At 37.1% G+C, this 143,272-nt stretch overlaps 1 protein-coding gene across 2 annotated transcripts; it reads right to left on the bottom strand.

Moving 5' to 3' along the window:
• Positions 1-21,889: 21,889 nt before the first annotated feature.
• On the bottom strand, positions 21,890-127,234 carry LRRC4C (leucine rich repeat containing 4C). 2 transcript variants are annotated; one of them, XM_054199788.1, is made up of 3 exons: positions 127,103-127,234; positions 77,057-77,189; positions 21,890-23,848 (listed from the first exon to the last, which is right to left on the bottom strand). In XM_054199788.1, the coding sequence occupies exon 3, from the start codon at positions 23,804-23,806 to the stop codon at positions 21,890-21,892; it is 1,917 nt and encodes a 638-aa protein (XP_054055763.1). In that variant the 5' UTR covers positions 23,807-23,848; positions 77,057-77,189; positions 127,103-127,234. The 2 variants fall into 2 exon arrangements, with proteins under 2 accessions (XP_054055763.1, XP_054055764.1); XM_054199789.1 differs by lacking the exons at positions 77,057-77,189; positions 127,103-127,234 and adding an exon at positions 30,629-30,713.
• Positions 127,235-143,272: the final 16,038 nt, after the last annotated feature.

Raw genomic sequence — 143,272 nt, 5'->3', positions numbered from 1 at the left:
ATTAAAAAGTTTTTCAGAATTATATACGTTATGTATAATATGTTATATTTTTCATTTAAACTAACAAGTGAATATTTTAAAATAAAATTAGGATTTTATTTTCAAATTAAAATAATTGCATTCTTCCTAGCACTCAAATCAATTCTTTCAGACTCTTACTTATCTGAGAATAGGGTCCTCCTGAGCTAGGAATCTCTACAACAATAATAAGGAAGAACCCCTGTCCTGAGGCCTTCAGAAGGGACATCAGAAAAGCACATGTGAAAAAACCCAAACATTGTTATCCTACATTTACAGAATGAATTTATGAACAGGAAAAATTCATATAATTTTTCTTTTTTTTTTTTTTCTCCAAACAGTGAGATAACTGTTTCCATCTCCCCTTTCTAATAGGTATGCTCAAACACTCATAGGAAAATAATTTATTGGACATATTAACATCAGACTTTATTTTAGAAGAAATGACTGAATTACTATTTTAGGGGTTTTTTTTCCCTTTCAGACACAGAAGTCAGAAATGCTTGAATAGATGAAAGTCCTTGGGACATATATTTAATATTTCTAGTGCAGACAAACTGTAAAAGGAATTTACTTCCTCTGTACAAGACACTACTTTTAAAAGGCACGAAAAAACCTGATACTTGCATATATGATAAGAGCCAATTAATCTCCAGGCAAATGCTCTATTCTGTTCTTCTGTTTTGCCACCCTCCCCTTCTGCTGGTACTTTATTCTTCTGAAGATCTGAGAATATATTGGGCATAGAATCTGCCACTCTGGGGAGTTCACGTAAGGAGATGCTAGTGTCAGACCACGAAACACCCACAGTTATTGCATTTCAGTAACTATATTCATTTTACAGAGCTACCTATATAAATACAGCGACCTATATAAAGTCTGCTTTGCTGAACTGACACTGCTGCCGCCGCGTATTGACTCAGAGCTCTCCTCTCCCCCACATCCTTCCTGCTCGTTGCTAGGCAACCAGAAGGATTTTGTAAGCCAGCCTAAAACTGGCTTTTGGGTTTGGGCATGAACTTCTGTAATTTGTTAACTGGCAAATACAGAAATCAAAATTCATTAGCTGATGGTAAAATTACATCTCAAGGGTGTGTGTATGTGTGTATATGTGCGTGTGCATTGCTGTCCATGGAAGCGGAGTCTTTTCGTCAGAACAGAGCCATGGTGCCTTTTCTGTATATTCCACAGGGATGTCAAATGTAGCTGTCTGCTAAAAAATTGCATTATCTCCTGTCTGAACATTATGTACCTTCTTAGAATTTCAAGAGGCCATTATCAACAATGTGCCATTTGATAGCTGATATGTCAAACGTGCTTTAAAACTTCAGATGTAGTAACAGAACACAGATAAATACATATGTTTGTGTATGTATGTTCATCATACTTCATTTAAGAATACCTCGAAGTATTGTGAAAATACAGAAATAATGCATGTATATGTCGTTTGTCGCTTCTAGAAGGATTCAGAAACACCTTTGAGAAAAGAAAAAGAGAAAATATGTACATGTGTTTAAGGACATCAACCTCCCACAACAATTTTGGTCACAGTATATTTTTGTCTTCATGATACAGCCACAGAGAGTTATAATGGCAATGTCAAAGTTTATTAATCTCTCTACCACCCTTTCTATAGTTATAGAAAGGGATATTTTACACCAATTCAATTACTCATTTGGACAAGATATACATGCATCGTGTTCATCATCGTCTCCTTCCTTTCCACAGAAATACTCTCTTCAGAACCAATTTCTGGCTTTCCTACTACAGCACATGCCATTGAACTTTCTAATTCACAGCATTTGAGAGCCTGGAGACCCTTGTCTCTGTCCAAGTCTTCCATGCTCTATTTGAGGCATTTCTTAAAAAGATACATTTTCCAAGAGACTTATAGCCCAAGGTTACCTCCTTGCTCTCTCCCAGAGAAACATTAGCAAATCGTATGATGGTGCAATTTAGATAGCTGCCTACAAATCCCAGAATCCCTCAAGGATCAGTACCAGGACCGGTCTTGTTCAACATCTTCGTCAGCGACATGGACAGTGGCATAGAGTGCACCCTAAGCAAGTTTGCCGACGACACCAAGCTGTGTGGGGCTGCTGACACGCTGGAGGGAAGAGATGCCATCCAGAGGGACCTTGACAGGCTGGAGAGGTGGGCCCATGCCAACCTCATGAAGTTCAACCAGGACAAGTGCAAGGTCCTGCAGCTGGGTCAGGGCAATCCCAAGCACCAATACAGGCTGGGCAGTGACTGGCTTGAGAGCAGCCCTGAAGAAAAGGACTTGGGGGTGCTCGTGGACGAGAGGCTCAACATGAGCCGTCAGTGTGCGCTAGCAGCCCAGAAAGCCAATCGTATCCTGGGCTGCATCAGGAGAAGCGTGGCCAGCAGGTCGAGGGAGGTGATTCTCCCCCTCTACTCCACTCTAGTGAGACCCCACCTGCAGTACTGCATCCAATTCTGGAGTACCACAAGGAAGATATGGACGTCCTGGAACATGTCCAGAGAAGGGCCACGAGGATGATGAGAGGGCTGGAGCACCTCTGCTATGAGGACAGACTGAGGGAGTTGGGGTTGTTCAGTCTGGAGAAAAGAAGGCTCCGAGGAGACCTTATAGTGGCCTACCAGTATCATAAGGGGGCCTACAAGAGAGCTGGTGAGGGACTTTTTAGGATGTCGGGTGATGGTAGGACTAAAGGGAATGGATTAAAACTAGAGATGGGACGATTCAGATTGGACATTAGGAAGAAGTTCTTCACCATGGGGGTGGTGAGACATTGGAACAGGTTGCCCAGAGAAGTGGCAGAAGCCCCATTCTTGGAAGTTTTTAAGGCCAGGCTGGATGGGGCTCTGAGCAACCTGATCTAGTGGGAGGTGTCCCTGCCCATGGCAGGGGGGTTGGAACTAGATGATCTTTAAGGTCCCTTCCAACCCTAACAATTCTATGATTCTACGATTCTATGAATTTCTAAGAGGTGTGCTAATGTAACACTGTTCACTTAGTCACCTGGCTTTCATTACATCCCATCACTTCATTACTAAATCATCACGTCTATAAGAAATTCCCTTTGACTCCATTAGACTTTTTTCTCTGCTCATTGAGAAGACCAGCAGGGACAGAATTCTTCCAATCCACAAATCTGGACTCAACATGTGGCTGTCATGGTTTGGGATGGATTGTACAATGACGAGATGACAGATGCTCTCCCCCACCTCTCACTCTGAGGAGAGGGGGGAGAGAGATAAAGAGATTTATGAGTTTAGAAGGAACTAAACTACTTTAATGAAATATTAATAATAAAATAAAAAGAAAACAATGAAATAGATATAATACATACAAAATTGTATCAGGCTCCCAGGATGACAATCATGTCACTGTCAGACCAGCAGTGACAGAATTCTTCCATCCACAAACCTGGACTCAACATGTGGCACAATCAAGAACCAGGCAAAAGGAAGAATACGATGCTCCTCCTGAGTCCTCTATATTGTTTGTACCATGCAAATATTAATGATGCCAAACAATATGTAAGTGCTAATTAAGGATTACAGTAAGGATTACTTGTTTGCCTCCTAGCTGTTGAAGATACTACAGCTGTTGAAGCAGCTACATTCCTGCACAACTGACAACAGCAAACATTTTCAAATCACAGAAATCTGATCACACATGATTTAGCAGAAGAACCTAATATCCAACATATTGTGCTTTTAAAATGGTATGGCATGTATGATTTCATTGACCCTACCATCTTGCAGTCTTCAATGTCTTTAAATTAAAATCAGGAACAGAATTTTCCATTTACCTAAGAAAGCAAACAAACAAACAAACTAACTGACCAAAAAAGTGCTCCATATTTCCTAGTATCCCTGCTCCATATTTCCCATCCCTGACTGTCATTTGTATTGTTTCTCTGTGCTTCAGATATGACCCCAAGTAGCAAATTCTGGTCTGGGAATGATGTAAACTATGCACTGTCTTGATGATTGCAGTTGCCAAGGGGACCGTTCTCATACCCTGGAGGTGTATAATTGCAGGTACTCAGAATAGACATGAATGCCTATCCAGCTTTTGATGATGCTCCATGATCTGCTTTATTATTTCATAGAAAAGGAGGAAGAGAGCAAAATTTAAAATGAAAATGTACAATGGAGAAAGAGTGGATGGTAATTTATCACATATGAGATATTTGGATTAGATCCTCAAGTAGTGTAGCTCCTGTGAGGTCAGTAGACATACTCAACTGAGACATTCTGCACACAGAAATCTGCACCACCATCAAAATATCAAATAAAGAGCAACAGCATAACATTTCTTGTTCCAGAAAATCTGTGAAGTAATGTGAATGAAGGTGACCCCCAGTCCAGGTTCTTCCAAAACATATGATGAGAAAGACACCAAATATTACAGAGTTTCTCATTTGGATCATCTGAAAAAAAGCCTGCATCTCTTTGAGCACAATCCCTATGTTATTCCCCTTAAAAGATTTCTGGAGTGAAAGTACGAATCATTGTATTTAAACTATACATCATGTGTGATGCATGAACGTTGCTATGTCCATGTACTTAGATGGATGTATCCTGGAAATGGAATTTGCTGTTATATACTGTATCATAGCTAAGGGGTAAATTTCACATAAAATACTGATGAAAGTCACTGCTCTTAAATGATAGCATAATTCTTAGACAACAGAAATTGCCTCCAAGAGTAAGTTTACTAAATCAAAAGACAGCAGCATTTTATTTGCATGGTAAAAAATTGTAAAACCTAAAAAATGGTCAAACCGTACTGTAGTCAACAAAAAATTTCCATCAAGTTCCAGTAAACCACCCACAGTACCTGCCATAGCTAGGAGTCAGGACTGAAAAATACTCCATACTCGATTACATTTCTGAAAATGGATTTGAGCGAGAGAAAATATTTTGCATTTCACATTAAGGGTTAAGTCTGAATAATATGTTCCTTTAATTTGAAATCATTTACCAGTATAATTGTGCAGAAGAAAATAATAGGATTTGATTTAATGACTACTAATAGAAAAACAGTTCAGCTGTTCAGTGGATCGTTCAAAGTTGGATACTTATTTGGAGCTCAGTGGAAGTGACTTTAAATAGTAGCAGAATTTGCCATCAAAAGTAAATACCCTGGGAAGACAATTTCATATGCCTTTTTTCACTCTTTTCTGGTGTTGACTCTACTGAAAAACTGTAAGAAAAATTAAATTCCACTGAAAACAAAGAAATTAAACCAAAACAAATAAAAAATAAGCAAAACAAGCATAACACTACAAATTCCTGATAAGCTTTAAGAGTCAACATGGGGTGAATTTTGCATGGGGTTTAATGTTTTCCTTTGTGATATATGAAAATATTAGCACATCCCTTCTCAGCAAGGCATTAAGATACATAAATATTATATCTATTTCCTTGCTTCTATAATGACATTAGAAGGTACTCGCTATCTCCCAAAAGTATGCTTTTAAAAACATCAAATAAATAAATAAGCCCACACTGTTTTTTTTCATTTACAGTTAAAAGTTTGAGCTCAATAGTGATAAAGGCCTACAGATTTGCCCCAAGAGTTTGAGAAGCTTATTAAAAGGAAACTGTACTCCACTGCACATGCTGCGTGTGAGAGAGACAGATGTTGATAAGACTGTATTCAGTTTGATTGAAGACATTTATGAATGCAGTTTCTCACATGTATCTACATACTCACACTCACCGTCCTCCCAAAGAGGCTCAGTCATCAACCTCAAATCAAATAAACATATATGACAATAAACTTAATCTGTGTGAGTGCTCTTCATGGTAGTGCCCTTTGTTAAAAGTCTCTAATATTAATAATTCTACTCACAAACTGACAACTGAGCACAAACATTGTACATTTTGAGAAAAGTTTGTAAAGTCCAGTATTCTGAGAGGCAAATTTACATTGGCAATGAAAATCACTCCATAATTTATCTTCGTTATGAAGCTAAACTTCCTAATAAGTTATCTAATACATTATTTTGAACGAAAAAGTAATATTTTTAGATCTGTTGTTCTAGTTTTAATGAGCTATATACAAGGTACCTCTCTCTTCTGGAGATCTTCGATTTTTGTGTGCCTTTTATGCCTCTCCCTGTTTCAATTGCTTTCTTCTTGGAAGTGGGACCACTGGCATGATTTCATGCTGTCGGATCTCATCACCTTGTCTATGACTCTGCCCATTCTCTCCCATATCCTAACTTCATACTTCAGAAAATAGAGTTAGCAAATTTGGGGCTTTGAACAACCATGTCTAGTGGGAGGTGTCCCTGCCCATGGCAGGGGGTTGGAACTAGATGATCTTTAGGGTCCCTTCCAACCTAAACTATTCTATGATCCTACGATTCTATAATTGCATACCATTTAGGAATTCATTTTTTGCATGAATACTTTTTCACTCTAGCTCCTATTCAAAGCTAGGTTAGCAATCTGCCATCCAAATGCAGCAGCCCTAGCAGGGCTTTGTTGCATTTGGTTGTTGTTTCTTGTTCCATTTGGTTGTTACTTCCCAATGTTACGTTGTTTTCCTATTTAATATATCATATTCTTATTTGTTCTCATGTACATGTCAGAAACTGTGCTCTGCACTGAACTTTCTAATTTGTGAAACTCTAATCATAAACACTTCAAGCTATATTAGCTTCAGGAAACTAAAGATGCACAGGGACAAAAATAATTATTTGAGAAAAAGATATATATGTGTATATATGAATGTATATATATATCATGTGTGTATATATAAACTGACAAAAAGGGATTTGAGAGTGGGATGCAAGGAAAAAAGAAAAGTTGATAATTGTAAGGAAACCAAAAGCTTTGCTGCAAATCAAAGATGTATGCTGTGTGGAACCCCTCTCTTTCTCTTCTGCAATTTGTTATTAGTAGGGAATATTTTAAAACGAACAAATTGAAGTATTGGAGACCAAGCTGTAACCTGTTGTCTGCAAAGGGTGGGAATTAAAATTTTTAGATTTGAAAAATACACCCCCACACCCCACAGTAGAATTTATTAAGTGCCCTTAAGGTCAATTCTTTAATTCTTTGGAGTTAGCATCCCCCTGCCAAGTTGAACATTTGTAACCCTCCTGTAGACTAAGCAACACCTGCGGAATTGCACAACAGCCTTCATCACAGACCTGGTGTGGCACTACTCCCCTTCAAACGCCAATTGCAAACTCCTTGCAGCACTGGGAGGAAAAGTAAATTGAACACTCTTACAAATACTAGGGAGAACAGTTTCCAATGTACAAGCATGCATAGCTAATACAGATCTTATACCTTGCTATCTGGATTACAAAGTCACCCTGGCTTTATTACTGGAAGTCATTGTACATCCATTACAAAAGAGAAGGTATAACATGCTTAAGTATTCAAATAAATGTACGGATTTAATTTACTGGATTTCAATCAGAGGTGAATGTGTCTCTTCGCAGCACAATTCAGTTACAGCGTAATTCAACTCTTTTTGGCTACAAACATTCTCTGATGGGTGAGCTATGCTCTTTCTTCTTTATTGCAACTAGGTTGATTCATTGACAAATAGGTGCAATTTAATCACTTCTAGACTATATGGCCTACAGCATAAAAGAGGGTTAATAATCTCAGAAGCTTGAATGCATTCTAAGTGCCGACTATTAATTCAGAAGTGAGATTTCACGTCTCTTGGGTACTGCCTCACAATTCCTGTTTGTATCCTCAAATAATTATCATCCAAAATGTAGTTAAAACAAGCTCAATATATTTCTTTATCTACTCTTTGTGACAGCCATTGCATTGAGGAATGCAACATAATTGTGTTATTTCAGGCAATAAAATGGTCATCCCCCACAGAAAAATAATCAAGCAATTTAAAATGTGGTCATGGTTGCCTGAGCAGGCAGATTCTGATTTCAAAAGGCCTAACTACATGCCCCAAAGTATTACTTTTTAAGGGAAAATCATCTTGCAAAAGAATTACTTGGGGATGGGGGTGAGAGGCGAAGCTATACAGCATTCATTGTTTTTGCAAGCATCTTGTCTGCTCTTTAGATATAGCGGCATGAGAAATTCCTAAATGAAATTCTAGGAATTTTAGGGAACTTCGGAGTTTTGCTTCCCATACAGACACACAGCTTCCTGTCTCCTTTTCACATACATGCACAAGCTTTTTATTTTTTATTTTTTAAATCTAAGACCTCAAGCTGTGGACTTTTTTGTTAATTTACTATGATACTGTGAGAAGTATTCGAAGCAGTTAATAAATCCTACAGACAAGAAAGCAGTTGGAGAAGGCTGGAAGACAGATGACAGTTATATCAAGAAGAGCGTGTTCTTCATAGCATAAAACTTATTTATATAGACTTCACAGCCAGGCCTGAGGCACTGAATCCAAATGAAATTGATTGACGTCAACACGTACCAGCCTTCAAGTTCGAATCTGCAACTTCGTCTACTAAGTATTTAAGGTTCTTTGGTTCAGACTTGACTTAGTCTTCTTAAAAGTGTTTAAGTTGGCCAGAGCCAACTGTAGCCGTAACAGGTGATAACATTTGAATCTGGATTCTTTTAAATGAAGTATTACTATCATAACAGGAAGCACAATTCTATTGAGTTTTTTAGAGCATAGGAGCCATAAGAGAAAGGAGGAAGGTGCAGATCTCTTCCTTCTCCTTCACTAATTTCCTTTTGACCATCAAATCTGATTTTCTGCAGGCCTTCACTCTGTGGAATACCATATTTTCCAGCTTCCTAAGATGTGCACCACATTCCACTCCAGGACCTCCTCTTCCTCTCCTTCCTCCCTTTGCCACAGAATCTGCCCTTTCAGTATTCCCCACATGGCACCACTTCTGCCTCAGGACATGCAGAGCTTCATTTGACCTCATGAACAACACCTGCAGCTCCAAGTGGAAAGAAAAGCAAAATCAGAACACCATCTATCCATTTGTTCATCAGTTGGTTTGTCTTCACATCCACTTAGTCATCATTGCCAGAGCTAGGAGCCTTGGTCGGGGACCCCAATTCTGACGAGAGAAATAGGGCAGAAGGCAAAACCAATGTGACCCTGCATCGCAGGACTGGGCAATAACCAACGAAACAGAAAAACCCAGGATCTCAAACAGGCACTGAACAGCTTTGGTGTTCTTAGATATCATGTACCTCAAAACTGTGATTCTATTAAAGTACAAATAGGTGGTCTAGCACCAAACAATAAAGCAGCATGAGCAGCATGATTACATCAGATTGGCGCTTAATGAGATCACCTATCCCGATATGTCCACGGCCTGCAGCACAGTGACAACTCTCTCCTTTGCATCATACCAACCACACAACTTGCTCTCAAAGCCTTTTATAATCTATTCTCTGTAGCTTGCTCCAAGCTAAGGCTTTCTCCTTATATTTTACAGTTGTAATGTAGGCCCCTTTTCTCCCAGTTCAGTAATCACAGACCTCTGACAACTGCTTAGTCTCCTCCATGGAGTGGGATGATTTTTCATTAAAAGGCTTTGTTCATTAAAAAAAAATAAAAATATCAGAATACTCCATGTCAGCAGCGCCCCCAAAATCCCCAGAATTCACAACTATAATGAAAATAAGATTCCCTCAGATATTTCATAAAACCACATGGAATTTTTCATTTCTTCTTAAAAAGAAATGCTGTGAAAGTAATTCCTATTCTTTCCCATAGAACTTCGTCATTGTCATTTCTGTTTTAACTCACATGGACAATGAGAGCAACAAAACCGTACTTGTTTATATGTTATTTTTCCAGACTATTATTGGTGAAAAAAGTATTTTTTTAACTGTACAACCCATTTCTCCCCATTGAATGCTTAACTATGCTGGTTATGTAAGATTTACTCAGGGACTTGACCTCCTAATAATTATTTATTATTAAATTAAACATTTTTAAAGGTTTTAAATACATATACTCTTCATAATCCCACATACTTTTCAGTGTTAATACTGCACTTTTATCCTTAGTCTTTTATTTTGGAAAAAAATCTTGTTAGCTTTGCCTTTCAGTTCTCATAAACTGGAAGAATGCAGCAATCTGGATTGCTAACATTGGTAAATGCATTTTAATGCTAGGTAGGAAATATTTGGTTTTTCTTCTGTGTTCTTTATTAATTGACAGAACAGCACTGAATTTTTAAAATATTGATTCTACAGCGTATTCCTGTTATGTGCTATGTTACAACACACTGTTGAGGAAGCAGGCTGCTTGAATAAATTTATTATAGAACTGTATATTAAAGGAGTTTAACACTAGGCATTCAAAGAATTATGTTCAGACTTGAAGAGTAAAGTAGAATAATAAATAAACAAGAAAACCTCCTTTTTGATCACATGATTTATCAATGATCAGAGCTTAGAGATTTAGTGCCAAGAACAAAGACACAGGCTTGGATATTAAGGCTTCCAACTATTTCTTAGAAAAGAACATTAACGTTAATTAAACAATAATCATACATTGTAGGACACATATCATATATACTAGGGCCCAGAAAGAAATAAGTCCAACATTCACACAGTGAAAAGGGAAGGAAGAAAGATTACTTTGTACCTGTGACACAATGTAATTCAACTGATCTTTGTCCCAGATTGCACAATTATAAAATAGATATCATACTTCAGTAATGGGAACCAAAGGCAGTCTGAATTTTGAGATGAATATAACAAGACCACTCCCCACACTGAGACCAAAGATGATAATGAATTATTTTAAACACAAAAGCCAGAGATTTTAAAATATATGTGTATACACTAAAATAATTAGCTTTATAAATAGATGAAAGCAAACAGAACTGAAACTAGAATCATTTATAAATCAGTATCCCTCCCCTTGTTCAATGTGCCCTTTACTCAACTTACTGCTAGCTGCAAACTTTGCAGCACATCTGAGCTCCTAGCAAATTTCTATTTCTGTCACATAAAGGCAAATCTCAGTGCTACATCCTTGCAGGGTCTCAGCAAGCTTGTTTCTCTTTCCATCCATGGGCTGCAAGAGTCCCCCCACCCCAAAGGTGTCCAGCTTTGTCCTGAAGAAAAGCCCTTCCCCTGGCTGAGGAAGCTCCCCCTGCCCCAGGCACTCACCACACTCACACATTGGGAAGAAACAACTTAGACACCTTTTATCACAACTTCCCTCCTCTTAACAGATGATGATGAGAGGGGTTGTGAAGAAGTGTTTTTAAACTGCTTATAGGACCCTAGTGGAAATATATGGTGAAGCAGTAAATGACAGCAATTCCTCCTTACCCCTATCAGCATGAATATATATCCATTTATTTACACAGAGTTAAGTCCTAGTTCTTTAATGAGTTATTTCCTTTCCATAAGGGCTTTGTGCCCTTTAGTTGAATCAGTGTTCCTGAAGATGGAACACTTTACAGTCCATATTTAAGATAAGGCTGAAATAGATAAGTCTGAATGTGATCCTAAAAAGGAAAAAACCCACAACAATCTGCAAAAACTCCCTTACTTGCTTAAGAGAAGCCTTTTTCTGGGAGAAAGATGGGAAGCCATTTCCTACAGCTCTCCCCATGTGAAGTGTATCCCCCCAACTCTGTGTCTCTTTTGATTGTTTCAGGCATCTGTGGCTTTACCTTTCCTGCATCCCTTCACTTCCTTCCTAGAGGATGGAAAATGCTGTTTGTTTTGCCCGTTCTCCCAAAGCAAATGTTTGAGAAAGCTACAAGAGAAACAAGGGGTGTGTTGCATTATTTGGTCACATCTCACACCATCCAAATACGCTGTCACTGGCCACAGACCTTGGCAGTGCTGTCACAGATGCAGAACAGGCACAAAACATGATATATCCATCAAGTAACACCATAAAATCCTGTATTTGTTTTACTTGGAGATCATGAGTTGTTGACCCTTCCATTTGAAATTCACAAAAAGAAGCTTTGAACGCTTGAGGAACACAAATGAAAAAAAGAATTCCAACCTCAGCAAAAAGAGCAACCACAGTAATGACCTGCATTCACGCTGGTTTTTGTGTTTTTGTTTCCCAACGCATTCTGCAAATGGGGAAACTTATTCAAAAAGTCATATAAAGAGTTTTTTACATGGTGATTCCAGACATGAGTGGAGAAAACAGAATTACTACAGAGACATTAACTTTCTCCCACTTTCCGATACCTAAACTAGAGTACTCTGAATTGCCTGGGGAAGAGCCTTCCATTTTTCCTCTGTTTATACACAAGGAAACAGAGTTTCCTGTTGTATAGCAGATCCTCCAGGCTCACTGCACTGTATGCATGTGGTCGACTCTTACCTCAGGGATATTGGGATCCTGTCCACAACAGAACTTTTTGGTGAAAGCTTTTTGCATCGTACTTTCCTCCTCTGCCATGCATGCCGGTGGGCAGCTGGCCACCCATCGAGAAGTGCACTGCATCTCCACTGCATCTGCACTGGTTTCCAGAGCAGACCTGCTGAAAAGCATCAGAGCCACAAGACAGCGTATGTATATATCTCTATATGTATCTACGTGTGCGTGTGTATACAATAGAGGAAAGAATGGAATTTATATTTGTTTTTAATCTTTTGTGTCTTGACTGATCTATTTCTTCTAATAGTTTTTTTCATGGGCTCTTTACACAAACATTATAGGGATTCAGGTATGTCCTGGAAGCAAAATTACCAACTTCTTTCTTCTTGCCATTACTTGTGCCATTCCTTGGAAACACCCTGAGAAATGAAATGGAATAAAGAGAATTAATCTTATTAAGATTGCAGAGAAACATGACTATTGGAAGTTTCTGTAAGGGATGGACAGAGAGCAGTTGTATCTGAGCAACAGACATATAGTGACAACCCACTTGCTTTTGCATAACTTACCCTCCAAAGATAGGCTCTCACCTATCAAACACTTTGCAGCTGCACTAAGATAGAACACTTGATGGAAACTTGAATGAAGATACAGAAAGCTAACCGCAAGGCCAAACTCAGGAGGAAGAGATATTATATTTATTAACCCATGATGAATATATTGTGGTCTACTTGCAATCTGTCTAATAGAGTTTGTATCTTAAAGTTCTTATAGAGAACTGCATTTGCCACAGAAGACTGGGCACAAGAAAGCAGATACAGAAACTGAACACTTCTCATACACTTCTGGTGCACTCTTAAAGTCAAAGCTACGACACTGTCACAGTGAAGCAATGTCAAGGACTTGGTTCTTAGCCCAACAATTCTCTTAGAAATTAAATAACATTTTAAAAAAAATATCATTTCCCCTACTGAACCATTATAGCAGCACATGCCAGATCACAACTTTAAAATTAAACTAGAGTAACAGACCACTACCAGTGGATTAGATGCCATGAATTTGCACAACTGTAAAATTTTGGCATCATTCCTAGTAATGTGCTTCCATAACTGTGCTATCAGTACTTAACAGTCTTTTAAAAAAAGACCCATAATTAACTGTGGTCAGCGGAAGGAAAATCCATTTAGAAACAGGCTGGTACAATCCTTCAGTGATGTTGACTGACTGCCGGTCTTGCAGCAGGTCCATCAACCATGCATGAAATACGGTGCAGAAATCTAAACCACCAATAGGTTTCAGAAATTTTAAATCAGAAAACAGCTTACTAAAAAAATCAGCTTCCTTTTTACTAAGGTTGTCAAACAAACTTTAGAGGAGGCAGAGTATTCTTCTCCTATTCAGGGATAACATCTTCCTGTGTTAAGATATAATTTATTTGACTAGTGGAGGAAAAAAGCATATCCAAATGCTAAAGAATCACAAAAAAAATTATAAGGCCAACATATTTGGGTTTCCTATTCTTTTGTGACAGCAAATTAGAATGAAATAAAAAAAATAAGAAGGACATATAAATCTTGCCCTTCACAAAATTCATCATAAAGTCAAGTTTTCTACCTTACCATTTAATTTCCTTAACATATATTTGTTTGTAAGGGAAAGAAAAAGCAACTTAAAACAAAAAGCAAAATTCTAATACCAGTTGTGTTAGCCAGCCAAAAATGTTATCCCCACTTGAAGGGAGAAAGGGCGACAACGTACAAATAATCCTCTTCTTAGTTCCTAATTAAAAATACTGTATTACTGAAAATAATCCTGAAGGACAGAAATGAAAATTTCTACTAAATTAAACATTTCACTACTACCATCCTCGTCCATTCTATGCATTTTAGTGCTTCTTCCAGATTAATTTTAAGGGATCAATTTTAAAATCAGCAGAGGTTAATGTTAAAATGATATTTACATGCAGAAATTGCCAATCGGGTGCTCCCAGAATGCAAATTTCTACTTTTTCTCTTAGGAAACTGTTTTCCACTTGTAAAGTATGAATAGCTTTTTTCAGAAACCCAACTTAAATCTCTTGCTACAGTAACACATTAGTGTCTTAGTACAATATCATAACGTCCTAAACAGTCCTCCTAGACTGGTTTGACCCATACAAGTCTAAAGACTGCTGCTTTTATAACTCTTAAAACAGTTCCTCAGACAGTTTCCAATGTGCTTTATTTAGAATGCATTCATCAGTGTGTTCAGCTATTATCCAGCTATACCACGAAACAAAAAGCATGAAATGAGAGGGAAAGGAGGGGAAGAAAGGAGAGAATAGCTTCTAACTCATTTTCAACTTCCTTCTTCTTTGTAACTTTTTTTTTCTCTCCCTGTAATGCTTAGTTGTCTTCTCAGGACTCTTCTCTCCCCATTACCACTGCATTTTATTTTATTCTTCCTGTCCTGGTTCAGCTCTTTATTATTACATTGTTCTGCTAGTTGGGACAAAGCTTCCCTTTCAGTACAGAATTGATTGCTTCCCCACAGGAGTGTAAGAAATCAGCAGGGAGTTGAAAAGATAAATACCCTGAGCCAATGTTTCTCCAGGTAGAAACAAGAGGTGACAATATTTCCAACAATAATTGCTATATCCGTCCTGATGGAAACACTGTTGACATAAGCAATAGAATTTATTTTTTTTTTAAATTATCAGAACAAAATAATCTCCGTCGTGGAAGTCTTAGAAAAAAACACGGAACTTGTCAGTGCCTATGCTTTATTCAGTTTGCCGACTCAAATAGAGAAACTGTTCTTAAGCAAAAAAAAAAAAAAGTTGGGGGGACAAACACTGTTTGTTTAAGCATTTGCTTTCTAGGAATCTGACAGCATTGTTATTTATTGTCTTTTTTTTAAGTATAGCTTTATACAATTTGAAATCCTTTTATAGTCTCAATATCCAAAGACATTGATATTTTTTCTCCAACTCTTTAGAATTTGATCAAATACTTCATCACAAAGAAAGGTATGTTCAACAGAAAAAAAAGAACAAGACTATTTCAACCTGCAAGACAGTTAATTAACACATGGCAGGTGATCAATAACCCTAATCTTATATACAATATTAAAAAGCATATAAGTGATTTATGAAACTGCCTTGTGGGCTTAAGCACCTACTACCCAGATCTGCAGAGGCTCTACTTAGTAACACAACACTGACCTGCCTTTTGTCCCATTGACCACTGGAAGCCAGACCCAAGACAAGCTGGAGAGGTGGGTGCCTCAGTAAGGCAGTTTCAGCAAATGATGGTTGAACAGCCAGACAGAAACGGCAAGCCAAGGGGGACAGGGAAAAGGAAGGCCTCCTTGATACTATGTGTGTGCTGTCAAAAACAGAACTCAGATTTCCACCTCCTTGCTCAGACAACTAACTGTCCTTTTGAGGAATTAAATCAGCAAATTAAATGAAATTGAATTACATGTTACAGAATTAAATTAGTCATAGGGTTTGGATTAATTCTGTGGTCCACTAACTTCAGTTCTGTTTTACTAGATTCTCTCTCAGCTAATTTATTCCATTTCCTCTTTTTTATACATTTATTCTCTTACTCCTTTAATCTTACCTGTAGAATCACATTCCAAGATGTAGTTTCTCTTTTTTTTTTTTTTTTTGGTAATTTAGTTGCATTTAACTGAGCTACTATGAAAGGAACAGAACTATATTTCAAATCAACAGAATTAAAAAATTTTTACTAAAATAAAATACAATTGCAATTTATATCTTAAATTTGATGAAAATATAATCCATGAAAAACCATCTTCTCCAAACTAGGATATGAATCATATATTGCTATTGTAGTAGAGGATCAAAGAAATTAAGGAATCTTTCATTGCACAAGCCATTTCAAGCAGATTGAAAAAAGCCCCAGAGAATATTAAACATGAACCTTCAATGCATGGAGGTTGGATGACTTAGCAGGGAATTCCCTTGTATGCTCTGTCTGGGAAACTGTTTCAGAGCAGAAAGCCCAGATTACATCATACATGTACTGTAAAATTTAAGAAGGAAACAGAAAACTATGGGTAGAGCAGCCAGAATCCTTGCAAAAGCCAAATGATACATAGAAAAGTAACTCAAATTTTTGAGTTTGCAAATTGTGTTGTTAGAAAAGAGGTAAAGATTATCTGGGATATATGCCTCTCCCTTGTGCTTTAGTCATTACATCTTCCTGTTACTTTCAAATCCAATAATGTTCTAATTTCTTCTATAATTTCACTAAGGTTTCCTATTTTTACAGAAGATTTGGTTTTTCTCAAAAATGACGGACTTTATTTTCCTCTTTCTTATTTTACAAAAGATAGCCATAAAATCATCTGTTGATACCATAATTTCAGTGTCTTCTCCTCATTGTAAAATTCCATACCTCACTGGAGTTACAGTATACGAAAGATTTCTCTCTTATCAAAGTCAGTCAGGGTTCACTGACTCAGCCCTTTAGAGAGCATTCTGATTAACAGACAGTCTAGGTGTAAGTTATAAATGTATGAACACAAGGACTAAACCGAAGACAAATTAAACACATTACTTTGTTTAACAGATCTCACATTACTTTGTTTAACAGGGAACTACTGGAGCGGGTCCAGCGTAGGGCAACTAAGATGACTGAGGGACTGGAGCATCTCCCTTATGAGGAAAGGCTGAGAGAGCTGGGACTCTTTAGCCTGGAGAAGAGAAGGCTGAGGGGAGACCTTATTATGGCATATAAGTATCTAAAAGGTGGGTTGAAGGAGGATGGTGCCAGACTCTTCATTGGTTCCCAGTGACAGGACAAGGGGCAACGAGCACAAGCTAGAACATAGGAAGTTCCATTCAAATACACGGAAAAACTTCTTTACAGTGAGGGCGACAGAGCACTGGAACAGGCTGCCCAGGGAGGTTGTGGAGTCCCCTTCTCTGGAGACTTTCAAGACTCGCCTGGATGCAGCCCTGAGGGATGTGCTCTAGGCAATCCTGCTTTAGCAGGGGAGTTGGACTAGATGATCTCTAGAGGTCCCTTCCAACTCTGAAGTTTCTGTGATTCTGTGATCTCGCCTAAGAAAATAATGACTTATTCTTATTGAAGCAAATAGCATGTAGCTATTGAAGTACGGATCTCATTTGTCTTACTAGAGTTTTTAACACTGAAAAACTTTCCCAGATTCCTTCAAACCAGCATTAGCATTTTGTCAAAATATAACTTTTCCATTTGTGTAAAACTTACACTGTAGATCTGTGACTTTTTTGATTCTTCAAGTTTTCAATTGTTAAAGTGTGCAGTAAGCCTTAAAATGTACTTGTGATTAAATGTGATAATCCACAAAAAATAAATTCCCTCATTTCTAGTCATGCACTGCATGGCTGAAGTTGAGTTGTTACTCCCTGACTATGTCTGCATCTATGCTCTTAAGCGGGGAGAAGCCAATGAAGTTGTTCCCAACGCACAGCCATGCTGTGCTCTTCCAGCCATAAACTATACACCGCCATTGTTTCCATGAGGCACCACTACAGAGCGCGGCTGCAGGGCCAACAGAAATTGCAGATTTACTGGGTAGGTTTCCCAGAATCCCCCCAAGCCTATCTCCTGCTCATGAACCCTTGCTATTTCGGTAATGATGGCTCTGGGTCTTAGTCTACTACAATACCGCTATGTAATACCACCTCCAGAGTAAAATGTCTGCCACTACCTTCAGACTAACTGTAGACTGGATTTTAGATGCCAGTTTGAAATGAGATTTTTTTTGGCAACACCTGCACAAATGAGAAAAAGATACATTAAATAGTTCTACCAAGAAAAACAGAAACCCAGAAACTTCCTATTATATCTTGAAGATAAGGATAAATTATTTCTTAATTTACTTCTTTTGGTATGAAATTGCAAGGTAGCTCCTAAATTTCCTAGACCTTCACTGCCTGGACTTAGAAAAAAAGCAAAAATTTCAAAAATGCTCTACTTAGCTCATGCGAAAAATGGAATATGAACTTTAGAGAAGGGCGAATAGGTTGAAAAGATTTTCCATTCTCCTTGTTGAAGAGACTACAGTAATGGTCATATCTGACATATAAAATCTTATAACAGCTGTTATGAAATATTTTCACAAGTCTATGAAGCTAATACAACTAAGTACAATATTAATTTAATTATCTTTTCTCTAATGCTGTGATAAGCCTATAATGCCACCAGTGGGGACAGGGAATCTTGAAACCATTACATAGAATATTTTAGAAAAAAATACAATTACTGTAATAATTGTCATACATTTAGCCCTTTTCAAAGTAAAATGAGATGTTCATCTGGTATGGTGAATTGAACGGAACTCACTTGCTTTGCTTTTCACATGTCATTTCTGCATATGGCAAGATTTGTAAGACCTGATGACATTCCAGAAAGAAAATGGTTTACACTTTGTATTTGTACAGGACAGCAGGCAAACACCTTCAAACTCCATCAAACGAACCGAAGAATAATTCATCCTTTCTCATGACCCCACTAGAAAGCAATAGCTCATAATCAAGATCACAGGGTTTTTTGCACTTTTTTTTTACATCACACACCATCTACAATGTGGTCTCCTGCAAGAGAAATTTCATTAGAGCTTTCTATCAGTTGTGCTCTGCCATACAGGAGACCCAGGCTTCATTCTTAACATTGTAGTCTCTGGAGCTGTAACAGGCTGCATTGGCATGTAATTGGAGCACCAAAACAAGAGAGCACAGCACGCCTCTCACTTTGTTGCAGAACTCAGTTCATAATTTAAACTGTGATGTTCTCTACATCTGGTATTTAATTAATCTCCAAAAGTACTGGGTGTTTTATAGAAGCAGGAAGGAGTCAGAAATAATCTCTGTGGTTCCAAGAAGTATAGGGAAGATACTGGGAAAATACTAACTAATATGGTTTCCACATAACGCGTATATACTGACACAACCAAACACACCAAAATGCTTTTTCTTTATCCTTATGAGCAAGCAGGAATATCTGAATTTTTTTAATTAACCAATAAAACTGGATTAACACTCAGTAAGTATGTATATATTGTTTAAAACAGTCACTCATACTATTTTGGTTTACTCCAAAGAGGAATAAAGACTGCCACTGATCCAGTGTCCCACTTGGCAATAGCCTTTTTTTCTTAAAGACCTCCCATGCATAACCTTTCGGAATTAGTAAAAACTGTTTATAAACAGTGACCACGGTGACCATAAGTACTTTCACAAATACTCGTTAGAGAGTAGCCATAATTTTTTAACATAAACTTGTTCATTACAGATTTAGGTTTCCTGGAAATAATTTTTTGAATTTTCAGATAAACGTTGGTCATGGACACAATGTTACTAGCCAGATGGGCAAAGTACAAATAGCAAAGTGTAACTGTAGTGTTTCTGTACAGTCTATCAAAATGCTTAAAAGAAATCACCAATGAAATGCTGTAATCCACTTTGAAGAAATAGGCAAAGCTAGGAATCACAACTACAACATTTTACATTCAGGTCCATCTTTGCCCTCTATTAAAATTCCCTTAGAGTAGATATTATTTTTCATGTAGTACATCAAAGGATAATGTCTTGCCAAATGTTTCTTTGAGATTATTATAGAACTTTGGGTTTCATTCTGTATTATACTTATCGGACTCCCTGCAGCATGTGATTCATCATCACCTATCTCCACTGTGTCCTCCTTAAATCAGGCCTTCTTACTACAATATTCACTGGCAACCTTGAGAATTGTGAATCTAACAGGTATTTACCACCTCAACCTAGCAGATATTCCTTCTTAAATTTACAGAATAGAAGTATACTGTTCAGTAGGGTCTTCATCCTGCATGCTACTGCATACTAGAAAGCTCCAAAGAGATTTTGATAAGAACCAAGAACATTGTTTACCTAGCACAGGACCCTGTAAACTCACAGTAAGGGTGCTTAAGGAAGAAAATAGGTGAAAAGACATTCAGAGATGATATATATGATTCTTTCTCCTAATCTAAATCATCTTAAAATGCTTCTATTCAGTTGCCAATGCATATAATTTGGCAGAACTTCTACTTGGAAGAACACAGCGTCCAGAAGCTGGTTTTCTGATGCAAAGACTTCCTTTTAGCTTTCAGCATGCAGGGTATACACCATTCCTATACCAGTAAGCCAGAGAACATACATAAATAGAAAGGAAAAGGGTGTACATTTCCTATTGGTAAATGAGTCTGAGTTTAAATTAGTGTAAACTGGTTACTCTACAGAGAGTCTAATTGTCATGCAAATTACAGTAACCTATACTCTCCTCATATTTGACTGACTTTGTTCTTTCTTTTATAAACCAAAATCCTCAGGCCTCTTCCTGTGAGTTACTCCATTAACAGCATTTTGATTTCATTTTGCACATAGGGATACAGCTCTGATTATAGGTATTATAGGTAGCTAACATATTTCATATTTATGTCTAGGAGTACCAGAACAACTGAATTGAAAACCTCTAGCTTTGATATAAAGGTGAATTTTCTTATTGACAGTTATAAATAACAAAAAGCAGAACAAACTTTTCAGCTTTGTCTAATAAATTCAGTGACAACTGAAACTCCTCACAAAACTTTTCCTGGCATTGTGAAATACGTCTTATGATACAATAATTGAAAATACCATTAGAAAGAACGATCTTAATCTTGCATGAAAAGTCAAACACCCTTGTTTACCAGTACGCTGCTTACATAAACTAAAAAGAAAACTATACTATTCTTCAGTAATGATCCAAAATGGTTTAGTTATTCTCTTTAAAGTGAGTGTGTTTTGGACCACCACAGCAGAACATTGTACGAATTTTAACAAACTTTTGATGTTTAAAGACACACTAAAAATGAGCTATATCCAAGTACAGAAAAAACCAATATTTTATTTATAATCTTAGTTTAGTGTTTGAACTACAAATTCTGGTTCTAGAATTGTTTAAAAGATCATGGGTTTTATAGCTTTTCACAAGTAAATTGATTTCTTGGGTTTTTTTGGTCATTTTCTTTTACTTTTTCTTCCATTTTTTCACAGAACGGTGCTTTCAGTAAATACAGAGCAAATCATTACATGAAAAAAAAAACGTTTTGCTTGTTTGCTTTTCTCACTTGTAAAGTTGCTGTTATTATTCCATTCTCTATTGAATAATTTCAAAAAGGGCATGAGAAAATAAAAGAAAAAAAGAAAAAAAGTGACAAAATAGACCGAATCTCACCACTAGAATTCACCATAAAAATTCCCAAAGTGTAACAGAATTCTTACAAAATTTCTTAGACCAGTTCTTTTAGGGAATCAAGATCTCCTATGAAAAATATGGCAAATGGGAATCAGGGTAGGTTGGGGAGGAAAAAGGGAACGAGGAGGGTAAATAAGTGCAGCAAAAACAGGTTCTGAGGAATACACATAATTTTGTCTGCTTTAGATCACAATAGAATTTTTAATAAATAAATTTCTTTTTCTTTGTAAAGACACTTTTTTGAAACAGTAGATTTAGCCCAGTCATTTGTGTCATTTTTTTTATAAACCATCTTTCGTTGTCCCCACCCCCACCCCATAATGTCATAAATGTTTTAGATTTGAGTCTCTTGTACATTGTCTTTTGAGTTCATTCGGATCAATAACGGTTCATGCACTGAACTGTGTATTGAATTTATTGTGTTAACTGTTGTTGTGTGGTTGAAAGGAGACTTATAAGAGTTATAGTGATTTAGGTGCTCATGCTCTATTGCTGGCATGGGCAAGTGACTCTCGATGGGTGTGTCACCTGTAAGCTCATCATCCACATTAATGATCTCTACAGTCCGTGTTGGAGCATGATGGTTCTGCCGGTGATGCTGTTTCCTCATTTTGTAGAAAATTACCAGCATCACAGCAGCCATCAGAGTGATAGCCACAAAACAACCAATTATGATTTTGGTAGTCTTCATAACCTCATCTATTCCCGGGATCCCATTGTTTGCGTCCGTCACAGGAATGGTGAATGTTTTTTCTGTTGATCTTGTGCTCTGTGGAGTAAGTGAGGTTGTCATGTTAGTGGTCTCCCAGTTGGTAACTGGTGTGGGCCCAACCTGCTCTGTGGTCTGTGCCTCATCCTGAGAAGGTTCCACAGTCTCTACTGTGACAGTTGAAAAGTATGTATAACCAGGGTTATCCAGGGCAGTCACATTCAGAGTGGCAGAGGCTGTGGTATTCCCAACAGAGTTACTCACCATGCATGTATACAAACCCGTGTCTTGCACAGTTACCTTTGTAAAATTTAATGTGCCATCACTGAGCACAGCAATCCGAACTCTGTATGCCCCATGCGTCATAACAGATCCATTTGGAGTAATCCAAGATACAGAGGTCAGGGAGGTTGATGCCCGGCATTTCATCTCTGCAGCCATGCCTTCTGTGACGTTGAGGTCTGCTGGTGGCTCCACTATGACTGGAGCATAACACGTGAAGTAATTCAGGTCCAGCTCACCAATGTACCTTCCTTTTAAACTGGGAGGTGTGTGGCAACGGGCGCAGCATGCAGTATTGGAGGGTGCCTTGTCTTTAATCCACCAGCTGAGCCAAAGGATATCACAGTTGCAGTTCCAAGGATTGTGATGCAAGTGGATCCTTTCTAGGCGGAGTGGTGTGAACAGATCATGAGGCAGCAGTGTTAGATTGTTGTGTGCCAGATTGATCTCTACAAGTGACTGAAGGTTATCAAAAGCATTCCTTTCTATCACTTGAATCTGGGACTGTATCATCCACAATTTCTGAAGATGCATTAACCCTTGGAAGGAACCTGGCCGGATGGCAGTCAGATGATTCCCAGAAAGATCTAACTCATCCAGTTTTACAAGTGGGGTGAGGTTAGGAATCTCTCGAAGATTGCACATGGCAAGGTTCAAATACCTCAAGTTGGACAGACCTTCAAAGGCACCTTCTGAGATGTATGAAAGCCTTTTCAATTCCCCCAAATCCAGCCTCCGGAGAGAAGGGATTCTGTTAAAAGCATAAGAAGGGATGCTCTCAATGGGGTTGTTTCTCAACCACAGTTCCTTCAGTTTTGACAGGTATACAAAAGCCCCATTTGGGATAGTGGTCAGACGATTGTCAAAGAGCTCCAAAGTGTTGAGATTGGCCAGACCATTGAAAGCCCCTATTTCAATTGTTCTGATGTGATTCCTGCTGAGCTGCAGGATTTCTAGGTGCCTCAAATGCTTGAAGCTATTAACTTTAATGATTTGGATCTGGTTCTCATGGAGATTGAGTAACCGGGTGTTGGTGGAGATGCCGTCTGGCACGTCTCTCAGATTTTTTCGTACACAAATCACTTTACTGAACTGGTTGCTGCAGGAGCAGACAGAAGGGCAAGTTTGAGCCCTCACTAGACCAGCCACCACAAGAAGCTGAAGAGCCAACAGCACCACAAGCAGGGGGTCAAATAGGGCCCTGTTAAACCTAGGACCTATCATTATCTGCTGTGGATGTAAGGTCATCTTGTTCAACATTCATAATTTATTTGGTGTTGGTCCTTCTGGAGTTTGAATAGCCTGAAAGAAAGAAAGAGGGGAGAAGAAAAACATTAAATTAATCTCAAATATTTAAGTGTTCTCCCTAAACAAAGACTTCTCAAGTCCTTTCAGTCAACTCTACCAATTTCATGAAACTGTGGTGAGAATAGCTATTGAAATTCTAATGTTTTGTTCCCTGTACAGTCATGTATGTCAGCTGTAATTGGCAATGAGATAACAAAAAGGCAGACACTAGCTTTTCCTGCTCATTCTAATGTATAATGCATGTAGCTGGATGGCAGATAACAAGTTCAACCACAGTAGATACCTAAAGGAAATGTTCTAACTCAAGGGGAAGAGTTGAAAGAACTGACAAGGGCCCCAAAAGGGAAAAAATTAGTAAGATAAGAATCGTCAGAATATTCAAGGTGTTCACCTTCTTGACACATTATAAGACAAGACAACAAATAATATGAAGAGCAAGTGGAGACTCCTGCTTTGTATGGGTGAAAAGCTTTGTCTATACAAACATGATTCCTGCATTAGAGCTTAACTAGAAGTAAAGCCTTTAATATTGAATGTAGCAGGTCATGCAAATGTCAGGGCAAGATCTTGCCTACTTCAATGAAGAAAATAAAATACAAAAGAAACATGCTGAGCATCAATTCTTCCCTACCGTTAAACAGCATCATCCAATTTCATGATATTTCCTCCTCAATTCTTTTGTTTGGCACCAGCAGCAGAGAAAGACTCATTAGTAAATGTGTGCTGAACACAGAAATAAGAATAGCCATTTAAATGCTGAAAAATATCTCTGTAGCTTCAGGGTTAGCAGTTTCTTTGGTACCTCTAGAAAAATGCTACAGATCTTACTGTAAGGGGAAAAAAGACCTTTATACTACAAATGATCATTACCATTTTAAGAATTTCAGTACTGATTCGTTTGTGGTAGTTCTTAAAGCCCCCAGCCCTCAGTTCATTTTCAATCTGCTGCTCAGTGCAAGGTCCCTCTGCTGTAGAGATTAATGAAATTTCCTATAAATCAACCAAAATTGAAGTCTTATAAATTACAGCAAGCTTAAAGCATATTTATAACCTGCAGCACCCAGATACATAATATATGTATTCAGTAAAACAAAAGACTGAAAGGCAGTGGTTTTCCACTCCAGGCTCTGAATTGTTTCATTTAGTGTAAGAAAAAAACCTATTTTTCTTTAAAGAAAAATACAGGAAAAAATATATTAACTTGCATCTCACAGCAATTCATTTAACAAAAGACTTTTTTTCCAATTATATATTCAGACAATGTGTTTTTGAGAATGCATTTCTGCATTTTTTAAAAACTTGTTATAACGGTTCAGAGCCAGCAAGTGTTCTCATCTCACTTTTAATAATTTACTGCAGAGAAAGCCAATATAATGGTTAAAAACCTGTGAATGGGAATTGGAAAGTCTGAGCTGTATCTGTTTGTTTGATCTGCTCTGTAAGTGCTATTTATAAAACATCATTCTTGTTATGAAAGATTCATGAAACTAATGTGTTTTGCAACCTTGAGCAAGTCACTCAGCTTCTCTCTCTGTGGCTTACACTTCTGTCATATGACTCTGGAGAACCCTGTGGCTGTAGCGTTAGATATTGCTGCTCCCACCTCTCCATTATAACTGTGCTTCTGAACATCACCTTCATGGCTTCACGGGGTTAGGATAATGTACTGGACTAGATGAGGGGTGGCTGCTGTACACACCTTCCTTTTTACTGCAGGCTTACTAAGTCAGTTATCTCTTCAGAGGTGCTGAACACCATATATGGAGAAACACTCTCAAACTAATCACTAAAATTCAAGTTCCCTTACATCAAAAATCCAACTGTAGTAAAACTATGTGCAAAAAGGGGGTGAAAGGGACCTGGTTCCCACCTTTCTTGCACTGCCATGAAGAAGAATCTGCCCATAGTGGTCAAAAGAATTATATCAATGAGTCTAATATAAATTTTGGGCTCTTTAGATAAAATCTGTGATCCATGAATTTCGCTGTTGAATAGTAATTAACCATCTTCTGTGATAGTTAAGTGACTGTATTAGCATTTTTGTTTGTCACTATTTTTTTTTTATTCAGTAAAATATTCAGTCCTTTCTTTCCTTTCTCATTTTTGTTAAATTCTTCTAAAACTTATCCCCTAGGGACTTCGACTGAATAATGAATTCCATTAACAAGTAATAAAACAGATACAGAAACACACCAAACCAATTATTTCGCCATTGCACTGGTGCAATGTTATTATCTTCAATGGAACTGAGATGAGAACTCAGCCCGCTGTGTCCAGCTTCAGAGCTGCTAGTTATCCTTGTAAGGCTGGTGTGGCACATGTGACTTGTAGAGATACAGGAATCTTCTGTGTTCTATCTCAGACCCATTCACTATTAAAGGCCAGCTTTGCAAGATGTCATATGGTTTATCTACTTTTATTTTTGCTACCTTCTGCTCTCATTCCTGTATCCTGTTTACCCTGAAGGAGGAATACTATGGGATTTGTAGAACAAGAAAATATAGGAAAAATGAGAAAGGTCACAAGAGAGCAAGTGCCCTCATCATCTCCCTTCAGTTGCTTCTTGGCCAGCCTCCATAGAGCTGATGATGCCAAACGGTGCTGCAAGCAATCCAAGGCACTTCCCTCCTGTTCCAACTTCTTGCGCCTGGTGCTAACTCTCACCATGCCCTTCACCTACTCCTTTATCCAGCAGATATTCCCTTTCCATCACTACATATGTGCTCCATGGGTAAGAAAAAAACAAACAAACAAAAAAAAAGAGATTGAACCATTTTGCTTGAATATAGAATATAGTACTTCATTACAGCAAATAAATTATCCCATTATGAAACTGATTAGCAAAAATTGTTCAACCCAAAACAAAGCGTTTTCATGTCTCAGTTGCAAAAAGATTTTTAAAAGAAATTCTTTTGTTTTGTCTTCTTAAAATAAAATCCTTATATTCCTCCCATTTTTGGTTATTGACTCAAACAGTCACACAGAACAGCTCTTCCCTTGTGCTGAAGGCCAAAATTACCCGTGGCTTTTATGTTTACCTTTTCCCTAGTCCTGTGCTAGGGATGTCTCAATCAAACATATGTCTCAGAACTGCAATCTATCGAAGACCCTCAGGGAATTCTGCAATCCTCATGTTTCTGCAAAATTCAAATCTGTGTATGCTTCAAATACAAGCTTGGTGACTGGCTACTTGTTAGATGCTCTGAGTGTACAATTTTGAAGACAGGATCACCATTTTGTGAGATGTGGATGTAAAATTTTAGACATGTTTTCATATGTGTTGGTGTGTTTGATTTTTCTGTGTCTAAGCTGTATCTTGTTTAATATATAAGTACAGAAGATCTATAGTGACATTCCTCTGGAATGTTTCCTGGGAGGCAGGGAGAGCAAATCTTAGCTTTTGTAGCTACCAGTTGGATTTATTTACATTACTAAAATTTTTCCCCTCTTCGGTAATACAGGAAGCAAAATGTGCTATTTAGCATAAGACCACACTAACTGAGCTTGATGCTGCTAACGTACAGGGGAACTGATGGTTCAAAAAAGCCACCATGACCAGACAAAAATATGCTAGGCAATGCCTTGCAATACCTCACTTCAACCGGTGAGCTTTGTGTGAGGCTAACATACTGCAGTGAGATTCATAGTGGCAGTAGGAATGTACTAGAAAGGTCATTTCTTTTATATTGGTGGTTTTCCACAGCTCAGAGCTTAAGTATTCAGGAAGTCTTGGTGCAGTCATTTCACATCAGGGTAATTTTAAATCAAAAATACCCTGGAAAAAAATTAGCCAGCACAAAAACACAGTGAAAAATTCATTTAAAGTCTTGAAGAACATTATGGAAATATTTTAATGGGTTTTACATAAAGACCCATCTGGAACTCTGTGCTAGAGTAATTTGCTGTTCAATATCTGACTATTATGCTAGAGACACATGAAGATTTAGCTTTATAAATCCATGCATGGAAAACAGACCGTCAACCAGCTTCTTTAGTCTTTGTTGACAACTCTTTGTCTTCCAAGTGATTTTTTTCCCCTCTTCATTTTTTAGTACCAAAATATCTACTCTATGGTCAATTCAATAACACTAGTGCCCTCTGCTGTGTAGATTTAAAATGTAGTTTAAAATGCTAAGAATTTCCTTACTGCATAGTAAGTTCCCCAGACACGGTGCAATTATTAAATGCGTTTACAAACATGACCTTAAGTCTGTCTGTGTCACTGCTCTAATTACCAAAGCATATATCATCTGTTATTTTAGTACAGTAATGTGTATTCTTTTTATGGCCATGGAGACATATATATACATATATGGAGAGTTATCTGTTTTATTTGCTAATTCCACAAAACTCAAAAAATCTTTTTTTCAAATTGACATTTGATATGCGTGTTCTCCTCTCTATAGCTTATCTGATACTTACTTAGTATCGATGTACTACACATTTTCCTTTGAGTGAAAAGCATTGCCCTCTTACGATCCAATGCAGAAGATGAAGCAAGGAATGACAAAGCTAATCTACCTGTGCAGATAGGCACAATCCAGCTTTCCTTAGAGTCAGCTTGAAGGATGCAGTAGTTATGCTATTGAAAGGTAGCTTTGCCAAACATATATGCAGAGGTGTCTTCCTTATGGGCATTGTAATGGAACCTGCAATTCGTTTTTCTATTTTTTTGTAATTAGTTCTTAAGCCTGGTGTGCTTTGATCTGTGTTTCTTTACCAGGAGAAAGTGACTATACTCGCTCTGATGAATTTTCCTGTAATGGTGGGCTTTGATTACAAAAGAGAACTTCTACACCATTCTCAAAGATCTGCCTAATGAGCTATGGCAGGTGGCAAAGATATTTTCCCAAGCTCCAGTGACCCTTAGCTGGATCACTGGCAGTTTAGTTGCTCTTGGCAACTCATACTTAGCTTTCTGTCTAGTCTGTGGGTCTATGAATAACTGTCTCAGCAGCGGAGTGGTGCAGTGCAAAGGCCATGGCTTTATCCCAATATATAGTTTATGATACAAGATGATCTAACACAGTTTGGTTGATGCTGTACATCTGCCATTAAAAAATGAAATGTGATTGCTATATGTCACTGCATTGAAAATACAGACAGAATCTATCAGATGTCAGGTGATTAAACTCTAACAGTAAAATTAAATCATCACACGTACATCACAGTTAAATCTCAACTAAATCATCACAGTTCTCCCTCAGCCATGTGCCAGAAAATTTCAGGATGAGGAGCATTCAGATCACTTTTTACAACTTTTTTCAAGTTGACAAATATGTGGATGCATTCAGAAAATGCACCTTTGCTTCACTTTATATAGCACAGTTATGTATGCTGTACATCACACCCTTTTAAAGAGGTTTTTGAGAGAAAAACCCTTTGCAAAGATGTCTGCATTTTTTAGTAAACAAGCCACTCTACAGTTGCAAATTGAATGGCAGATTTCCAAACATATGAAAAGGAGCTAGGTGCGTCAAACAGCTAATTACGCTGGGAAGTCTCTTCCGGTAGTATCAGCACCAGAGAATTGAAAATAGTTTCTGTATGGAACGGAGCATGGAGTACAGCAATAAAAATAGGTCTAAAGCCCAGGATGACTTTATGCAGAAGTGACTCTTTTGACTCTCTTTTCAGGAACTCTGAATGCTCTCAGAGCCTGAGACTGATCCCCTTTTGGCAGCAACGCCAGCAGAGGAAGCCAAGGGAATTTCAGTGTAGATACCATGAGACAAGCACACAATCTGTTTTAGCTCCACAAAATACTGAAACACACGAGGGTAAACCCTTGTCCCAGAACAGAGACTGAACTGTGGGCAGGGAGCTCCACTGGGGTCAGAAATCCTCTACCAACATCTGCTCTGCAAATGTTCCTGCAGCCTCAGATGCGTGTCCCCATATGGCTATGAAGACTTGGGCGGATGGAACCACATTGCTAGGGACTCACTCAGCATACCCTCCTGCATACCTCCCTGCCTTTTCTGTCCTGAAACTCCTTTACACCTGGCTGAACCTCTGAGGACTAGAGCTTTCAGTTCAAGAGAACTACAAACACTTTGCATGCTGTTCCCTGCCCATAAACAGTGCAATGACACCATTCTTTTTTTCCATTGAATGTCTTTGCCACCAACAAAGGAACACATGCTATGTTCTTAATAGAGCATTACACCAATCATGATGCAAAATAGTAAACTGAGTTACGGTAGATCTCATCTCTTTCTCTTCCTAATCTTTTTTTTTTTTTTCCCCTCATGTATTTACTCCTGTCTGAGGTGTTTGGGTTTTTTTTTTTAAACAGACTGTTTTACAGTGAAACCCCACCACTGCCACTATATAGCTGTGTGTCTTTTCCTCCATTCTTAAAAATCAGTTTTCTCTTTTCACTGCTCTAGGACTTTAGAAGTCTCAACAACAGTTTAGGGAGCCATTGCAATAATGCCTAAAAACCTGAGAGGTTTCAAAACCCAGCAGCTTTTATCCATTTGATTTTCATTTTATTTTTAGTTAAATACAGTGGAGGCCAGAGGGCTAGACAGGCAGCCCTGCAATGCAAACTGATTACTCATGAGACCAGATAAATCAAAACACTCACAATGCAAATTATTCTCCTCTTTGCACGTTTCACTGTTTCTCTCTGGGCCATAGTTGGGATTTTCTATGGCCCCTTGAAGCACGTAAGTGTAGGAGGCAGAGAGGATATTGCTGTAGCACAGATATTTCCCGGTTCTATTCCGCAAGCCTTTTAAGACTCAGATGAATCACTAAGACACTGACCTGAAAGACCTAAATGTGATTGGACACATTCAATCCTCCTGAATCGCCATTGATTTCAGGGGAGTTCAATCAAGGATGAGTTTGATCCAGTCTGCCTTTTTCTTCTTTTCTTTCATTTTGTTATGCAGAAAACAGCTTTATTTCACACCCCTCATTTTCCAGCATGATTTCATGTTTCCTCTCTCATGTCTTCTTAAGGTTCAAAATTTTCTCCTTAACTTCAGGTAACAGAAATGAACATGAAACAGACTTTTTAAAAATGAGAATTTCAGAATTTTCATCCAGGCAAAGATATTTGTATTTTACCTGGAAAATAAGAGATTTCACAGTGTTTTAAACTAAATCAGTCTGGTATGTCCCTTCATTTATAAATGTTCTTTTACTCCCAAACATCATTTGCACATTGTATCCTCAGTAGAACTCATAACATTTGCTAATTTTACAGGAAAATCATAGGAAACAGCAGTCAATATGTAATGGATATTTCTTTAGGACATACTTATTTTTATTAAAAGGAATTAGTTGATTTCTTTATTGACCTTTCCCTGGATGTCACCCAAAGGTTGAAGAGGACAAAACAGTCCTAATCTCTCTGTTCAGACTGCTCGCAGTGGTATGAATAGGAGCAATCTATGAACTATTCATGATGAACTAACTTAAATTCTTTCATAAAAGCCACCGCAATACAGCTTGGTACTAGCCTACTCGGAAACATTCTAGAAATTTAATTGGAATTAACTTTTAAAGTGGGTTAATTATATTGCATTAAATCTTTGTGTGGACACTCGTATTTAGAATTTAATTTAAGCTAAATTGAATCAAGGCCACTGTAATTTCAATTAAGAGTGTCCATAAAAGAATGTAATGTAGTGTAGCTAGTCCCTTTTCAAAGTTAATTTGGATTCATTTTCTTGAGACCCTATGTAGACATTAGGAATTTTTGTTCTGTATTGACTTGGGCTTGGTTCAAACCAATTACATAAAGGTAAAAAGGTTTTCTACCTCATCACTATTCCCTTGGGTTATTCAAGTCTCATTTTGCTCTTCTCACTTCAGCAATTCAGTTGATAAAACACAGTTTCTGGGAACTTTTTTTGTTTGTTTCATCTTCTATATTTTTCTGGACAGATATTTATGTAGGGGGAAACAGGCAACTGTACAGAAAAAAATTTAAAATAGCCCCGATAACAAAATTATCTGAATTACAGCAGCATGTCACTACATCTCACGTGCCAACCATGATATATGGGGAAGTCATACAAGCATCTTCAGGATTTCACTGTCTTATGCCAGAAATACCCCAGTGAGCAACAATTAAACAGCAGTATATCTATAAATATTGAAAGAATGCTTTCTTAATCCCCTTTTGGTTTATTATCAAAGCAAAATCACAGATCCTTATTCGGAAGACATCTGTGAACTGCAATAAAATTAGTATAAAAACAACCCTTAATAAAAAATTATACGATGTTCTAAAGCACTGTACCAAAACAAGGCAATTTTCACTCCTGTCACACCGTGGTCATCATTTTGAAACATCATTTTGTTTTTAGCTGACTAGTAGTGACTTAAGACAACATCTATTTAAAGGTACTACAGTGACACGTCATTTCAAACAAACTAGTTTTGATCTGGTAGAATATTAGCATTTTTTTTTAACATGGAGGCACTCGTTTGTATAAAATTAACATTCTTTTCAACAATATACTACAGAATTTCAAACTAGCAGGCAAAAATTTGCAGGTTAAAATGTTGTGTCTTTTAAAAGATACAAAGGCAAAAAACTGCAAGGCTGACAGAATCCAAGATGTTACCCTCCATTCCTTCCAAAACTTTCTCCCTACTCACAAACTATAAAAACAGATGTAGGAAACGTCCGATCAGAACACCACATAGTCTAAGAATGCATATACAAATGTAGCCAGTACATTGAAGAGGAAAAAAAAAAATTAAAACTGTCAATTAGTGTATATAATTGCCCTTAAAAGAGTTTCATCCTAATCTTAGAAAATTGGAGTCCAGTTTTTAAAGCCCCAAACATCTTTGCCTAAGTTACAATATGTGCATTTATCTACTGTATGTGTTAATGCTGAATATTCTTGTTACCCATACAAGTCATCCTTTGAGCCTTGCTAAGCTTTTGACCTCAGTAGATAACATAAACGAGGAGACAGAAATATTTTAGTTTGATGAACATATAATGCAGTTGTGGATCAGTAGTAGTTTCTATACTTTGACAACAGAGATGATCTGATAAAATTTGATATCATTTAGAAAGATATTAAGATTATTTTGAGATTGGCGAATCAGAGGATTGTCTATTTCCATGGCATAAAAAAATCAAGTTTGTGCCTTAACAAGTGCAGTTTTTCCAAATGCATTTTGTAATATATAAAACAGAGTAGACTGAGGAATGAAAGGGAATTATGTTAAAACAGCCATGCAAGATCTGCACCAACTAAAATAGGTATCTGCCTAAATACTTCTATGCCGTAATTCTGTGTCAAGAAAGGTGTTTTCCTTTTTTAAGGTCTGAATTATTTGATGTTGAGTTGGAGAAGTGCTTGGTAGGTATTTCATAACCTTGGAAACTATAGGCTGTATTGCTAGTATGCATTATTCTAAAATACCTTCTGGGAGAAACGTACCCAGCTAATAACAGACTAAAGCACCGGAGTCCATTTTGCATCATTGCATTTGTAGCGGCTAACTGAGTCCAAATTACTCCCTCATTCTGTTAATAAACAAAGAGACAAAGAGAAAGAGACATGAGATAAAAAGTTAAGGCTGCAAATAGCCTCAAGTCTGGCAACTGATGGTTAAACTTCTTGTCCTTGGTAACTATGGAAACCCCTTAAGGTAAGAGTGGAACACGGGCATTTTGTGGTCTGCAATTTACAAGCTGTTTATTTAATTATGAAGGAATATGAAACTGTTAGGGGCAATGCAATTATCACACTGTGATACTGTTTGGAGAGAAAAAATAGGTACAGAGAAATATAGGAAGTTAAATTTTTTGAAAATTGCTTGGATTAGGACTTCTACGAAATGGCAGTGCATTGTTTTTTACTGAGATTTGTGATATTTTTTTTCCAAAAGAGTGTGAGAAGCCAAAATTAGTAATACATTTTGCCATAATATCCCTCAGTAGATTCATATTAATTATGTCCATTCTATGCCTCATGAACAAAACCAAGGTCAGGGTGTATTTCAATTAAACCCTAGGTGTTACCAAAGTGCAGCACAGCCAGAATAGCAAGCACGTTATTACCAGATCTATCACTGCTGGGCAATGAATAGGTCACAGGTTCTCTTGCATACAGTTTTTGTACAGCTTTAAATATTACAAGTGGGAAAATGTTTCTATTCAATTTAGGAGGCAGCTAGTGAAATAAAATTAAGAGTGAAACTATGTGATGACTCAGGGGGACTGTAACAACTACTGACAAGTATTTTCCTCAATCTGAACAACAGACTTTGACCTGATACTTCTGTTGTTGGGAGTCGCATGAACATAGAGGTCCCAGGACCCTTTGCATACAATGGGAGTTTTGGCAACAATCCATCCTTGATTGGATCGCCTTAATAAGACATCAAACATAGAATCATAGAATCTTCATGGTTGGAAAGGACCTTTGAGATCATCAAGTCCAACCATAAAACACAAACACATCCTCGCAAGGCCTCTGAAAAGGAGATAGGTAATATCATTCTAGTTTACGGCTGAAGAAACTGAGGCAATAATGGATTTAATCATTTGGCAACATTTAGCATGTGTCTACATGATACTTTGCAAACAGGAGCTTCACACTCCATGCTGACTAGATGCAATGCTTGTTGCTCCAAATGGTAGCCATGTAGCAACTGTTAGTGTGTTGTCAACTCCAAGCTAATGTGCCTCACAGTGCTGCTCCAGCCTGGCCCTAATAACACAAAGACAGAGTCTGCATCCAAGCAGAGCATGATGAAGCTTGCTCGCAGGAGTCCACAAGAGTCCAAGTGGATATGCTATAATGAAAGGTGTCATCAGCAGAGGCAGGGCAGGGACCCAGAACTCGTGAATCAGTCCACCAGAATGTGGACTTTATGTACATACTAAAGGGTGTGATCATCAAGTTTTAGAAGACCAACATACCACGACATTTAAAACTAAATTTGATAATTTTGATTTAATATTAGAAAATGTTCTGTCCTATTCTCCAGATTCCTGTATTACTCTTCTTATCACAGTATTTGTACACCTTCCAGAAATGCATTAAATACCATAAACTTGTCACTTCATCTGTGTATTCTTTCTCTCATTCCTTCTCCTACAGGACTGTATTTAGATGCTGTTCTGGTTTGGTAGGTATTATCAAGTACCTGCCGCAAGCTGTTGATACTATAGATGGCAAGTTTGAAGAAATACATTGTGAATTTGAAATTACAATGTATGATGTATGCTATGCTATTCCTTCTTGAAACTCATTGGACATGTTATGAGACATGGTCCTCTCTTCTACCCAGAGAACAGGCCACAGACAACGCTATGGATCGTCTGGGACCCAGTCCAATCCTTTCTACAATGGGAGTAGGCAGGCACTCTTGGGGACCTACCGCCTCCTTGTTCCTGTGACCTGTTCTCAAAGCTTCCTCTTGGCAAAGCTCTCCAATATATGTGCTATGATCTTCTGATCCTTGGCCCCAGGAAAGCTGTCATATAAGCCTCATGTCAGACAGGGTCTTGTCAAGCCCTGAAGTGATTTTTAAATGTAAATGTTAAAAAAAAAAACTAAAAGAAAATTCCTGCCGTAGAACTGTACAAGTGGCAAAATGTGACATTTCAAATTCATGCAACTAGGAAGATGGAAATAACTTGAAAAAGAACAGTATTTCACATTCAGGGAATTATTCTCACTAGCTGAAGAAGGAAAGGGAAGAAAGTAATAGTTAAGAGGTTCATAACTGTTTCACATGCAACTAGACAAAGATTCTTCTGGCACCACTGCACCAGTCCAGGGTAACACGAACTCCACCTTTCCCATTTACAATGACCATATCCTGTCAAGTGTCAGTCCTCTGCCACAAACATCTGTTTCTGACCTAGTAAAGGACTGATGATGTTTCATGGACCACAGTACTTTTGAAAGATAGTCTGCTCCAAAACCAGTTTCACTCTAAAGTGAATAATTACTAATGTTTTAATTACTAAATTCCAATAATAAGCGCATTAACCCCCAAATATATTTGTATAAAGCATAGTCATAGGGTCACAGATGTATATATAAGATAATATTTAAATTACAGAAATGCTTCACACTGTGACTTCCACACTGACCTTAACAGGCAAAAGACATCCTTTCCCTTGACAGCTTAGTCAAGCACTGGAAGCAAACCCAAAGAAACCTACCTAAGTGAAATTTTATAACTGTGTTGTCAAACATTGCAAACAAAAAATATTATGTATTTTCAATTTAACCTCTTCTAATTTTATTCATATTTTAAATAATTCTGAAGTAACTTGTTAATACTGGAGCATTTTGTTTCTATATGTACTGAAACGAGGCACTAGCACAATCCCATATCATCCATCCCGATGTGTTTTCCGGAGGTATCCAAAACATAGTGCATATCTTCACAGAACATATGGACTGATTTAAGAATTGATAATGTAGATCTGCCTGGAAAAGTTATAATTAACAAAGAAAGCTTGAATGCAGCTTGGTGAAAACCAAAGGCTCCAAAGGGGTTTGCGAGAGACAGTGGTAAATTATATGAGTCATTCTCTTTCTGTCCAGACCATCTATAAATCCAAGAATCATAAATGATAAAGATAGAGAAGACATTATCTCTCTGAAACTTCACACTGTGATAAGTCTTATAGAGAAAAATAATAGATTACTTCATATTTTCATGTAGACATGGTTTTTAAATTGCTGAGTATACATTTATGTGATGGAATATCTTCTCTATATAGGCTGCTTATAGCCTGGTTATTGAAATCACTGGTTAAATTCAAAGTATTATTACCTCAATAATAAATTCATATCAGATCCAGGAAAGCTGGCATGTACTTCTTTAGCAAATGATCATTTTCACTGAAGTGCTGTTTATCTGCTTCGAGTTAACCAATAGGATGCAATGTCCACTATCAGCAGCGCTGCTTGCTTGTTCAGCTGCCCAGACTCTGAAGTGCTGATACAGTATTCTGTGTTCATGAGCCCACCACAGACTTCCATTTTTAACTAGATCCATGAAAGAAAATGATGGGTAAAAATTGACTCCTACAGAAACCAATGGGAGTTTTGTCTTTGATTTCAGTGGAGTCAGGACTCCATCTCATATGTCAATAAGAATTTGCTATACAGAGCCAACTGCAGATTATTGCTGATGTAAGCACTAGGGTTTTGATGCCACTCTTTTAGGATAGTTCTCAAGGAGATGGAAATTTCATTTTCATTTAATTATAACTGTCATGTAACAGAAAAGGAAAAGTTGTAAGTGAGACAACTACAAAGACAGAGTTTGTATATGTGAAAGCATGCTATGAAACAAAAGTAATGGAATATTTTAAAATATCAAGATATTAACATATTGGATTCTCAAAAAATTCCAAGAAATTTCTCTCCTAGTTTAAAAATGTATAGCCAGAGAGTGAACCCAGGGTTCAAAACAAATTTGAAAATTACCTGTCCAAAGTAGAATAATTCGATAGCTGATGTTATTCAAGGATATAAATATGCCTGTTTGCAGTACAGCTTTCCATTACTATGCTGACTTCTATAGCAATACAAATACATTTATCACAGACAGCAGTAATTCCACCTATTATTAAGGATGTCCAACATCTGCCATTGTGAAAGGCTATTGTCAGCTTCTTAGAACTTTGTAAAATTTTAACCATTTACAGATTAAATGTTCCATGCTAGGGATATACCTATAGTATAGTCACTGAAAATTGTACAGACACAGTCAGCACAGCTTTAGAGCAACTGTCATACATTTTGGTCACAAATAGTTACCAAAAAAAGGAGAATATTACTGATAAAAGCCCAAGTACTGAATTCGGGTTGGTTTTTTCATTCTGTACATTCAAAGAGACAGAGTTACTATCGGAAAAATATGATCTGGTCATATAGTTAAAGACAGTATTAAAACACAAAGCAGCCAATGAAGCTTACATTCAAATAAATGTATTTATGCATGTAATAGTATACCTAATACACTTTGTAAAATATAGTTCAACATTATTTCTATAACAACTATTTGTTTCCTATCAGGAAAATATTTTCTGAATTTTTAAATTCTAACTATTGCTTCAGCCTGAACACATATAAAATATAGTTGAATGACAAAAGTGATAATATGTCCAGACCTCTCTGGCTGAGAACTATTTCCTAGATTCTTATCTATGCTGTCTACTCCAGAATGATGCATAAGGATAAGTACATTACATATTTTCAGGCAGTCATTAGCACAGGATCATGTAAGCACTTCAAGTGGACAAATACATTGATAACACAGCCCTCCCATGAAGTATGCCATGGAAGACCTTTGGCGTCACCAGGCACTCTGATACCAGAGTTCACTCTCATACACCAGTTCCACGTGGTTGTGGGCTGTTAAGAACAATGATAAATTTAAGTACTTATGTTGCATTTAAATACCAACGCTCTATAGCACATATATCCCCAGCGCTGCTCTGCCTTACAGACCTACATCACACAGTGGAGCATTTAGTCTGTAAGATTACATAATTAATTGTATCATTAATTTTAGTATTTGCCTGATATTTCTAGCTATATCCACTTGTGCAAGAATGATTTTAAAACCTGGGTTAACGCATCTTGGGAAAATCACCTTGATTTCTTTACTCATATTGCTGCCCATATGCTCAATACTTAAGAAAGCTCAGGAAGCGACAAGATGTAATAACAGCAGCTAGAACTAGAGAAGACTACAAGGAGTTATGTCTCACATTCTTCACACGAAGCACAGAGATCTCCTTTACTAGACCTGATTTCTGGACTGGGATCTAAATCTCAGAAGAATTTCATGGAAGACAGGAGAACTGCTGGGTATCAGAGACAAGGAGCATGCACAGATTTAAGAACTTCCTCTAACACTGCAGCCATAGATCTAAACCTAAGCTATCACTATCAGGGAGGGGATGATGGAAAAAAAACCAATTTTTTTTATATGTGAGTTCCTCTATGGCTCTGAGGAGGAAAAACAAACAAACACAAAAAGCGATGTACATAGCACATTCCCGTGGCTTCTTTTGTTTATAATTCTTTCCATTCCAGAAGTGTGAAGGCAATCTTTTTCTATGTAATTCTACAGAAATTCGCCAAATTTAGTCTAGTTCTCAGATGGGATAAACTGGCATTGCTCCATTCAAGTCAATGAAACTAGAATGATTTTTATTCCAGCTGAAGTTTGTGACCCTTGTTACCCTCTAAACTAGACTGATCCATTCTTGAGGAATATCAGGAGGTTCAGATATCCAATTGCTCTGAAAATGCAGCTTTTATAAAATAAGACTTCAAATGGTAAAGAGAAGACATGAAAGAATGGTAATCATACATTAAGATTGGATTTAGTATTCGTTCTTAAAAAATAAACTTTCCTTTTTCTACTAATAATTTATCTTCTTTCTTTTTCTCTTTTTTATTCCTTAGTACCATGAAACACAGTGTTTCAATGGTAGCTATGAAATAAAAACAGCAGACATACCCCTCAATAAATGAAAAGAGTTCCTTATCTCAAATCTTTATAATGTGTTATGTCTGGTTAGAGGTTTTACATTGACTAATAGATGGTTATAGCTTACGGTTAGATGCTGACTTTTATCTAGAAGTTACCCTGGGAGCTTTAAATCCTACAAACAACAATTGACAAACAACACGTATATATATATCAGAATTACTCTGTTCTCCACTGCAGTCTAGCTATTTCTGGAGAGAAATATAGCATTTGTTTATAGTTTACCATTTTATATCAAGAAACACTGAAGACTGCTATCTTCAACTGAAATCGAAGGCAAACTTTAGAAATGTGGCGTACATTTGGGGCTCAAATTTGACGTACAACAACAATTAGGGTAAACTTCCCTACTGTTTTGGAAAGTGCAATTTTGAAAGAAGGCTTGACTTCAAAAGGAGTGAATTTCTCATTCACTTGTATGACGTTAGAGAATAGTATTTGTGTCAGAACAGCACCAGAGCACTGCTGTAGATTTAGCTTGGAAGAACAATCTGCTTTTATGGAATTGCTAAAATAGCTTCTTTCAACTCTCTGTCTTGTTCAGCAGACACAGCGGATCTTTTTCAGGACAGACAGAAAGCTAGGTATCCAATGTGAGGAGACTACTACTCCACATTCTTTAATCAACGGTAACTTATGCATACTGATAATGTATCTATCAGTATTTGCAGAAGCATGTGCTAGACAGTCTCTCATCCCTGACATTTGTCTTGAGTGAGCCAGGGCATGAGACATTACTTGGGAAAGAGTTAGCCATGAATTATCTTACCTCGTCTTAAAAGTGAAGACAAATACTGCAAGAAAATAGCCATCGTTTGGTGGGATCTATAAACATTCGGTATCTGCTGTTTAGACTGCCTTCATCAACTGCTGCTTCTTTTCTTACTTGAAACAGGTAAGAGTAGCAAATACTGGCATTTAAAGACCTCTCTATAGGTAACCACAAGAACAAGAGAGCAAAGCTGTATTAAAATCTTACCATAATCATTTAGAGCTGTTTAAAAGGGCAAAGTTTGCTGCTGCTCCACAAAGCAGCCCAGCAATGCAACCTGCAAGACTGCAGTATACTGCAGTCAGCAAAACAGCCTTAATAGTTTCTCCTTAGTGTATAAAAGTAGCATAGCAAGACACCTTTCAATTTAATTACAGGTCTGCCAGGAACTTACAAACTTCGTTTTTCCTTCTTACAGAGTACTAAACCCTCCTTTTAAAATTTCATTTATCTGCAGTCTGGTGTCCAAGTTGTTAGCAATTTTTTTTTCCTTAAGTATAGTACAAATTTCTAAGTCATTTCAAAATTATACAGCAGCAAAAATAACAATTTTTTTCTTTTAATGGTTTGGGGTGCTTTTCTTCTCACCAGGATCCCTCACATTTATACTAAATACAGCTTCATTTTTCAGAATGAAATTTAATAAGCAGTACTTAAGAGTGAGAAAGGCACTTACTAGACCATATTCAATTGCTCTTCACTGCTATTCTTTAACTCCCAATTTTTACTGAAAGGGAAAGTAAGAACATACTAGGGAGTGAGAGGAATAATTTCATTAGTGATTGCTGAACAATGCAGACACAGCAGACAGTACACCTGAAAGCTGGTGTAGGGCTACTACTGTCCTCTTCTTGAAATTCTGATTCTCAGACTATCGATTCAAGGATTTTGAACACAGTTTTGCTGCACCTTCCTTGCAGACTGTAAGGAATAATGGCAAAAATTTGCAACAAAAGCACTTTCACATAATTTTTCTCCGTATATTGTAGATCCAAGTTCTATAGCTGGACACAAACTCCAAAGGGATTGCTACTGATTAGTTCATGCATTCGGTCTCATACATTAGTATGAACTAACAAATCTATCCCAGGGAGCAGCCTTGTGAAGACCTCATGCCTTATGAAGGTTGTTGGCCACGCCACTCTGTACATTACATGGTGGTGTAAACATCAGTAACATGAACAAAATTCAAAGATCCAGATTTTGTACTTCAATTAAAGTGACCTGACACTTCGTTCCCCTGAGAAAAAAGTTCTCTTTTCTGAACACACACTGAATTTTGCTGTCTTGGAACGTTCTTTTAATGGGAAGTTTCCATTTCCATTCAGTGCATGAAGATCAGGTCATTCAACACTAAATGACAGTTATGGATGTTGAGCCAGTGCTCTATAGCATGAAGAATGCTTGTAGAAAGTCCTGACTGTGCTGTAAAAGTGTTTACTGTCAAAAATAAAATTCACAGGCCAGATCCACAGCTTGTATAAATCAGTGTAGCTTCACTGGCACAGGATCTGGCTCACTGCATCCATTTAGTTTCTCAAATTCCTGATCCTACATTTTTATCCAAGTGCTGGTGACAACTGAGGGTGAATGGACTTACACTTAAGGAAAACAACAACAAAAAAAAGGATAGCACCTCTCTTTGTTCATTGTTCATGAACAAGAATTAAGATTAGTTTTTAAATATCTGTCTGGTAACTATAGTTCATTATATTCTTATGAAAATTACATTTAATGTAGTATTTCTCAAAAATGTTTGAACTTAATCAACAGCACGGTCAAAAAAATGCCCTACAACTTTTTGTGTCTCTGTCCTTTACAATGACTATTGGATTTCTGTCACAAGAAATAAACAAAGGAAGGTTTCTAGGAGGTGTAGATGATGGTTATAAGGAATTCACTGTTCGATACCCATGAATGTCTTCTCTCTGGAATGAAGACATTAATGGATGCAGAGTACAAGTATTTAAACTCCATTTTTTCCTCCTCTCCTGATGAATTATGACTTGCCAAAGCCATAACATAAAACCAAACAAATTCGGGATCAGCACTCAAAGGTCCCAAGTTCAAGCTTGCTTTGTATTTTTTTGGGCTTTTTTTGTCTAACCAATGTTGTCTTCTCGATCGTATTAATTGCACCTTAGCTTACTTTCATGATCAGGTACTGAACGATCAGTTGTTTTGAACTATAGAAAACAAATTAATCACTTTATCTCCCCTGTTTGCCCAGTCAGCGCACTCAAGGATAAGTCATGTGCCATTGACCAATGAAGTGATTAAGAGGATTTCAAAAGGGAAACTGGGATGTTTGCTTCTACATGTTTCTGTCACATTGCTGTTTGCCACTTGTCCCTTCGGGCAAATGCCATGCCCCTTACCAGCATCACATTCTCTTATGCAATATGCAGAAATCTCGCCTTTCTGTTTAAAATTACAGATCTATCTTAAACAATGCATACCGGAGAAGATCACAGCCTTCCATTATCTTGAATGTTTGATCTTAATGAGGCCTGACAGCACTTCAACTGAGTTAGAACAAAGTCTATAAAACTATCAGGACCGTATTAGAAAACAGTACCCAAAATCTTTGATGTTTGATTCCTTTCTTACCCATACAAAGACAAGTATGAGTGAATAGAACTTTTCTTGTTACTCAAAGCAGCTGGTTGCAAAATCTGGAAACTGCAAAAAGGCTTTGCCAATAGATTGCACTTCAAAAATTATTCTACAGATGATTGAAGACCTGAAGTTTACTGTACAAAATGCACTTAAAAGTGTAATTTTGATATAGTTTACAGTACAACTCAAAGTGTCAGAGTAGGAAGAAAATTATTCATACTCACTTAATGGCGTAGAAATCTAGGTTTTCTGGACACAAAAATGGCATTTGTCCAAACAAGCCACTCTTGCAGGGATTTTTTTTTTTACCCTATACTTGCCTACATGTAGTATCAGATACCTGTTGTACCAGAGCAATGCTAACGATCAGTCTTCATAAGCTGAACTTAAACACGTTATAGAAAAACAGAATTAAAACTTGGCTTTTGTAAGCAGTTTAGGGATTATTTACCCTATCACTTTTTCACTCACAGGAAAGCTGAGTGGCATGTGCAACATTTGCCATTAGTTGCAACTCTTAGGTAAAGAAAATAGTCTTGTGCCACAGCTAATGGAGTTATTCCTGCAATACATGTAGCAGAACTTTTGTGCTGCAGTGTTGAAGATTATAAATTCACACCCTGCTGCTGAAAGATGCTGGGGGGGGTCATTACTCAGTCTGAGCTGAAGCTGATTTGATCTTGAAACTCAGCAGAGTAGCTTCCTGACTCAAGATCATAGAGTCTTTCTCAATAAAGGGTCAAATAAAAAAGGGAAAAAAAAAAAAAGGAAAAAAAATAAGAAAGACGCTCATCTCAGTTAATTACTACAGCCATATCTGGCTCATTAGTGCCATTGACTCATGTGGTGTGAAAAAACAACTGAAAAGGTTGCACCCCAGCAAACTAAACATGAAAAATGCTCTTTTGTAATTATGAATGAAATAGAATCATTGATTTACCGTTAATTATTCCTTTGACCATCTGATACATGTATAACTTAAGCGCAATGCAAAAAACCATAGGACTTGCCAGAAAAAAAATAATTTTAATTTAATTAGAAGGCATATTTTCTTTTTAAGTTGTCCTCTTTTTATTCTTTTTTTTTATTTATTTTTTTCTTCATCTCCTCCCCCCTTCCAAAAGCACTGCCAATAGAATTTACTGAACAATAGCCTGTTATGCAATACACTGAAATGTACACAGTGGTTTTGATGATAATAAACTCTTCAGAAGCCTGGAAATACTTTTCGCAGAGCCTGGGGATAAAAATCTAAAGAATTTAATTTCTACAGACCTTACAAGAGAGTTTTATCCATCCTACAAGATAACCCCAAACCACTATCTAAAAGAAATCATTTTTAATTAAGTTCTGAGGAGGAAATGCTGGCCCCAGTAAAATCATTAGAAAAACACTTTCTTTCCACAAGAGGTTCATTATACTCCATATGTTTTTAGAAGAAAAGAAATGCAGTCCTGTTCAATTTTTACAAGATCTCTATTCTTTTCATCCCTGTTAAAAGCTACATCCCGATGTTCTTTTGCTCATGTGTATTTTCTTGTGGGTCAGTTACAGATAAGCATAGGTACTTGGAGATTTAAAAAGACTGAAGCCAGCATACTTCACAATGATCAAACCCTTGATTTCTGAAGTAGGAGTAAGGTACCTACCTAGTTTTGAGGATCTGAGCCAGAGCTACTCTTTGTGCCTTGTTATTGCATTGTTTATTGTAATTTTCCTGGAGTTTTAAAAGTCTTTTTATATTGGGTTCAGTTGACTAATATTACCTATTTCTAAGTTAGAGAACCACGTGGTGATGTCCTTTATCCCTACTTTAGTCTCATCCCTTTTTAAGTTCTTACTAGTGCCGCACTCCAAATAGAAATAAGAAAAATGATGGAGCTGAGAAAGTGCAGAATTATACGTGTGCAATGGGTGTTTACGGAGAGGGTCTGAAACCATTACCAGTCCTTTGAGACAGTCCTGAGAGACTAGGATTCAACAGCTCGAATATTGTGCCATGCAAATGAAACAGAATTGCTTCTGGGGAGATGTAATGAAATGGGAAGATGAGTGTCTTTGTTACCATTTTCTATTTCATAGAATAATCATGCCTTAAAGCTCCTAAGACCAGTTCCTCAGATACTTGTTTGCAGCGTGGAGTTCCAGACAAATAATGCTGCATTTACGAAGAACATTTACAAATGCTATTTCTGCCAACGACATTAGCCTAACTATCTATTCTGTTGTTAGCTGAGAGATGAATACATATATGTATAAACATACAAAGCATAAATATTTCACAGACACACATGCTTAAAAAAGAGGTAGGGACTGGAATTGAAAGAGGAAACTAACTAACTTGCCTACTGACTCACCCTAGCATAGCCTTGTTTGAGGGTAGTCACGTGATCCATTAATTTGAAATCTAATTATGCTCTACTACTAAGCTCAAATGCAGGGAACTGAATGTACCCAAGGAGACATTTCAAAGAGATTTCCTCTGTGGAACGCCTGCAATACCTATTTTTAAATCAGGACCCAAAATTTTGCCTTCACTGAAATGAAGCTAATCTCTGCACAGTGAACCAAAAGAGCATTCTCCTAATTATTGGTGTCTGTATTGGGCCAGGCACAAACATGAAAGAATTCCATTCCAGTCCCCAGAATCGATCAAAATCTCCTTCATGTATGTCTTATGGAATTGGCAAATAGGTCTTCCTATGTGACTGAAAAATTTGCATTTTAAAAAAAGAAGTTGTTAGCTCAATACTTTAATTACAGCAGCTGAAGAAATTTTTGAGTTCTAGTTCATCCTTTGGACTGAACAGTATTGGGAAACAACCATACCAAGAAAGGAACAAAGATCAGTACAGTCTATCTAAAATTCACCCTAAGTTTTCTAAGATTAAATCACTTGCAAAATCTTTGTTGAAGACCTGTTTCTTTTTAAAAACCATTTCTTATGACACAATTGATATCTTTACCACCACAAAATACTATAGGTTCTGTATTTACTGTTTCATTTGAAAATATATCCAGCAGCATAATAAAGATGTACAGCTTACTGGGGCTCGGATTCAGCATGCACCAAGACGACCTCCCGAAACCCCGCATCACCAAAGATTTAATCTAAAAACATCACCCATGGTTTTGGTTCTCCTGAAACCTTGAAATTACATTAAGCACAGAACATTTTAGTCTTTTTATCACCAACAGCACATAAAATTAAATCAAAACGATCACAGCCAATAAAAACCAGAAAAGATCACTGTTTTTAAAATTACATGATCACTAGAACATGGAAATCACTATCGGTTTCTAAGAACACCCGTAGGTGGACAGTGCTTTTAGAACCCATTAAAGGTATCTGAATTTTCACATCCTTATCAAGGTTCTGCTCTTTCAACAAATTAGTGCTTCAGAGGAGTTTTAGCTGAACACCAAGTGTTCCATACCAGTGGCCCTCAAATCAGCAATAAAATATAATGAAACAATGTTAACAGCACAGTGTACCAGCTTAAGCAGCACGTAATTCTAAGAGTTTTGTTAGTTTGGCCAGGACAATTCCAACCTGTCTGTACATTCAGATAGACAGAAAAGACATTTTCCACCAAGTCTAAGTTGCACGTGTCCTTTCTGGCTCTCACCGTGGGCTTTCCCAGCCCAATTAAAGGCAGTCTGTCATTATTACTGAAGTGTTGCTAAGTCCAACTCCAGACACAGAAGGGACTCATGTCTGTATGGTTTATAATAGAAGTAGCTGTGCTTTCATTTCATAGGCATGCAGAGCTAGTAAAATAAAGTCTTTTCTTCTGCCACACACAATTCTTCAGTTACATTGTTAGGTGCTTTGAGCTTCATTTGAAACATCAGGTATTGCTCATTGCTTGAAGCAATATACTGGACTTCATGGTCGTGTGACCCTGATCCAATGTAGTAAAACCTCTCCTTACAGCCAGCAGACTGCTAGATCTGCTGCCTTACTGATCACACTGCGCACAGTGGCACGTCTGCCGGGGGGAATTTATGGGTATGCACTGCAGGCAAAGGAGGCTGGGCAGCTGGGGGCAGAGCAGCCAGGGTGCGGAAATGTTGTGGATGGCTGGCAGTCCCCGCAGGGCTGTACTGCAGAAAAAAAAACGAGAGCGAGGGAGCTGCTGACAGCCCACACACTGGATGATCGGTTTCTTTCTGAAATGAGGGAAGTAAAACAACACTCAGCAGTGATGAAAAGAAGTAAAAGAGCAGCCCTGAACTATCACTTCTCTCAGTGTTGCAGCGACTGGCTCTGTGCCCAAGGCAAAATTACATCTAAACTCTCACACGCAGCTGAGCAGCTGAGAGAGAAATGCCGGAGTGTGCAGGGACTATCTGAGTTACGTTCCTATTTCTACTTGATCCTAAACGCAGTTGAAGATCTCAACCTCAGGATTCAGCCTAAATGTTATAAATGTGTATTTTTTTGCAGCCTTGTGCAGCCAAATGTAGCGGTGTTAAGTGATGCAGGAGTGCCCCTATAGGAGAATTAAAACTCCTTACTCAGGAAAGCTGCAGCTCACAAACAATTCCCCAGTGCTGTGCTCTCGCATCTGTGCTCCACTAAAACTAAGGAACCTCTACAAGCACTGATCCCTTCCCCAAAAAAGCAGCTGGTCTGTGCTATTCACCACTAAGAGGTACCACCAGGGCTAGAGGCTTACCTAGATTTAAATGTGGGGGTCAGGGGGTGTTTGTTGGTATTCTAAACATCTGAAGTGGCTTAAAACCACAACTTTACTGAACTGAATTAATACGCTACAAAATCCTGCACTTCCAAGCAGGCATTGATATAATTACATGAATTTAAAAGAAAACTCCCTTACGCACAGGCTATTTTATAACTGCCATCTGTGCAGGAATCCTATACTTTCCGCTGAAGTACTCTGTACTGCCCACTCTCAGCGACAGAGAAATGGATGAGAATAATCCCTACCTTGAGCTAGGGAGGCAGTTCCTCAACTGTCTCACTGCGTATGAGGGGACATATGAGTGAAGCTACAGATTAGCTAGCTCAAAAACAGATGGATATTTTATTTTTTTAAGACGATGAGCAATAGATAACATTGCCAGACGTGTAAAGCCATGTTGTTAGCTGTTCTTTATGCTGAGTTAGGGTCACTGTCTGTGATATCAGCTTGTCTGAGAATAATCAACATACTGTACTCAAGTCATGCTAGGGAAAAGAGAGCTGGTTTTGTTTCCTTTCATTTCAAGTTTAATTTTCTCTTCTTAATCTGAGTTTTAAAGGGTCTCACAGAAGTGTCAACTCTGTATCGCTTGATGATGGAATTTCATTAGTCTAAGGTGACATTTTAGGTTTTGTTTTAATCATTTCTAGTGTTATTGCTTCCTGCAGGGAAGGATTCTTTTAAATCGTCGACACATTGCTGTGCACAGTAGAGACCTCCCTTGTCAGGATATGAGAGAAAAATCACGTACTGATAGCAATTCATACCCCAAAAGAGGGCAGAGAGTAACAAGGAATAAAACAGTCAGAGAAACTCTGAGGATGGCCATCTTTTGCAAAAAGAGTAATTAGAGGACAAGGCATGTTCTGAAGTTGTTGAGGAAAATCAATTGGCGTGCAGAAGCAATTCCAGCTCCTGTGACTGTAGTCCAAAACCAAATCTATGGCATTTCCTCTGCACCACACTTAAAAATAAGTATGTCTATCCAGATAGATAAAGCATGTGTGAATACATTGCAACTTTATTTGCATCAGCAATATATTTTAAATAGAACCAGAAATATTCAACAAAATATGATAAACAGGAATTGTAGAAAACAATTCTCTAGACCACAGCTGTCAAAGTCTGCCTCTATATTTTCTAAGTTACCTAGCATTTCTACAAATTTACACTTTTAGCCATCTGATTTCATTAAAATCAATGCCCAGCTCCCAAATACTATTCTATTAATTGTTCTAAAGAAAGTTAACCCTTAGAATGCAAGCTTAAGTGCTTGAACACAGCATGCTCAAAATTTATTTCGAAGTTGTGTTTTATCGATGGTGCATACAAATAGGATTTAAGCATTCAACAATTTAGTAAGATATAGAAATGACTGACGAAATTATTTTTGTATCTGCTAATTCTCTTTCCTTTGAGCTCAGACAAAAGGAAACAATTTTTTTAATCACTTGCTTTCATAAATCTGTCTAGAGCTTAAGATCTCAGTTTAAAATATGGCTTTTTCCTACATAAAAACAAAATTTTTTTTATTAGAAAGGCCATGAAGAGTGATGTCAATCTTAATAATGAGATTATCAAAGACGTTGGACACATATTTTAATTTTGCATTGTTTAGATATTTATATTTTCCATTAAAGAACGGAATATTATAAGAACGTACTGTCAATAGAAGATTTAATTTAAATCCAAGAGATTATTTGCCTGGTTTTTGCCTTTTTTTCTTTATATTCTAACATTTTCCTGCAGTGCTGCGATCACAAATAACAGCACTGAGTTGGCACATGAACTGGAGAAACAAAACCTGATTGGTGTTATTCATTGTCCAAGCTGAAGAAAGTGCAGAGTGCAAAGAGCACATGCATTAGCTATAAAAATTCTGTCAGCTTTAATAATTTATGTTATTATTAGTAACACTGTGTGAGCAGGCATGTTTCCCAGGATTCTTTATAGACAAGGCAGAGTCCAAAATTCATGCCTTTCCTGTGGTTAGGCTTTATTATTGCATGAAAAATATCAAAATAGCTTAACATTTAAAAATATGAATGTTTCTATATAGACCTCCTCAAACTTAGCTGCTGGTAGTTTTCCTCCCTCAGGATGCCTCAGTGTTTCCTCTTCAGTGGAGCCATTCCTACTTCCTTTATATTTAGGTCACGATAACGAGTTACCTGCCTCGGTGAGTCATTGTGCTGCTATTGACAATTCTTATGATTTTATAATGAGATATTATTTTTAAGTGTCAAATTATATTACTGTCCTACAGTCATTCATGATGCTTTCTGTACTTTGAAATGACTACTGGCCACATTTCTATACTGGCATTTGCTGCAGAAGCAGCTACAGTCCATCTGTAAATATCCAATGCTTTTTGCTGTTTTTAATAAAATAAAGCCAGGCTTCCCTGAGAGTTAATGGCCACCTCCTAGATTTGATTTTATGCTTAGTGGGCTGAATAATAAGACTGGTCAGGAATTTTACAAGACATTATTTTTTTCACAAAATCCTTGGCAATAAGACAAATTTGTCAGGGCTTCCAGTAGAGTGGGAAGTCCAGAAAGCGTGTCAGCCCTATTTAGAGACAATATCTAAGATCATCCTTCTGCCTGCTGCAGAGTGAGGGACCTGGTAGCCCTGGAGCACATTCCTTTAAAATTCCTTAAGTCTGGCTTAAGCCGATTCTCCAAGAGTTCCTTGTTGCCCGTCTTTGCACCAAGGCTTATATAATAAGGAATGCTTGTTTCCACAGCAGCTCAGGAATTTATATCTAATGTTTATCTCACTTCAGTTTGCATGAAACAATATCTCAGACTTCCTAAGTCACATGGAAGTCGTTAAGTTCATTCTGCAATTATTTTTTTTTTCTCTTATTTTTTATTTTGTCAGTAATGAGTTTCAGCATCCATCCAGTTTTACTGCATAAAGGGATGGGCACATGTAAGAAGAATGGGATAGTCTGCTGGAGGCTGAGGATAATGCAGATAAATGCATTCCATAATGCAGGAGAAAAGATTAATGCAAAGAGAAGGATTGTGAAGTTATAACACATAAGTCTACGAAAACAATTTTATAGCAGTCAAAAAAGCACATTAGCATCAGGGATTATTAGGGAAAGAATACAAAACAAAAACATTGCCATGCCCTTTTTAAATGGTTGACATTCCTATTTCTTGAATGCTGTGACACATTTTAGAAAGTCTATAGTGGGACTGAAGAAAGTTTACAGAACTGACATGATGAAAGACAGAACAAATTCTATATGGGATATGGCAAAATGGACTAGAATTGTGTAAAAGAAACAAAGGAGGGCAAACTAATGGAAGTCTCTAAAAAAACAGATGATACAGAAATAATAGGAATTGACTGTTTTTTGCTGCTTCTCTCTACACAAGCATTAGAAAGTATAAAGTGAATGTATCAGAACACAAAAGGAAATACTTTTTCAGAAAGCACATAGTTAAATAAATGGATGCTGAACAAGTACTTGGAAGACCAATCCAGTAAGGGTTATTAAATATAAATCTACTTCAGGCTCAGAAATTAATCTGAGCTGAAAAGAGTCAGAGACTGAAGACTACCTAGCTAGGGAAGAAATATAAACAGTTGACCAGCTTTAGCTTCTTGGTGGGTTCATATAGTTCCTTCTGGAAACAGAATACCAGCACAGACAATCCTGTGGTGATACTGAACCATTGTCACCATCCTTATGTTAAGAAGCATTCATCATGATAAAAGCAGTTACCTGGATGACCTTGCATCAAAAACTGAGGAGGAAAGCTAGCAGAATGAAAAACTATCAAGTGTACCACAAAAATAACATCCCAAAGAAGTCTCAAGCTGAAAATACTGGAGAGTAAATCAATAAATTATTATGTTTTTGTTCTTTTCCTATATTCCTTCCTACATATCTATTCTGTGCTTCTACAGGAAAAAGACAGTGAACTACATGTATCTCTGGTCTGACTTGGAAAGACCATTCTTATGTTCCTATTGTTAAGAAAAGATGTCAGAGACCAGAAATATTAGCAATATCATACATTATAGGGAACATGTTGATCAGATCTTCCAAAGAATGAATCTTCCTAAGTGAGAGACCTCCTAGTGAAATGGAAAAGGAGATAGCACAGTGCTGAGATGAAAATGGAAAGAGTAAATACAAAACTAACTTTGTTAGATATGAGGAGGCTTACTTTTTTGATTTTGCATTTCTGCATGAATTTGGGACTTAAATCTGAAAACAAGTGCATGACTAAAGCACAAAAAGAAAATAGAGAACACATCCCACAAAGTGTGAATGACATTCAAGACAAAATTCTTAAATACTTAATGTTGATGGTGGAGTCAAGAGAACATAATTAACCCTATCCTAACGGGACTGGTATCTACACACCGAGTGGGATGTTTTAATGTTGCTGGTACCAGCTAGTTACAGGAATAATTTCTTTTTAACAAAACCAGAATCTTTTTTTCTTTTTTAAATAAACCCACACGTCAAGAGATCTCTCTTAATTCAAGCAGTGCAAAAATATTTGTTGAGTCAGTGAAGATGTTTTCCGATAACAGAGCAAAATAATAAACAATTCTACAGGCGGTCTAGGAGCCCACCTGAAAGAAAACCCCGAAAGAATACTTGATAAAGTATCTCCAGTGGAACTCTACCAGACAATACACCATTCACTACTGTAGTACAAACAAAATATCTAAGTAATAATGGGATTCCACACTATTCACCACTAATGCAGACCGAAGTAATTTATTTTCCTGTTGTTCAACAGCTTACACCCTATCAATGCTACACAGAAAAAACAAATAGAAAACAGTGAATTTCATTGTCCACAAAACATGTTTCAAAGTTAACATGCTTTCAAAAAACATGTTTTCAAGAAAACACAGTGAACAGAAATATTTGACATGAGAGTGCTATAGACACACATATTTGAGCATATGCACACATATGCACCTGTGCGTGGTGTGCATACATACAAATCCTCATTTCTTATTCCCATGCCTTCTGGAATATGTTTCCACCTCTTAAATCACTTTAAACAGCTGAAAAAATGTTTTCTTTGATTCTTGTTTATGTATTTGGCCAAAGTTTAGATGCCAGCAGGGGAATTATCTCAGTGTTTGAATCCTTGGTTTAGTGACTGTAGCTATTAAAAAATAGACATGTTAATTGCCACTGCAACTTGTTTTGCATTAAATACTAATTCTTTATTTATACACCAAGATTCAATGTAGAGGAACATTCTCTGGATTGCCTAACAGATGAAATTGCAAAGCACATATACAGAAGCAGAGCAAAACCTAAAGACAGGGAGATAAGCAAGTCCCTCAAAATAGCTTACCTTTTATTTTTTTCTAGTATTTATTTTCATTGCATGGCATAATACATCGCATTGCATTCTCATAATCTCACAAGCCAAGATGAACCGTGACCCATTCTGGTTCCCAATTCCACTAATTCAACAAGGTTGGGGCAATTTCTGATTGTCTACAGGAGAACTTCCACTTATTTCCATCCCAACATTTTAGAATTTTTCTAGTAAGTGTTTTCTAATAAGTCGTGATGGTTTTTTCTCTTCTTGTTGTTTTTTAGCTACTGCTATTCTTTAGAGACTTAGGAGCATTATACGACAGTACTGCACAGGCACTAAACAACATTAAATTTCCACTCAGCATTACCCAAACTCTGGTGCTAGAGAAATCAATGAAGTGGGAGCAAAGACGATTCAACATCAAGTGCTTTCAAATATCTCTCTCTTATTCACCATAGACCTAGATATAAACAAATGATAACTCAATTGAAAACCTCAGATTTTACATTCACTGAACTCTGTGTCTTCTATGTTTTAGAGTTCAAAGTATTTTTAGTTTTATGCTGCAGAGTCACATAGGCATTTTTGTGCACTCACATCTTAATTACACTGGTTTCTCCCCTTTTCTTTCTAGGGAGCTGTCACTAAGATTAAAATTGTTGTTCAAAGAACATCCAAGCAGGAAGGTGACTTTAGGGTTCATTATCTAATTGATCAAACAACCTGCTAATTAAATGTATCTAGGACTAATCAAAGTAGAGACATAATGCAGAAACACAGTGAAACTGTCAGTGAGGTGCATGAGACTCAAACCATCAAGGAGACTGGAGCTCACTATGTTGCTTAATTACATTAAAGCCAAGATTTTCAAAGGAGCCTAGCAGAGTATTGGCTGTGTATCTTACGTTGCCCGGGATATGTAAGACCATGGTTTGGGAGTGCCAGCGTCTTAGCAATAAGCTCTGTTTCACATGACTGATCTTGCCAAGCTTGCTCAGCTCCTACAATCTCGACTCAGCACATACGAAGCTAGGGTAAAATCTGTGCTGAATTATCTAAGTGAATGGTCTTCATGGTCCCATAGTCAAAGTCAGACATATAGATCTGGTATATCTCTAGTGTTCAGTGAAAACCCTCTTGTTTCTATTGTTTAAAAGCAATGAGCTGCAACAAGGTATATGCGAAACTGCGTTATGCTCTCTCTCAACTCTACAGCCAGTTAGTGTTTTATTTTTTCATTAAGGCCTATCCCCATTCTGAAAATACAAACAAGCAGCTGACTGACTGATCTCTGTGCATCTGCTAATGTCTATGACGCATCTAAAAAGAAAAGAAGATAGGGGTGAAGCTACTGTATTCCTCACATGAATAGAACTTTTTCCAAACTCAAATGATAAGACAAAGACAGCAACTCTATCATTTGAGAACAGATTTAACAGTCTATGGTTGATAACATGGGTTGGAGCCAGAGGTAATATAAGCTTAGGTCTATCTGAACAATAGCAGGTTGGTCTTACCAATTCAAGACCAATCTATTCAATCAAGGTTAATATATACTTTGCACTCAAATGTTTCTTATGCAAAGGTGAACTACATTATTATTCATTACAGTTATTACATATATTGCAGTAACATCTGGAAGTCCAAATCATGATGGTAATGCTGAAAGAATCCTATCCCTAAATTGACCTAAAAAGTAAGGACAGATGCAAGATTATTTGTTTAATGCCATATAATAAATCAGGAGCACAACTATGACCCAAAGTCACTGGCATCAGTCTTCTGCTCTAACTTGTGGGCAAAACTCCAGTTGTTTAATGATGTGGATAAAAACTCTAAGGCATGGCTCTGCCTAGTGTCATTCCTGGTTAGTGACCAAGTGTACATTGCCACAGTGTAGATTGCCCTGGAGCCCAGCATGGTTTCCCCCTTATTTTATAGAGTGGCATCTCAAAAATGGAAGAAATTAGCCACTAATGGTGTTTCACACACATTTTGCCACATGTCCACTAATTGGTTGAGTGTTTTCAAACTGTTGATTACTATGAAAGATATGTAGCAATAACCTCCAACAGAGGGAAATATCCAACTGGAGTACTGTGTCCAGTTTTGGGCTCCCCAGTTCAAGAGGGACAGGGAACTACTGGAGCGAGTCCAGCGTAGGGCAACCAAGATGATTATGGGACTGGAGCACATCCCTTATGAGGAAAGGCTGAAAGAGCTGGGACTCTTTAGCCTGGAGAAGAGAAGGTTGAGGGGGGACCTGATTAATGTTTACAAGTATCTTAAGGGTGGGTTTAAGGAGGACGGAGCCAGGCTCTTTTCAATGGTTCCCAGCGACAGGACAAGGGGCAATGGGCACAAGCTAGAACATAGGAAGTTCCGTTCAAATACACGGAAAAACTTCTTTACAGTGAGGGTGACAGAGCACTGGAACAGGCTGCCCAGGGAGGTTGTGGAGTCCCCTTCTCTGGAGACTTTCAAGACTCGCCTGGATGCAGTCCTGAGGGATGTGCTCTAGGCAATCCTGCTTTAGCAGGGGAGTTGGACTAGATGATCTCTAGAGGTCCCTTCCAGCTCTGAAGATTCCGTGATTCCGTGATTCTGTCAGCAAGGTGATTTGCAGCCATTTTTCTGTGTACAGTAGAGGTCTCCAGTAATAATTCATATGGAAGCATTTCCGTAAGTCAAAGTAGGACAGATCACACACTGCGCCTCTTAAACAGAAAACTGAAATAGATAATATGGTTTTATAAACTTGAACTAAATAAAAGTAGAGTTCCAAAGTAAAGATCTAATGAAATTCACTTCAATGCAAATAGAATAGGAGGTAAGAATAGGAAGGAAGAAGAAGTAAAAGCTTATGTTTATAGACAGACTTTGCAGTCAAGCCAGACCTCAGAGACTCTACCTTCAATTATATTCTCAAAAATGGTTGTTCCTTATGGGAAACAACAGCTGGTTTTCAACCAACTTCCTTCTGAGATTAGCTCAATATATTTACTACTAGTTCCCCAAACATGAGCAACATACTCTGATTTGAATTGTGGGAATAGCTAGCCAATGGGTCTAAGTTTCCTGTCAAATTCAGTGCCATTTCATATGCTCCAAAGGCTGTTACAGCAAAAGAAATTACAACATAACTCCTTTAACTGAAAACTTTTCAGTATTCAACAAAAATTTCAATAGAAAGTTCATGTGTACATCAGGAAGAAAGCATGCATATTAGCATTATATGTGTGTATATGTATGTGAACTAAAATATGAAATTCCAGTTATGTTATCAAAGAAATTTCATATCTGACTTGCAGTTTTCAGACACAGAAGGCCATTAATCACCAGTGCTACTCAATTTGTAGCAGTCCTTTCATTTTTTTCTTTAGTTTTACTTTTGAGGTATTTTTACAAGGAAATGAACTGAATGACTTTGTCTAAAGTTAAAAAAAAATAAAAATAAAACATATCTTAACAAGTATGTGTAAAAAAACTTCAAAAAACAATCTTGAAGCCTTTCTCTAGGTAATATAAGCCTAGCAAAAAGCAGCATTAGTTCTGAGACAGAAGTTGCCTGTTGTTCCAAAAGTTTAGCAAAGCTAGCAATGTCAGAGTCTCCTGGATGGAGTCAAGGACACAGATTTGGGGAAGGAGCTTCATCTGGTAAATCTACAAAGCTCTACAGTATTATGACTGGAAGAAGCTGAGGGGCCTTACCCAGATTCAGCCAAGAGACCCTGTGAGAATTTTCTTTACTGTACAACTATGGCAGTCAAGGAAAATTCAAGGAATTGGAAGGGTAGGTAAAATAGGCAACTGCAGCAACTTTGAGTCACGCAGTAGTCTTCATCCCATAGAGCCTGAACTACTTCTTTAGCAAGAACAATGGCTTCACATTCTAATGTTTTGCTATATATAAATGAGACAGAGGAAGCATCACTGTTTCTGTCTTTACCAGTGTGCTCCTTGGCAACTGCCAACTCTGCTCATTCCAGGATTCCCTTTGCAATGTTGAAAGTCTCAAGAGATCATTAGAAAGAAGCCTAAGACAAAAATATTTTTTCCTCATTTCAAGAGAAGGGATTACCATTTTGGGTTTCCATCTCCCCAGAGGTTTTCAGAGTTGCATTTTATATCTTTTGCACCAGAGGTTTTGTAAGAGAAAGACATTTAAATCCTTGACTACTCTGTAAATATTCTATTTACATATTATTTTATGTAAAACAAGAAAGTTTTCTAAGAAAAGAGATAGTATAGACACAAAGGTGGCAACTAGCAAAGATGAAGCCTGAGCAGTTTTACTGAAGCCAATGGTTTCCAAAAAAAAAATAATTTCTCATGAAAAATAAAAAGGATTTTTGATTTTGACTTTCTCTTAGAGTTTCAAAAACATGCAGGAAATCAAGGAGGCAGGAACCGAAGACACTATGCCTTTGCCAGAATGTCACCTTCCTTCCTGTCACAAAAAGAGACATCCAGCTCCAAAATTCCTGCTTTATTAAATTTTGCAGCAATCAAGTGATTGCAGGTGTTAATTGCATCAACATGGCAAATGCCTAGCAGCCTGTCCCTCTTTGTAAATACACAGAAAGAGTATAAATACAGAAGCAAAGCAATCTCCCTTATGCTCTTCTAGTGAAATGTTGGCATTGCAGCAAAACATTAACAGTCATACTTTAAAACATATCAGGGATGTTACAAAAGAAAAAAACAATAGGAACTCCTGTAGGGTAGAAATATAGGGTGGAAATAACACATTGTGTCTTGAAAATTAAGTGCTTGGATGTTCTTCTGAAAGGGGTCATTGCCTCTCCAGTTTCTAGCCAAAGGGGAACCAAAGCAGGAAAAGGTGGGATGCCTTAGCACAGGCACATCAGTGGCAGAGAGAGAAAAGAATTCAGATCTCTGACTTCCATCTCACTTTATATCCTCCACAGCAGACGCATTATCTACTACAGAGGGATTGGTTTCATCCAGATCAGTGAGTAATTGGTCTTGTCTTAATCCAGCAATCTGAATTTTATATTTCTTCACCGTTCTAGCAAACACAGTGCAAGAAGCCCAGCCAAATGAGAACACTGTTTTCTCTCCTTTCGAAGAGCAAATGATCCTTGCATGATTTGCAGTTACTGTATTAATTATGAAAACATCTATTTACTTACGATTTTTCTAAACCACTCTAAAAGTAAAACCATTTAAACGTTGATTCAGTTTCAGTGCCCAAGTGAACTGCCCCCAAGGAATCCCAGTCACTGAATCGCTTGAAAATGCCCTTGTAAATTAGCAAGCATTGCACAAACACTGCTGGCAAATTCAATCATTTCTGTGTCATACTGCATTGTTATCTCCTGCTCACTTGAAGAGCTGAAGTTCATTCTTCCTTAATTCCATGTAGGCTAGTGAGATGTTATGAATGCCTTTGCTTAAGTGGCACCAACTCTATTAATATTTAACTACAGAGAATAATAAAAACAGAACAAAAAAGTTTAGGAATTAAACTACCACTTGCATGGCATTTCCTCATGCTCTCTATTTTTACAATATCTATTATCTCTTCAACAGTACTTCTTCATTTTAAAAAATCCTTTGTACAGTAATTGTGTTTAATGTAGAGCTATTAGAAGAAAGAAATGTAAAAGATCAAGGTTTAGGCTACAGCAATTCTATTGCGTCTCAATCCCTATGATCTTTCACAGAATTAGCCTGGGCCAAGATTTTCAAAACAGATCACAGAATCATAGAATCACAGAATGGTTTGGGTTGAAAGCGACCTTGAAGATCACCTTCTTCCAACGACCCTGCCATGGCCAGGGACACCTCCCACTAGACCAGGTCACTCAAAGTCCCATCCAACCTGGCCTTCAACACTTCCATGGATGGGGCAGCCACAACTTCTCTGGGCAGCCTGTTCCAGTGTCTCCCACTTTGCCTTCTGTGACTTGGTCAGTACGGCTAGGGCACTTGCTGATGAAGACTGAGGCAAAAAAGTCATTGAGTACCTCAGCCTTCTCCATATCCTGGGTAACCGGGTCTCCTGTTTCCCTACAGAGAGGGCCCACATTTTCTCTAGTCTTCCTTTTCTCACTGACATACCTATAGAAGTTTTTTTGTTGCCCTTGGTGTCCCTGGCCAGATTTGACTCTGTCTGGGCTTTAGTTTTCCTAACCTGATCCCTGGCTGCTTGGTCAATTTCTCTGTATTCCTCCCAGGCTACCTGTCCTTACTTCCACCCTCTGTAGGCTTCCTTTTGGGTTTCTCCAGGAGCTCCTTGTTCATCCATGCAGGTATCCTGTAGTTTTTGCCCAGCTTCCTCTTTGTTGGGATGCATCAGTTCTGAGCTTGGAGGAGGTGATCCTTGAATATTAATCAGCTTTCTTGGACCCCTCTTTCCTCCAGGGCTTTATCCCACAGTACTCTACCAAGCAGATCCCTGAAGAGGCCAAAGTCTGCTCTTCTGAAGTCCAGGGTAGTGAGCTTGCTGTGCATCCTCCTTGCTGCCCTAAGGATCTTGAACTCCACTATCTCATGGCCACTGCAGCCAAGGCTGCCCTTGAGCTTCACATTCCCCACCATCCCCTCCTTGTTGGGGAGAACAAGGTCCAGCATGGCACCTCTCCTCGTTGGCTTTTCTATCACTTCAAGAAGGAAGTTATCATCAACACATTCCAGGAACCTCCTTGATTGTTTATGCCCTGCTTCATTGTCCCTCCAACAGATACCAGAGTGGCTGAAGTGCCACATGAAGACCAGGGCTTGTGAACATGAGGCTGCTCCTATCTGTCTATAGAGGGCCTCGTCCACTCTATCTTCCTGGTCAGGTGGCCTGTAGCAGCCCCCCACTGTAATGTCATCTGTCCCTGCCCTTGCTTTAATCTTAACCCATAAACTCTCAGTTGGCTCCTCATCCATCCCCATGCAGAGCTCCATACACTCCAGCTGTTCATTGACATAGAGGGAGACACCCACTCCTCATCTCCCCTGCCGTCCTTCCTGAAGACCCTGTATCCTTCCATTCCAACACTCCAGTCATAGGAGCCATCCCATCGCATCTCTGTGATACCAATAAGATCATAGTCCTGCAGGTGTGCAAACATCTCTAACTCCTCTTGTTTATTCCCCATGCTATGTGCATTTGTACAGAGGCATTTAAGTTGGGCTCCTGATGAAGCTGACTTACTGGATGGAGTGTCAGTTATTCCTTTGTGCTGCACTGCAGGTCCTCTCCTGCTGACCTGCAACACTTCTGCAGGCTCTGGGCATCTATTGTTGGCACTGGCATCATACTTGTAGGAGTGGGATGGATTGAGGTTCCCCTCCCCTGCCAACTTTAGAATAAAGCCCTCTTCATGAGCTTGGCAAGCCTCTGGCCGAAGAAGCTATTCCCCTTCTCTGGCAAGTTGACGCCATCACCCCCGAGTAGACATGGTTTCTCAGAGTCCCATGGTCTAAGTAGCCAAACCCCTGTCTGTGGCACCAGTCCTGTGTCCATTTGTTGATTCACCAGAATCAAATGGCGCTTTCAAACCACTTCCCTTTGACTGTCAGGATTGATGAGAAAACCACCTGTGTTCTAAAGTCCATTACTGCTGCTCCTGGGGCTCTGTAATCCTTCACTGTTGTCAGATTGCTCTTGTCAGTATCACTGGTACCCACATGAAACAACAGCAGTGGATAATAGTCAGTATGAGGCTTGGGACTCTCTCGGTGACATACCTGATACAAGCCCCTGGGAAGTAGCACACATCTCTAGAGGGTGCGTCAGGTCAACAAATGTGTGCCTCCGTACCTTTCAGAAGAGAGTTGCCTACTACTATTACCTGTTGCTTTTTCTTAGTTGTGCTGGTTCCGCTGCCTATGCCTAGGCTCAGTCATTGGCACCCATTACCAATGTTGCTACATCAGCCCTTTCAGAAGTCAGAGCCTTGATAGATCTTTAATAAAATAAAACAAAACAAAATAAAATAAAACAAAACAAAATCAGTATCTCATTTATTCTTTCATTGTTTGCTTCCCAAATTACAGGAAACAGACAAATATTAAACACGGTAATAATACGTATATTCTTTCAACAACAGACGTAACAACGGTATGTGAAACTATGGCGTGGACCTCATGTCAAAGTAGAGAATTATATTCCTATTATAAACCTGCTTTACCCCTGTAAGAAGCCATTTGTAAGTGCAAACTATATAGCTAAAGGATAAAAAGTTCAATTTGAAAATTTATTCTCATCTTTTATAAAATGTTTCTCAAATTTTAGACTTTGTGACTTCATAATAATTTTGATCATGATATAAACTTATCACAGTGATTAATATGATTACACAAGTAAGTATTTAAATGCCTGAGGTATTACTATATGTTAAATATAAATATTGAAAAAATGCTTTGTTTATTTTTTTTGCATTTTCAAGATTAGGAGAGAGTTTGTCATTCTATAAAAGATACTACTACACAGCTTTTCATTACAGCAGGGTTAAAAACAGTGGAACAGTGAGGATTTAATTCACGTTTGCAAACACTGTGTTTCCAATATTTGTAAAGGAATGTGAAAGATACGCAGAGTAATTCTTACTATAGCATTACAGGTGTTATTCTCTGACAGTCTATTAATAATTTTTCCTATTTTATTCCCTAAACTCAAATAATTCTAATATTGTTCTCAGACATATTACAAACTTGATGCCTCTTGTGTTCTTTTAGTTTCATAAAGTCAGCAATGGGTGATGTGTATATTTGTATAGATAAGTAAGTGTTCTTTAATTCTGGAGCAATTCTTTCTTGACTGATAAATAGAAATGATTAAACAACAGTTGGGTAGAGAACTATAGCCCCAGTTGGCTGCCCCTCCTACAGCTAATATTTCAGCCTAATGAAGTCATCTTACATTAGATATAATGGTGCCAAGTAAATTGTGAATGATGCCAATAACTTGTGCAATTTTCTGAAAAGCCACTTCGGCTGTTAAATTGTCCTACTTCCTCGTTCTCATGATCTTGCTAATGGAATAATTTTAAATTAAAGCAAGCTAGAAGTATAAATAAGATAAATAAAATGGAGTATTTTACTATAACACAGGAGGAGGATACCGTTCCTGGGTCCTGATCTTACAAGGATTTAATACAGCATGGGTTTACTTATATATGAGATTTACTTATATTGTGAGGCTAGATTCTTGTTACATACAAAACTGGAGTAGATTTTAGTATAGGAAGGAAATTGAAATGGGTAATTCTTCACTTAAGATATTTAAGTAACCCATAACACTCAGCAGAACAGGAATGATGCCTTCAAATCCAGGAACCTGTTGAAAATCAGATTACATCAGTCTAAAACTACACTTAACAGTTGGATTTCAATGTTCTTCAATAGTTACTGTCACAATTTTGTATTCTGCACTGTTATATGGTTTCTCTAGATTTAGATTCCAGAAACAATGGCACACATACAGCACTTGTATGGTATGGGGTTTTTTGTCCCACCAAAAAGCATGAAGCTAAGGTCAAAAAGTAAACTGGGATTTTGGTACCTTTGTGACAGAAGTCACAAATCCATATGGTATTGGGCTGAAATCCAGGAAATCAAACAAATTTATTGCTATGACTATTACATATTTATAAAGCACCTTACAAATGTGAATTTCAAAGGATTTTTTAGGATTTGTTAGTTAGATCACAACAATCCAGTGAATGAAGTATTATGTTATTCATTTTAAAGACCATTGAATTTAGGCATGGACAGCTTAAGTGACATACCCAAGAGTGTATAATATAAAACAGTTGTAAAAGAAAAAATTGGGTATCTTAGTTCTCTTGAAAACTAAGAGCTGAGACTTCAACTTTTTTTTTATGAAGAATGCAGTAAGGAAAAATGTACATTCTATGCATGGAGGAGGGATTTTGACCATCACAGATTTAAATGAAAGTGCAGTAAAGAATCAGAACTGAGTGAGGAGCAATGAGCAGACAGAGCCTGGAAAACATGGAGAGCAAACAACAAGTTTTATCTGTAAACTGCAATTTAGTTATTAACAGAGACAAGAGCCTAATCTGAACTGGAGGTGGCATAGAATCATTACAGGGAATTACATGCAATATTGGGATTATTTTGATAGTAGACATTTGCTGGATACCCACCTGATCAGAAGAGGCAAAATGAGGCAGGGACGATAATTGAAATGCAAAACAGGCAGATGAAAAGATGACATAGGTTGAAATCAATGGGAGGTTTCAGCAGCTGCCCAGGCAAGTGCTGGCATCCATTAAATTGGATTAGAAAATGTCACCAGTGCAGCAGCCAGTCAGACTCAGTTTGTAGTAGTTTGGCACAGTGGAGAGGTCATGTTTCATTAGGATTAGTCCTGTTGCCTTTTAACATAGTTCCCAGAATATCATGCAAGAAGCGATATAGTTGCAATTTTCACAACTTGTCAGGTTTCTTGTATGCGTCACTGTCATTTTAAATACTTGTCTACAGCATACATTCTTGCTGTAGCTGTGCTTGCAGCAATGTAATTGCATCTCCCACACTGCATGTATCACTTAAGCAAGCAAGCAGTTAAAATTTTAAAATTCCAAATGTCTAAACCTAGATTATCACGAAGCTCTTCAAGAAACAGCATATGTGTGTATCTTATTTTCTTACTCTTACAGTCTTTCCCATTCTATTAAATTCTGGATATTCACCATTGATCATTTGCTGCTTACTGTCCATATAACTCTGGTCACCATCCTCATAGTTCCTCTTCAGAACCCTACACTTTCTGAAGACGTACATTAAAGGAGGCTACTGTTAAGCCACCAATCAAACCAAATGTAGCAGTCTCCATATTAGTTTTTCTTCTTTCATTCTGAAGAAAAAAGGTAAAACACAGTATCTTTAATATTACCTCTTATTTTCTCATAATTTATTTCCGAGGCTCTAGCTCCCTCATGGCAAGCTCTTCGCATGTGAGAGTCATGAATAAAGTAACACTACTGATTAGCTTTTCAATTAAGCACACGCCCAGGTGCTTTATGAGCTCGGAGTGTAATAGGCACTATGACAAGAGAAAATGAAATGCATACGGTAAGACTATTTCAAAACAACTTTCTACAGTCTTGGTTTCAAAACGCAGCCAATGTTTCCTCTTATGTGCCTTCAGACACAAAAAGTTATGGAACGCAGCACAAAGCTAGAGGCCTGAGTTTTGGAACGCACTGATTGCCCAAAAGCCTCATAACTTGAAACTGAACATAAGAATATTCACAGTATCAAATGTTCTTATTACTTGAAGTGGTACAAAAAATTTCTGTGAATGCTCCAGGGCTCATAAAAATAATCTGTTTAATGGAATGGCACACGAACTGTTGTTCCAAAAATGAAGGATATGTTGGAGTGGTACAACGCCCTGCAGGAGTTGACTTTGGTCTCAGGTTTAACTTTTCTGTCTGATTTTCTTGGGGTTTTCTCCTCTTCCCTCAAATTTATATCTGAACACCTCCCACATCATATGGATTGTAATAGCAGAACTGAATTGTCAAATTCAGTTGTTAGTTGAACATATTATGTGACTGAACACACTGACAGAAAAGAAATCAGTAAGTAAAACATAAGAGAAGAAAAATCCCTCCTGTTCTGTAGAAAGGTGAAGGCAAATACTGCATGACTGAACCAGCCATTTAATGGCACATATCAAATCATAGTCATACCAGCTAAGCATCAAATTTTACATTGCTGCAAACTTGAAAAGAGATCAGTGAATATACCTCATTTTATTCCAATGTACCAAGCCCACGCTCTCATATTGAGAGATGTCTTGCAGCACAGGAAACGGCTTAGAATTTCTGATGGGAATCATTTACTATGATAAGCAATAACAGCAAGAACATTTGAGATGGAGCCAGTTTGGGATCAGCTCCAGAGAGATGCTGAGAAAAACTTTAAGCATATATGTTAGGTCTATATCCCTCAGTGGGTTTGACCCACTGTTCCCCAAATATGTGATGTCTCAGGAAACAAGACAATTTTAATGAGATAGAACAGCTGTTCCCCTGGACAATAGCAGTCTACAGAATAACCTGTGTGTGAAGTAAATTTTCAGTGGTTGTTTACCAATTAATAACTTATAGCACCATATTTAATTACACCAATATGGAAATTTATGTATAGTACAAGGCCATGCAGATCTCAAATGCTCAGCGTAATAGCCAAATGTAATAATTAATGCTTAATTTAAAAGTCTGAGATTAGCAAAATTAATCACACAGTGCAGAAAGACTTCACAAGTAGATAAGAAAAACTATATAGGGAAAGGGGATGAGGCTGCACTGCCATTAGCTGCTCTCTGTGATAGCTCATTAGGTTAGCTTTTACCAAAGGAGTCAAACGTAAGTATGTATGTGTAGTAGCTGAAACATAAAAAGCAAGAAGGAAGCTCCTGCTGGGAACACAGGGAGAAGAGCTCTCAGATTTCTCTGGATGAGGTTAGAAAAATGTTTGGGGATATGTTCCCCTGTGGAGTTCAATAGCAACGTAACCATTACACAGCCAAAAGCATGGCATCAGCAAGGGATAAAGACAAAAGGCAAAAAGCCTCTACAGCAGCAGATGTACTGTGCTAGCAACAAAAACTACAGCACTAGATCTAATGGTCATGGCTGGTTTGTTGCCATCGCACTGAGGTAGATTAGCAAAGTATTAAAAGTGAACACAGGCCCAAAGTGAGGACCAGGGACATTCTGTTGATGACATACAGAGTTATTAAAATAAAAATAGAAAATTTGTCTGTCTATACATGACTGCAAGGCAAAAGAAGGGAAAGACACTTACTTTCCTGTTGCCGGCCGGTGTAAGTAATAAAACTAAAAAGAAAAAAATGTATAAGAGAAGAAACTGCAGTCTTGTTTGTCCACTGATGGGGAAGAATACCCATGCCTTGTAAGTAACAGGATCACAAACTCTACATTGGAAAGCCAGCCCAACAACTTACTTTCTGCACTTTACATCATCCCCATCAAAAATAAAATCGCTGACAAGTCATAATGCTTACAGTGGAACAGAAGCAGCTCCTCCTATAGCAAGACTGGTTTTGCATAATTTTATAAAACACATGTCTCTGACAGTAAAACAGACTGCAAAGATCAACCAAGAGCAAATACTAGTTAAGAAGGTGCCATCTTTATGTCATCCCTTGTCATCCCTTTGCCCTCAGGTTCTTTCTGTCCAATCAGATCGTGGGCTTCCATCTACTGTTTTCTTGGACTGCTTAACAAGCTTTATGCATGGCTTCACATTCCTGCCATAAATCTCCCAGTAATATCAATACTGCATGTTGCATTTCTCCTAAGAATGATGGTGTTCCAAAGGCGAAGAGAAGAGTCATAACAGAAGATCATATGACGCATTTTATTCACAGAAAGGTGGCATCTGAGACCTGGAAGAACACTAGATTAGTACTGGTTTTCTCTAACTGTGAGCCATGAATCTCTTGGAGGCCATATAAAGGTTAAAAAAGAGAGTTGTCAGTCCACAACAGCTTAATCCCTGCAGGGCTAGGAAACAAGAGGGACTGTTATTACTTACTCCAATTTTTACACTTCCCAGAGAACTTCAAATTACCTTTAATTGCTGGAAACAGTTTAGCTCCTTCAAAATGAGGAAGTCAATAAGCACAGTTGTTTTCCACTTTCCTGTCCTGGAGGGACTGGTTAATATAGACTCGCGGAGATCACTCACAAACAGATGAGCTGAAAGGGCCTTTAACTTTCAGAAAGTTGGCTAAATGTAACCATTAAAGTAAAAGATCTGGAGAGAGATGACAAGGAATATACACCATTGTTCTACAGCCATTTCTCCTGGTAACTGTGTCTTTCTCGGGAAACTCCTGCCTCCTATGTCCCCAGCCACATGTTTCCATCCCCTGAACATGAGCATTCAGTTGTGCTGGTGTAATTCCACTCACTGCAAAGACCTCTGGGGAACCAGATTGTAACTCCCAGGTTAATAACAAGCCTCCCCGTAAAGGCAAAATATTTAAAAAATAGATCAGTAATCTGTTTCATCATGCAACTCCATAAACAGTCGTAGGGACAAACAACAGGGACAGAATACACTTAAGCAGAATGAGCTACTGAATCACTGCCTCAGGACAGAGTGGGAATAGAGCTAGAGGACACAAGGACAAGGACTAATTACTAACTAGAACACCAATCTGGAAGACAGAATGACAGAGGGTGTCAGGAAACCGCTGTACATATCTGGGGTAGAGAAGGACAGGGTGAGTCAGCAACAAACGAAACAAAAAATCATGATTTGATGCAAATGAAAGCAATGAGACGTTGGCAGAATTGTTTCCAAGAAGAATGTTTTTCAGTGTTTTCCGTGAGGTCTTTAGCAGAACCAAATACGATGAGGCTATTGAAGCTTGCAAGGACAGAACTACAAGATCAAGTGAATACAGTAGCATTGATTAAATGCAGAGGGAGGAGAGTAAGAGTACATCAAAGGAGACCAAAAACGTCTCTTCAGAGTTGAGGGAGGAAAAAATTGGAAAGTTAATCAATTCTTCTTTTAACTTTTATAAACAATACCAATTTAAACCAAACCAAACCAAACCAAAAATCATATTATAAATGCATAACTGTTTCTTTTGGAGAGAAACTGAAGGAATGTAAAATATGCAAACAGCAATAAAAGTCAGGGCATCTGGACTATTTACTCATTAACATCCCTCCTCTTTATACTACCTACTGCAGGAGGAGAAAAAAAAGGTCTAGGGAAGCACCCTCATTTCTCAGATGCACTGCTGAGCTGAACTCGACATCCTGCTTCCCCTCCCTATACAGATCTCCAGCTGTTTTTACTGGGAGTTCTGAGTACTCACTGACAGAGTTTAAACTTCCTAATAACAGCAGGAAAAAATTGTATATGTATTACATCTAAAGGACATTACTGCCAAAAAAAAAAAAAATTAAGTTCTTTCAGTTGCAAAGACAAGCATTCAAAAAATATCCCAGACTTTCTTTGTCTGCAGTTCCTTTTTTAAGTCATCCTGTGCTATGAAGGCAAGGTCTCAATGGATGGTGAATATAAGGATATGACTAAAACATGATTGTGCACTTGAAGATAGCATCATAATATTTATGTAGATGTATACAGTATAACCATTCCATCCCTAGCATATTTTACTGGAAATAAAATATTTTTGACCATAGCAATCCTTACATATGAACTACATTCATTTTGAAGCAGGGAAAAGAAGGAGGTGAAGAAGTATGGCAAATTTCTATTTCAGTGAGGCTTGTCTAAGTAAATTAAGAAAGTTAAAAGTAGTGATGTTAATGGATGGTGTGTGCATACTTTTATTACAATTGTCATAGGAGTAACACAGTAAAATTCATTAAAATATTATTAAAATATGAATAAAATCATAAAGCTAAGAAGCTAAGAATTAATTTACCATTGATAAGTGTTACAGCCCTCACAAATTCAGTTTCATTTTAATACTCATTATAATCAATACAGGTATGTATAGAGAAGCATAAGGGTCGACACAGTTGTCTACATATCCTGTTCAATATAATTTCTTACATGCACTAAATTCATAGGCATGACTAGGGAATGCGCAGCCTTTTCAAGTGGAGAACATGATACATAATAATGAGAGTGAATTTGTCCTTTTTGTCTGCAGGACACTAGAGATAACTGTGGCATTCTTGGTATGACAGTGTGGCAGGCATGATTCTGAGCACCATACATCGAACTCCCTCTGAATTGAAGTAATTAAACTCTCTTTTTCCAAATAGACCCTAACTATTATAGCCAACAAATAGCTCTTCTGCATTCTTCCTCTCTTTCATTTCAATTGTTTCCAACACTTCTGAAGTTTATGTTTTATCTGTAATAATGTGTAAATCATCAAAATACTTACATACAATTTAATCAACACTAAAGAAGTTTCTGTCAACGCTAAACAAGTTTCTGTCCAAGCTAATATGAAAACAAGAGAAACAAAAATTCAAGTATATATATCTTTATGTATCTGAATGGACAGGCAACCTATTACTAAGGCAAAGCTCCAACACCTGTCTTGAGAGTCAGAGAGCACCTTTCCATCAGAATTAAGAGGTTTCAGATCAGACTATATTTACAAAAGTGCTTTGTTTTCAGAAAATGTTAATTTTTTTCCCTATTTCTCTTGTTTCTTCTACAATGACTCCAGAGATCAGGAGGAACAAATGACTGAAAAACACACTGAAATCTGCTTCTGAGACTAAAAATGGAGGCTATGTCCTTCATTATGAAGATGTTAATAAAATTTTCTCATCCGGATGATCCCTACTTCAGTTTTTACATGTTCCTTGATTATAGCTAATTGTGTCAACAGTTTTTTGTTGCCTAACTCGAAAATAGAGAAATGAATAATGTGATATCCAATGGTAACCTAGAATACTGTATCTTTTTTCAGGAAGTCATTTATAAGCATGATGGAATAAAGGGTCCCTGTTATTTCATTCTGCAGATGTCATAGCTTACAGTTTTAATTCTGAAATTCTCACTGAATTCCACAGTAGAGTCTCCTACAGGAAATTTTTTGTTCACACTTGCCTCAGGAAAATCTGAAACTTTGGTAAGTAAGATAAGTAACATCTAATATTCCTCCTTCACCATATCCATAAATGAAGGAAGCTGAAGAACACATTCAGTAAACTGGAATTGAAAATGCATGCCAGTAAATTCAAGCAAAGCACTCCTAACAGAAGATTAGGTTTACATTTCCCATACATCATATTAAATCCCACAAAAATCAGATTTCACTTTTCACCTTCTAAAACGTTATTCATATTGTGTTTTTAATCAAACAGAAATGGGAAATAAAAGGAAAAAATACAACTATTGTAAATGTCTGTACGTCTGGTTAATTCAGATTTTGTTAGCAATCTTCATCTGTTATTTGAATCTCATGAGCCTATTAACTGGGACAGTGGAAAGGTCATTAGAAAAACATTTCTGGTGGCATTCTGTCTGAAACAGAATCAGTAGAAGAAAAAAAGCCTGGGATCATTACAGAACAAAACAGCGAGGAAGACAAATTTCCCAAACACGGAATTAAGGAAAGGTGCAAGCTGTCATTTGATCTTGGATTAATATGCAAGAGGTTCTTTAGCTAGCACTGTCTGATCACCTGACTCTGACATAGAATGTTTGGCAGGTACAGCAATGATGTCATTACTTTGACAGAAATTCTTAAACCCAGCATACAGTTTCTACTTTTTTGCTGCTAATCATGTTAATTAGAATTTTGATTTAAGCAAGTGAATAATCATTGATTTCACTCTGCAACCATGCAGGATGCATAAAGTTTATATGCAGCTTGAATTTGTTATTGCTAACAAAGATCAATCCAATTTGGTGTGCAAGCCTCATTTTTCACTTTTTTCTTTTCGGACCATGCCACCTTTTTCTTTTTGAAATTATTTTTAAATGACTACCAACTCAGTATCAAATTACAATTTCTACTAAAAGAATACTTCTTTTTCTTGCTGATAATTTTAAATTCAACTTTTAGCTGCAGTAAAGGAATGGATGAGGGTGGTTCTCAGATCTGTCACTAGGGGATATTTGCCAACATTACCCATTATTGTGTAACTCAGCAACTAGTTGCAATTCTTAATATATACTTAGAAGCGCCCCGGACAGGAGAAATAGGAAGATCTCTTGCTTACAGCTCAAAACATACAGACTGTGCAGTGCTGGAACTTTAGTATGCCTAGCAAAACTAAATAAGGATAGTTGGGCAACTGGTCAATATTGGCTAGTTTAGCTATTAACCCCTTGCCATAAAAAGCGCTACTTTGTCTTTAAAAAAGCGTACAGGACTGAAGAGAGGACCATCACTACTTCTCTATGTTTAACCCCCATGACTAAAGCAGCTTTTCTCTCTTTAGACATGTTATGATGATTTTCAATTGTAGTATCTTGTATCCTCAAAGAGCTATAAAGATATGCGATAATGAATTTAAATAGACTAAGTGGTGCTTTCTGTGGGGAAAACTGCTCAGATTTACAGATCAAAGACAGTAGGAAAGAGGTTCTAACTCCTAACTATATTAATGCTTCATCTTTCTACCTCAGCTTTTTTGTAAAATTGGAGTAATAATCAAACAACAGGAGTTCCAAAGATAAATGACCTACTCACTTTCAGAATCTACCGTCTAAACATTAAGTCTCACTAAAGAAACCCTTTTCGGAGTGCAGTATTTTGTGCTGTTTGGTTATTTAATACGTTAGCCAGTGTGCTGCTATTTTTGTTATGAGGTACTGTATTTTGAAGTATTGATTAGAGGCTCACTGTGTTCAGAAAGGCATCGCGTTACTTTATGCATCTAAAGGAGTTAATGACTGTGAAGTGGTCAAATACTCTTGTGATCATCCCAATTTAAAAAAAAATAGAAAAAAAAAAGTCATAGCTATAAATCAAGAGGATTAAATTAAAATATTGCTTCCCTCATTGCGGCATCCAAATGATGCAGAGCTCTCTTTTATTCTGTGCTCATATAGCTCTTTTCATAAACTATCATAGGCACTTCCATGATATAACAATGTTAGAAAACTATTGGAAATAATATTATGACAATATATAACAGCCTACATGGCCAATATAAAACAATGCTTTAATATATTAGAAATATATTCACAGTTTAGCCTTAGTTCAGCTATGTTGGCTACTATGTTTCACGTTGTACAAAATCACCATTGTTTGTACTGCTCACTTGCTTTATAGAAAAATGCAGAGATTACCCCCACAATAATTGTTATTTTACTGTAAAGCAGTTCAAATATCTGGATGACTGAAATGAACAACGATTTACTGGATTAAAGTAATCTTCAGCCTAAAGAAGCACAGCATATCCAGGTCTGCCTGCTGATGGGGACGGCCTCTTTGCCATCTGCTTTTAAGCAGGAAGAACAGAGGACTCTTCTGCCAGAGGGAATTCCTTCCCAAAGGCAGCCGCAGTCCCCATACTGATGCTTAACGGAGCGGTAGGAAACACTCTCAGCACCTGTGTCTCAAGGTGCAGCTCCTTTTCCACTACCTGCGTTAACATATTCTCCTGACTTTTTACCTCTAGCATCATAGACAGCCCTACTGTTTCACTGTGATGCATCTTGCTACCCAACACAAGACAGGCTTAAAAATAAAAAAGAAAGCTATACCTAGCAAAACTTGAGATTAAGGTTTTACATAGTGCAAGCAAACAGCACTGCAAGCAAAAAAATAAAAGCAAACAGTCTCCATAAAATATTGTTCTAATCTGCGCTTACAACTAGGTTTCATTCACATCCCTCATGCAAATTTCTTTCAGTGTGCTCTTGCTCAAAGGCCACACAGTCACGAATTCTGCTGCACTCATGATGCTCCACAACAATAATTTCCATCTCCAGCTACTTTGATGCCAGTTTAAATGCCCTGGGGAGTTCTACCTGCAGTCAGACACCTTGTGTATGTAATTTGTTTTCACTTTCATGTGTATGTAATTTATTTTCACTTTTTTAAGTACTCATATACTCAATACCAGGCTGTTCATTTGGTAATCTTCAGTTCTTGCTACAGACGATCTTCATGATATCTTCATGATAAATATTATAACAGACTTTGGATATAAAAAAAAGCTGCTGCACATCTGATCTCTGATATATTAACCACTTCTCACAGAGACCTCGCCTTCTACAACAGGTACAAATATTACATCAATCTGCTCGGTGCATCTGAGAGTAAATTCTTTCCCTCCCCTTTACCCTCCTTCAACATGGTTTATTTTATCAGAAGAGGTTTAAAGTAGTTTGGAGATGAATTTTTGTTATCTATCAATTATATGTTGCCAAATCAATAGCTAATTCTTTGCAATTCCCCAAGATGTCAAGGGAACTAAGAAAAGAATATTACTATTTGGTATTCAGATCAACTTTTCTACCATCAGTTTTATTCTACTATAGTCAAAGCAAAATTTCCACTAAAGTATTAAAAATTGCAGGACAGGATCCTGGACCAGTATAGGAATCAGAACATTCAGAGGAAGGTGCCAGAACATTCAATCTTACTAAGACTAAATACCCCAAACTGTCCTCCTTCAGTGTCAGATGACCAGTTTTCTGCCACTTATCATAATAGAATTTAAGGAATTAAATGGGTAATCAGGAAGAGGAGCATAAATGGCCAGAAATTAAATAATGATGGAGAAATAAAAATAGAAAAAAAGTGGCAGATGAACAAAAAAAACAAAGCGTAGAGAGAGGAAGAAAAGAAAGAAGTAAATTGAGACACCGAATCATTGACATTCTGACACACTTTTCTACCAGTTTTTAATGAAGGAGGAATTTCACACAGTAAGTTTAAACAAAAAGCACTTTCCCCCACAAAACACATTAAATTTATTATATACAGTATTATCAGCTGTGGAGAGAGCAATGTATATGGCGTTGAGTAATGCAGGTGAAGGCTATCTTGTAACTCATCTCTTTCATATTTTATTTCTCAGATCATTTCAGAGATCCAATGATCTATTCTTGTCATGTCACAGTCTTTAGCTTTTTGTGAAAGACTATCCTTCTCTAGGGAGGAATTAATGCCATGCACCAGTACAGGTCACGGGTTGAGCTGCTGGAAAGCAGCTCGGCAGAGAGGAACCTAGGAGTCCTGGTGGACAATAACTTGACCATGAGCCAGCAATGTGTCCTTGTGGCTAAGAAGGCCAATGGTATCCTGGGGTGCATTAAAAAGAGTGTGGCCAGCAGGTCAAGGGAGGCTATCTTCCTCCTCTACTCTGCCCTGGTGAGGGCACACCTGGAGTACTGTGTCCAGTTCTGGGCTCCCCAGTTCAAGAAGGACAGGGAACTACTGGAGAGAGTCCAGTGGAAGGCTATGAAGATGATCAGAGATTGAAGCATCTCTCTTACGAGGAAAGGCTGGCAGACCTGGGTCTGTTAAGCCTGGAGAAGAGAAGACTGATATGGGATTTCATCAATGTTTATAAATATGTAAAGGGCCGGTGTCAAGAGGATGGGGCCAGACTCTTTTCAGCGGTGCCCGGTAACAGGACTGTCCTACCCCTACCATTTTGTGATTCTGTGAAATATTGAAGGAAATGCTGCTAAGTTCTCCTGTCTTCATTTGTCTCTTGAGTGTTATTTACTATGGTTCTAAGGGTTCTTTCTTCTAAATAAAACCCTAGAGATCTCCTGGTGGAAAGGAAAAAAAAAAAAAGGAAGAAAAAGACGGAACTGAAGCTTCCCCGTTTTCATTTACAGATAGAAAGAGCATTTCCTTTGCCTGTTAGCAATGGGCACTGCCTACACAGTTTTTCATGCACATGCTTTGTGACTGTAGTCTTATCAATCGCCAGCTGTGTAGAGCTAGTTGTGCACATACAGATCAGTATCTATAGCCATTCAAAATACAGGCTTTGTTCTAAACATGGATATGTGAATTGTTACTATGTGAAAAGAACTTCTGGTTTGATTTGAATATCTCATTTCTTCTGTTCCGTTCCAAACTCTGCGACATGCCTCACTCTCAAATGGAGATTTTCATTATGTTTAAGAGCATAATTCATTCTGAAGCTGTATGCCCTTCACTTAATTTGAAAGGTTTGAACTTTTCCATAAATCATGGAACACAACTGGTTTCTTAGCTGCTAGAAAAAGACAAAAAAACCCCAAACCCAGTATTGACTACTATGACTTTACTATAAATACCCTTGAAGGGGCACAGAAATTGCTACAAATATCAAATTTAGAGCCCTTCATCTTAAAATAGACCAAAAAAAGTATTTAGCACACAGAACAGAAAAATGCAGCCACTTGTAAACTAACCAGCCAAAGAAATGCACAGAATGAATGTACATTTGCTGACCAATGTGAAACATTTGTGGTTCCCACCAGAAACAGAATCTGGTCAGAATTCAGTAATATATATACCTAGTACTGATATCAGATCAATATCATTAGACTCCAATGAAGATGAAAGCCTCTTACTGAAAATATAAATTACCTTTTACCATCAAGATTTCAAGTTATATTAAAACTGCATTCTTATCTTCCCTTTCCTTCAGTCAAAGTGGTATTTCCAACAATAGTTCACATGAAACACAATTTAAGCAGTGAATCAAAGACTGAAACATCAATCCATTATGCTTCCTGTTTCTCATTAAGTGCAGGGGTGGAGAAGTTCAAACTTTATTTAGTATGTTGCAGATGAAGATATCATAATGTCATCTCATCTAATTTCAGTTTCTTTCCATATTTGCCCTGAAGAGTTGTAACCTCTTTTCCCAGTGTAAAGCCTGGAATCCAAACCATTCTCTATGGCATTAAGGTTAGATTCATAGAATCATAGAATATCTCAAGTTGGAAGGGATCCACAAGGATCATCGAGCCCAACTCCCTGCTTCTCACAGGACTACTTAAAACTAAATCACACAATGAAGAACATTGTCCAGATGCTCCTTGAACTCTGACAGGCTTAGTGCCATGACCACTTCCCTGGGGAGCCTGTTCCAGCGTCTGACCACCCTCTTAGTGAAGAACCTTTTCCTAATGTCCAATCTGAACTTCCCCCGATGCAGCTTCATTCCATTTCCTTGTGTTTTGTCGCTGGTCACCAGAGACAGATCAGCACCTTCCCCTCTGCTGCCCCCTTGAGGAAGTTGTAGACTGCCATGAGGTCACATCTCAGCCTTCTCTTCTCCAAGCTGAAGAAACTCAGTGACCTCAGCCGCTCCTCATAAATCTCACCCTCGAGACCTTTCATCACCTTGGTCACCCTCCTCTGGACACATTCTAATAGTTCTAATAGTCCTTCTTATATTGAGGCATCTCAAACTGCACACAGTACTTGAGGTGGGGCCGCACCAGCGCAGTGTAGGGTGGGACAATCACTTCCCATACTCTCACTTTCCGGTATCAAACCTTTCTTCTGTCAGAAATTCATTTATAACTTCTCCCAGGTAATAAAGTAGTTTCAATTCTTTCCAGAGGCTTTATACTCTCTACCACAGCTACAGGTTATACAAAGACGTTAAGTCTCAGTAATGTTATATGAGTGCAGATTGGCCTGTTTTCTGGCAGCTGCCAAGCCTGGTGAAGCATGGAAACAATTTGTGAATTGCAGCAGTGGAATCTCTGAATGTTCTAATGAACGAATACCAGGGAGCTGGAGGGAGCTCACCAGCAACAAAAAGGAAGGTATTTCCCAGAGACATTTGAAAATCTAACCTAGTACTCAACCAGCCATCTATACTCCTGAGCAAAGATAAAACCTTTCCTAATTAAAAGATGTTTTGTGCTTTTTTGGTGTTTCATGAGATGTGGGAATAGATCCTTATGAAAACTTTTGCATCAAAAATCCCATTTTATTTTCCACCAGTGTGATTTTTCATTGTTAATATTCTTACACTCCGCATATGTTAAGGCACATTAATAAATGAAAGCAGCAAGTCAGCCTGTCAGATATTTCATAAAGTACCATGGGAAATGATTGGCTTAGGATGAGTGGACAAAATCTGATTGTTCAGAAAACTTAATTTTATCTGAGGACCGATAAATCTATGTGTAGCATGGACATACTGAAAGTTAACTGGGCTCAGAAATACACCATATCTGAGCTTTTGGGACAGCCAAGGACCTTAATGTTCATGGCTCAACTCTACCTCTTAACATGAAGGAAGAAGCATTACAATTACGCTGAGGGACAACAGATCTTTAGTTTACATATTCTCTTGGATTTCTCAAATGCTAGCAACAAAAACATCCGTCATTAAGGCTTCAGGGTGAAAGAGAGAAACACAATAGTTAAGCCTGGAAGGTGAGACTGAAATAAGCCAACCAGACAAGATTTTGTACAGTTAAAAATAAAGCCATTAACTCTCTTGGTGAAACAACAGTTCATTATGCTAAATTGTTATATGGCTGGTAAACTGGCATTTTCATGAGTTTTTAAGTCCTATAAGGAGTTACTTGGAAAATTACTGTAAACTTGTGATTTGTATTCTCTAACAGCTCCACAGCAAGAGAAAATATAGCCTCCAAATTCCCTCTTACACAGGGAAGGTAGTTGAAACTCGGTGTGGTTTAAGAAGCTCTTGAAAGAATTTCAGGAGACTCTGTATGAACACTCAGACAGCATCAAAGATATGTGCTCCCATTCTCTACCAGTTTTCTGCCATGCATTAGAGCCATGAGATCCCCAGAGCCTGAAAAGCTGACTGCATATCAATATCCTAGCATGAATTACCTTTTCGGTAGGTTTACCGTCTTGGGACGTGATGTTTCTCCTTGTTTCCCAAAATACCCCTGGATCTTCTCATCCTACTAGCCCATTTGAGACTGTTCCGCAGACCTGCCTGGACCCCCTCACAGCATCCACCCTGTGGAAGAAACAAATATTGAAGAACGGTGATGCAGAAATTAAACCTTGTAGAGACATAATTTGAAGGCATTGGGGGAGAATAACTAAACTAAAACACGATATAGACCTGTCATTACACTACCTGAGAAGGGAGGGGAGTTGTAGGATTATAAAATCCCCTCAATGTAAGTATAATACAGCTGCTGAAGGCACAGTTAATTTCAAGAAGACTTTAAGACACAAATAAAAGCAGAGATTTCAAAGACAGCAATTAGTCAATAATGTGATCACCTAATTTTGCATATAAAAACCTTGCCTATTGGAAATGCATTATTTTATGTTTTAAAAATTATTAAAAATTAAAAAATTATTTTGCATGCTTAGCAGTAATAGGGGTGTGTGTGTGTGTTACTGATATATTTCTGTAATGAGTAGCTTCATCATACATCATACAGGGTATGGTGGTAGAAATTAGGTCTTTCCTTGTCATTAGCAACAGTGAAACACAGACACTTCTTGAGGGCAAGGTATACCTTCCAGCATTGGAAACTTCTCTCATTTAGAGTCTTACATGCATGTTGTGGTAAAAATGAAAATTGGACAAAGTTTAAAAATTAATTACTCTGCTAATAACTTGTTTTCAAGTTATAGCCTGAACGAAATTCCTGTTTCATTCAATGACTAAATAAACATTAGAAATAATAATCATACATATAATTTCATAGCTTGAAAACACTGATAGGAATGAGATCTGAAAAAGCAGTTTTACTTAAAATCTTTTAAAAACATAGCTCATTTACTAAAGAAAAATAAATTCTACTGTCTTCTGTTTATGACAAAAGATAATTGAGTAAATGGTGACTCCAGATAACCCATAAGTCACTGATTCTGTTTTTCAAAGACATGCCTGCTTTCTATTCCTTTGGCCTCGGCTGCCTAGCAACCTCCACAGAGCTTTCTTAGTCTATACTAATTCTGGAGAGTTTTCATTTATATATTTATTTATGAGAATGTCTATAAGGAGGATGCAGAAACAAAGAGCTCTTTTTTCCTTCCTTCTAACACTGGGCTCCAAACATGTCACCTCAGTGTCTCAGTGAAGGACGCAGTCCTTGATTTTGGAAAAAGAGCTACCTACCTCCTTGAAATCGCTTGGGAACTAGGCAAATCCCATTTATCATAAGACAAAAGCTGAGTCTCTGTAGGAAGCTCCTGACGTAATACGCACTGATATTTCTTGCCCTCCCTGCTGATTTGATCCTTTGATAATATTTTTCACCCTGAAATACTAGGTGTTTATGTAAGGCTCCTGTTTTCATGCAGCCTGGAGCTTTTACTTAACAGGAAGACAGAGTTTGTGCTGCTGCACCGTGTCACCAGCAGTTTCTGCATCACCCAAGCACTGGAGGGAAATGGAGATTAAAACTGATCTCCCGCTGTGTCAGTGACCCAAAGCGGGACAGTTTGGAAGTTATGGATGGGACTACTTATTACAAGTAGTTCAAAACTGGATATGGACTGTGTCTCCCTGAACCAGTCACCAGCTTTCTGTTGGAAGAGCCTATTTCCTCGGGGTTTTTTTACCTCTATTATTAGTGCAAAATTGAGGATGCTACAGAAAGTATCCCTATGTTACATAAAAAAAAAATACTTATTTTCTTGCCAATTCTATTCAAACAGCACTTTGCAAATACTTTATGCTCTGATCAACACAGCCCTCTCCTTCAATCAGAGGGGAAAAAAAAAAAGAGAGAGAGAGAAAGAGATGGTGAAAGACATGTCCTGTAGAGACTAACAGGCTCTTCCAAATGAATAATGTGGTAAAGGCATGCCAAGTGTTCATAGCTTGCGGCCTCATGGTAGTGATGTGGGTTTGTGTCTCGCTACTTCTGATTCCTGAATTCCTATGGATATTTATTTCAGGATCAAACTGAAGCCTGAAATATAAAAAACTGATGTGTCTTGAGACATAGCAGTATGCCTTAATCTCTCCATTACATTTTTTCTGATTAAGTTGATCTGTAGCTGTGTTATGTCGTTACGGAACATACAGGGAATCTGTGACAGAACACGAACCTGAAACCAGATCTCCTAACTTCCACTTTCTGTTTCTTACCAACTAAGCTATGTAGATAAAGATAAGGTTGTTTTAAACACGACAACAGTTGTAGGATTACAGAAGCATTTGAAAATCTTGGTGTTTATATATACTTAGGCATCAATATTGAATAAGTATATTAAAAAAAACCCTCCCTAATAACGTAACAGGAAACAAAAAGTATATTGGATGGTATATCAGTGTCCAATGAAATAAGATAATGACAAGATAAGGAACAACATGAAAATCATTCAAAAATAACCTGCTGGTTAAAAGAGCTTAATTTTTCAGAGGAACAGTGAAATAAACCACGGAAACTGAAATGTGCAAAATGATTCATTAAACAGGAGGAAGAAAGTTACTGGCAATAAATAGAGATACAGGATTTCTTTTTCTGTTCATAGACTCACTATAAGCAATTTTCTAAGTTGCTTTACCTCTGTCATTCTACACAATGACATACATTTGTAGTTTTCCCAGCAAATATCTCAGTTTGTACTCCTGACAGTTATTGTAATACAAATAAATTCCAAGTATAATCCAAAATTAAGTAGTTGCTTATTGAAGCAGTTTCCCCATACGTATGTTCATTTTTCACAAAGAATCATTATTAAAGCAAAAATTGAGTGTGTGGTGTTTCCCTCCCTTTAAAAGTGTGATTATGATTTCATATGCTCTTCAATGTTAAGCCAAACTTTTTGAAAATAAACCTAATGAAGAGTACCAGAAGCATACTTACATATCTGTTTTCTCACTTACTTTTGTGAGAAGTCTTTTTTAGTAAGTTCAAGAACATCTAAATAGACAAAAGATGAGAAAGAATTTTTTTCATGCCTTTTTATAAAAAAATGTTATAATAGGCTTCCCTACAGAATGAATAAAATCGGAATTGTGCTAAAGCAGCTACCAAAGGAAGTCCTTTGGAAACAAGCAAAAGCTTGAGAAAATTAAGTCTCTTGAGATACATGGAAAAATAAGTTGCAAGCAGTCTCATCCTAAATTTCAAAGACGATAATTAGGTACTAAATCTACTACATTTACACTGGAAAATCTCACCTGCCATGAACTTATGCTTACAAAAGAGGAGGTATACTAAAAAGACTGATTTTGGCCATCCTCTGTTAAAGAAGGTTTTCACAAAGGGCATTATGAGGAAAAATAAGTTTTATTATGAAAAAGATGAAAGGAACATTATTGTTAATACACAAGTATAAACTTTGCTTGAAAACTCACCAAGGAGAATTGCAAGAAATCTTTTGAAAGCAATCAACAGTATTAATCCAATGCTCAGCTCTTCATTTCAAGTGCACTGATTTTACTTCAGACTTACGCCAGTAACTGATTAAAATTTTGACTAAAATCTAAAATCCTAAAATATTTTCTAAAAATTTATTATGGCAATAAGTTAACACAAACTCATTGAAGTTATAATCAGGCTTTAGTAATTGTTCTCAAAGCAGTTATTTTTTATAGATTGCAAAGAGATGAAAAAAAGCTTCACGAAAAGGAAGACTTATTAAAGAAAAAATAAACAGTAGTATCTGCTACCATGAAGACAACGCAAAATGAAATAAATAAGCAGAAGAGGAAAAATATCTATACAGTTCCTGTTATTTTTAATAAATATCACTAACAGGGTAGTATTCAACTGCCAAAAGAAATGAGGTTATTTAGATACTCTATGTTACTACGTCTGGCCCTGAGTTGCCATTCCAGAAGAGCACCGGTTTCGTGTAGATCCTATGTCTTATCTTGCCTGCTCCTGTGGAAGTCTCGGATACTCTAGGCCATGTGAAATAGCATGAGATACTTTTATATATGAATCCAGACCATTTGCAAGCTGTTAGTAAAAATGTGTGTGAGCTCTGAGTGTTTACACTCAGAGGTAACAGTAAAGGTAAAGTTAAAACAACAGGAAAATCGCAGTGTGCTGTGTCCGCCTAAGACTTTCAACAGTCCCAGAGGGTACAGAGAGAAAATGCTACTTCAGACAGTTTCTTAAACAAAGAAAGATATCTTTATAAAAATTCTGTACTACCAGTAAATATGAAGAAGTTAAATTTCACCTCTGAATAACTGCTGACTCACTATGCAGTGAAACTAGCTACCGGTGTTTTCTACGTGATTTGAAAAGGCGTTCTTGCCGGTTCTCATTCCCTTCAGTTGTTGACATATTCCGCTATTTCAGAGCTCTATTTCATTTTATATGCTTATCAGAATAGAACTATTTTATGCTAAGGAACTGGACAAACCTCCATAAACCTTCAGTATTTATTGCAAGGTCATAACTACATTTTTTCATGATCTTCTAGCTTAGTGAAATCCTGAGTAAGGATTATTCTCCTGCATGAGACCTATAATTTCTGTGTATACTGCACTTCTCATTTTTCCTCTTTCAGAATACCAGATGGAAACAAAACAAAGAATAGTTGCATGTCTGGTATGCTAATATTTTTATACTTCTGCATTTGAGTTAAGCAGATGGAGATTAGGTAATTCTGCGTGGCGCTCTCTCCAAAACAATTTGAGGTAAGGTATAAATACCGGTTTCTAAAATCATATTCTTAGCTTTTTTATGTGATCTGCTACTGCAAAGAAATTCATATACTTATATTATTGATTGGAAATGGTTTTGTACATCTAATCAATAAAAGAGTTAATCTGTGTTGAACCAATCTGCTAGACTATTTCTCTCATTACACCTAACTAATACAAAGCTGTGAGTGATTCATTTCAGAGCAACAGTTCAGTGTACAAAACAGGTCTAGTGTCTTTTTAATGTGAGTGTTTGTGTGTGTTTATATACACAAAATATCATTAAAAGTATTTCCCCCGACAATATTCCCTCCATTTTATGATCAGTTCTATTGACTACCAGTAATAGTCTCCAGATACATGTCTGACAAACGTCTGTTTAATTTATTTTTTACAATGAAAGATTTGAACTGGTTTGTTCATCTATAAATACACACTTTTGTGCCGTAGACACAAATATGCATTTGTGTTAGCTTTCATCCCTGCTGTGTTTGTACAACACAGTGTGACATTCACAAACAGAAAGAAAAGACATTGAAATGAAGAACATTTGATAGCGTCGCCTAGCATTTTAAATACAGTGAAATAAATAAATTAGTGCCAACTTAATCAACTGCTAAATTCAGAGTGGCTGAAATGAAACAGATTAGGCCAGAGAGGAAAAAGTGAATCTTAGATGAAAAAACAACTCGTGTTGTCTACAAAGCAATAGGACTGAATTCTACTGAACTCTTAGTTTCAGACTTAGATTTCCCCTCCCTACTAGGGTATCTGATATAGTTTCAGTTAGCAATAATTATAAGGAATTTTGCCATCACATAACGTAGGATCATCAAAGGAGTAGGCAAGGATCATTATCTCATGGGAGGTGTCCCTGCCCATGGCAGGGGGTTGGAACTAGATGATCTTTAAGGTCCCTTCCAACCCTAACAATTCTATGATTCTATGATCTCTACAAAAAAGGAAGAAGACAGTCTTAAAAGAGCAAGAGCCAGAGAAAAATTCAGAAAGTAATTTTTATTACCAGAGCCCTGTTTTAATCACAGAAAGACACAAGTTCGCTTTTTGGAAAAGCATCTAAAAATATTGAGTTTTCTTTTCAAAATGAAAGCTAAAATTCTAGTAATTATATTATTAATAAAAAATATTAATTATTATAATAAAGTGAGTTATTCCTGCTTTCTATGAAATACTATTATTCTGCTTGTTTATTTGTTACTTATCATTTTAGGAATCTTTTACCTACTTAATACCCAGTTCTTAGAGTTTTCAACCGCTAATTTGAAGTGAATTCATGAAAATCAGCTTCAAAAATGAAGCAAGGAAGCCAACAGCTTGAAAGGAGCTACAGATGCCCTTACTTACTAGTTCATGTTGACATTTCCTAGTCTCAATGCATTTCCCAAGTCAGAGAGTTTCCAGACACAGACACTTTCAAATATATTAATAAAGCAAAAGACCTACCCATTATTTAATCTATTTTCTGCCCTTTGTACCCTCAAGATATTGCAAAAGAAGGTAACATCACTTGCTGATGTTACACATGGTAAAAAAATTCTTCCCTGAAGTATCACCTTTTTAGCTGATGGATTTCCTTCAGAAGGATATGAAGAATATGATTTGTCTCATACTAATGAAGAAAATTAATTATCTTATAGTATATGTGCTATCATTGTTATACCTGGGAGAATAATTCCAAGAAAGGGAAGTCTTCTCAGAAATTCACAAAATCGCATAGTATTAAAGGAAGGGGATGGTGATGGACTGCATTCAATAGGTACTGCAGAGAAATAACTAAATATTGATGCTTTTGCCAACTCAAAATAAACAGTGGAACCCTCTTCATCAAGAGTAATACAAATTCAGTTGATAGCTTACTGTTTAACTTAATGAATCATTTGGCCCTCCGGGTATTATATGATAATCATTTTTCTGGACAAAAGACTTATTATGAAATTAGCAGGAAAGGCAAACTAGAAGTCACAGTTACACTCTGGAAAGAAAGAATGGCTTCACTTATCTCGTGGAACTACAGTGTGGAACATCTCTTGAGTAATTCCAGTTGCACCCAACAGAGGGAGCAATGCTCATACCACAACTATACATCTCATTATAAAACACACACCTACGCAGATATTATGCTGATTGAATTCTTGCTAAATTGATTGAATGATTACCATAGAGCAACACACAAAATAGTTAACTTTTAAGACATTACACATATTGTCAAGCCATCATGTATGAAGCGTATTGTTTTATGAATTTGTAAAGTTGTGGTGAAATACACATTTTAAGAAGAATATTAATGAAGTGTTAAGCTGTACTTAGTAATATCAATCTCAGATAACAAAATCCTCAGATATTTGGTCTAATAGAACGAAAATCTCATTTCAACCTATAGCAATTTACCATAGTATCAACACATCATCATATGTGATACAAAAAATGCTTTCTCCTTACGTAACATGCAAAATATTGAATTCATAGATCATATAAAGGTATATAAGACTTGGATTTCAAAGGGATTTTGTATACTATTTGTTAAACTAGAGTTTGTTGCCTTTTTCTAATAAACAAGCAAGTAAGAAAATACAAGTATGCTAAGCAAAAGCACTGATAAGAAAGTCAACAGTGTGTCACTAGCTATTTGCATATATTATATCAAAACTAATTTCTAAGTTTAGATGAAAAGAGGTGAATAAAACGTGGAGACTGATGAGCAAGGACTGATGCATAACTGATATTCCCTGCAATATATTAAGTAGAAATTGCTGCAGCTTCCATTACTGGGAGGTGCAACGCACTGTTGCCTGCAAAAGAACAGGGAACAATCCTGAAATTGTTATTGGAAACTAAAAAAAAACCCCACAAAACAATCAATGAAGAGCCATTAGAGAACAAAAGTCAAAAGATTTTCGAGTGAAATTGCAACAGTGTAGTCTACTAGTATACACTAAAAGCAGTTAAAAATATCAGTTGCTCTCCTGTCTGTAAATTTTTCATAAAATATTGACCTACTTCCCTGATAATAATGATTTCAATAATTTTCCAAAAATAAATATAACTAAAAATAATTAAAACCTATGCATTGACAGATTGATTATGTGTGATTGCTCATATACGTCATATAGTACAGTGTTGGTGATTCAGAAAGGATGATCCAGCTTTAGCAGATGGAAACAGGCCAGAAAAGTCTCTGAACCTCTTTGGCAAAAGAAATTGGGGTTCGAGACCTGGAAAGGACATCACAGGCTTTTTTTTTCCTCTAAAAAGGACATGATTTGGAAATGACCTCCAACTTAAAATTAGTTCTATTCTCTCGGCAGAGTAAAAAGGGAATAGTTACTACATCTCTTCCTGTTATACTGATTACCATGTTGTGAAAAATGCTTTCGGTTCCATCTCAATACTCCAGTTTTCCAAAATTGCCAGATTCATGCAAAAGAAGCATGCACACAGCATAATGAAACAAACTCACAGAAATTGGCACAAACATAACCAAAGGCAGAGCTGACATTTTCAAAAATACTGTCTTCACTATCTGCCCAGCTTTAAGAGTCCTCATTAAGATATATGGACTCAACTTGTAAATTTTGCTCTCCAGAAAATGCGGTACCCTAAAATATAGGCATTATCAGACTGTAAATTTGGAATCAAGTAGCGTTAGCATCTAGTAGGCCTTATAAAGACTCATAGCAGACTTAGACTTTGTAAGCGGGTTATCTGGTTCAGCCTTTTAGAAACTTTTGCAAGCAGAATTTTACCATCTGGAGTATTAATTTATATTGTCTGTGAATGACAGTTGTACCTGAACTATCTATACATTAATGCCCCCTATTTGATTGCAAATGAAGAACTGCGATACTTGCAGGAATGGCATCATTTTTTTCTTGTTACTTTTATTCTACACTTACATTTAGTTTACTTTTTTAGATCCAGTGCAATGCATGTGTAATAATCCATGAAAATTCTGCTTAGGAAAATTAAAAGTCTGGGGTACCCACACATCCTAGGGAGCAAAGATGGTTATTTAAAGAACCAGGAGTGCAAGCATTCTTCTTTTGCATATAATCTAGCAGTTAGAGTATTTGTAAGGAAATAGGGAAACTGCGTTCAATTCCTGCTTCAGCTTGATGGGCTGAACTTCATCTCTTCCAGAAAATGTCTATTTGCTAGACTTCATGGGCCTGAAGCAGCGCAACATCTGCTAGCTATGTAAAACTTCTGGGGCTAGAAGGAAAAGGAGCATGCAAGTTGGCGATCTGGCTTTGAAAAGGTAGTACTGGGTTCTGATTACCTTATTTGGGATTAATACTTTTGTAACCAGACCATATAAAAGGTACAAGCCCTTCAAGATCAGTAACCCAAAGCTGGTCTGGAAATCAATTCCAGTCTTTACAGTCTATGTTAGACATTGTTCATGAAAGTATTTTAAAGGCCTGAAAACATCTATGGATACTAGATACAATATATTCATTAGTGTCCTGGAATACACCCCATAAACAACACTTACATTCTACTTAACTTGAGCATACTCAAAGCATGAATACCCTTTGAACAGAGTTCACAAAGAGATTCAAGGTCAATTAAACTTACAGTAGACAAGACCCCTGCTATTTATTCTTGGTTGTCTAGTCATATTTTCAGAAGGACGAAGGGAAGACCTCACTAACTCTACCATATCATCAGAGTTTTTAACCTCCTGAAAAGACCACTATTAATATTACCTAAATGATTATAGGCTATAAGCATCATCATTTTTTCAGCTTCTGTCTGAACTTTCATAACATTTCCTATGAAAGGCTATTTTTATCTAAGATCAGGGGAAGTAAAAAAGAAAGAAAAAATAATCACATCTTGTGTACAGGACTGTACTGTACAGGAACTCGTGGGGCAATCTCTCCATGGAACAGGTAATTGTGCTGTAGATTTGCTTAACTTGTCTGGCAGCAATGAACACAGGACCAGGGGACAGAGTTAAAAACACACAGTGAAGAATAAAATCTGCACCATATTTCACTCTTGCTTTCAGTAACATAAGGAAATCCACAATAGCTGTACTGAAGTCCTGAGTGCAAAGAATAAGAATAAAAGAACACCTCTAGGAACAAAAAGTTATGGAACTTTCCAAACCATTCAAACCACTCATTTAAATGACAATCTACATGCACCAAAATTTTAGCATGGTATCAAAGTAGTAAAGAAAGAACCTGACTTTTGATATAAAAATATCTCTATTAACGTGAAACTTAAAAACAAAAAACTCCATGATTTTCCCCCTTTTCCCAAATGCTCTCCAGCAATAAAATGTATTCCTTGTCTGAGATCCTGTATAATGAGGCCAAGTTTCAATTTGGGACGCAGATTTTTGTACTCAAGCAATTAAAAGCCCCTAAAAAAACACAAAGCCAAGAAATTATGCTTGCTATCAGACTTCAGAAATGGAAGTTCAGAGAAAATCATGTTTGTGACACATCTTTGCCTAAGATTGTTTAAGAGAACTGTTACATTTTATCAAGAGGAATTTTAGACCACCTCCTTTCAAAACATTCTCCACATTTTCCCCGACACATTTACCCCAGCCTATGGCCCAGAGCTCACAACTGGTGAGTAACAGCAGCTGAGCTCCTGACACAGTCATGTGGAGAGAGTGATTCCAACATACCCAGCTCTCCATCTCTTCTCTTGGCAGATGTGACATATTATCCAAAGTCTGCATTTTCCTAAATTGAGATCGTGCAATCCAGTCACGAGCTGAAAACTCATATTCTGCTGACTTGCTAGTTGAAAGAGTAGCTGGAATACGTGAAACACATATCCCTAAACTACACAATCCCAATTTTAAATGACATTCAGGATTTTTTTTTTGTTGCTGTCGAGAACTTTAATGAAATTTGTGAAAGCTTGGAAATGGCATTCAGCAAAAGTAAGTAAATGGACATGTAGTTCTGGAAACCAGTTCTAGAATGAGATAGAAACTTGCAATCCCCTTAATTTCTATGCTAAAAGAATAACCACTACAGAGAAAGAATACCTCATTTACAGACATTCATTCAATTTTTCTCTTATCAGCTAAGGTAGTCAAGAGAAATGCCATTATACGAAACTGATGTTTGCTCCAGTAGCAAAGGGAATGAGAACAGAACATTTTATAAACACCTCCAAGGAATTGATAAGGGATGACTGTAGTTATCTGCATCAGAGGCATAGATAAGAAGCTTCTTGCCCATTGCTAATACTATAAGCTACCCCATCACTCCATCTATAATGACACCCATAGGAAAATATTTTGGGGCTAAACTTTTTTCTTTTTTTTTTTTTTTTTACATATGCCATATTCCACATACTTCAAAAACAGACCGCATTGAGAGTTTCTTCCTCCTAAATATACCCTGTAAAATAGTTTCTAAGGAACTACCAAATGAATTTATATTCAATTAATTCCTGACTGTTTACTTCTTTCAAAGGCTCAGAGTTGCTAGCATCTAGAAAATTTATTTTACAACATTGTATCTTAAGTTCCAGATGATCACAGACGGCGGTACAGCAACAAATGTAATTTTCCTGAGCAGTCACAAATATGCTAAAAAATACAGCATACCTGGGCTGCTACCTTACTGATTTTTTCTATGTGTGAATGATATTTTCAGAAAAGAAATAATTATTGTGCTAGTCCACAGGCTTATGGATTTTTTGTATCACACATGCAGGTAATGGTTCCTATCCCCATCCTAAGAAATATGCATAGCACAGGCAGATTTTGCTGTATTGCAGCCATGGCAGGGTTATTTAAGCAAACGAAAATGTCTCCTTAAGAGCTGGTTTCTTTTTGTGCTCATTCGCATCAGAGAGAAATAGAGCTAATGCTACGGTCTTATGAGTGCTTTATGCATTCTGACAAACCAAACGAGGTTTGTCAGGAGAGGCTCTAGGCAGCATGGAACTGCTGCAATTTTACATCTCATTGATTATCACAATGGGAATTGAAAACAGTTCTCTGCTTTCCACATGATATCAAAAATATGTTGCAGTCCTCATAAAAATATGTAGGTCCTCCAGTAGAGAGAAAACGAGGAAAACCAACTTGGTACAGCATTGTTTCCTCATGAATTTGAGTCATGCCCATCTGACCTTTATGAAGGCTAATAATAAAGCAATAAGGTGACACACAGTAAAGCATGTCATTCTGTGAGTAGTTCTGCAATAGGTTACATGGAACAAAAGGGCAGGCAGTTCAATGCCCTGAGGCTTTGGGGATATGCTTATTTTGTGGTAAGTGCATCCTGTATACTGTTGGCATTACACAGAGTATGTGGGAATGCACGTCACAACAATATTAAAAGAACAAGGACCTAAAAAAGCTGGAGAGAAAATTAAGGCTTATTATTGTTGTCACATCACCTCAGTCATTGCCTGGTTTGATGTTCTGGGGAGGTTTTCTATGAAATGTTCAAGGGACTAATTATTTTTATTGCTTTTATACAAAAATCTCAAGTCTTTCCTCTTCCCACATCTTCAGTGACTTGTTTTAACTGGATCCAGCAGTCCACATCCACAGAATGTTACAATTTTATAAGGTACAGACTCACATTCTAAGCACAGTAAAACGACCCCAAAACCACACAGAATAATACAGAGTGACAGCAGTAGAAGTCTGTTCTACTCAGAGATTGCAAGCGACATATGTAGTACCATGTGCTAAGCAAGCTGTGATAGTCACTAACCCTTTGAGGTGCCTAGCAACCTTCAGTAGCATTCAGTGGGAAGAGAAGATTTTCAGCACTCTACAGAATTAAATTCCTAATAAAAGTGTTTACTCAGGATCAGTCCTGGCAGCCCTCAATGCTCCCTAAAATCAGGTAGATGAAAGCATACTTAGCACAAAAGAAGAGCAAGTCCTTAGCTGTTTAACGGTAGTTTTATAGAAGTTCCAGTTGACTGTTCAGCAAACTGGGAATCAGAAGATCAAAGTTCCAGAGTTCACCATGCCTTTCCGGTATTCTATTTTATATATATTATAACCATATATGAATACCTATACCAATTCTATACATGTACGTCCAATTCAGACACATTTTCAACACATATACCATATAAGCAATGATTAGTATAACAGGTAAACATAATCAATGGAGTTTGAAACAATACAGAAATTGAAAACCAAGTTTAAGCAAGTTAATGACATCTGTGTTACTCCCATCAGGAATATCCAGGCACAGGAAGTTGGATGCAAAAATTAATCACAAGCACTCCCAGTGAGTCACTTTAAAACATATTGGGATCTGTGTATCAGGTAAAACTAGGTCTGTATGACAAAGAAACACGCCAATTGAAAAAAGAAGCAAAACTCAAATGACACTCAAATACTACCAAGCAGACAGTAAGAACAAAGCTATTGGATCTGTGGGGGTAACTGGTAGTTTGACAGGTAGCAGAATAGAGAAATCTAGGAAAAGAAGATACCTCTCCCACCCTAAAGGCAACTTTTGAGAATTTACAAGTGCCGTTCCCTGCCTGAGAAGGATATGATAAAAGCAACACTTCGAAATACAGTAAGTAATCTCACCCACCATCTTAAGGACACAAAAATGCAAGAATAAATTTGGGTAAAAAATATCATCTCGGATTTCTTGATCCTGTGTTATAAAGCAAGATAAAGACAAAGCAAGTAAGGCCCACAGAAATACAGCAATGGGCCAAGTCTCATGATTCCAGCTGAAAAAACAATTTGTTCAAGTTAAGAACAAAAATAATTCGCTAGCTAAAACCAGCAACCATTTACTTTTCCTATAACAATAAGAATTTTGTTCACAGTAAACAGTATGGTGTGCACAATGGCATCTGTGACAACCATTCTCACCTACTGGTTATTGGTCTGCTGGAGAGGCATTAATTCCAACTCTAACACTAATGAAATAATTATCATCCTTGGGTTTTTTATATATATATATATATATATATATATATACACACACACACATATATATATAAAATGTTACTAACCTGTCACCTACTACTTCATGTGGTAATGCTGCTTTATAGATCATAGCCCATTATAAACTTATTGCAACACTGAACACACAAAACATGCTTTCCTATGATTTTTTTTATATTTTTGTACATGGCATGTATGTATATAAATTAAACCTTATAATTCCAACAGCAAGTTAAAGTTGTGAGACACAGAAGATTTAAAAGGGAAAAAAGAAAAAAGAAGTAAAACAGTAGTTTTTAAATTTCAAACAATTATGACAGTTTCTAACACCAACAATGAGTTTAGATTGGCTATTCTTCACTGTAACTGGCCAAATATACTTATGGTTTCAACTGTTCCAGATGGTCATCAGCTGCCATGAAATGCCTGACCTGATGATAATAGTCACTGTGAGTTCCATAAAAAAAAAAGTCACATTTGGGCCATAGTGATTTCATGAATATAGTGCTTACACAAAGCAATGTACTGGAATATCACAGAATTACAGAATGTCCAAGGTTGGAAGGGACCTTTGGAAGTCATCTGATTCAAATCCCCTGCTCAAGCCCCCATCATGAGCAGCCTCTGGCTTTGCACTGGTGCATGGGGTTTTTCGTCCCCAGGTGCAGGACTTTGCACTTCTCCATGTTGAACTTCAGGAGGTTCCTGTCAGCCTTTCAAGGTCTCTCTGGATGGCAGCACAACACTCTGAATATTCATACATAATATATTGTTGGGTCAGTTGTTTAATACCTTGTTAATTTTGTTTCTTATTTTTTTTTCTGTGAAAAATATTAACAATTTGTCCTTCTTCTTTTGCAATTTAATGAATAGATAATATATATATTATGTGATTTTTTTTTAACAGAGACTGAATTTGTCTTTCTGGAAAGTATCTATCATATAACAGATATTGCTACAAGAAAAAAACACTGCAGCTTGGGCCAATTAGTCTTGCAAAGAATACTCTTCATCTGAACATATAAAAACATGACGATATATAAAAAATGTGATATAATAAATGAAATATCTGCAATCTTAACTTGGTACTATACTGCAAGTCTAGGGGTCTAAAAGGCTGAATTATAACCAAAGGGGGTTTTTGTTTGTTTGTTTTGTTGGTTGGTTGAGATTCTTTAAAAAACAAATTAACTGAGGTGTTTTTTTTTAACTTCTGATTTTGAGTACCAAGTAATGGAAACCTTGTGGCCTGAACTCCAGGGTTACTGATCTCCGAATGAGTTCAAAGTTACATATCATGAGTGTTTTGTAAATTCAGACATTGCAGGGATTTAAACGTGGTTACTCATATACCAGCACATCCAACACAGACCATTAAAAAAGTGTAGGGCAATCCACTTCTTTAAAAAAAGGATTATATATTTTTAACCAGCTTCTAAGAAGTTACATTGTAATAATTAGTGAACATATATAAAATATTTCATAAATGGAATTCTACAGAACTGCTAACTTTTATTATGATGTTACCCACATTATTTTTTATTTAAATTAGTAAGTAAATTGTAAGTAAATATGCATTCCTAATACAGTCACTCTGAATTTCATTTATGCCGCATTAATGGCAGTCTCACTGAGAAGAAACTGTGCAGAAGAATGTTTTAAAGCTAATTGACAAAAATACAAATTTCTCTCAAATTTAGCAACGTTTTGCCTTCAGGCAGAGAGAGACTAAATAACTGTCCCTTGCCCCTGTTCTTTTTCTCTGACAAGAAATTATTGTCTCTGAGGAGGAGACACTGTTAGTCACCACAGCCTTGATCTCGTATGTTTCTTGCACCTGAAGGAATATTGGATTCAAAGCAATATTGGATGACCAAGAAATTCTACCAGTATCCTTCACACTAACCTAGTCCATCATCTTCACCATGTATCCTACATGAGTCTGGTGCAATCATGGATGCAAAATCACCCTAAGTCTAGCAATCTTGTAACCAAAATGATAATAAAAAACAGGATATTCAGAGATGGAAGAGTGATTAAAAAAAACTTATTTTAGGAGGACAGTTTAGTCCAACATGGCTAAATAAAAAGATAGGATTTTATGAATATCTGAAGATTACAGATCATGAGGAGGAAAATCTTTATTTAGAATGGTACAGGGAGAATGAAACTGAAAAATGAAGGTAATAAGCTTAATGTTAGCAAAACATTGAATGAGACTGAAATCTACCCAACAGAGACATAATTCTGGAAGGCAAGGACATTTGGAAATAGAGTAGACAAAGCAGGAGATAGCAAGAAACAATTGTATACTGAACATGGAAGGCTAAATCATCTATATTTGCCTTTTTTGTCTTTGAGATTACTTCCAGTCAATCCTTCTGGAGCACCACTACATTTTAACACTTTCCTCCTTTTTTCCTTCCTCTTCCTTTTAAAAGCGCTATCAAAATAGATGTGACCTCCTTTCCCTTCTGCTGTAAAGGATTTGTATAATCACTATATTTACCCTAATGTTTTCATATTTGATTCTATATATCTGAAAACCTATTTTAAGCAACATATGGAGAGAGCGTTCAACATTCCTCTTTTATAATGTAGCTTTCTGTAGCCACATGATTTTTACAGGATCACCTATCACAATAGTATCTCAGTGACCTTATAAAAAAGCAACAGATGAATGCATGAAGAAAGATTTGGGCTGTAGAAAATGCTAAGTATCATGACTGTTGTAAGAGATGGACTGTAAATTCCCTGATGAGGGGCACAAGGCCCTCCAAGCCTTCAATGGAATGCCTCAAACACTTGCACGGAAATAAATAATGCAGGCCTGGCCTTCAAAGAACTGATAAGGCTAACACTTCTGGCACCTGCAAGTGTGGGAGAACTGTCTTGTGAAGAGAAGATAGTTCTGCCACTCTTGTGGTGAGCTTGCTAGTTCGCAGTTCTCAAGGCCATTGTGTACAATAAGTGACGTTTGCTTCATTATCTGGAAAATGCATATGAAATGCACACCCTGCATATGCTAAAGATGATTACAGAGATCATGCTAAACATGTATGACTATGGCACTCCTCTCTCCACCCAAATCATGCAACACGTCACCTGGGAGAAGGGAGAAACCCGAGACAAGGCTGTCCTTGGCTAATTCAGCAAACATAAAAGGGGAGAATACGTGCCCCTGGAGAGGGAACAAAGAAGAAACAAAAGAAGATTGTGCCTGGGAAGAATCTTTCCAAGAAAGAAGACCGTACCTGGGAAGATTTTTCCAAGGAAGAAGAAGATTATGCCTGGGAAGATTCCCTGAAAAAGACGCTGGAACCAGGCCCTGTGATCTCTTTATCTCTGCCTTTTTCTCTGTCTTTTCCTTTTTCTATCCCTCAGTTTCTCTTTTCGCTTAGAATTGTTAAGTAATGGTTATAATTGTTAAGTAACGACCTTAAGTACGACCTTAAGTACCGCTTGCCATAAATTGTCCTATACCTGTTGTTAAGTAACACAATGCATACCTCACCACTTGCCATAATTTGTCCTATACCTGTTGTTAAGTAACACAATGCATACCTCACCACTTGCCATAATTTGTCATACACCTAACCAATTATCATGGACTTGTTAAGACCTATACTAACCGTTTTGGGAAGCTAATAAATGTTTCTATATGGACCTTGAGATTTATCTCATCTTAGTCCACGCCATTGGGAATTTATGAATCTGAAGTCACTTACTCCCCCTCATTCCTGAGAGTGGGATGTGACAACTGTTTATCACATCCCTACATCCACATACAGAGTTCATTCACAAAGAGCAGACTAAGACTCTTCCAAAGTGAGTGAAAAGCTTACAAGCCTGCAAGCATTTTATAGAAAAGATTTAATGCTAAAACAAGTCTAGGAACTAGGATTCAAACGCTTTTGATGCCTGAAGAAAATAAATACTTATCTCTCTTTATTTCAAAAGAATCAAAAGAGTTTTGGAACAGTACTGGGAAACTGTATTTTTAATACCAGAAATATCTGTTATCTTTAAATCTTTGTTGAAATGCTCTATTTCTGCTAAAGGGGAAGTTTGGTGAATTTCCAGAATTTTTTTAGTCATATTCATATTTTTTTCAATACATTCTTTTTCAAACACTTTCAACTGTCAAAGGCAAAGGGAGGAAAAATACAAAAAGAGTCACTGCTATCCTAATACTGTATATTCTGTCAATAGCTGATAATATTTAACTTCTCCACGAATGGCATCCCTCTTGAAACTCTTATGAAATGTTTATATTATAATTTTTTTAAATTATCTTCACCTTTCACTCAGTTTGCCTAACTTGCATTTTACTTGTGGTCTGTAATAAAATAGTTAATTGGGAATTTATCTAAGAGCCTCTACTGCCTTGTGGTGGGGTACGTGCAACAGAAATATTTCTATATGTGTAGTCAGCATTTAACTGACTTGATTGCGTTTGGTGTGTAAGAGCTGGATCTTTTAAAGGGGATAAATCTGTTCACATTTGTTGCTGCACACACAATAAAATGTGAGGCATAAACTTTTTTTTTTTTTGATTCTCAGAAGCTCTTATCATCCCTCCCATTTCAGCTCCATGAAAATAATATTTTTTTATTGATAGTCTGCAAGTATGATTTAAACTGATCTATTTCACAGTCTCTCAAACTCTTTACTAAATTGATTTTAATTGCTGCATAATCTGGTGAAAATCAACAATTGGCAGACTGCACTCAAGACACGCTTGAGAATGGAATAGCAGGGGGGTTGCATATGTGGGACTGAGCTGTATAGTGTACACACGGGAAAGAAGATGTGAGAAAAAGGCTTTACAGTAATAAGAAAGTATAAAACAAATAATCTGTTGTGCTCCAAACTCGTGGCCGACTGACACATTGTGTCATAGGAACCTGCATGGAGCAGGAACTCTGGAGGAAGAATTTATAAAAAGTACTTGGAATCAAATGTCTCTGTATACCCCTGGAAAGCTATATGTACTGAACTAAATTTGGAAAAAAAACATTACACAGATTACTATCAAACTATTGCTAGTACGCACTAAACACTAATCTTGTTCGAATTCTAAGGAGATTTTAGAGTTTGGGTATGTTTATTTGTAATACAAGGAAAGGAAACTTTTAAATTAGAAGTCATTTCAAGTGGAAAAAAAACAACCACAATATTTGTATTCCGATAAATGTGAAGAAATGTTTCTTAAAAATGTAAACTAGTCACAGAATTTGACATTAAATTAGTCAACATTTTATTCAGCTCTGATCTATATATTTTTTCTGTTTGGGGAGAGAGGGGAAGAAACAGTCAAATAATATTGTCTAGCTGTAGCACACACCTGCTAATGACATTGCAACCAAAGCAGAAGCATTCACTTTCTACTTCAAAAATATGTTCTGACATACTAGGCTATATGAGCTATTCTGTCATGTGATAAACTTTGCTGCTGTTTCTTCCAGTGCAGCCCTGAAAAACTGCAAGCCAAAAGCTTGAAGAAAATACAGTAATCTTTAGAGATGCTGGTTATCTTTCCTGATACTTTCTATATCCTAATACAACAAGAACAAAACAGAACAAGACAGAATTTTGTGGAAAGTGCACCAAGATAGAACTAATGTGAGAGTTCATATTCAGAGACAGAAATCATACTTTACCTGAAGATGCAAAGAATAGACAAGATAAAGCAGTCTACTGTATTCAAGTAGAATTTAGTGGTTTTCTTGTCCTAGTAATTCACATAACCCTTACCACCTCTTGGGATAGGTATTGTGAGATAAGTGAATGATTGCCTCAGGAAAACAAAAGGTTCAGCCTAACTTGTCTCAAAGGCTTGGTCATTTGTTAGGGACAGTTAAATAAGAAATTATTCCCTCCACCCAGGCTCAAGTTAGGGTAATTAGAGGGAGCAAAATAGCATCTTATGCCTATTATGTATGGATCAAGGAGGATTTTTTTCTGAAAATGCCATATTTTATTTTAGGAAAAAGGCTGTTTGCTCTCTTTACAGAACACAACGGCCACTTCAAAAAGCTGATTTACAATAAGCCCCAACTTGGTAGGTTTTTTGGGGGGTTTTTTGGGTTTTTGTTTTGTTTTGTTTTGTTTTTTAATCAGGTGATTCTTAGCATGTTCAGGCAGCCAAGAGCCAGTCCTCAGAGCAAGATATGCGAGTGGCAAAACTGGAGTCACAATTCAAACCTAGCCTTGCTCTAATAAGGAGCTAAACAAGCACCACAGTGGCAGAGCACCCTGCACTTGGATCCCTCTGCTGCCATGTTCTGCACCTAGGCACTCAACTACTGCCAAGAGTTGAAGGGTGTCAACAATAATTACCATTGATGTCATGCTTACTGTTAGAATAGTCGGTTACATCAAAATACTGAACATATTTATCTTTATCATACATCTGCAAAACAGATAAATTATGTGATTCTACTAAGGAACATAGAGAAAATAATATATTAAAACATTCACAGATTTTTTTCTTTAGTGAAAAAGGGAAGCGAACTCTACTTTATTGAATCTAAAAAGAAGCAATCTAAACCCAGAACCATACCTTCAAATGCCACTACTTATTTCATCTCCTGGAAGAGGAGGATTCTGAGGAATTTAGGGGCTGAGTAAACAGAAAGATCTTGAAATTCAACAAGTGTAAATGTCTGCAACCACCACGGCTCAATACAGGCTGAGATCTGACAAGCTGAAAGCAGCCCTGAGCGAAAGAACCTGGAGGTCACGCTGGCTGCCAGGTTGAACACAAACACTTTCACTGAGCGCTGCCCACTGTTACTGCTAGTTTGCCAAATCACATCCTGGATTGTTAGGAGCATAATGGACAGCACGTCAAGGGAAGTTATTAATATTCTTTCTCTACCTGGCACTAGTGAGACGGCACCTAAAATACTGGATCAAGTTTTGCACCCCAGATTTCAAGAAGGATGTGAAGAAATGGAAGAGGGCTCAGAGGAAGGAACCAAGAGTGTCAGGGTCTAGAGCGCATTTCTAGGAGGAGAGGTTGAGGGAGTAGGGCTGGTTTTGTCTGGCAGAGAGGAGGTTAAGGGGTGCTGCTCTGTTGGCAACCTACAGTCCGTTAAGGGGATTTACAAAGATGACCGCAGCAAACTCTTTTCAAGAATGACAGATCAAAAAAGCGTCAACAGCCAAAAAATTGCAGGATAGTATTTAAGCCTGGAAATTAGGAAAAAACTTCTCCATTAAAAGGCTGACGCAGCACAGGAGCATGTGGGTCTGTGGAACATCTGTTCTTGAAAGATTTTACAACTAAACCAGAAAAAGCAAGGCCTAATTTGACGCAGTGCTGGTGATAGGCCCACTTCGGGTAGACAAATGGTCTTGATGATTTTCCAATGGTCCCTTCCAACCAATATTTTCCTGTTACAACAGTAGGAACACTTGCACAGACATATTGACGTATATTTTCTCTTAAATACACAATAAAATAAATTAATAACTTATAATATGCAAAAAAAAGTAGAAATGTAACAATTTTATGTAGTTTGAAGGGGTTTTTAGGCAATCTGGTTTCAAAAACAGGTCCAGAAATCTTAGAGATAAAGGAGAAAAAATAAGATCTGTGTCATCTAAACTTCCAACTTACAGAAACAGACAAACACACAGGGGAAAAAAAAAATCATCGTTTAATGCTTTTACATAGGCACAGTTCTACTTTTATACTTGTCATAAACTAAATTTTATATGTGATATAATCTAATATTATGCACAATAATTAGAAGTTAAAAAATAATAACTATTTGGAAGGAACAGAATGCTTAGTTCCAAAACCATTTTCGTTTGTTTAATAATAGTCTTTCCCAAGGGCCTAAAAGGTGCTGAACAACTACAGCCTCTAATGACTCTGTAATCCAATTTTGCACTTGGCTTATTATAGCAACTTACATTTCTCTTCTATGGCTCAGTCCTGCATTGTAGAGATATCTAGTCCTGATCCAGTAAAGCATCCTGACTACTGCAGGTCATATCCAGATCATGGAGTCTCTAGATATTTCCTTTTCAGTAAGGATGATAAAAGAAGTGAGTAGAAGAAAGTCTTAACATTGCTTCTTAACACAAAAATAAGCTGAAAAAGGGTTATGTAAAGAAGGTAGTAAGATGAACAGATTGAAATAAATTGTTTTCCTTGTGTATCAAGGCATTGTCTGAGTTGGAACTGTAACTAAATCACAATTCCCTTCCTGGGATTCTTCTTGGATATTCCTTCCCCTACTGAAGGAGCTGAACAACTGTTCAGTCTAGCTTTTAATTTATTCCCATCTGTATTGCCAAGTCATGCATGATAAAATAATTTGAATTTTCAAGCTGGGTTATTCATATGGGTATGACTTTTATGGTCATAAACTAATTATATTTTTAATACACTTTTTTCTTTTATAAATATATTTAAGTTAACATTATTTTAAGTGTATTTTTTTTGTTATCCCATTTATTATTAATTAAAAATAGGTTTCTAGACAAATAATGATATATAATATTGACAATACATGTAACAGTGGTACTAAATTTTGCTGCACTTATACTGCCCTACACAGAAGCAAGTATGAAATGTTTGCCTTTTAGGAAAAGGGCACCATTTAAAATCAGTATCTCTGGGTTACTACATTTTGATGTCTCCAGAACTCCTTCAGTCCGTTTTATCTGCATAACCGTTCAGTTATACAGTAGTATAACTGTAGTTATAGAAACAACAGTAGTAGAAGCTATGTAAAAAAAAATACAGAAAATAACACCTTTTTCTAAGAAATAACACTGTATTAAATGCCTTTGGAGGAGGGGGAGCAAAGGGGCAAATTGTTCTTTTAGTGTATCAGGGCTCTCCGTTTGGACTTAGGTAGGATTTAATGCATCCATATGAACAATGAGAACAATTACGCAATGACTTCTGATTTAACTTTCTTGGCCATCTCTAGGACACTGCAAAAGAAACCCAGCTGCTTCTTGATCACACATTTGATATTAAATGGCATTATATTTTTCTCAGTGCAAATCAGTGAATTACTAACACAGCAAGTCAGTTACTATATATTTTCTCTCTAATACTCTCATCTTACCAAAATTAAAGTAGACTTTATAAAAGAATCAGGTAAGGAATAATGATAAAGCACTCCATGGAAATGCGGTGCATGTCACTCTAATATATTCTTATACAGCAGGACTGAACTTAGGGTACTTCTATTGTTTATATATAGATTGGATCTAGCAATAAATGCAATTGCACAGTTAAGCTAAAAACTACATTTATAATTTCTATTTAATAAGGATTTGCATAGCCTGTACCATAGGACTGTAAAGTGATCATTCGTCTTCTAGTCTATTCAAGTACGCTGACATATAATCTAGCAACAATCTTTGAAAAGGCAAACGTAAAACCAAATTACATTAATTGTTTTTTATTTGAACTCTGTGTTAGGAATCAACATTTTTCAATGGTGTTGCAAGAGCTTAAGTCTGTGAGAACTGCAGCTGTTGAGATTCTACGACAACAGCAAACTATGTATGTAAATGTATTCAGATATAGGTTTAGTTGGCTTACTCAAAGAACTGAAGTTTGAGGGCTTCAGCTTATACTCTTTGCTATCACAGATAATGGTGGTAGCTAATTCCCATGCCTTCTGGAACACTGGCGATAAAGAAACTAGAAACACAAAGTCTGTAAAATTGAAATTCAGGATTCCTTGTCCCAAGGCATTGATACTGTGTATCCCTGTTCTTTGAAGAGAAATGAACCCAGACCGACACTTTGCTTTTAGTCATGGTGCATAACAACTGTGTCTCATTTACTCACATCTCATTCACATTTATTCAAGAATGAAACTAACTAGGAATAGCAACTTACACTGTGCGTAAGTTTATTGGTAGCATGAGGCACAACACAATGATCTTTAAAAGGAAATTTACGTTTAAAAAAATAGTAATTTTTTAATTTCAGCTCTTTCAAAACATTGCAGATTAGGATTTTTAAAATATGTATACATTTCTACTTTTGCACCAACTTTTTGAGGGATAAGAAATGTTCAATTTTATTTATTTTCCATCTGGTAACAGGAGCTTATTTCCCTCTAAAGACGACTGATGTGCTGATCATGTTTCAATGCAAGAATATATCACTAATTAGGGACAGCATTTTCCATTCACTTCTATTGTATTTAGGCAATACTTGTTCTGAAGAATGTTCTAGTTTTTCACCCATATTTAGAAAATGTATTGTGTACCATGGTGAGATAACCTGATTCCTGCCAGATATGAACAAAAAGGCAACACAACGTTAGATAATTTTAGTCATAATGATACCATTCAGTGGAATCACTGTTATGCAATGCTGTGTTTTCACAGCATTCTGGAGTTGTGGTAGGATACTAATTTCTTGGCATTGCTGCACAATTATTTTCATTTATGGACTCAGAGGGTGGAGGGAAACCTGCCATGCTAAAATTTGAAGCAGTCCTTCAGCTTTTTACTTCCAATCTACTGTTGCACATACACTATTACCATAATAGTGGAATAGCTCTGTTATTACAGCAGAAGCAAATCAGACGGACTTGAAAAATCAATGAACACTGTCAGGGATTTTTGGATGAAGAGTAAAGGAAGGGAGTTTAGGGTGTAGGAGAGTCATGTCTGAAGCAGAACTGTTTGTGCAATGCAAACCAAAGCAAAATGCAAAAAAGAGTACCATCTTGTTCCCTTCATCAACTGGAGTTTATGCAGACACCTCCTAACCTAACACCCACCACGAAAATAAAGAAAAATACAGTATGTTTGGGAGATAGAGTGTCAATTAGTTTCTTTAAATTCCTAGACAGTCATGGCTCTGACTCATCTGATTTACTCAGTTTAATAAAATATGACCCCGTGGGAGTAGCCTGTTGCAAAATTCACCATAACTATCTTCTGCCTCCAATGTGAGAAATGAATTCTGAATATGTGGGCAATTTCTCCTTTATTTGGTTCACTAACTGTTGAGGTACCTCTACATAATTTCTATGCTTATCACTCCAGCAACATGGAATTTAAGCCAGGCACAAAACTTTGATAAAGAACTCTGAATTAATGTAAACTTTTCCCAGGACTTTTAGAAGAGGATGAAGTAATGCTAAGGGGAAAAAAAAAAAAGGAATAACAAGTTGAATAATTATGAGATCAATAAACAATTAAGCAATTCACCAAAGCTTTTCAAAGCACCTTTCAAAACAAAAAGACAAAGGCTCTATGTTAAACACAATTCTTAAAAGATACTTAATGTGCCAAGCAAAGGCAAGCATGCTGGTGATATCGATTTAGGTGTCTTAATTGTGTTGTTACTGCCACAGACAGCTCTAAGGGGAAAAAAAAAGAAAAGAAAAAAAGAAAAAAAAAATAAAGGAAGAAACCTAGCACTACGTTTTTCCCCTACCAGATGTCCGATTGAATTTCATTTTACTGAATTTGCGATTTATAAGCAGTGATTCATGTATAGGAACAGTAACACTAGAAACTGTGATAAATTCAACCAAAGATCTGCTCTGAAAAGCCTTTCTGAAATAAACAGTTTTTACTCATCAGAGTATTTCTAATTCAGTAGGAGATATGCCTTTATATGCAAACTCATGGCAATAGACGATGTGAGAAATCAAGACATCACCACGCCCTTTGGTTGTTCCTAGGGGCAGGCTGGTCTCATCAAATCGTCCTTAGCTGTGAGTTTCACTTTCTTCCTGAGACTCTGAATCTCTTGACCTCTGAGTCCCTATACTCTCCCAGGCTCTCTATCTGCTTATTTATAGAGGAGAGAGGGGATGACTTGAAAGGAGATGATTTGATATCAGAGAATTCATGACAGCTTCAAAACCAATACATAATGCCAGTTGCTGACTTTATACCTTTCCACACATGTCTGCAATGACTAGATAAGCAAATTCAACATACAAGAAACAAAGCAAATGTTGTCATGACTAAATACCTCGCACAAAAGTTAAGGTTAGCTGTATCAGGTCCTATCTTGTAACACAGACAAAATTCTTACAGCCACTTGCAGATATATATTATACTTGCCAATTAGCTGTCTAGATTTCTTATACTGAATTGGTCCTAACCTTCCTCTAAGACCTAGTAAAGAAATAATTTCCCTGGGTTCAAGGAAAAAAAGAAATCTATATATTCGTGAAGCACTGCAGAAATCTTTCATCCAGCAGTGGGAAGTGGTTCATCTACTAAATGCAAAAGAAATTGACACATCAAGAAGTCAAATGGAAGCAACCAAAGTTGTGAAAGTTATGACAAAAAGAACTTTATAGTTTTAAAGCTTGTGAACTACTGCAACATTTACAGAGTAGGTAAAATTTCACAGTGGCCAGCAAAAAGAGAGTTTGGGCACTGTGCTTTTCAACCATTCCAGTGTATAAATTGAAAATAAATGAATAATAATTTCAGTGTAAAATATGTAAAAGTCTGAATAGGTTTTGCTTGAATACTCCTTATTCATTTGGTTAGAGCTAGAATATCAAAGCAATATTTGAATAAGCTCATGTTTGCAAGTATTTACTGTTATGAGTACGAACTGGCAGGCTTGTGATCTTGCTTAACTTTTAAGGAAGGAATTTCTTGTTTGTTTGTTTGTTCAATTCAATTTATGCTTAAGGTAAAATAAGTCAGGAGCAAAAAAATCACGAGTCTGAATTTAAAATAGTTAGCCATATCATGAAATTGCTTTCAGATCAGGAAAAACCTTTCTTAAGAATGGAAGGATAAGAAAGAAGGTTTTGACCTGTCTCCAGAATTTTTTCACTAATGGAATATTTAAAGATAAAAGATGTACATGTTCTTTTGTTTTCCTCTCTTACTCTGCACTTAAACACTGTGTTTTATGTATAGTGATACTGATTGCAATAAAAATAGTGCTTATAAAATGCCTTTTATTCGAGGACCTTTCATGCAACTGAAAGTTTAAGTTCACAAAACCTCTTCTTAAATCCCACTCCCACTTCTTAAATTATATTAAACTCTTTTTGATGTCTGAAATCTTACAAATAGAGCGTTATGGTTGCATAAATTATGGAAGGATCTGTCCTGCAATATGCAAATAAGTTACAGAGAGGTAAAATGGAGCATATACTCTGTGTGATTTGTTTCAGACAATGAGTCAGAGGCCACACAAAGATCAGAGTCAAGGAATCTCTAGCAGTGATCACTACCGTACACAAGAGTGCTCATTCTACTATATTTAAATGTCTCCCCTAATTGCATTTTCCCTTTAAAAGGTATCATTTGACATGGAGGAGGGGAAAAGATGTGATACAAGATCTGATATTTTTTTCTTGCTTTTGGGAGGTGCAGGACATTTTCATTACTGTTTTGAAAAACATATTCATTCTTAAACCTTTCTCAAAGCAGTAGCTGCCAAATAGTCAATGTTATAATTCTTCTGAGATCTATATGACTAATGTGTGGAGATTTCATAACCCTACTACTCAGAAAGATATATGGAAGTAAATGTTTTGCTAAATATATCAAAAAATACTATTTTTCTATAATGAAACCACCTGTGCAAAGAATCATCATTTTAATATGACATAAGACCAAATGCACTCCAAAACTTTCAAGGGCAATCTACCATCTTAAACACACATACATACACTTATATGAATACATAACTTTAGTAACGAAAGCACTTCATCTCATACCAGAGAAACTAATCTGACAGCTCTTCTGGTACATTTTTCCCTCAATATAGAATTTGCTTAACTTTCAGTGAGTCTTCATTCTGATCCATAGCTCCATCTGCATGGAAAAGCTAGCAAGAACAGCACCGTATCTTGCAAGTTTTTAAATTTTCATTAAAAAGAGCTAGAGAAATGCTCAGAAACAGGCAACAGTTAGCTTTCCTCCAGTCCTCAAACACCTCTGCCAATTGTCATGATCATTCAATGACAGTCCTACTTTTCAATTGACCTCTGGCACCAAAGGTCTCTCTGGAAGCTCTGCACAAGAAAAAGAGCTTCTGAACTCTACTGCCACTAGGAAGGGATGAGCTGTTGACAAACATCCATAAGGAACTCTAGTCAAGGAGTGAGAAGCAGCCCAGCCAAAGTTAGTTTTCCTAGTAAGCAAACTGAATCTATGTTGACCTCTGTAGCCATTTGGCTGGTCCCACAGTAGGTCAATGGTTTGAGAAGTGGTTACGTGGACCTCTGGCAAGGAAATTTGGAGGATGGACTGGGAGAGATAAAAGAGAAAGGTACCATCCCAGACAATGTCTGCTAGACTTAGGCCTTGTTTTTCTGACTCCCAAATGGTCACCAATTGTAATAATGGAACAATGGTGCAAAATTTTAGCTACACTTAATTAATTTAAAATGTAAGGAATGAAACACTGCATAAAGCAGGTGCAAGAAAATGAGGCATATGTAAGAGAAACGTGCCTTCTGAAATTACAAAACGCTGGAGGAGCTGAGAGTACAAATAAAATCATTATAAGAAAATTATCCTAGATGATCAATTTGGCAAGATTTCAATAGTAGGGGAAGTTCCTAACTTCTGTGGGAGCCGTAAGGGAGCAGTAAGGGACATGTAGCCTCCTTCCTTGAAAGTCCATGACCACACTGTATGGAACATACACGTGGAGTAACAAGTAAGAATTAAGGTAGGATATGAATTTTCAAAATTCTGATTACTACACTGACTACCCAGACAGACATTCTTAGTTAGTATTAAAAGCGCTTTTCTATAATGTAACCTAACATGCAGAGAAATGCCAGCGCTCTTCGCACAAATTCAGTGCAGGTTAGCGTGTTATATTTATGCCATTCACGTTGTTTTATCCCATAAGCAGGCACGTGAGATAACTTCATTCATTTTTATAATCCCTGTAAAAGTAAGATTAGCTATCCAAAGCTGGGGTGCAGTACAGGGTGCAAAAAGCAGCATAATATAGAATATAATAGCAAGGTCAGAAGTATAACCTTGTCTCTAACCTCATCCTGAACTTCCTAAAACCAGGAACATTTGAAAGGTCACCAGGCTTTCTGTGGTCCCTACAGTATTGAAAAGGGGTGACTACCTCTGCAAAGAGTTCAAGTTCCCGCTATCTCGTATACAGCCATTTCCACATATGTTAGAACAGCATAAAATACTACGCTTTCAATTTTGCTCTGTCTGAATTCCAGCATCATTCAATGATAAATGACACCAGTACTGCTGAAGCATCACAGACAGAGAATGCACTCTGGAAGCACTAAGTAGGTCAAGATCTCCTTAGATTTGCAATTTTGTTGAGTTTTTCAGAAAAGGTGAAAGAAATAAGGACTGGATATCTCAGGACATAGGATCTATTAACAATTTATAGCCAATAGCAATTGAGTATGGTTACGCCCCAAGGAATGCCCTTTGGTACCTCAAAGAATACTTTCGCACAGTCCATGATCTCTCAGGCTAACTACACTCAGCTGTAACAATGAAATTACCCACTACTTCACGAAGGCTCTTGAATGCAGGAAACATAGTTAACACAAAAAAATGTATGTGGACTATGAAACACACTATGAATCTCCAAACTAAACAGAAAAAGTGACCGTTAACCTCATGTATAAGTATGAAATATGTATCTTTGTTTTAGATTTCCATCAGGTTTTTTTTTTTTTCAGAAAAGTTTAGAACAAACCATGTCCAAGAAATCAGATGAAGAGTAACTAGAAATACAAGAAGACAGCCCACTGAGACTGCATATATAATTGCAACCTACACTACCAAAAGCTATTATGCAGAGACGAAGGGTCAAGCTTACTTCATTCTTTCCTCTCCTCTGTCTTCCCAAACCAAGTACATGCAGTAAGAAAAGAGGTAAACAGTGAAATCAAGTCCACAAATCGAGTTATTTTATGAAGACAGAAAAATACATTTCTAGTCTAAAATGCCTAACAACTGTTCACAGCAAGAAAAAATGTGGACAGAACAATTTTTAGTGCCCTGTAATCAGAGAGAAACAGAAAGAAGGATATACTAACTTTGACACCTCTATGTTTAGCTCATCTCAGACTTGGAAAGGAGCCTGGCATGGAGACCAACTATTGCAGAAGTTCGTATCTGGATTCATATCCAGAAGCCAAAGCTAGAAAAGAGCTCTGAGACAATACATTTTGGTTGGTTTTGTTGTAGGTGTTAAACTCCTGTGTCGGCTTAAACAAATGGACTTTTTCAGGCTGGAGGCCCAGGTTGTTGATAAACCAGTGTTTCAGAGGTACAAGACCAAAGCTTGCAAATCTCTCCACAATGAAGAGAAATGTGAAGGAGGTAGAAGCCTGATCACACAAATAAGTTAGTGGATGGGTTACTGAGTCGACGAGTACATATGCATGGTGAGTATTTGTTCATCCTCAGCACAGCCTTCAAAATTAATCTCTATAAACCATTACAGATTTGACAAATTAACAGATTTCAAAAGACCTTTTTCCAGCTAACCAGATAGAAGTCTGAGTTACTGAGACTGAGTCAGAGTACTGCCACAAAGAAAAAGATCACCGAAAAACCTCTTGAGCCTTCTGCTAGCAATCTCAGCAGAGAGGAAATGATGGACTGGGTAGTGAAATCTTTTGGGGTGTTCTGTGCATTTGTTGATGACGGGGTTGGAAGCTTGGTTATGAATGCTAGGCTACATTCCTTCTACCTGCAGAATCACAGGCTGAAGGTACAGGAACCTCAGAACCATCTACTCTGCCCTTCTGAATATCATAATATGCAAACACAATAATGAGTACTTCGCTATAACAGTCTTCCACAAAGACATCCAATCTGTGAACACGGACTCCAAGAGACAGAGAAAATACAACTTCTCCAAGCAATTTTAAAAATGGTGAATTATTTTCACCACCAAAAATCTATCCTTAATTTCTCATTGGAATTTATGAGATCTCAGCTTCCAGCTATTTATTCTTCTTAGAATTTTATTTTCTGTATTAGAAAACATTTAAACATCTATTTTTTCCCTTATGCACTAATCACAGAATCGTAGGGTTGAAAGGGACCTCTGGAGATCATCTAGTCCAATTCCCCTGACAGAGCAAGGTCACCTAGAGCAGGTTGCACAGGAACGCGTCCAGGCGGATTTTGAATGTCTCCAGAGATGGAGACTCCACCACCTCTCTGGGCAGCCTGTTCCAGTGCTCTGCCACCCTCAAAGTAAAGAAGTTCCTCCTCATGTTGAGATGGAACTTCCTATATTCAAGTTTATGCCCATTACCTCTAGTCCTGTCCCCGGGCACCACTGAAAAAAGGCTGTCCCCATCCTCCTGACATCTACCTTTTAAGTATTTATAAGCATCGATAAGATCCCCCCTCAGTATCTTTTTTCCAGACTGAAGGGACCCAAGTCCCTCAGCCTTTCTTCATAAGAGAGGTATTCCAGTCCCCTAATCATCTTCATAGCCCTTTGCTGTACCCTCCCCAGCAGTTCCCTGTCCTCCTACTGGTGCATGGGGTTATTCCTCCCCAGGTGCAGCACCCTACACTTGCCCTTGTTGAATTTCATGTTTCTCTCTATCTAACTCTCCAGCCTGTCCAGGTCTTGCTGTATGGCGGCACAGCCTTCCGGTGTGTCAGCCACCCCCCCCAGCTTTGTGTCATCAGCAAACTTGATGAGGGTGCTCTCTAATCACATCAGTTTTCAAGTTTCTTAATAGACTAAAGTTTGAGCACTGAATTTTTCCTTTTTTTTTTTTTTTTTTTTTTTTTCCCCCCAGCACTGAGTGTTTTGGTGTCTCTTTTCATTCTTTTCAACATAATTTGCAAAACATGGACAAATTGAAATGTAGCAGCATTCCAGTTTTCTCATTGATGTTGTTAAAATGACTATTCTATTTCTCTCCTTATTTATCCAATGGTATGAAATAGTCTTTTTTAACACTATCGTTGTGAGAGCTCATGTGTAATTTCTTGCCTGTTATGATCTCAAATCCTTTTCGGACTTGCTTTTACAGATGAATGTCCCTCATTCTAAAGGTATATCCTGTATCTTTCCTTCTTATACATAACATTTTGAATCAAACTTAACACTCTACACACTTGTCTTATTTATCATGCTGATGATACTGACTGTTGCAAGGAAAAACTTCTGAATTCATCTGATGTAAATCACATCACTATAATCAACAACATTTAATTAACCAGCACTCACTGCCAACTCAGGATCAGCAATGAAACAGAATAAAACACAATACTAGATACTTACAAAATGACATCTAAATACTTCTGAACACCCCTATATAATCAATCCCCTAAAGTATTATCACTCAGATAACCTCATAGGCCATGTGAGTTACAAGCACATCTCCACTTCTGGGAGTGCAGGCTCCCCTACTTTCTCACTCCTCCTCTCAAGACATGGATGGTCCAGCTCTGTGTCATCCCATGCTATCTGCTAATGCACAGGCTGGGAAGAAAACACTCAGAGTTCACGCATGTGCTCACAAAGTGTGGGTCCCTGCTTGTTGCACCCTTGTACAGTCACTCCACTAGTTGGATGTTGTCTCCTCACAGTATCCAGTGCAGAGGCAGCTCAGTCAGACCAAGCCAAAGACTGCAATGACATGGGGCAATGTCTGGCAGCGTCAAACAAGTTTTTTTGTTCTATTTCTTTCACCTGCCCATCCACTCACGCTTAAAAAGTTTTATGCTTCTGTTACACTTTTTTCCAAGCTTTGTTTCAGAAGGGTTTTTTTTTTTAGTTTTGGGGGGATTTTTTTGTTTAAATTCTCCTCTTTAACATTATAAGTATGGGGAAATGCCCTCTCAGATATCTCAGTTACCTTATTGATGCAGTTTATTCTCACATTCTCGTTCTAACAGCTGTTCTTATCTAGGTCATTTTGCCAACTGTGGACCCTACACTTATGTTAAGTGTAGTTTTATGTCAATGATCTGTCTGCATCATTGATACAAATATTGTAAAAAGAGTTACAATATCTATATAATCCATTCAAGCATACTTCCCCACAAACCTTAGTTTTGAATATCTGACCAGTACTTCTAAGCTTTTGAAGTATCCTATATAGTTCAAAGTTTGTGTGCTGGATTTTCATGGTAACTTTTATCTACCAACTTTGCAGTATCATCAAAGAGTCAAATTGTTTGCTCGACAGAAAATATTTCCCATAATACCATATTATTGCCATTAAATATTCTCCCTGCCTTAATTCTCTATCGGCTGAATCCTGTGTTGGATTTTCTGTTATTTTGCCTAAAATTTATGTCAGACTAAATGGTCATTGATTACCAAGTTCATTGCGCTTCTATCATTGGAATATTTTCTGGATATATACTCTGGAGTACTCTTCAGAATCATACAACAGGACTGCTGATTTAAAAATATTTATTATTTATTAAAAAATTATTATGTTTTCCAATATCCCTTCACTTCCTTTTTCTTTTCATAATAGGAATTTTTAATCATGATTTTTTCCAGGTACAGAATAGAAATATTAATTAATTCTGTCAGTTCTGCATCACTACTGACAATAACTCTTCATGGGATGTCTCCAATAAAAGCAGCAATAAGAACAGAAATAGTTCCTCATTTCTGTGTATTCTAAGCACACCACCCAACCTTAATATTTCTCTCCTATCAGAGCAGTTGTATTCATTTTATACCTTATTTTTTGTAGGGGTTGTTACCTAGTTTCTTTTTTTTAACCTACTATACACTAGTTTGTTTTGATTTGGGGTTAATTCTTAAATTTTGGCTTCATTTTCCCTTGTATCAAAGACAGACTCATAGCCAGATGTGAACTCTTTTATGATTTGGGTTTTTCTCTGGCAAAACAATGTATTGCTAGAAAACTGTCCAGTTTATATTCACAGCCTTCTGTTTATATGTTCTCTCCAATTAATTTTCTCACAATTTTCCTCAGATTTAGAAGAAAGCTCTTTCTGATGCAGCATCATTAGCTGTGTTTTATCTTTCATTTGCTATAGGCAATCATCAACATTGTCTTTCTTTGCCACAAAAAAATCTTATCTAGATGATAATTTAAATCAGATGCAATACCTTTTGAGATAGTAAATTATTATCTATGTTTCTCTGCAACTCTTAATGATATTCTATTACTGCTGCATGAGATTTTCATACATATCCCCCAAACTGAAATTTCCCATTAAAAAATACAATTATTTTTTCCACATGTTGTGGAAAGTTACTTAAGGACTAAATCAACCTCTGCTATGGTTTGATTCAGCAGTCTTTAACAGATACCTTCAGGCCTTTACTTAATGTATGTAACTCAGTCTTCAGGGCCAGACTAATCAGTGAAATGTACATTATAGAAAGAGGGATATCAGCATGAACATTCACTGAAGGTGAGGTTTTTCGATCTCTTTCCAGTTCAAAAGAGAAATCCATTATGGTTTTAATTCCCTGCACTATATCCAGTCAAAAGTCACACGGGCGTTAAATGCAATAAAACTCTTATTGAAGTAGTAGACTATGCACTGCATATGAGCAACCTGAAAGGCTAATGGGGTCACCATCCTTCCCCTTTAGTAGCTGTGTCATCAACAGCACTAACAAAAATGAAGCTCAGTTCTTTAAATGTTGTAACAAATATAAGAGCTTGCCTCTGGAAAAATAATATATAATCACTTGTAGAAGAACCTGCCTATCCAAGAAGGGTTCACAAATGGAGTGCTGGCAGAGAAAATTCCTGTAAAACCAAACCGCTAACTAAAAAACCCCTAACACGACATGTATGCCCTATGGCAAAGAAGCTCATGGAATTTAATACATTTTTTCGCACTTCATTTGAAACTTGCTTGCATTGAGGGAGGAATTAACCCTTTTCTGTCCTTGCAGATCCTCTTCTGTGCCCTTTAAAAGGTAAACTATAACATTTTTTGTTAAGCTCATTATAAGATGTCGCAATATTCACATATTGATGTGAGTAGTCAATGCACAGAAATTACACCATCATCAAGTTCTTTTAGCCATGACTGAAAATTCAGCCCTAAAATATGACATTTTACAAAATATCTGGTTTTGTTAATACAGAATGAGGTTTTGCTGTGACAATAACAAGGGCCAGATCACTTAATTGAACCATCACTTATTACATTATGCACTGATGAAAAACAAGTATTAATACCTGGAATATCATCAGGGACTGAAAAGGGAATATGGAACATTTGGAAATTTAGAAGTTTATAGCATATTAATTCAAAACGGTATTTGGATCACCTTTTTATGCGTGTAAATATAAATACTTACCCTATTGTTTATTTCTGGAACTAAAATAGGTTTTGTACTTCATTTAGGAGAAGGAAAAAAATAAAACAAACAAAAAAACCAGAGTGCAGGATCAATCCTGCTGATGTAATTAGTAAAGCTCCAATTGAGCTTAGTTGGAGCAGAACTGGGTTTATCTTTGCACAATGACAGAATAGAAGAGAAAGAAATGCAAAAGGAATGAAACTTTGCGTGGAAGAGTTACTACAGAACTGACTAGCACATACATGTTGCAGTGCTTCACTAGAACAGAAAAATGGTCATTAGTGAATAAAAATCAAAACAATCCTCTTAATTAATTCTCTGCAAGACAGAATTCTCACTTATACCAGTTTACAAGGGACTGTTATCCCAGGCTCTTCCACCTGTCCACCAATAGTTGGTTTTGGAGATTAAAAAGAAAATAAAATGTTGTTCTGTGGCTGATAAAGACCCAATAATGCTGAAATTTCATCCCTATCTCCCTACTTCAAATTCCAATCAAAACAATGGAATCCAATGAGCTTCAGTAATTTGATGAGTGGGCAGTATCACAGTGCATAAGAAGTGAGGTGAGTACCTCCCATCATTATCACAGCTGGCCACATTTTTTGCCATCTCAAAGATGCTGGGCAAAGTTCAAGGTACATGAACAGAATTAGTGCCTGCTTAAGGTCTTAAGGCAGTCTTTTGTTTAAGATCATGACTGAGGTACAAAGATAAGCAGTGTGAGGAAACCTGCACTGTTATTGCTCACGCTGCACTCCCCTCATCGACAAACAGGCTCTATATGTGCTTGGCTTTATTTCACGCAAAACGAGTGAAGAGATTATTGACATGAAAGTGAAGACAGGTTTGTGAGCAAAATTAAAATGTGCTGGAGATATGAACTACACTAATACTTTTTGAAAATTACTACTACTGGCTTTCAGGATTAGGTCTGACCCTTAGAGCAATCATTCTTATATGTATACTGAAGGAAAAGTACCAACTCCTGGGCCTTCTAGAAGTCAGTTTATACTATACTGTCCATACAAACATGAAAGGAAACCACATCCATACTTCTGAGGATTATTTTAATGCACAGGACTGTATGGATCCCATAGCTGCCAAATAACTGAAAAGAGATCCCTCAAACACAAAGAGCATTACTAAATGCTCTGAATTGCTGCTGGTTTGCAGACAAAACATCATTCATTCAACTTATCTTGCTGTGATACTTCTTAGTAAGCTTTATCTAGTTGCATGCAAAATCACTGTTGATGGAGTTTTTTTGCTTTGTTTTGGAGTTGGTTGGTTTCCTTTTTAATTCTCCTGGTTTCCTGGTTGTATTGCTCCCCCACAGTCCTGACATAACAAGTACAAGCTCTGCAGCAAATACTATGGGAGATTTTATTCAGTGGTCTGATGCTGCCTCTCTCCCTTTACAAGCAGCAAGGGTAAGTCTTGTCTCAGTACTGTGAAAACAGAATTTCAAGAGTTCTTATAGCAGTGTTAGTATTTAAATTTACAGAAGCTCTGGTATATACCTGAAACGCATTTTAATCTGCCCAAGGAATGGATTCAGTCCTGGGAAGTTCATTGTTGTTTCTAATTGTCAGCGACTGCTACACTTTACTTGCCTGCAGCTATCCAATTAACATATCGCCACTACACAAAATATTGTAATAAGCTCGATGTCCTAACAACAAGAGCCTCACACTCCACTTCTATCCAACAATTTTCTACTAATTGGGTTTCCAACATATTAGCAAATGACAGGGAAGAACAGACAGACAGACATACGCAAACAGACAATGCTGCCTTTAAACACCTTTTCTTATTGCTGTGCAAAGTTCTGTGGAGATACCCTTGGTTGTTGTGTATATCGAGAGAGAGAAAAATAGAGAGAGAGAGAAGAAAAGCTCAACTCCAGAAGTGGAAAACATGTAACTTGTGCCCTGAGATATTGCTATGGCAACATTTAAACAATGAACAGAAAGCCCCGCAGGATTCTGCTCTCGCTTCCTTGGATACCAAATGTAAATCCTGATTCTCTTTTATTGTGTGCATGCACAAGCGGCTGATTTTTGGCTTTTCCTCTAATAGACAGCAAAGTATCCAGGCCCCCTACCAGGCACTATGCGTTAATTCAGTTCCATGTATTTCTGCTTGTGAATATGCAATTAACACACACCACTAACACACTCATCTCCCCTCTTGTGTCCCTATTTCTATCCCCCAGGAGAAAAAATGACTGTGATAGTACAGCTAAATAACAGGTACCCTTATTTTCTGAATAATATCATTAAATACACCACTCCAAAATGTCACAAGACAAGCCCCGGTGTCTTCTGCCATTACAGGAAGCAGAGGCAGGATCTTTTCTAAGGGTAGCTCCTTGCCCACTCTGCTAGAATCGAGCATGCTGCCAGGCTGCCTTCCAGACCACCATGGCTCTTGCTATTACTAAATCCTTCTCTCATCTGGGTTGTCCTGCGGGGGCAGCACTTTAAGGCTGAAGGAGGCTTATTTTTCATTATGATTTTCATATAGCAGCTGGCAAGGGGATGGATGGCAATGCAGAAGGAGGGCTCTTGCTAATAGTAGCCCAAAATCCAGTCAGCTTGACTACTCTAGAAATTACTTGGTGAGTGATAATTGCATTTCTTCAGAATAATTTTCCTCCCAGACTGCAAGAGGCACTAATTCCAGCACCCTTCTCTCTCTCCTCGTTCCCTCACTAGCAATCAGAAACAAAGGGATATTTCCAAGCCAAAGTGAAGGCACATTGGCAAGACCAAGATGGAGTCTCTTGCACACTGCTGCTGTGCACAGTGCGCTCCTTCAGTGAATGTATTGCAACTGCACTCGTGGGCAGCTTGGCTTATGAGTTTTCACGAGCACCAAGCTCTCTCAAAATGTGCTAAAATCCTGTCCTGACCCCCATTCAAAATCTTCCCGTCTCATATTTCTACACAAGAATCTTCATGTCAAATGGAGACAGCTTTTTAGGTCACAGGCAAATAATTTTAAAGCCTATACATACAAAGCCATGGCAGGACCTCAAGAATCCCTTTCTTTTCCTCCGGTCCCAAATGATTGCTCATATTGGCTCACATATAGACCATTCTTTCTTGGGTCTCACCCAATCTGAAAGTCCATTTTTCACGCATCGATGCTATCAGGCTGGGAGACATTGTGACACAAAATTTGCTGCTCCAGCAAAATGAACGTACTCCTACTCTAGATCAGTGCAAATCATTCCTGAAAGGTAAAAAGACATGGACTAGCTACCCCCTTGCATTACTAACCTACAGTTTGCCAAGAAAACCTGAAATTTGAGATGCATGATCTCTGACCTTCTGGGGAACAATTAGAATGGAGCAGGACCCTGCAGTATAGCTTTCTCTCTCCTTCTGTACAAGCGTTTGGTGCCTAAATATACACATAAAGGTTCCCTATACAGTGCCAAAGTCCCAGCTGCCTGGGGTCATTACCAGAACAATTGTCCATGGTTTGAAGAGGAGACAGCCCACAGAAGCAGCATATGCTGCTGAATGATACACCTGTGTTCAGGCACATGTGAGAGAAGTAGCAAAGACAGCCAGCTCTTGCCTCTGCTTGAGGAGATTTGCTGCTGCTTGTTTAGCTGGATGCTTGGAATGATGGTTTTGGCCATTTGTTTTATGATCAGGCCTTTGGGCTCTGGATAAGCCCCAGCACAAAGGCTGAGAAATGATATATTCGTTCCCACTTTGAGATTGAATGAGTTAAACTCTGGGTTGTTCCATGTGTCTTTTGGCTACTGTATTAAGTGAATGATTCACTGAAGTGTGAAACTGTTGGCTTTTAGAAGCAGACACACATCCCTAGCTTTTTATTGTTGACAAGGTTTGCCTATTTCAGCCCAAACTGGTGGGTAAATTTTCCCAGTGCTTCCTTATCACATCAAGAAAATCCTCCTGCTAGTTATTGAACAAATTGAATGAGGCACCTATGGCAGCTTTCTATTGTCAAAAACTGGAGTTGCTCTATCAATTTTTCTGTTTATGTGTTCACTTGACAGCAATCCAGGGAAAAGCTTGGAGATGCCTTTTCCTTAGCCAGCTTCGTTCTCCTTCAGTAATTACTGAGCAGCAGCTTAACATAAATTTAGCTGCTCTATTACTGCAACTACTGATGTAAGTGTAGCCCACAATAGGGCACTGACTTACAATGGTACGTGAAGGAATGGAGAACAGAGTTTTGGGCTTATTTTCAGATGCTGACAAACTTATTATCCATTCAGTGTCCCACCAGGAAACATGTGCCCAGAGAAATATATGAGGCTAAAGCACTTCATACTAAACTGATTTAGCTATGCTGAGAAAGATGAGAGTAATTGGAGCTGGAAGGAACAATTTTTGCTGTGCCTGCTTCCTTCTTTTTCTAAACACCACAGCACAAAGGGTCTGATTTGTTTGCGTGACCAAACAAAAACTCCCAGAGATTTCCGTAGGAGCAGAATTGCACCCTAAATCTTAATCCTTTACAAGTCGCCAATGTTTAAGAGGCATGGCCTCCAAACAGAAGACCATGGGACACATTTGAGAGGCAAAAGGTCTCATTTCCATTACGCCAAAAGATTCAGGACGTTTACATGAAGTAGCAGAGGTGATGTGAGTGAGCAGAGAAAGGGGGGAAAAAGGAAGATGCTAATATTTATTTATGTATTTATTCATGGAAGTTAGAGATCTGGTTTGTGTTGTTTCACGCAGGAAGCTTGTGAAGAGGGAAATGCTGCCAGAAAAAAAACCATTAAAATCTGTCTCTACCAACACCTCTCCCATCCCTGCCTTCTCTCCTCTCCTCCAGAATATTGCAGCTAGAAAAAAGTAAAATGAGTGACAAAGCTAGTTCTGCACCTTGCCTGCCAAAAATTACCCATATCTGTTCAATGGCTCGTTTAATTAGCTGTTTCTTTCTCTCCTTCTCCACCAGTTTTGGCCTAATACTTTCAGCTGAAGCCTCTATATGTGAAGACCAAGGTTGAGGAGGGCAGAGGTGAGGGAGGAGAGAAGGGGAAGAAAACGAAAGAAAACTCCTTATCCACAAGCTAAGCAGTCATGCCAGGAGAGGGGACAGAAGTGGTACTCTTCTTTACAGAAAAACAAGGACCTCAATTTAAAGACCATGTTATCCTCCCTTTATTCTACACTCCCACATCACATTTCTCCAGGAAGGGGGAGACATTTACTGGTCTGTTACACATCATTGCTAATCTGTGAACCCCACTATCTACAAGACACTTTTTAATTATTTTCATTATCAGCATAATAACAAAAACCTTCTAACAGCACAATATCCTCTCACTGCTTGTCAATCAAAGTAAATATCCTTCAGCTGCAATGAAAGTCCTAGGGGAGCCTGAAGGATTCACCACAAAATCACAAAGAATTTCCTAGGAGATATGGAGGGCACGGGTGGCTAGTACAGCAGTTTCCTAAACTCCCCTTCAATAGAAGAATGTCCTCTCTCTGCCTGTTACTGCTTTTTGTTAGCAATGGGGTGTAAAATGTGCCATTTCTCTCAGAGCTGCCTCCTCAAAAGCCATTAAAACCCCTTGTCCTACACCCCCCACTCCTGCCAAAAGCCATCCTTTACCTCCCTGCTTGATTATAAAATTTTCCTGTTAATACACCATATTGATCTGCAATGTCAGACTGGATGCCAGCATTCAAATCAGAGCCTTTCTCTATTTTAAACACATACTAAATAAATAAATAAACATTCTCCATGCATCCAATTCTATGCAACTTGCATCTGTTTGTATAGACTGTGCAATCAGGCAGCACCCCCCACTCACTGCAGGGGCTTTCTCAAAAGATTTTTTTGCTAGTGAACATTTACAAATGCTATAGAGCCACGCAGGCAGGCATCTGCAACATCCTACCAAGGCTGGAGTTTTACTAACAGGAACATTTGAGCTACTGTGAGAATTCAGTTCCGTCCTTATTCCTTCCCTTCTCCCTTCCCAGCAGCCCCCCTCCAGCCATTATTAAAATCAAGTCAGATTTTTTATTCAGGTGGGGGAAAAGATCAAGAAAAGAGGGATAGGAAGAAAGAAGAGAGGCAACGGGGCATATTTCCTTTTCCAAAAAATCGTAGAATAGAAAGTGTACTTACTGTACCCTCAAAGACTATCCAGCTGGAAATCCAAGTGGTTACGAAAAACCAGGGTGGGGGAGGGGTTTGAGAACTATTTCATTTCAGCAAGCAAACCAAAATTAAAAACAAGAAAGGAAATAAAAATAGATGATATCCAATTGCAATTTCCCAGCAATTTCAGTCCATACAGGTGCCAATCCAACCCAACACTGCTGAACTCTCCCCCTCCGGCAATTTTGCTTTCTTCTCCGTCCTTTATTTTCTCTGTGGCTTTCAACTTTTCTGCTTAAAATTGCTGTAGTGGTAACGTTGATGTTTGCCTTCACTGGAGAAGAGTCGTTTAAAACAACAGGAAAAAACCAAAAATCCTTGCAGAGGATGAACGGTCTTTCTCTTTTCTGAAACTTTTCATTCCACTGTGGATCCTTTGCCTAGTTTCCTTTTTCTGAGGTTTTCTTTCTCTCTGGCTCCACTGCTCTCCATGGCTCACTATTTGTTTTTTCTCTGGAGAGAAGAAAGGACTTTATTTCTTTTTAAGCAACTCTCCATCTGTATTCTTTTAGTGTAATTGTGTTGTGACTGTTAAGATCCAGGTCTTGCCAGGCAATTTTCTTCTTCTCCCTTCTTTGCTGCACTATCAATTATCCAATCCGTGTGTCTCCACATTAGAACGGGGATTCCCATTCTTCTTTTTCTCTATCTCCCACACTCCTTCAGAAAAGAATCTCCTTTTGCATTTAAATTTTTATTTGTCTCTGTCAAAACAATAAACTTTTAGTTTCTCACCCCCCGCTCCAAAGATCTGATTAGATTTCCAATCACAACCCAGTGCGCAATTGGATTTTTGATTTCAGCAAGAAGCCAGCAATCCACAGAATCAGCACCCTCTCTTCGCTTCAAACTCCACGTTATATCCTTTTGCCTTCGCTCCAACTCCTCTGCATTTTCATAATCGCACATTAAATGGAATGAAGGAGGGAGGGAGTAGAGAAAAATTCAAGGTTCCCACCAGCTGTCAAGAATAAATCCATCCCCTTGTTATTTTTTAAACACTTGGGACGGGTGTTTTTAACACCCACTCTCCCCTTTGCCCCCCACACTTCTCAAAATCTTTCTGATGTTAAAACTCCCCCGAAGGGGCACAAAAGAAGCCCAGGGAGGTGTGATTTGTCCTCTTAGCTGTAAATTTCACAAGCACCCTTTCCTTTTCATTCCAGATTCCTCTCCATCTTTTGTCCAGCGGCTATACAGATCCAGCAGCACCGAGATGGATAAACTTCTATTTCTTCTTTGAGGAGAGGGAGGGAAAGACAGAGAGGAAGAAGGATAAAAGCTCTCCAGTCTCTGCCTCCCTTTTCCTCCCCTTCTCTATTTCAATGCAGGACTGATCTCATTTCCAAGCTCAGCCTGGTGTATTTCAGATCTACAAGTTGGATTTCCCTTCTGCACAGCAGTGAATTAGTCTCCCATCTTCTTCCACATGCCAGTTATCTTCCCCCTTTTCTTCCTTCCTTGCTGCCTCCCTCCCTTCGAAGATGCCACATTCCCAGGAGCGCAGCCGCTTCTTTCAGTGTGCAGTTTCATCCCTGAAATGCACAGCCTTTGCACAGCCGAAACCCTTCCTCCCTCCCATTAGCTTCAGCTTGAATTCTCCCTGTGTGTGCATGTACATACGCATGTATGTATATATCCAGTTCCTGACAGCTGCTGCTGCTGCTGTTGTTGCTGGGAGTAGCTCCGCTTTTCTGTCGTTCTGGCTTTCTCTTACTCCCCACCTTTCAGTGGCACCCTAGGATTTGCAAATGTCCCAGGGCCAGTCTTTCTGGCTACACTCTTCCTTCTCCCCTTCCGTTCTCTCCCCTCTTTCTCCTCCCTCGCGCCCCCCCCCCCCCCTTTTTTTTTTCTCTGCTTGTGATCAGTAAAATACAATTACCCAATTACCTCCCATCATCTTAGCACTGATTGGTCAATTGCATTAACACTTGATGTCAGGGAAAGGGTATGGGAGCTGCTCCGACGTGGCACTGCTGCCACCTGGTTGACAGTCTGGGAACAAACTCAGGGTTACCTTAAGAAATCTCCAAGTCAGAAAGCAGTAATTGAAAAACAAGGGATCATCTTAAGGAAAGGAATGTCAAAACTCATTTTCTTAAAAGCCTGCCTGATTCTGACAGTTCAACCAGTATTCACAGGTACCATCCTAGCCGCTGAAGCAGAGAGAATGACATAAAATGAAATGAGGTATAAAGTTGTCTTTGCAAAAGAGGTACAGAACAACCCGTATTCAAAGGTACCAACTCTAGCCATGGATGCAGAGAAATTACAAGAAAATGAAACGAGCTATAAAGTTACCTTTGCAAAAAATATAACAGTGGAAATAATCTGCATGGGAAGACAATCTGTTTTATAATTACAGAAATAAATGTTGGTTTAAAACTTGTATACACGTAAAAGTTACCTAAAACTCCATTTTGGCAGATGTTCTAGGCTGAAAGCCCTATGAAGCACTTCAAGGTTTCAGTGGGTTTAAGTGATAGCTGCAGTGAGCTGTTAAGTGACAGCAACACAATAGTATAATGTCTAGACTCACCTATCAAATCTGCTGCAGTTTTATTAGAATGACTTCTGACCAGGACTTTTGAGGTTTCTAAACTGACTCCCTGTTTTGGGCTAGTAAAGTACTGACATGTTTGTTATGTAGTTACCTACTTACCAAAGTATGTTAGATGTACTTATGTGTGTTACCTAAAATGCTTCTGTCTTGTTTTTTTCAGGGACCTAAATTCAATAGAAATTTTACAGAAAACTTTCCATGTATAAAGTTAGATATGCTACCCTCTCCAGCATCAAGGGAAACAGAATATGGATGATGTATGTGCCGGCATTTGTCTCTTTCAAAATCAGAAAGAAATTATTTATAGATCTCACTCCTCCACACAACCCCAAAAAAGGAATTAGTCAGGCGCTTTCATGGTAATTATAGCAAACTTCATATATTAAGCAGTAACTCTGAGTTATTCCATGCATGTAATAATATAGCCAGCTCTTTGCTCAGTCCTCTCTCAAATAGCCAAATTATATTTGGTACCCTTACTTAGCCTTCAACTTTGGTGTGGAACTGGCATACTTGAAAATAAAAGAAAATATTTTTTTAAGTTATATGTCATATTATAAGTTTTTCTAGAATTATAAAATCCATAAGCTAGCTGAGTTCAGTCATATAACACTTACTGAATCACTACCATTGACTTTCAGATTTATTCTACTGACTCAGCGGGCTTTCTGGTGAGAAAGTTCTACCAGATGTAAGTTAAGCAACAGGAACCAGGTCCTTAATCACTGTTAGATTATCCATCGCCTGATCTTACTATCGCTGAAATAAATGACAAACACAAATTACCTACAATGGGTGAAAGACAGAGTGTGTAGTAATAATGAATAACCCAAACATAATGGTCTTTCAAGAATGCTAAAAAAGACTTTGGGGATTTTTGGAGAAAACTGCAAGCGTGATAGGAGATGAAGCTACTGACAAGTAACAATCTTTTTCTCAATTTTTGAGATTATTTTGTTCCTGTCTGATTCATTGATGCTGCTGGTGTATTTTGGGCCTACAAACATCTTATGAGGGTCTTTTTCTTTTTACTACTTAAAATCTGAAAAAGGCACAAAGTTGTTCCTTTTCCCAGAATAAAAACATCACAGCCCAACACGTTTGCCACACTGTTTCTTTAAAAAGTGTCTGAACAATTTCCTGCTAATATTAAAGAGCCTGTGAGCAAAAGTGAAGGTTTCTGTCACTCAATGAAAAAAATATATGGGTGTCAAAAACAGAAGACGCACAGCTTTTGGGATCTAATAAGAACCTTAGGCACAAGCACCTGCAATAGCTACAGTACCTCTGTGGATAAAAACTGATATTTCACTTTTGATAGAAATTTGCACATTTTATATGTTTTATGTCATTCAAATTATGTCAAAATACACGTTTCTAACATATGTCAGTACTTAAGTATACACATATATATGTGTGTGTGTATATATACACACAAAGATAGTATATTTGCTGGCATAGATGTGACTAAACACAAAATCAGTATCAAGAATGTAATGTGCTGTAGGCTATGATATAATCTTCTCTCTTAATATTTGTTATTTTTAATATACCAATTATGCTTTATCACCTAATAAACATAGAAGATAGAGAAGCTTCTTAGAACATAACTGTTAAGGAATCTACTATGTGATATTTATCAGATGATACTCTGTGCTATATGAAAAGGTAGATGTCCTTTTAATGAACAAAATAAACGTGTAATTGTATTATCTGTTTTACAAGCGTGTGTGCCACTTATGTGTGAAACCTATTTAAAACAAATATTATCACAATATCACAATAATTAATTCACTAATCAAACATTAAAAGGGTATCATCACAACTGGACAGAACCGTTTGTGTGACTTTTTTCCTGAAGTACACTGTATGTTGTTGCCTCCAAGCAATATTGTTTGTAAGCTATCCAACATGATCAGCTGATATTCAAAATGAAAGCACCACGGAAAACTTTGGATGATATACATGATGCAATGTTTTACAAGCACTGACAAGGTGAGACAGAGGAAATACGCTGAGGCCTTCTGTTCAGTTCCTAAACTATAGAATTGCTATCCTTCATGGCCATTCCCCATCACTGGGCACATTCAGATGGCCAGCAAGCATTAAGAGCAGCTGTTACTGGGTCTTCTCCCTGCATGGGACCTGCCTCAGCAGTGCTACCAATCCCAAACACACAGTGGACGTCACTGGGTCCTGGTTCCTCTTATGCACCAAGATCACCATGAATCAAAAGGGTGAACTGTGAAGAAAACTAAACACAGACTGTCAAGGGAACTTTGTTTTTCATATAATGGGACAAGCTTGCCTGATCCCGAGTATGGGATCCTGTCAAATCTTGACATAACAAACATGGACAGCAACAGATTGTTAAAAGACACCTTTTCCTTCTTGATAGATGATGTGAGTTAAAGAACTGAAGTTCTGTGTGTGATTAACATTCGAAGAGAGTAGTGGAAAAGACTAGATATTCACAATGATCAGTCATTTGGTAGAAGAGAAACATGACTAAAGCCTAAGAAAAGAGAATTCTGACCTGTAGATAACGGCGTAGGGAAACATTGAAATTTAATAAGCATAACCAAAGTTTAAGGAAAAGAGTGAAACCAGACCATTTTGCTTATACAAAAAGTGAAAAGCAGTTTCAAGCTGTTCTAAGTCAGCAACAGCCCTGCCTTCCTTTTAAATAAACATGAAGAATCATAAAGGAAGCTGTGGAACATATTAGTCTTTCTATTTTATTAAGCATTGCTGACAAGCTGCTTGCATATGGAGGCAGTACTTGAATCCTCTTATAGCTTACTACTTTCAAAAGTGAACAAAAAATGCTGACATACTTTTGACTGCACGGATCTAGGATCAAGCTCACTAATCAATTTAGGGATTCAAGAGAGATCCTAAAAATCTCAGACTACATAAAATATCTCATACATAATCTCACAGGCAGACTGTGATTTTTGTAATGTAATCAAAGCTCATGGTACATATTTTCCTGTATATGTGATTTCACTGATTGTTGTTCAATTCTTTTAATACAAAACCCACTAAAATCACGTGCATAACCATCAAAATTAGCAGCTGACCATAATACTGTCTCATTTATTAATTTGCACATAATTTTGTTCTGATATTTACAGTTCTAGTGAGAAATTTTGTTTTGTAGGTAACTTCGATTGGGTCACAGAGGCTTGAAGAATTAAAAGAAAATATATCCTCCTTTCAGGAAAATCTGGGTAAAACCACAGCACATGTGATTTTGGTACATGAAGTTTAAGTTCAATAAACTTGTCTCTCCATAATATAATAATTTCTATTGTTTCTGGTAAAGATGGAACTGAATAGTGGTTTTCATTTAGTTGTATTCTCAAAACTTCTGTATGTTTATTGTCCAGTTGAGTTAACAGGACAAATTTAGAATTGTTCTACAGTTGCTCTACAGTTTTCATCTTTGATGTTAACAATCCATCACTGAAAAGCAACCTGCTGTCAGAAAGACTTTCTAGAATTTCTGCTTAGGGAACTGAATCCCGTATTGTCAGTGTTTCCATTACAGCAGAGACAACCAATTCACCAAACTGAACATGAGCCAGCAACGTGCCCTTGCTGCACAGAAGGCTAATGGTATCCTGGGCTGCTCTAGGCACAGCATTGCCAGCAGGTCGAAGGACCCTTCCCCTCTGCTCGGCACTGATGAGGCCACACCTGGAGTATTGCATCCAGTTCTGAGCTCCACAGTACAAGAAAGATGTGGGCAGACTGGAGAGAGTCCAACAAAGCGCCACAAAGATTACGGACTGAAGCATCTCTCCTATGGGGAAAGGCTGAGAGAGCTGGGACTGTTTAGCCTGGAGCAGAGAAGGCGCAGAGGGGATTTTATTAATGTCTAAAAACACATGAAGGGAAGCTGCAAAGACGATGGAGGTCTCGCCCTCAGCCATTCTCTGATTCTATAATCTAATAGTTCGTAAAAGTATTTACATAGAAGGAAAGTAAGAAGCCTCACACTTATTTGGTAAAAATATGTGTTCTAATCTGCTCTCAGATTCTTTTATTCACCTGTGTGCCTAGGAGAATTATGTGCCTAGCATTCAACTCAGAACTATCAGAGGAGATTTTTTCTAAAACAAATGCTGCTTTGAGGAAAAAAAATATGAAAAAATACAAACCACTCACAAAAAAAGTTAAACTTTTCCTAACATTGTGCTTGGGACTTTTGTGTTACAATTCTGACTAGGCCCCATATATGTATATACACATAGCTAGTGTTAGAACATTTAGGAAATTATGTCCCTATCAAGAGCTTACTCTTTAGGGTTGATAATTGCTTTTAAGTTTATTGTAGCAGGACTTCAGGGTATCTAACATTTAATTGAGTCAGAGTGTTAAACCTTAAGAGTATACACAAAAGTAACTACATAATCAAAAAAGTAAAAGCTTCCTTTGCAGCAGAATAATTCTGGTTCCGCTGAGGTCAATGACAAAATTTCTGCTGACTTAAATAAGACCACAAGTTTACAGAGCATCTTTTTTTCATGTGATTTCACATTTTATCTTCCATTCCAAACTCTGTCTGTAAACTCAGCATCTTGAAGATCAACATTAATCTTCGCTCTAACTTTTTTTGCTATATTTCCAAAACAATGAAGGACAAGCTTTTTCTGTTTCTGAACCACAGCAGGCACACACACAACTGCATTCATTCAAAACACTGTTAACTCACCTTCCTTTGGTTAGAAATAGACTTTAGATATGTTCCCTGAAATACACAGCATACGTAATCTCTACTGTAACAGTAGCCATGTAGCCCTTTGTTAGTATTTTTTGACATCCTATTCCAGTTTTTACTTAAACTAATTAGTCCAGATTAGGAAAAAGTGCATGTCAAAACCCCTATCCTATGGCAAAACCTAATTGCAAAGCATGATTTCCATGGGTAGTAACCCTTGCAAAGAACAAAAGCCGTGCAATACTACCATTGTTATTTTTCTGTTCTTAGCAATGGTCATGCTTTTCAACTTCCTATAAAATGTAAACATTTTTGACTGAAATTAACTGCTGTATTCAACATGAAAACATCTGACTTACAAAAAGGCTTAGAACAAGATTTCAAGTGTTTTCCCTCTAAAACAATCCTGAGAAAAATGGCCCAAATCCTGCCATTTTCCTAAGGCGCTAATTTCAGGTTCAGAATTCAAATCTAGGCAAATTCCCTCCTTTCCAGAACTGAGTGTCACTGACATTAAACTCCATAGGGAGGAATAACTCCTTTGATTTCAAGAGTGTCTCCAGATTAAGGCAGGTGTAGATGAGAATAGAGCATGGTCCTTCATTATATATTCATACCCCATGTAATATGTATTTGGTTTTGTAGAATCATAGAATCATTTACGTTGGAAAATCTCAGTAGAGTGAAAAAGAAGGACTGTTTCTTTTAAATTGAATTTTTAAGAATGTAAAATTTAAGAATATGGACCATGAGGCTTGAGCACGAATGATCCATCAGTTTGTAAATAATATCTTTACAATGTGACAGCATTTTTTTTTTCTTCAGTGAATTTTAAATAGCAAGAGTATGATACTCTGACATAGAGACAAATGTGTCAGACATCTTAATTTCTTCTTTTGTGGAGTTATTGTGACTGTAAAATACAATTTGCATTTATTGAGAATAAAATCTTAACTACGTATCCTTCAAAACATTACTGAGAAACAACCTGGTAGCCGTATTGTTCTACCCTGTCCTCATTGTTAGCATATATTCAAAGGGAAATCCTGGTATGGGGAAAAGACCTTCAGTTTAACCTCTGAGCCAAGGAAAAAGTAACACAACAGATTTCTACATTTTCATTGCAAAAAGGATAATGGTTTGCTTTAACCATGCAAGATCCCAAAGAAAGTTATAGCTTTCAATAAATTGTGGAGGAAAATAAATGTTGTACGCAAAAAGATCTTTGATGGAGATAATTGCCAAAATGGAAAAAAAAAAAAAGTTCATGGTACAAATAACATTAGTCAAGGAGATAACTTGCACTTTCAAGATCTGTTTTCAGGTACTCATAACTTTCTAACTAAATTACTTCAACTAAATATCTTCAGCATCCTCTAAACCCAAAATCTAGACATCATTTTTATGTGTCAGACAAATTTCTACTTAGCCCTTTTTGGTCTTTATAAAAAAAGCCACATGTACTTTTTATATTCAATGTTTTTCAACTCTCTTTTTCTTCTTAAATCACTAATGGCATATCCTTGGCCACTGGAAAACAACAGAAACTTTTCTTTTTTAGATTTATCCAAATTAAAAAGGATTGAAATACTATAATGCATATAATATACATAAGAACCTATTTTCTTACCGTCAAAGCTTGGAGGACTGTGGCCAGTAATGAGGACATCAAAAGTGTTATAGCCAGGACTCACAGCGATTGTATTTCCAGAATCTTTGCATGATCTCAAGATAGATTATGTGATTTCTCTACACACCTGTCACCCTACCTGTAAAATGGAAATAATACTTAGTGAACGTATTAAACAGGATGGACTCACCATTAATTGGACTAGGGAGCATAAAGCTTCACAGTTGTGACACCATAACCACCATAACACCAGGCAAGGCGGTAGGAAAAATAAGGTAGCAGAGAAGGCAAACCCCCACCTTTCTAAATAATTATCATTCTTTTCTGTACCCTATATCTGATCTACCAATATCTACCAATATCTGATATTGAATAATTTAAGATCTCTGAATGCATTTTGATATAAATTTTGTACTTTGTACTTTGACAGACATTGACTCAAACTGGATGGTTGAAAAACTCAGGGAACTATTTAGGACCTAGCAATGAAGAGACAGGAGGCACCATATTTATACTCACAAGTGCTCTGAAATATGGTGTAAGTAAATTAAAATACCAGTCTTCACCTTTTGCTCACCCAGTGCTCAGCTCTCTCTTCTATCTCCACATTCCCATTAAAATTGTACATCATTTAAAGAGTATATGAAATGTGAAATATCTAATTGTCTTTCAGTGTTATCTTAAAGAGGTCAATGAAAACCTTTGAGACAATAACGACTCTTGAAATTCTTCTGGAATTTACTTGGCTACTGCTATTCCAGAACAGACCAATAGTCTTAGTCCAATATGATGTCAATTCTAAAGAGAATAGGGGAATATTCCATACTAGGTAGTTCCATAACTTTTCTTTCATAAAGTAGTATAAGTGGAAGAATAGCCCAGACCCATTTGCATTGGATTTGCACTTATTCCTGGAAAGGTTAGAAGGGGAAAACATAACTATATTTTGGAGACAGTAGGAGGAAACAAGTTTAATACAAATGAGCATCTTTGTCCCCATTAGGGTTCTTTGAGAAGTTCTAAAAGGAACTTGTGCTTGAGAACATTTTCCATTCTTTATCGATTGTATGTTAGAAATCTTGGTAAGACGTTTAGAAATCCTGTCAGTCACAACTGGTGAAAATGATGACAAGAATAACGATTATTTAAAGTGTATATTATATATATATAATTTTTTTTTTAATCAATGATATTTTAGACACAGTTTTCCTACCATCTCTCCAGACTTCATTCCCAGTGTGTATGGTACAGTTTTAAATCAAAACTCACCTTACTGTATCAGATTTGAACTTTCAGATCTAGGGAAGAGTTTCTTGTTAAGGGAACTACTTCTGGTGATGAAGAGGATAAAACACCTGCAAGAAAAGAAACATTATTTTAAGAAGCTGCACATACGACTATAGGATTGTTTGGGAGTAGGAAAAAAACCCCAAGAGGTGATACACAGGAGTCTGGACTTCGTCAACACTTGTACCAATTGCTTTTTGGGTGTTTTTCAGACCTTCTACAGTAGCTTAGATTGAAACTGCACTTCCTTAAAATTATATTTGCTTTACATTCCTTTGTGCATGTAGGTGGAACTTATCTTCAATGTTCTAATAAAATTACTTATAATTTAAGAGCTAATAAGTATTACTAGCACCCAAGTTTATCGTACTGATAGTCCTTGGACAATAAGTAGGGGTAATATTAAGAAAACTAGAATACTAGGCTGAAGTTTTTAAATTTTCCAAAAATTGCTCACAAATAACATTTGATGAAAAGCAGGAAGTCAAGGGATATGGGCTTTCATTTAAAATGTTTCAAGTAGGTCTTATTTTCAAAAGCAGACACAGCTATTTTGTTAAATCCAGCTCCATTTAAAATGCATTCTCCAAAGATGAGCCAAATTAAATGAATCATCACTTTTGGAAGACACATTTACTAATTCCATATATGAAGGCATAGATCCGGAAGCAGGAATTAACCATCTGTAGTCCTAAAGTACATACAGTACATTTTACTAGAATTCCTTTTCTGGAAGAGAAATTTAGAAGAGGAGAGATATTTAGGTTCAAAGTACAACTTTGATGCAATCTCTCCCAAAAGTAAGGTTATAAAGCTGTTTCAACTTCATATAAAAAACTTTCCCCAGAAATATGATAAAGACAAATGAGCTTTAAAATAAAAATACTGATAATATCAAACTACTCCTATTTTGATAATTTTCTGGGGTTTGTTTTTGGGGTTTTTTTTTAATTACCTCCCCTCTCTTCCAGTTTTCTTAGGAAAACAAAAATAAACAAAATATCAATATACCAACTGATATTTATTGATATAAAAAAATCAATAAATAAAATCTTCCAAAGTGATTATTTTTTACACAGGTATTTTCCCTTAACATTCTCTTAAGAATTCAAAAGTTATTAAAATCACAGAATTACATTTAACTAGCTGTTTCATTTCGTGTATGACTACCCCAGATATAAGAATGATCAGTTTGTTTCTGCCTTTTATACAGATACGTATATGTATCTGTGTACAATCATGTTTATCATGACATATGGTAATGCTTAAATTTTGTTATTAGTGTGTTTTTTTATGGCCAAAGACACTGTAGGAATGGACATTTTCATAAAACAAAATGTTGTCAAACATCTGTGTCTTAAAACATAGAGAAAATTTCTCATATATGTATTCTAAATTAATGTAGCTTGTAGCTATCGCAAAGTAAATGCTTGTTAAATCTACAAACAAATACACTGGAATGAGAGGTAGGTGCAGACTGGTCCTTGAACTCAATAGTCTAGGATTTTCTGTTTGTTTGTAGGCAGAGTGGCATTGGCATTGTTCCCATGAAATTAATGTGTTTAAGATAAGAAGTTCTTATTATTCACATAAGAACTTCAGCTTGCTTAAGTTAAGCTGACATTAAACTTTTTTGAACAACAACAAAACATCACTAAACCTGACTTTATTCCACAAACAAAGCCTCTAGGAGTGATTTTAAAAGGTGTTTAAATATGTGCATTGGAACGTTCTGTGATTTACAGTTGTTGCTTAAGTGCATTAATCCCCTAATTCCCAAATGTCTCCATCTTTAAAAGTCTTTCAAACAAGAACACTGTTTGTTTGTTTGCTAATATAACAGAAAATAACATGTGCTAAATGTTTAATGCCAACGTGTAAGCTACAAGGATAAGGAGTATTTCTTATAGGTAGTCAGCACCATTCAAGTCAGCTTCATCATACCAAGGTATCAGTGGCTATCCCATTTTCCAAAAGACTTAATTTCTATTTCTTACTTCCTTTGAGCAGAAGAAAACCTTGTCACTATGATATTAGGTGGGAGGCAGTGTATGGCAAGATTATGCGTCAGTCACTAAGTCTGCTGGTCAGTGGAAAAAAAAACCCAAGCACCAAACCAAACAAAAACTAGTCATAATGAGCAGACCGATTCTATGCAGAGAGAAAATACACTAGACGATATACTCACAGCTTCAAATTTATTTCCAGAATATGCTAATATTAAGACAGAGAAAACATCTGAGATACCTACCCTACCTTGCTGCACAAAACTTCAAATGCCTGCATCTTATACATTCCTTCTTTAGCAAATTGATTAATGTTTACTCTGGGCTAATTCTATATTATATCCATGCCCACCTTTGGGATTTGATTCTGTAAGGTGTGTATTTATAGGGCAACCATACTGATGAAGACCTTGTATGCTAAGCTCTAGAACAGCAAAGATTTCTGCTTTGGTTAAATGAGAGCAAGTATGTAAATATATCCCAGCTCTTTGTCACAAAACTGTGTGGGAGGAGAGGAGTTTGTTAGGCAAGGTGCTAGAAGTGAGAGGGAAGCTTTAACTACTTGCAGCTATGACACATTATTATTCATTGTGCGGTGTGTCACTCAGACTGTCGTGATGCACAGCAGAGACCATGCACATTATCAGTGCTGAAGAGCACTGAGAGGGATTGCAGAGGCACGGTCATTTTGAGGAAATACCTCTGTCACGATCCAGGAACAGTTTTCTGCTGTTTGTGGAATGGATCTGGCAGCACAAGCTAGGGGATCATCAACTGGTTACTAACAACCAACAAAATTCATTCATTACAAATGAAGACATATTTGTAAAGGCTTCCTGAAAAGGAGTCAGAATTCTGTATGTAAAGTACTCACTAAATATTATTCAACCACCTCTATCAGACTTGGAGAAAACGATCCAAGCAAAGAACAGGTTAAATGTGCAAAGAGTTGTATGGGTATGGGTGTCAGCAAAACACTTTGCACTGAGTTAGAAGGTTAATAAGAGAAGGTAGAATCTGAAGGCCAGAGAAGGCATAAATATAAAAATTTAAAATCACCCAGGAAGAACAAAAAGAAATAAGGCAGGAAAGTAAGGAGACAAGAGAGAGGCATCAGCTTTAAACACACGCACATAAAATTGAAGAGGAGTCAATCAGACAAAGGCGGCTGTCTGAAATTCTTCATTAAGAAAATACCAAGTTATGGTTATAAATAATTAAAAACAATTTTTATATCTTTGAAAGTTAGCTTATATTAACAAAACTTTATATATGTTATTTCAACTAAAATTTGCTTCCTCAAGTATTTGCAGAAAATTAAATCGCGAGTAAATTCATTTTTCACTCCCCCATCTTTAAAATGATTGCAATATTGTGATAAGTTCTTCAATTTTTCTGCTCCTCTCTGCCTTCCTTACCCATATACAGCAGTACTCTGTTTAGCTTTGGGTTTGTTTGGGTTTTTTTAATTTTATTTTTAAAAATAAACTTCTGACTGGGAGTCAAGAATAAAAAAAAATTCAAAGTCAAACTTTAGCAGCAATTCAGAGAAACAGTTCTGAAACATCATTATCACGTCAGGAAGCACTACTGTACCGCCACTGGAACAAGCCCTGTGTGAGACCTTCGAGCAGCTGGTATCAGCACTACCAAACCTTATCTAGACTTCACTCATGCTAATATGCTTCTTTTAGAACACAGTGGATAACAGGATACAAATCACACTGTAATTTTCCTTGTTAAATCAATACTTTGATCAATAATGATTGAGGTGCAGAGCTTTTCCTCGGAAACTACTAACAGAGGAGCTAATGATCATGCCCCCCTATCAATAATATCCATTTGCTAGTGACATTACAATATTTAAAAAAAACCAACCAAACAAAAAAACCCAACCATAAACTAATAAGTTGTTTTATTATTATTATTACTTATTATTACTTTTTATTATTCTTACTACTTATTATTATTCTTATTACCTTCAAATTAACAAAAAAAACCCATTAAGTTGTGTATTCATGCAGGTCTTTTCATCGCGATGTGTCTAAATTCATCACATAGGAGCCGTTTTACAGACCATGAAAATGTACCCACCTCCTAACTTCTGGTAAATGTTTCATCTTAGTACCACAGAGAATTTTCACACCAAGAACAAGAACTGTCATTCCTGTTCAATTTCTTTTAAAATTTTAGTAGGCAGAATACAATAACATAAGTAGAATTCAACCCCTGCACTGTAATTTTTTTGTCATTACACATGAGACAGTGGTATCAAAGGACCTGAACTAAACTTTCATGGTCTAAGCAGCACAAAGCATGTTCCTCATAGTGTGACCATTTCTTACCTCACTGAATACTTTGAGAACAACAGTAAGCTAGCAATTTAGGGTAATGCAGCTGCTGAAAAAGGTGGTATGGGAAGGTCAGGATGAATATCAAACTGAAAACTAGAAAGCATTTATATATTCATATCTTCATTAACAAACCCATTTATTTCAGTAAGCCCTGTACCATCTATGATTAATATTTCATAACATTCAGAATTGTTATCCAATGTCTTCTAGCAAAACCTAGTATTAAAAAAAAACCCAACCCTCTTTACACTTTTTATGGAACAACCAAGCAAGTTAAAGACAAATAAAAGAGAGAGAAAATATACTATTTCAGTATGTGATGCTCTGTCTACAGTATTTGTGGTGGGTTTTTTTGTTGTTTGTTTGGTTGTTGTTTTTAGTTTGTTTTTTTTTTTTTTTTAAATTAATCTTTACAGGGAACAAATTAAAGCCTCATCATTTTGGTTGGAAGGGAACTCCAAGGGCCATCCAGTCCAGTCTCCTCCTCAAAATAAGGCTAATTAGAGCAAGTGGCTCAGGACACTTCCTTGAACACCTAAAAGAGCCCAAAATTTCTCTGACCAATCTGTTCTGGTATTTGACCATCCCCACATTATTTCGTGAGAGAGAAACAGCTTAGGAACGCCACCTTTCTGTCGTTGGTGCTGAATTCGCCATCGCGAAGACAGTGTATGGTAAATGGAAAGCTTCTATATGATGTCAGAGGAAAAAACAGCATCAGCTTTGCTAATCTATGCACTAGAAATGTTTCATGAGGAACGAAATATTATACTTTTAAATGTAGAATGAAAATACTGAAGAGGCAACTGTAGAAACAGAAAAGGAGGGATCAAGGAATTAAGAATGAACAGAGAACACCTGTATCTCCAGTATCCCAGCAACATTAGCTAAGAGAAGTGATGACCATTATGAAAATTATCAACTGGGAATTGTGGGACATCTGGTTACTTTCTGTGAATTTTATTGATATCCTGCTGTACCTTGTGATTCTCTGGTGTCCTGGACACACTCAATATTGAAAATCAAGTTAGAAGGAATGAAATTATCCAACATAGAAAAATTTGTCTCAAATTCCAGTCTTTAAAATATACATAAATTACAACTGGTACAGTGTAACTATTACTTAAATGTGTCAGAAGTAGCTGCATTTTCTATTTCAAATCACATTGGATCATTCCAGATGAAATTGGCCTAATCTGGCCTACCCAACTGAAATAGGCCTAATCTGGCCTACATAAATTTATGCTGTTATTAGATATGATACATGTTTCTGAATTATTAGAAGTCAGGCTAAAAAGCAGTTTCATGAAAGATAAAATGCAGCAACTTCTTTTTTTTTAATACTGATAAAAAATATGTAAAGGTTTCTCTAGTATACTGATATGTAAAATAGAATATGTTTCTTTTTCTTAGAGAAAGTAAAAGATTTAATCCAAATAAAATGATAGAAACTATGAGATTTAGTCATAGGTAATCTTAGAATATGAATCTATTAAGACCCCACCTGGAGTACTGCATCCAATTCTGGAGCCCCTACTACAAGGAAGATATGGACATGCTGGAACGTGTCCAGAGAGGGGTCACGAGGATGATGAGAGGGCTGGAGCACCTCTCCTATGAGGACAGACTGAGAGAGTTGGGGTTGTTCAGTCTGGAGAAAAGAAGGCTCCGAGGAGACCTTATAGTGGCCTACCAGTATCTTAAGGGGGTCTACAAGAGAGCTGGTGAGGGACTTTTTAGGATGTCGGGTAATGGTGGGACTAGAAGGAATGGATTAAAACTAGAGATGGGACGATTCAGATTGGACATTAGGAAGAAGTTCTTCACCATGAGGGCGGTGAGACACTGGAACAGGTTGCCCAGGGAGGTGGCGGAAGCCCCATCCCTGGAAGTTTTTAAGGCCAGGCTGGATGGGGCTGAGCAGCCTGGTCTAGTGGGAGGTGTCCCTGCCCATGGCAGGGGGGTTGGAACTAGATGACCTGTAAGGTCCCTTCCAACCCGGACAATTCTATGATTCTGTACTGAGTTTATCAAAATATTCTGCTTTCAAATGATACTTGAAAAAACGGAAGTGCAAGATAGTCTGGGGCCAAGCACGGTGCATGTCTATTGAAATGGGAAGCCAAATATGTCCTAAAGATATTTCTAACTATTATTGGCCAGTTCCTACTTGACTTGCTCAAGCAAGTATACACAATGACTGTCAGAATTACCTTCACTAGAAAAGCTAGTTCACTTATATAAAATGACTGTCGGCTATACTTCCACCTACTTGTTTATACATACATACGTACATATCTATGTATACACACACACTTACTTTGTCTGCTCCTTATGAGCAGAATAAGAATAATTTCATGTGCAAATATGGTTCTAAACATTAATCTAGATACAATAACTTGGAGATACTAATAAAATTCAACAGGTTTCATATGAGGAAAGAGAAAATGAAATTATCAGAAGACATGAAAACTCTATTAGGGATCAGCATATAAATTGGGGTATTTCCTGGCAACTGTCATACTTGTGCCAAAGTTCAGATAAGCAATAAAAATGTCTCACACTGCCAAAGTCTTTCTATGCTGCCTGCCAGCACTATCACAGCATTAGGGAAACTGAAAGAGAATCAACTGATTAGACAACTAGAACAAAAGGAGACCCAATTGTTTCATTTGTTATTACCTGTGTACAAGAAAAAACGTGTATTGTAAAGACCTCCAAAAGGATCTTTTATTTAATGTTGTCTCGTCAAGGAACTTTCTCTGTCCAGGCTTCAATAAAGATGACACTGATGGAAAATGCAGCAGAATATGCTTCTGGCTATGTATACCTGTTTTTCACCTTTTTTTCCATGTATGTAAGACATAACCACAGACCTGTGGAAGACTACCTGTGAGATTGAAGAGCAGTGACTTAGGCAGTAGGCATAAGCAGATTTATGGCTACTGGATTGTACATGATTTATACTAAATAGCTTATTTAAAGTGTTAGGATGTGCTGGTTTTAGCTCTCAAAATAACAGTCAATAAAACCCCTTAATAGAATCACAATTTTCACATGAGGTCTTAAAAAAATCAAGACTGATTATAATTATTAAAAAAAAAAAAAGATTTCATAACTCTAAAGTACAGTCCTGTACCTCCTCCAGAACACAGCTGTTAGGACAAAATACGCAAGACTAACTTGCATGCATATCATTATAAACTGACCTCTGTTAATTGTTCTTGGCACCTGCATGAGTTAAAGCAAAAAATCAGCTTAATTCACAGCAACAAAAGAAAACCGAGGGAGAAGGTGGAGGCTGAGAAAAATTTCTAGCTTTAAGAATATGTAACCACAAACTTCTGCAAACTGCAGAGTAACCTTGATTGTAATTCAAGTTCCAAAATGTTCAAATCACCTAACAGAAATAAATGAACTTGCATATTCCCCATTCCAGGTAAACCCAGCAAATGCATGAGTCAACTTTTGATTTTCTCCTTGCCCTCAATAACCCCTCTAATGGCACTCAAATCTCTTGCTATGTAATGGCACTTTGCAGGAGAAAAAAAGTTACGCACAGAGTTTTCCAAACATTTGTATTTGTATGACCTCAAATTATAAAGCGCACATTTTATGCAAGCATTTCCTACATTTTCCAGTCTTATCTTAAATTCTGATACATGCAAATCAATTCATCCTTGAATAATTCTCAAGTTCCTAGAAAAGTACAAGACAAAATGAAGAAATACTAATGCCACATGCATTTGCCACAAATTCAAAGACTGAAAACAAAACCTTTTTATCAATGACACTGTTAAGAGCTGTACAACTACTCTGCACCCTACTGAAGACTACAAACCCATGCTTAGTAACCTTCTGCACAGACTAGCCCGTCTACCAGATATGAGAATCTGCAGTCTTTACCACAGTAATACAAATGGAAGCTGCCCTTTATGAGCTGAACTGGGACAAGCCATCCCTGGGATGTGTATACTTCCCCTGAAACATTTAGGTAAAATACTACCTGCTTCTTTACAGCTGTAAAGCCAGCACAATTTCACTTGTGGAATCAAGCCCAGGAAATCTGTGCTTTGCACGATACCAAAAAACTCTATCTATCCATGATTCTCTTGCAGTTAACTATCAGGGAAAGTGTGAAATGTACATCAAAATAGGAAGCATGGCCTCTAACAGTCATAAAGCTGTGGTAGCTATCTTAGTAACAAGATGGCTAGGCAGGGAAGAATATTTCCTTCCTTCTTAGGCTCCCCAGAATTTCCCAATGGGAAATGCAAATGTTTTACACACATGAAAGTTACATGAATTTGCATAACATGAGCTCAAGGGTCTGTAAAAAGAAGCAGAGGAAAACCTTCTGTGATCACATTTGCTTCTCCTGCTCTGACTCACATGCAGAAAAGGGTCAACATCCATCTGTTCTAAATCACTCTTGGTGCCTTGTTCTTTCATTGTCTTTGAAAGAACAGTTAACTGCTTCATTTAACCCTTCACTTAATTCAGTATATTACTCTTCGCTTCAGCTGCCGCTCAAATGAAAAATATGTGGTGCTGGGAGGAAAACACATTTAAGGATATCTCATAAATGTGCAATTTTTTCCCTCCATGCAAAACCATAACCTGCCTTTGAATTTAGAAATAGCTGCCTTGCCACTAGAATCGGAGAAAAACACCTGATTTACACACATCTGCTTGTCAGACTTGCCATGTTCTAATGATCTGTATGAAGTAAGTCTCAGGGGAAAAATCAATTTGTTTCCCTTGGAGAAAAATTCAGAATATTTAGCTCAGAGTTGTTTTGTGATGTTCTTGCACTTCATTCTCATGGACTGGCTCCCAGATGACAATAAATAATTTATTTGCCTCTTGAAAGTGATCATCATTAGTTTAAGCCACCAGTTTAATTAATTTATCTTCTATAGCTGCTGTTTAAGGAAAACAATTCATTCTTGCAGTCTATGGGACAATCACTGCTGTTTTGTATTGTGAGACTCTAAAGAGAGTCTGTAAAAAGCAGAAATATATTATTATTATTTTCAAGTGAGAGGCGTAGTACAAACCAGTCTTCAAAATTTCAAAACTAAGAACAGGTTTGTACTTTGAATACCAATACAAGAAGAAACACTAAAATTTAGAAATAAAGTAAGTTTATGAGGTTTGACTGTAAGTCAAGTCTTTACCTTGGCTCTAGAACCCATCTATTTAGAATATTTAGAAAATTAAGCCCTTTAGCAGGTAATTTTTTTTCACTGCTCTACCTCTCTTACAAGGCAAACTGCCATCCTTTGTGATAGGCACTCTAACTTGTTCAGAAAGAATTCAGCAATAGATTTTCCACTATCTTAACGTCCGATATTTCAGTGTCTTTATTAGAAAGTGATTGTCAATACTAAACATGGAAAAATTTGATACAGTGTAAAACCACTACATATCCTGCCCGCAGTCAGAATGGATTACTCTCATTTCCAAAAACTTTTCATGTGCTGGAAACTTGTATTGTTTCCCCATTTCCATCCCTCATCCTTCTCTTCTTTTCAATGTCAGTTGCTTCAGTTCTTTCTGAAATGCCAGTTTTCTAGACCTTCTTTCTCCTCATTGCCACCATATGTAATAGCTCATTTTTGAAGCTGAATTTAAAATTTCATTAAAAACCTCAGAAATCCTGATGAAAATATAACATTGTATTTCAGATCAAACAAAATGTGCCTTTTGGTCTGAAATTATTTTTTCAATTTTGGTTTTAGTAGGAAGTGAAGAGAGAAAAACGTATTTGAACTTGACCACAGTACACTTTTCCTTTTTGACTTTGTAAAAAGGATGAGTTGGAAGATCAATTATTTTTGTATCTCTACTTAAAAAAAAATGCATGGACTCATGTTTTTGTGTCTTTCAAAATGAGGAAGCTCTGCACAAACTCAAAGGTGAAAATGTAAACCCTTTCAATAACCTCGATATTTTAATTATTAACAGATACACAATCTGCATTTATAAAATAACGTATCAATAAAAAATCGGTTTGCGAAGATTGCCATGTGCACATTTGAAAACTGCTTTTGAAGATGTCAATCAGTTTACAAATGTTTTGTCCACCTCTTCAAGTACTTCAGGGTTATTTCCTACATCATATTCTGCAATGCTTTGTCAGATTCAGTGTTAAGTAATTGTCAAATCATTCTAGCAACACAGCTATTATTTTATTATTCAGATGGTTCTGTCTGTACTTAACATTATGATTTGTTTGGCTTTCATTCCTTTTTCTCATTTGAAGTGACTGTATTAAACACAGTACTGGGTCTTACAAGAATGAAAGACCACATACCATCCCTGTAATCATACTTGCTTAAATTCATATCCTTGCTTGTATTAATGTTCTGACCAACGCATACCAGATACCCAGATCCCTGTAATACTTGTAATTTGGATCATCAATTTAGGAAAGGGAGAAATAAACATAATATATATTATAGCAAAAAGTGAAGATGTGAGAAAAAATGTCACTGTATATGACTCAGACTGATGATTTTCAACTCTTTATGCTACATTTGAAAAGTGACAACGTTGATGCATGACAATGTACAAATAACCATTACTTGCAATGATGTCTTTGTCATTCCCTTGAAAATGCCTGTGTGGGTTTTATAAGGAGAAAAAATAAAACCTGGTTGAAAATCTCTTTAAGTATATTGCTGGGTTTAATAAAAGCATTAGTGCTGAGAATCATCCTACAGTGCAAGCTTTTTCAGTACTTACAATACATGAATTTTTTAATCCTAAATAGAATGAAGAGCATGTATTGTCTAAAACTGAATTTTAATACCTAAAAAGTCTGTGGAGAGAAAGTGGAAAATACAAATGGCTTTAACCTACTGACAGCCAACTCATTACATCATAATTGATCACAAAATAACTAGAAAACGTGAGCATATCGTTTAGGTCATACTATCTAAATAGAAGAATGATATATCACATTCAGTTGGCATCACATTTACATTATGATGGTACCAGTTGAGGAAGCTGCATATCTACCTGTACAGGACTGAAGTCTAAACCGTTTTCCATTTTGTAGTTTTATTTTAGAAATGAATTAATGAAAACAAATATAACCTTGTAAACTTAACCATTCTATACTGTTCTGGGCAGTTAGGAAAAGCTTCTGATATTGGCACTTGCTGAGTGCTTGACAAAAAAAGGAAGGAAGGACTGTTTTCCCAAAAAAGCACAGAGGAAAAGAATTCTGAATATCTTATGTTCTACGCAATTTTCCAAATGTGTTAGTATTTAAATCATTAAATGCAATAATTACAGTACCTGTAATTCCAAGCAATAAATTCATTGATAAATCATCAAGTTCATCCCAATGACTTTTTTTGAATAATATTTTCAAACTAGAAGTTAAAACTTTGTAAAACCCAACTCACAAATCAAAGGTCAGTCAGGGTATTGAGAGCTGTGCTATTCAAAAAACACAGCTTACCATCCTAGGCTCGCATTTGGAAATCCTTCCATTTCCTACTAAATCTCAGATTTCTTGAACTACTTGAATGAATCATTTAGCCTTCTTATGTTTCAGTCCCATCTCCTGTTGATGGGAGACTTTCAACTTCAAGTGCAGTTTTGTAAATAAATGCTTTAAAGATTTCTGTTTGTTCAGTTAATATGGTAATGTTAACATGACAGAGGCCTTTTAACTATGGAGGAGGAAAGCTTTTCTTCTGCTATTAGAAAAGTTATTTGAAGTTCTACATTTTCTTGTGTTTTATATACAATTAAACTAATTCACTGCAGAGTTTTAATGCTCTGTGAGTCATACCTAATTGCAAATGTACGTTCACTTTTGGAATATCTAGTCCAAATACAACCCTCACACAATGAGATACTAACTTATGTTCCTAGCAGCTCTGTTTCATATTCAAGAAGACTTCTATGGAAAATATTCACATTAGATATACTTGCTTAAAAAAAAAAAAATAACCTAAGAAGAAGAATTAATAACCTCAGTGAAAAGCACTGAGATTCTGAAGTACTAAAAGCATTTGTATGAGAATGTGTTTATTTTCTAATTTTAGGATTCTGTGTTTTTTCTTTAATTTGAACAGCAAAGCAACGTGTGCTGTGTACTGAAGAAAACTGTGTGCTGAATACAGTATGTATATCAGTAACTATACAATAAATTCAATCTCAATATGGACTCCTACTATCAGTGTTCCTAATTTATCCCTTCAGTACAATACACAGTGGTGTAGAAACCCAACAGAATGCCTAGCAACCATTTGCAAACCCCTTGAGTTCCACCTGAGGATTTAAATAGTCTACAGTTCTTGTATGAATCTTTTGTACGGAGGACTACATCTGCTGAGATAAAGAAGACTTCCTATTGATAAGTTAGCAATAGGCTACATCTTGAACAACTCCTATATCCAAATGATGTCCCCGTAAAGTACTTACATTCTATTAATTAGTGATGACACCTAGAACATCTGATTAGGCAAGGAGTATTTATGTATTTCACAATCAGCTTTCTGAAGCTCCATATCAGTTTTGTATTTTCAGCTTTCTGTATAACTAAAGTCACAAAAAGTGTTATTCTCAATTTTTTTTCCAATCCATGCAAGCACGTCAGCAAGACTAGTTAAATGCCTAACCACCTAACTTTCAGGACATTTTCCAGATCTTGCACGTATATTGCTCCTTGTCAGAAGTATTGCGAAGTGTAGCGCAGCAACAATAACTGAAACTAAATCTTGCTATGGAACCATAATCTCCACAAAGCACACAAAATTTTGACAACTAAGGCAGAAAGTCAGATTTACCATCTTAAGATGCCATACTTTCACTCTTCAACCTTGAAAACCACCCCTAAGTATATATATAAAAACAGATAAGTTTGGGGACAGAAAGATCAAATAAGGAGTTACCCATAAAACTTTATTATTGTTAACTTAAACTATCAACTGTGTAACTCGAGGCATCATTTCTATCTTCTTCTCCAGTCATAATTGAAAAATATTATGTTTCATACCATGCAGACATTAATATTTAAAGCAGTATAGCTTATGAAAACAACAGGAGAATTGAAGCTGATAATACTGCATTATTTTAAGAAGAGTTTGACGGAATTTCACTATTAAATTGCTGAGATATTGCAGAGGATCCAAATACTGAATTGACAAATGCCTTCATGGACAGCTATCTGAAACACTCCAGTTTTCTTTAGTGAAATATATTGACGTGCTTTCTATTTTACTAACTACCTTAGAGATGGTAAGAAAAACTGCAAATAGCAGCGAACAAGATTGAAGACATTTCTACATTTACAAAGGAACAAAAGGCATCAAACTCTTGCAAAAGCTGCAATCAAATGTAGCATCAAGACACAAAAGTGAAAGATCTTCTTCTATTCAATACTCAAAGAAAAAATAAGTCAGCATTAAAATTCAATTCTTGTTTTTGCATCTGCATGCATAAGAATGGATATTAGTCACTCATCTTTAAAAATACAGATGGACAGACCATCATTATGTAGTTTTGTTAAACTCTGTGAAATATATCTCTGCAACCATTAAGAATAATATTTACTTGAGATCAATGGGTCACAAAGGCTTGGATAAGTAAGGTGATACGTTCTTGGCATGACTGAGAAATGAGTTTTGGCCTGGTTGAGGTCTCCCATATGTGTCCTGCAAGTCCAGCTAATGAGGCAGGACCATCATTAAACTTGGCCGAATTAATATGACATGAATAGAAGAATCTGCAAATGCTCAGACAGAGATGAAAGTAGGTCACAATCTCACAATTTAAATAGAAACAGTCTAGACAGCATTAGCATGCGCATTGTAAATCTTGTACTAAAAACCACAATATGAATCTGTAACATCTATTATGACTGATAATAAATATAAGAATAGAAAAAAAAACATGAAAAGATCATTGATATACATAAAATGAGAAAAAAGAAAAATTTCTTTAGCCGGTATTCAATGAATTAAAAATGTTTACAGCATACCCAGTAAATAATATGATTTCTAATATGATCAAAAATAGCTGATTTAACAATCATTTTGAGGTCATATCTTTCACATCAAATGGTGGTGACTGTAACAAAAAGTAAATCTCTCTCTGTTAGTATATACAAAATAGTGAAAAATGTTGCATCACAGTGAGAACAAGCATTGGAACAGGCTGCCCAGGGAAGTGGTCAAATCACCATCCCTAGAGGTATTTAAAAGACAGGTAGACATAGTGCTTAGCGACATGGTTTAGTGATGATTTTCTTCAGTGTTAGGTTGATGGTGGGACTTGATGATCTTAAAGGTCCCTTCCAACCTAGACAATTCTATAACTCTTTGCTCTTTTGAAAAAAATACCAATGTAATGTTGAATGGACGTGGGAAGCAGCTATGACGCGATGAAGAAAAACATATATAGCGATGATGACAAACATATATAATATGTGCTCTGACCAGTTCTCAGGTGAAGTTTCTCTTCGAAATTTTTTGGTACACAGAAACTGTCTTTTTCTGTGT

Source organism: Rissa tridactyla, chromosome 4 (genome assembly GCF_028500815.1).
Source record: "Rissa tridactyla isolate bRisTri1 chromosome 4, bRisTri1.patW.cur.20221130, whole genome shotgun sequence".
NCBI lineage: Eukaryota > Metazoa > Chordata > Aves > Charadriiformes > Laridae > Rissa > Rissa tridactyla.
This window is presented reverse-complemented; position numbering and strand designations above follow the sequence as displayed.

What these genes read in the sequence shown, in the direction of transcription:
- LRRC4C (XM_054199788.1), bottom strand. Translation starts at nt 23,806, where the DNA reads ATGTTGAACAAGATGACCTTACATCCACAGCAGATAATGATAGGTCCT.